This window comes from Synchiropus splendidus, chromosome 3 (assembly GCF_027744825.2).
Source record: "Synchiropus splendidus isolate RoL2022-P1 chromosome 3, RoL_Sspl_1.0, whole genome shotgun sequence".
Taxonomy (NCBI): Eukaryota; Metazoa; Chordata; class Actinopteri; order Syngnathiformes; family Callionymidae; genus Synchiropus; species Synchiropus splendidus.
The window spans coordinates 23878505-24022683 of NC_071336.1; the positions used below are offsets into that span (position 1 = coordinate 23878505).

At 45.0% G+C, this 144179-nt stretch overlaps 3 protein-coding genes across 9 annotated transcripts in view; 1 reads left to right on the top strand and 2 right to left on the bottom strand.

Moving 5' to 3' along the window:
• Positions 1-6211: 6211 nt before the first annotated feature.
• On the bottom strand, positions 6212-44893 carry znf438 (zinc finger protein 438). 3 transcript variants are annotated; one of them, XM_053859987.1, is made up of 4 exons: positions 44836-44893; positions 19249-19335; positions 9269-11020; positions 6212-9150 (listed from the first exon to the last, which is right to left on the bottom strand). In XM_053859987.1, exons 3-4 carry the CDS (start codon positions 10990-10992, stop codon positions 8616-8618), a joined length of 2259 nt encoding a protein of 752 aa, XP_053715962.1. In that variant the 5' UTR covers positions 10993-11020; positions 19249-19335; positions 44836-44893; the 3' UTR covers positions 6212-8615. The 3 variants fall into 3 exon arrangements, with proteins under 3 accessions (XP_053715962.1, XP_053715960.1, XP_053715961.1); XM_053859985.1 differs by lacking the exon at positions 44836-44893 and adding an exon at positions 44204-44320; XM_053859986.1 differs by lacking the exon at positions 44836-44893 and adding an exon at positions 26791-26914.
• A 12439-nt stretch (positions 44894-57332) lies between these two features.
• zeb1b (zinc finger E-box binding homeobox 1b) lies at positions 57333-107001 on the top strand. Of its 2 annotated transcripts, XM_053858552.1 has the most exons (9): positions 57333-57394; positions 58898-59043; positions 90883-91038; positions 96272-96433; positions 98550-98752; positions 98999-99104; positions 99533-101253; positions 103304-103484; positions 103984-107001. In XM_053858552.1, exons 2-9 carry the CDS (start codon positions 59010-59012, stop codon positions 104577-104579), a joined length of 3159 nt encoding a protein of 1052 aa, XP_053714527.1. In that variant the 5' UTR covers positions 57333-57394; positions 58898-59009; the 3' UTR covers positions 104580-107001. The 2 variants fall into 2 exon arrangements, with proteins under 2 accessions (XP_053714527.1, XP_053714526.1); XM_053858551.1 differs by lacking the exons at positions 57333-57394; positions 58898-59043 and adding an exon at positions 60542-60695.
• A 16514-nt stretch (positions 107002-123515) lies between these two features.
• Positions 123516-144179, bottom strand: part of arhgap12b (Rho GTPase activating protein 12b) — a 45518-nt gene continuing 24854 nt past the window's right edge. The window contains exons 3-17 of one of the 4 annotated variants that reach the window (XM_053859233.1): positions 132448-132720; positions 131821-131961; positions 131655-131735; positions 130770-130892; positions 129298-129363; positions 128798-128859; positions 128158-128239; positions 126751-126951; positions 126564-126666; positions 126372-126491; positions 126191-126289; positions 125851-125928; positions 124973-125107; positions 124791-124896; positions 123516-124492 (exon numbers count right to left, since the gene is read on the bottom strand). In XM_053859233.1, the coding sequence (XP_053715208.1) occupies positions 124318-124492; positions 124791-124896; positions 124973-125107; positions 125851-125928; positions 126191-126289; positions 126372-126491; positions 126564-126666; positions 126751-126951; positions 128158-128239; positions 128798-128859; positions 129298-129363; positions 130770-130892; positions 131655-131735; positions 131821-131961; positions 132448-132720 (1845 nt within the window). In that variant the 3' untranslated portion in view covers positions 123516-124317. Of the gene's footprint in view, positions 124493-124790; positions 124897-124972; positions 125108-125850; positions 125929-126190; positions 126290-126371; positions 126492-126563; positions 126667-126750; positions 126955-128157; positions 128240-128797; positions 128860-129297; positions 129364-130769; positions 130893-131654; positions 131736-131820; positions 131962-132447; positions 132721-144179 lie in introns of all 4 variants that reach the window. The other 3 variants (XM_053859232.1, XM_053859236.1, XM_053859235.1) reach the window with 3 other exon arrangements.

Here is a 144179-nt window from a genome sequence, read left to right on the forward strand (position 1 = left end):
ATGTACGCGTGGACGGTTGTCACCAGCACTGCTGCCACAGCGCCTCACATGGTGACACACGGTACTGCTTTAGTTCAGACAACCTCCAGATGCGTTTTCTCTTCACATGTGAAGTCACTCAAGGGTCCTCACAGGGTCCTCGTGCTGGAATGGAGCGAGGCAGAGGAGGCAGAGAGGTGTGATGGAGGAGTCAAGGATCTGACTAAACGCCACGGAAGAGGAGGAGTGGGGGGTGAGTGTAATTGATTCTGATGAGTCCTGTCAGATGGTAATGGTCTGCGGGGGGAGAGGAAGTGGGCGGGACCCCTGACAGGGACATCCTCATGAAGGAGGAGGTTACAAGGGGAGTTATCTGTTTCGCTCTTTGGCTAATATTTAGACTCACATGGACTCATGCCAGTCAGAACTTCTTCCTTGCTCTACCTTGCCTATCACAGATTGTGTGGTGAATTTAGTGATAGAAGGGAAACATCCTGCCGTCTCACCCTGTATTTTTAAGCTCTGTGAAGTGATGTATCGCTGGAGCGCAGTCATTAGCCACCAACACAACACAAGCCAGATGACAAGAAACGCTTCAGGCAAGATGCCATGGCAGCGCCAATGACTATATTAAAAAAAAAAAAAAAAGATAGATAGCGAATGTGATGCCCTTCTCGTGTCAATGGCATTTCCCTTATAGCTAATAACGCGGGAAAAAAACAAAAACAAAACAATGCCAATAACAAAACGAATTGAAGGAATTTAAATTGGATGAAAAAAACGATTTTTTAAAAATGTTATTTTCATTTTTAAAATGCAGCCAAATTCACACCCACAACACATTTTTTTTATAATAATTAAAAAAATTAAACAGTAATATGATGACAAAAAGATTCACATTTTAAGTAACTATTTAGTGCTTTAAGTACAATAAGGGCCATAAAGAACCACATATCTGATTATATATTTGATATACTACATGTTGAAAAATGATCGTTGTTGATCAATTCATGAGTCGGGAAAAAGGTCAGAAAGACAAAAATTCTTGGTAATAGAAAAGACAAAAATTGTTTTAAAAAAATTCATTCAAGATTTTCTAACGATAAGGGAACATCTTGGTAAAAATAAACATGAGTTTTTTCAGTCTACTTTTAAATGTAAAAATGGGAGACGGAGTGAAAGGAACAGAGAAGCTCATAACAAAACCCCTAATAAAAAACCATTCATAATTTCACACTGACCTCACAGGGGCCACATGCACATGCACATGCACGCGTGGGCCCCCGGGCTACAATTTGCTCAGGTGAGATGTGAGGGTTTGACGGTTTACACACGCTCACATGTGCATCTTATGCTCTGAAGCAACAGTTTGTGAGGAGCGTGAAGAAGAGGAGGACGAAATATCAGACAATGAGTGGAGTATATTTCATGTGCTTCTTCCTATTGTTGTAACTATTAGACACTTCCGTTCGTCTGACGGGGAGACGATGATTCAGAGGCCGTTTCCCTTCTTTATTTAAGATAATTAACTCTTTAAGTCGGAGACAGACCGACAACACGGTCTTGAGTTAATTGCAGGTGGGAGAGAGCAGCAACACGGGAGGGTGAGGGAGGGGTTGGTGGGCTTCGGTGTTTCAATCTCTCCGACACGCGCGCCGATCTAGGGAGAGCAACATTCTTGCTCGTATTAGAACACGCCCACGACTCCTTGGAGCCAGACGAAATAAATGAATTACTGATTCAGATGCACGCTCACTTGCTAACCTTGTTAGCATTTGAGCAGGAGAAAACAAAGCCATCGCTGTTCATTTGTGTGTGTCGGTAATGATTGTATCATTGATGCTTGTGTCTGAGTGTGTCAGTGAGTGTGTGTGTGTGTGTGCGTGTGTTCCTCCTCCACAGGCCTGATTCATTAACCTTATGTGTACAGCAGCTCAGTAAATGTAGGTTACTGCTCAGGCAGACGTAATTCCCCAAAGGCAGAGCGCGGCATTAGCATCTCGCCAGATTACCGCCAGCGAGGATGACTATGGAAAGATGCTCCGCGTCTCATGGGGAGTGGAGGATCGCACAAACACGCACAACGCTCTCCAAGCCCAACGCAAGCCGCTGCACTATTGATCGGCCACTCGAGTTTCCATCAGCTGTTTCCAAGCGACGTGATCCTGATCAGACGTGATGCTGGTCTTGGCTCAGCGTGGAGACTGGGAGTTATGTGAGAAGTCAGGGGAAGATCGCAGCAGATGGCAGAAGTCCCCCCTGGGCAAACAGCGCCTAGCCGGCCAACGCTGGGGGCTCTTGACCATCTGGACAGAAACGCAAAGAGAATTCCCGTCCGACTAACATGGAATACGAGCGGCGCTGTCGTCATCGTTTTCATCCTCAAATTACACCCACGGCCTTGGAAATATGTCAATAAAACAGCAATTATCGCTCCAATGGTCTCGACAGCACCTGTCCGGTTGAGCTCTGAGCATTTTCACGTGTTCAACTATTATTCAGTCAAACATTTAAAAGTCAAAGGCTGATGACACGGTCACACTTGTCCTACTAGTCGGCCCTTCCCTGTTCGAGAAGACGCAGTACAAAATGGGATCCAAAGCACCATTTGTTTGAGACAGTGAAACATAAATACGATGGGGCCATGTTTGACACGATGAACAGTTTTGAAGCTCCCACTGGACTCATTTCTAAGCTCTGGAACAGGGTACATGTCTGGGAAATAGAGGGCATACGTTCAGCCCACATCACTGCGAGGTTCTTTTCTTGCAGGCCAATGACACATTTTGACACAGTTGTCCTCCGTTTATCATTGGGGCTGTGTCCCAGACACTTTTATGAAGGGTGGTTTGTGGTTTCCTGAGGCCCAGCACATTGAGTGTTGTCAAGGTAACTTTTGGGCACTGTACTGTAGTAGCATCACAAGTTAAGGACAGCATACGATTATCACGTGTACTTGTCCTACCCCAAAAATTCCTTTGGAACGTTAAGAAACGCAGCATGAGGGGAAACCGAACGCGTCACACAGTGTGGAAGGCTGCATGTTGTCCCAAGACAATCTTCTGTTTTCAGTTGCATCAGTTGAACTCAGATCGAGGACCGAAGAAAGAATAAAAAAAAAGCAATTGATTGGCTTTAACTACGATCTGGACATGGCTAAGTAAATGGCGGGCTGGATGTGGCCCACAGGCCGTGAGTTTGACTCACCTAGTTCATAGCGGAAACAACGACAAGGGAATCGAGGCATTCCCTCGCGTGAGAAGTTCTCACTATCTCAGAGACATGAGCTCCACTGAAGCAGCTCCTCCTTTCATCTTCATAAGCCCTAAATGGACAATCGGAGCCATCAAGGAAACATGGCTGGAAAGAGTTGAAGCACAAATCAAAAGCACCTTTCGGGGTTCGGCCCGGATGAGCGGAGCTCTTCGGGTCAGGACGATTGGATCCAGACCGAGGGGAGGAGAGGACAGGGAGGTATTTATTCAAGGGAGGCAATGCAAACCTGTCCGAGTGCGGACTTCCCCTGGACAGTGTTGGTTTCGGTGTGAGGAGGAGGTTACACTGGCAGCAGGACAGCAACATTCCCGACTCCACGGACGTGTGGGAGAAGAGTTTCAAAGATCTGACCGGCCCAAATTTAATCACCAAAACCATGATCGAGATCATTTAGGAGAATACTGTTCTCTCTCCGAGTCATTTTAAAGTTACACTGGAGCTCCACTTGGTGTTGCTGGTTCTTGTCTGTCTCCAGCTGGAGAAGGCAAACTGGACGGATCACAGAATAACTTTGGTTTTCTGAGTTTGATTCTTCGACTCTTAAAAGGAATCCTCTCTACGTGATTTGGTGAGAAGCTGAATTCTGAGCCGAGCTCTCGTCGTGTACCTGCTCGAGCTGTCGACTGCTCCATTTAGAGTCGCAGCATCGATCGGATCGATGGCTTTCTCCTGCCGAGCACCATCAATTATTTAGCTGATCAGCCCTGCTGCTCATTAGATGACTAACCTGGGAGGGCGAGGAGGGACGGGCCGCTTTGAAACCGGAGAGGCGGCATGATAGCAAAGGGCGGATCTGGACTCTCGATGGGGACAGCTTGGATGTGGGATTAGCGATTTGTAGATCCCAGTCCTGACATCCACCAGGGAGCGTAAATCTTTGATGAAATCCTATCTGCGCTTTGATGAACGTGCACAGGGATCACCATCGTGGCGCTTGTGCCGACAGCTCGGTCACGGATGTCGGTGCGGCAGCACAAGCGGCCGCGGAGGGAGAAAGGAGATACTGCTCGACGGGTCACACGACACCACACCTTGGTTCTCCGGAACATCTGTGGTCAGAGAGGGTCAGAGCTTTACTGTCCAATAAATCACCTCCGGCATGCTCCGGCTGACGCCACCTTTCTGCGGTAGCTGAGTCAACGCCGGCACTTCACTCCTGGAAAACATTCCTCACCGTTCTTGGAGGACAAAACAACAGCATAAAGCAGGAGGAAAGAAAGCGGGCGAGCAGACCGCCCCCCCCCCGCCAGTTCTTCCCTCATCCCCGCTGATGGTGTAGGAGCGGGGGGGCCTCTTTGATCTGCAGTGTCCCCCTGAGAGCCACGCTGAGGTGGGAGAGCACTGTGACGGCTTTGCTACACGTTAGCTCTGATTAAAGGGAAATATGCAACAGCGTATAACGCGCTTCTTTTTATCTGCGGCGTGGTGCAACGCTGACGCCTGATTGGGGCCCGGATCTGCACTGAAGTCGCTCCGTTCCCTTCCTGCCTCCACTACAGGTTGAGTCATTAAAAAACTTGAGGGAGAAGTTTGACAAAGTGAAGGCAGTTCATGTCCTTCGACATGTGACACTGGCTGAACATTAGAACTTTGGTCGTGAATTCTGCACTCCAGTGTCAACAAGTGCTGCTTCTCAACTTCCAGAGAAATCAATCGACTCCGTAAGTGTTCCCCACCTTTTCTCCCCCCTCAACCGCCCAAAAAAGCTGTAAAAATTCAGTTTTGTATCAATTACGATGACATTTTTCAGATTTTTTTTCTTTTAAAGCTGTTAAATTGGGACCACAGAGGAGACTCATACAGTGATGGAAAAATGTATTCCAACACTGTGTGCTAATGGCTACAGTGACTACTACACATGAATTCGATGATGTGATGTGTACAACAATGTTGACAACTGACATATTGAAAATGTCGAATGAATGAATGAATTTTTTTTGTACAATACTGACACATACTGATGTGTTCAAATGGAGTGAAAATCATTTTAAAGTCTCACAGTAGTGTGTTCCAAATTTCGAATGACTACACAGTGGTGCTAATAAAGTTCGTCTATCTAAATCCAAAACCCAAGGTAGCAAGTCGGAGCAAAGCTACAATGAGAGACGATACTCGTCAAACCCGGTCAACAGTCTGAGCAGCACTTGTGCTATCAGTGCGCTAATAAAGTTGGAGTGTGAGCGACTGCCTCACCTCTTGTCTTGTAAGTTGTGATGCGTAAATGGCCGGGACATCAATTCACACAAATTCTAGGTGCGTCACTAGGCTGCCCTCTAGTGTTGCCCCCCGTCTCTACCTAACTTCATCACAAACACAATGTTGGCTTTGCCTTGCGAGGACTGAAAATACTCGACACGAAATGTCCTCAGCATCACGTCAAGGTCTGAGTCTGGAATCTGGCTCCAATAACAAGCTCTAATCGCAACCTCCATCAGTGGAGAACATCGACGGCTGCGCCGCTTCTTCACATTGGCCCTTTTCCAATCTTAATGGTCCAGTTTGATCAAGCTCCGCCCCCTAGATCTTTCCTTTGGACAGCGCAGGTTCACCTCTCAGTGACCCGTAGTTCCTCTCTCAAACAGAGGAGTACACACATGGACGACAGTATCTGAGTGCAATGAAGCGGCCCAGCAGCCGACTGTACCGAACCCGCTGGCTAACCCACTTTGTTCGACCCGGGACCTCAATACCAACACCTCCTGCTCTAGACGGGAGAGTGATGTGGGAGCTTTCTGGCAATCTTGTCTGATGAATTCACTCTTGCACAATGAGTCTCGTGGGCTGGACGAAGAAGCCTTGTGTGAACACGAAGAAAAACTCCACGTTTCTTGCTGTGCTTCTATTTGAACTTCTCGTCACTCTTCCTCCCCGCTGATGTCAGTGTGACATCATATCAGCTGGGTAAGGGGACTGCGAGTGGCAAAAATGAAATAAACCAATGATTGAGAACACACGTTTCTTTATTGTCAGTTCATCACTAACAGTCACATGGACAAACATTCAACCATATATATTTTTTCCTCCTGTGAACACAATTTAAACATCTAGACAGCCCAAAAAAACACCACTCTGGGTAGTTTCAGAGGTTTGTAATTGAAGTGAGGCAAGAAGCATTTGACCTGAAATCCTGTAACAACCTGGTTTAGAATGAAGATGACAGTGAGCGTTGGTGAAGACCAGAGCTGCACAATACACCTGAGGTCCAGTTGTCCGTTCCAGCTTTAATGTACACTTGGTGTACTTGCATCAGGACCCATAGAATCCTTGACTTAGATACAAATTTTAGCATCTTCTGAGGCAAATAATTTGACGTACTTTCTTTAGGTTCAAATTTTAACTTGGAAGAACTGGTATTCAAATGTCAATAACAGATGGTCGCAAACATGACGCCACCTAGTTGACCGAGGACCTTGCTCCACCTTGCTCCTGTTGTGCAGCTCTCTTATCGAACCCTGGAAAGAAATGGCAGAGGTATTTATCGTTGTGCGTGAATCCAAACAATCCCTCTGGGATGAAGTAGACAGGATCACTGAGGAGTGAGGACTATGTACTGGCAAGAGTAAGGATCAGGGTGCAAGGAGCAACAGCGACGGGCTGAAGAAGATCGGTCTCCCTCGACAGCAGTATTTAGAGGATATTGTAAATCAAGATATCAAGATTTAGCTCTTTTCATTGACATTTTTGGCACAACAAAATCCAAAACTAGGCAAGTGCTTCTAATGAGTGACATCAGGGGGTCATACATCACACCGAACTGCCAGCCTTTGGCCGACTCCGAAACAAAACCGCTCTAATATAGGCAAGACTTGACGGACTTGACTCGGATGCGACTCCTCAGACATTGTGCAGCTCTGGATCATCCCTTCCACCCCACAAACAGTCCCGCCCATCAGACACATCATGGCTTTTACTGCCCACATCGGCAACAATATATGCATCTCTACTATATCTCATCCTGCACAGTGACCAACTCTACGTAAATAGACTTCTATTTCTTCATATATTTATATATTCTATCCATAGATAAGGACTTTATCTTGACTTTTGGTAGCTTTCCAAACAATGACATTAAATTACATTCGATGAACCCTGTCACGTTTTACTTCTCCATGAAGGTGAACACATCTTTGCTCTGGTAGCTTGAAGACAGACAACAAGGCGTTTAGAACCCCCCTGCGCACGAAAAGCATTGCCAAACATACATGTGTCAGTGCTGGCTCTAACTGGACCGGAACACGACAATAAATACACTTCAGTATTAATCTAGTACAAAATAGCATATAATCTGGACTTGACAATAGACTTCCTCCCTCCGTGCTATAAACGGAGAGAGTCGGGTTACACACGACTCCACAGGCGCACACGAGAGCAGGCGACATTTTCACTCCACAAGCTCGTAAGAGGTGAAACGGTTGAGAAGCAGACCTCACTTGTACAATCACTTGTGTGGATTGGTTTATCATAGAACTCACGACGAGGTGTTTTTCTGAAGACCTCCCCCACCATACCGTCAAGATTAGCCACGGATGCATCTCAACTCTGGGAGAAAGGCAACACGACCCTCTGGTCCGAGGTGAAGTCCGACTGCACAGTGAGAGACTTCTGGTTTCTTCTTTCCAAGTTGAAATCTCAGCGAGTAGATTCTGAATACCTACCTGACAGGACCAACCTTTCTCTAGCATGGATAACCACATGCTGACTCAGACTAACTTGTGCTCCAAATGTGAAGGAGAACTGAAGCAGGACATACACAGCGCCATTTCAGGATCCTTATATTTTGACATCTATCCTCAACATGGAGCTGGGTCATCCAGGAGAGCCTCAAATTAGAACCATTGGAGTCACCTTCGTGGCCACCTGCGTACTGAGGTGTCCTGGCATTCATTATATACAGCATTTACTCAAAATAGAGCTGACTTGAAGACGACAGTGTACGTCCCGCTCCAGCCTTCGAGGTGCATCTCAATTAAGTCATCCTGACCTCTTCCTAAAAATACAACTTTGACTACTTTAATAAAAGACACGACGCCTCACTTTGACACGCGACATCAAGTTTCGCCACCCACCAAAAAGCTGTAGGTGTATGATTTTTTTTTTCTTACCTGCAGTTACACTTCACCAGGAGTGACCCAAAAAAGTGTGACCCAAGCTGTGCTGAAGGGTTTGAAGTCCCGCTGTTTCCTGGTGAAACTAAATAACCTGATAATATTTTGTGTACTAAAATGTAATCCTGGATTTAACGTGTTTGTGCACTAGTTTAAAAAAAAATAAAGTTGTTGTGGCCAGTGAACTGCGTTTGATAACTCCTCTTCTGTCCCGGGACTCAGTGTGCCTCTCAACCGTAATGTAGACCGGATCTCTCAGTCTTCGTCCTCGTGGCCGGAGAATGAGCTCAGGGCGGCCCAGAGTAAACTGGGCTGCTCACAGTGGTGTCGACTTTTCCAGTGCTCCAAAATGCCCTCCTTAGTGTCCAGCACCGTGGTGCAGAGCACGCAGTTAAACGCAGAACCTACCGATAGTAGACCCCCGGCGCCACCTTGTAAGACAGTCCCGCTGTCGTTCCTGCCCCTGTGGTGGAACATGATGTGACGCCTCAGCTTGGAGAAGGAGAAGAACTCCTCGTCACAGCTTCCACACTTGACCAGGTTGCGCTTCTCATTAAGCTGTCGCCAGTAATGGGCGGCGTGCTTGACCAACTCGTCTTCAGCTTTGCGCCCACACCGAGAGAGCGGGCTGTCATCAGGTTTGAGCTTGACCTCCTCCCCGTGCACATAGAGCAAATGCATCTTCATGTCAGCGAAGGTCGGTGTGACGACCTGGCAGCGGCCGCATTTGATCTGCAGTTCCACAGGATCCTCGCAATCCTGTTCGTCCGAGGTCTCAGAGGAGTTGGCACTGCAAAAAGGGAGATCAACGGAGGACAGGTTGGAGACAGTTCTCTGAGCTACATGGCACATTTCTGTAGAAGGGACTTGGTATTGAATGAAATGAACCACCTCACAACTTCGCTCACCCTTCAACACATGCGTGATCCTCATGCTGGCTGATGGACGGCTCCACGGTGAGAATCACCTTGTGCACCTCTCGTAGGTGACTGAAGTACACGCCCACATAACCAAAGGACTTTTCGCAGAACTCGCAGCTCAGAGCTCGGCGAGGTCGCACCTCGCAGTGGTGGAGTTTCATGTGCGTGCTCAGGCTGCCCGAGTGAGCATAGGCTTTCCTGCACACAGGGCAGATGTAGGGTCGGCTGTTGGTGTGACTGTTCATGTGGCTCTTGAGGTGGTGCTTGAATTGAAAGCAACGGTTGCAGGTGGGGCAGCGGTAAATTGGACGACTGCCCAAATATATTTTGGTTTGGGAGGCTGCTTTTAGGTGGATGGTTACTGGAGCCTGTGTGGGAGAACAGCTCATTTCCTTCACAGTTGTGGGGTGTGGCGGAGCTAGAACCAGCTCTTGCTCTTTGCCATCTGGGGTAACGGCAGGTAGGCTTACCAGCTGGGGAATGGCGTCGGTGACCAATGGGGGCTTAGGTCGGATGCTGCGGTACTTTGAGAGATCCACCTCGGCTGGTTTTGAACCTGGGGAAACTGGGGGTGGTTTCTCAGGAACCCGTCTACGAAAGAACGATAGGGATCTTTTCTTCCGGGCCTCAAAAGCCAGAATGTCATCAAGCGTCTTCCTCTTCCGTCCCCTTTTCTTTCCAGTTGGTTTTTGGGGCAGTCCTGACACGGCAATGATGGCTGCCTTAGCCTGGGGCTGTATAGCAGGGTTTGCTACGGGGCTGTGACCCTGTGACACTTCTGCTGTTTGATACGGTTTGGCCAAAGAATCTAAACTCTTGTTCAGACCCATCTGATTTGGGAAAACATTTTTGTCTGCGGACAAATTAAGCTTGCCAGCTGGGATAAGGGTGGTCTTCATTCTCGATAAGGGCAGGATCGGAAGTTTTCCTTTTGGAGGAGAAGGGATAATCTGGACTGTTTTGCTGAAGATAGCCGGGGACAGGACAGTGATACTGCTGGGAGGCTGGGAAGCATCAGGCTGTATTTGGCCTGCTTTAACTGCATTATCCTCCGGGGATTTGCGCGGGGAAGTTTTAGCAGCAGTGGTGGGATACCGAAGCCCTTGGATAACTCCAGCTTTGGATGTTTTTTCAGATGCATCTGTCAGCGTCTCCAACTTGGAGGAAGGGTACAAGACAGTGTTGTCTGGAATAAGAGCAGTCACAGAGATGTCAGACGAAGCAGGGTCGATAAGAAGCACCTGCTCTGGAGGTTCCTCCTTGGGTACTAGAGTTCCCTTTGTGGGTTTCGGCTCCTTCTTTTTCTTCGAAGACGCCACACTTAATGATTCTGTTTGTGTTTGCCTTGATGGACTCTTCCCTTTGGCAGCTGCTGGAGGTGATCTGATCTTCTCAGTGGCAACCTTGCTCCTCAGTGGCTGGTATCGTGGGATGGGCAGCTTGAGGTTCTTTTGAATTGAGGGCGATTGTTGTGGTTTCTGTGGTGTCTGAGAAGAGACAGGAGGCAGTGCCACCAGCGAGAAAGTCCCATCCTGGCCCGCTATCTGCATCAGTGCATAGTTTTGAGTGGGTACAATAATGGACTTGGGGCTGGTGGCAGTGGTAGCCTCTGGGAGGGCAGAAGGAGGCTGGCAGGACAGGACCGCGGGTGACAGGGAGGGCACCGCAGCTGGAGCCTTGGGGGCAATGCTACGGAACTGGAGGCTCTTCATTGGAATGTCTTGACTCGGTGGTCACCAACTAAAAAACAGAAATTGAGATCCGTTAGTCATTTTGAATACCAACATTAAACCAGCACTGACTGTCCAATGATGTCACTGATCTCAAAAATCCAGCATAAGAAGGAAAGATTATACTTGAAATATTAGAGCTCTTTCCAAAGTTAAGTCCAACATGTACTACAGTCCAAAATAAAAAAAAAGCGGTGGCTATGAATTGATGTGTCCCCTCCAAAAACAAATAGTGAATATGTTTCTAAGAAGACGTCCCATAAAAATAGGTCACCAGTGAAAGCTAAGTCAGTGAGGCTGGGTGGTATTTTACATCAAACTACATTTCCATCTTAAAACCAGACTGGAGCTGAGGAGGCGAGCCAGCTTCAGAAGTTCATGAGAATTAACTTTCACCGATTGGCATGAACTGCATATTAAACAATTGAGAAAACTGATTTATCATCCAGCCTTGAATAAAACCTGAACCCTCACCTGCCTCAGGTAAACAGCACCATAAAAGGTCAGGCCTCTCAAGTCACATGTTATTGCCATTGTCCCCTTGGTCACACCATGCAGAGTCCCCCAGGCTCAGGACAGAGTGTCCCCTTTGATTTGGGCTCAGCATGCAGCCCTGGCACATGCTGGGGCTCTGCGGAGAGCTCCTTGTACCCCCACCTCTCTTCCTGAAAGGATCAGCCAGCAGTGCGTGAAAGCTGCCCAATGGCTGGATCTTAACCAGACGATGAGGGGCTTCCTGCTCATCTCCCACTCTCCTGACTGGCACTGTCACACGGCAAAAGGCATGCGGTCGCCTCTGGACAGAAAACCTGGAATTACTTTATCACCCCTTGTTCAGAAATGACATTTCATGGTTATCTGAAGAGAGAGGACTTTTCCACACAGAGCTTGCGCCTTCCAAAAAATGGCACACGTCGATGAGAAAACTATAACCTGAGAGTGAGGTTTTCAAAAAAAAAAAAAAAGACTATTATCTCAATGTACCGTAGCCTTTCCATCCATCAATCAAAAGCCACAGGTATGGCTGTTCAAACAAAGTCTCTTTTCACCCCTCTTGTATCAATACTGTATCTTTATATCAAAAGGTGGTCAAAATTACAGTGTAGCGCTTCAAAGGCTCTAATTGTAAGCAGATTCCGGCGCTTGAATTCCAAGTTACGACCTGGCTTTCAATGACAACATTAAACAGGCGAATTTCCAGCTCCACTCTGTTACTAATCAGCATGAAATGCAACAGTTTGTAGGTGTCACAAAAGGCAAATATTCAACATTGTAATTTGTCAAGACAAGGGGAAACCTTGGGAAAGAGACTTTATTTATTCAACAAGAAGAAAAGAGAAACTGCAAAGGGCATATTGTTTAACAGCTGGAAGCGTTTCAGTGCGAGGAGATTATTTATACAGTACCCCTGCCGAATTACGACTCCATAAAACTGGAGATATTCCTTCTCTGCGTGGATGGTTGGTTTCAGTTTGACTGTGACTTTGGCTGAAAACAGAGTGGAGTAAAACCGCGAGAGGTGCGCTTCTGCATGCAGCTTATGTGGCTGGAGAAGTAAATGTGGCAGCGACAACACTTGGCAATTCCATCAGCTCGTGTTTACAGTGCTGGGGGAAGGGGGAGAAAAGGTGAGTATCAACAGTCAGGGAAGTTAGAAGGCCTGAAATCCTTCAGTCAAAGATGATTCAGAGCACGTCACATGACCCTCTATCAGATGGGACCTCTTACAGGCCCACCAGAGAAGGAGACAGGAAAGAAGGCTGTACGATACGCACAATGATCAGGATGTCAACTGGTGCCAACAACTCCACAAACTTCTAACATACACGATTACCAGAAGAACTTCAGTTAAAGCTTAAAGGTAATAGAGCAACAAGATTTTCAAAAGGATTATACAAGTGGCCAAAAGGAGTTGACGGCACAGGGTCCCTGAACAAAGATCTGGTGAGCCGAGCTACCCTCAACACAAGGCTCAAAGCTGAACTGCAGCACCTAGTAGAGAGGGCTAATCTTGTCAGGAGGTCTTCTGGAAAACGGTTCCAGGCAAAGCCAACCCACTCCCTGGTTTCTATTCTGACAAGGCAGACTTGGATAAACAGACAGGGGGTGGGGGTGTTCGTGTCCAAACTATATGAGGTCTTAATGTCTCCCTTATTCATCAAGCATTTCCCATCAGGGGTTGCCGAGATAAGCCTCTTCCACCTTGACCATCTTCCCGAGTCACACGTGTCTTCATGCCCATATTTACCACATCCATAAACCTCAATTATTGGTGAATTTTCTGTGTTGTACATGCCATGCTTTCCAGTTTTTCAGGAAAAATCCAGTTGGGAGTTAAAAACTTTAACTTGACAGTTTGTTAGTGTCACAAGTAACTTTGACTTCATAGTGTGAGGAATGAAGTTTTGAGTTTGAGAGTAAAATGAACCTTGGGGTCACAGACGGCATTTGAAACTGCTCTAATCTCAAAGAGGTCATGAAGTCGAGGGTTCGGGTGAAGTCTAAAAACCTGGTGTCTGCTGGAAAGAGAAAGGGAGGGAGATTATCAGGTAAAGCCAGAAGGTGAGAGGTGAGGACTGTGTTTATGCTGGAGACAGGTCAGGGTTGAAGAGGAGGGCTGAGCGGAGGCGTGCCGAACCGACGTTCACTCTCTGATGCACCATTGTTCAAGCTTTGATACCCTTTGAACTGAAGGCAGACACAAACTTGTTTTAAAAATAAAGTAAAAATCTGAATCTGACCTCAAGTCTTATTCTGTTGAACTGACCATAAACTCTAAGATTTCTTCAGATACATCTTTGATTTTCCCACCAGCATTACAGCAGCCAAACTTAGTAGAAGTGCAACAATTTGAAGGATGCTAGAGAAGTGTCACAGCTCAATGTAGTTTAAACAGATACTTGGAGTGACTGGTTGTGCTTCGGTTCGTCTTGTGAGCTTTCATGAGCACATTATAAAACACAGTATAATTTTGTGAAAACAACTGAATTGCTGTGATGGAACTGAGTTAACCAATGAGGGAGGACTGCTGGAACATAAGTTAAGGCCCAAACTCCACGAAAACACAAGACTCCTTCAGTTGTGTAATATCAGGTGAAAAATAAGCTCGGGAACATTTGAGACACCGGCCAAGATTCGTTATCTCCCTCGTAGGTGAGAGCAGTGCATCTGGGACTCAAAGATAGAGCCTGGAGATTGAGAGGCTCTGGAATTAGCTGTGCATGTGTGTGTGTGCGTGTGTGTTGGAAGGAGGGGTAAAAACCCAACAGAGGCCAAGCTCCCCCGGGTTTTGGTCCAGATGAAAGGCGAGGATCTGGGCTAGATAAGAGGGCAGAACATGGGGGGCCGGGGCCAGCCGGCTGTGAAAAGCCATGTCCGACGGCCATTTTTCACCATCCTTCTCCTCCTCCACATCTCTCACAGACACACAACCGCAGCAGGAGGCGCCGGGGAACTAAAGGCGGAGGTAATAAAAACTTTTTTCATAAAGGGCGATACAATAATGTGGCTGAAGAGACGTCGGTGGATCCTGGTTCCAAAGAGAAATGAGATAATATCTTGTCTTCAGCCCGTCGAGGTCCCACAGCTGCAGTGTTCTTATTTGGTGTTTGTCATCTTATTTATACATATATAAGATGTATAAACATATAACAATGTTATATATGCAATGCGAGTTCAGACTTGAGAAGTTGTTGACATGTTTACTTCTGCTTCTCCGTATCTGGATGGCAAGTACTTGTGGGTTTAGATGCTAGACAGGAAGTGGATCAGACTTCTGAAATGTGGAGTCACTCTGACAGTAGACTGGGTTTAGCCCGCTGAGAGACACAGCAACACCGACAAGACAAGGCCCTCATCCACATGAGGTGATGGAAAGGATTGCTGCTGACTCATCAGAATGAATGGTCAGCCGTCCACCATTATTAAGAATAAACTGATTCAGAAGATCAACTGCTCACCAGAGTCGATTCCTCGGAAGATATTAGGCTACATGATTTGAGCTATTAATTCCTTCACACTCATCACGCAGTGTCCCATGATGAACACACATTTATTTTTGCAGAGGGACATGGAGATAATGCACTTAGCTGGGTGGCATTATCATTCGTGATCAACATTTGTTCAAAGCTGTTTAAAAATAATCAGTAAAATTCAGAACCAATGCGGTAAGTGCTGCTGACATTGGACGGTGTGGCGTGAAAGAACATCACAGCACAACGCGGTATGAGATTCACACAGTCGTATGTCATCCACTGTCACCTGAGTGAATCAATGCGGCGAAGAAATCCATTCCAATTAGAACCTGCCGCTCCCCTCCGCATTTGGATGCAGATTAATCAATAGCGAAGGCCCATCACTCTCCCTCACAATTCCACACACACCTTTAAGATGCCTTGGATTAATGGTGGCTTTTTGCTTGAAACCTGTAGCAAAGGCTCAGACAACAAACCCTAGATGTGAGGGAGCCACAATAAAATAGCAGGCGCCGCGGTCTCAAGGCAGGATGCTGTAAAACCCTGACAACCACTGCCCTTTGACCTGATGTCCGGTAGGGCCACGGCCCTGGATGAGGTCATGCAGGAAGGAATACAGAGCCTGCGAGGCAAAACACACACACACAGGTTGATGTGGCATCAGCTCCAGAGCAGCGTTACTCAGGTTAGTGATGGAATTGTGTCCACGTTTAGACGTCAAGTGTTAAAATCCTGCCTCTCCTTAGGCAGCCAGGCTCTCCTGGCTCGGCAGACTTTGCTCAACACTAAACCTTTTCCTGACCTTTCCATCTGCGCTGACATTTGGACCCTCCTGAATAGGTCAAACATACTAAACACCGGTGGATTGAAAAGGATCAGGGCATGAATAAAATCGCAACATAAATAGGCGATGTCAGAGTGTGAGCCCATGTACAACGCACAGACGACTGTTTTAAAAAATGAGGTGGGGTGGAAAAAAAAAGAAGAGCAAATATCAATCTCATTGTTTTGAGTCTTGGAGGGTAAATCACAAAGTCAGTCAGTGATGATGAATGGAGGAGGTCTAACCGGTTGTACTGGGTAAAGAGATTTGCAACATGGCAAGAAAAGCAAGAAACAATATCCAAAAGTGAAACTTTCCAACTGACGGTCTCAGTCTGGACGACAAGTCCTAAGTGTACTTTATGTCTGAAAGGCTGATTTAACCAACCCACCCTGACTCCAACGGCTTAATAGAGATGGGGAGACTATGGAACCACTCTTCACTGAATCATATTGGATGTCAGTCCCTTCTGTGACTCTCCTCCTTAGTGACAGTACCGAAGGTCACCATATGGTCTTGTATGAAAGTTCCCCCAATATCCAATGAGAGGAGCTCTTTTGAGAGAAATGTGTGTTTTCAGAACAAACCGGCCAGACACGTCACAATGTAGATGGGTCAGCTTGCGCCACGTGTTCCCTTCAGCCAGTTCCCTCGGCTGGACACCATTGCTTCAGCCATGTCTGCGAATTTCACCTATAAAAAGCCTGAGATCAACATACATTACACAGACGTTCTGCTGTGCCTTTTCCTCGCTCCAGCATGTCAAAGCTGAAATGTAAATACAACATTTAAAATCAGTCGTGTCTGTGATTGCAGATGGAAAGAAGAAGCTTTCTATTTCAGTCACTTGGCTTTTCACATGACAAAATTTGAAGAGGGGAAAGCAGATGTTCGAAAGTTTTCGCATCGTTCCCTCCCCAAACTTTCTCCATCTTGTCTTCCATACTATCATTATCCCATGCATCCGCTATCAAAGAGTCTCGCAGGCCTTTGATTCTCTGAATCAGTTCTCCCTCTCTTCCTGTTCCCACCCTTCCCCTTTACTCTCCTCTTGCCACCTATCTGTTTCTAGCTCTCTTTCATTCTCACCTCCCCTTCAGTCTGTACCTGAGTAAATAAACAGTGTTGTGTAGGATGCTAATTAGAGCAGGTTCAGGGACATGATGGGCCCAGAGATAGATAAACAGCGATGTGGGGAGGAGACGGGATAAGACAGGAGGGTGGGGGAGGAGATAACCCACCTCAAGGGCAACACAACACAGACACAAGAATGCCAGGTTTGCAGTGAAGGACAGAGAAGAGGTTTGGTCTCGACAGTGTTTAGCTTTCAACCACAGGACTCCGTGAGGAGTACTGCTGAAGAAAGGGAGACCAGCTGAGCAGGAGGAACGTCCTGAAAACTTCCTTTAATGACTCCTGGAGAGCGGCAGCCAGATCAAAAGAATATGCAGATGAAAACGTTAATCTCCTGTTGAGGTGAGCGCAGCCTGTAAAAAGAGGTCAAAACAGAGAAGCACCTTTTCATTCCACACATGATGAGCAGGTAGAGGCGGCTTTAATACGTTGGAATTGCTCCACTGGATTTCCTCCCGTAACAAGCTCTGTGATTTGTCGCTTTCTGCCACTCGCCTTTCCTGACTTTTCAAACCCATTTCACACTGCAGCTCTGCCGACTTTGCTAACAAGACTATGATGGCCACATGACGCTCACCTACTGGTCCTTTCATGCCGGGTACACAAGTGTCGTAGTAGTAGCAGTATAATATATATATATATATATATATATATATATATATATATATATATATATATATAGTAAGTATATAGTAAGTATAAATATATTTGACACAACAGTCTTTTCAGTGCTCAAAAAATGTATTGTCCTTTATGTCATTCAAGGTGGTAAAGTATGCTAACGTCTGGTGTATAGGCAGGTAGACAGGGGAGAATATATTCCACACATGCAGTCTCCACCTCCACCATATAGAGGGAGGCCATTCATGGCAGTTCGCCTGCGGTCGTAAGGATTCAATGCCATAGTTTACGACTCGTCAGCGCTACATTTCCTAGACCACAGAGTCTCGTTTCTCACTCATAATCATGATATCCCTTTATTTTGGCTCAGCACAATGTTACACATTGATAAACACAATGTTATTATCGCGCCATGTGACCAACGTTGCTGGTCACACCGCCCTGGGAAGCAGCAGGGCTGAGCTTAAAATGAATATCTGACTTTTGTGATCATGAACTTGACTAAAACAAAGTCACTTTATTTGTCTTAGAAGGAATAAGGAAACAGAAATTAAGTGCCTTAAAAGGTTTTTATGCTGCAGATCTGTTTCGGGACGAGGTCAATTTCACTCAAGAATACAAGAACACAAATGGGGTTGAGCTGTATTTTGCACCCAGAATACTCAGCAGAAGTTGGTACTGTCAACACTCAATGGAATCAATAGTCTAATCAGCATTTGGGAAGATAGACACTGGCAGGCGCCCCAGGACACACACTGGACGGACTATGTTCATCACTCATCCTGGGAACGTCCCTGAATTCTCTCAGAAGAGCTGGAGGATACTCCAACTTGGATAACTTGGAAACATTGATAAAAAGATATTACATATATATATATATATATATATATATATATATATATATGTTGCGTGTTCTAAAGACGCTGACTTCTATATGCAGGCGCTGGGCCCGTGCTCCAAAACATTTATACAACAGCGACAATAGAGTGATGACCAGAAGACAACGTGATCTCACGATCATTCAGGGATGTGTTTTCACTAAGACTTCTTATGATCCCAGATTACCTTCGGATTCCTTTTACAACAGGTGCATGAGAAACCTTGCCGTCAGAGATACTTTTCTTATAATCTTTTAATCTCAAGTGAAGCCTTGCCGCAAACACAACTGGAGAGACACAATTGTCGTGTGAGAGAAAAAGAAAATCAGGGAAATGTGATGGCTTGACAGACGAGCTCTTTTTATAATGAGGTCAGCGTGAGCCGTGGGATTGCTTTCTCCTGGGAGACGCAGAGACACACGGAAGGAACGCCGGCGAGCGGCGGGGCTACTTCAGTCAACAGAGTCTGACCGGTGTGTACAAGACACCAGATCACACAACAAAGGGCTCACGGGAGAAGTATCCGTGTCTGGAGCGTGAATATCATCACTGCAACAATAGTGCTTCAGAAAACAATACCAATCAGAGCAGCAGATTCATAAGAAGTAAAAAGCAAGCAGCAGAAGATATTAGGCCAAATGTAAACACTGAATGGATGAACTAAAAGAGGGCGAGTGAAGAAGAGTGCAGTGTTTGGATCTCTTCTACCAGCAGCATTTGGACCCGTGCCGCTTTGTCATTGTAATGGTCACAAACATGGAACCAACTGTTGAAAGATTGATGATATGAATTATTAAAATGTGTTTACCTGAAGGATGATTTACTCCCGCTGGCTCCTCCTCCTCCTTCAGTGGTGCCCAGATGACGGTCCTGCCCCTCCTTCTCTGCACTGGCCCTAAAAAGTGGGAGAAGTTCTCCTTAACATCCATCATAAGTCCACAATACATCACATGAACACCAGGGGTGCAATGAATACACAGTTTCAGCGAATCAGTCGTTATTGAAACACAAACTGCCTTTATAAAATAACTGACATCATATACTTCCAGTAAGTCAAAAGTCAACAGGTAATAAGAACTGAATGGGCACTTATAGCAGTCACTTCTATGTTAACATTTGTCTTTTAGTTAACAAAAGCATGTCGCCTTTTCACCAGATGGGTTACGTCTTTTCTCATCTCCTACATGTCCAGATCTGCAAACCAGGAGCACGATTACAATGCGCATGAGAGCGAACAGCTAGCATTAGATTTGGCCATAGCATCAGGAGCTGTAATCTCAGCGGGCCGATACGGCTGCTTGAGCGAGCTCAGGTTGCGCTGCAGTGCCGACCTGGTAGGCGGTGTCAGTCAGCCTACTCTCACTGCAGAGCAGAATGAAATGCAACAAAAATATCAGCCAACATCAAAATGAATTAAGACCATCACTGACCAACATGGGAAAAACGCACGTACACAACGTCCACAAGTTGATGCACTGATGGCAGCTCAGCTTGAGTGACCTCAAACAAGTAAAAGGTCACGTGGCATGCTTCTACAGCAGCGACCACATAAATGGTAACATAAGTGGACCTCACTAGTACACACACCTAGTCGGCTCTCCCTCACACGCCCTCTCCCTAAATGCCTGTCGCTTTGGGTCTCCATTAAGCAGACTGAGCGCTCGTTTAGCCAACAGTGTCTCGGCAGTTGGGGACACCGGCTGCCCACTCAGTCGGATCCAGCCGTATTAAATAAATAAGGAGCGCTCTTCTGTGTAAATTATTCATTTAACATGCCTTATCCTCTTCCAACAACCTTGTTAGAGCAGCTCAGGGGTGGAGGTGGAGGGGGGGGGGGGGGCAGCGGAGAGGACGAGGCAGACGCCGCGGCTCATGTGCGACTCAGCAGAACCCGTGGTGCATCTCCGAGATCTCTGGGTGCTCAGTCGTCGGGGGGCTAATTTGGTCTGACACCTCCTTTGTTTGGAGCAGAAAAGAGCTGCGTACACACAGCGACACGGTGGTTCACGTGGCTATACACACTGGCGTGCACAAGCATGAGGTGAAACAGCACATGGAAGTAGATTTCTAACGTAGAATAATCTTCCTTCTTGTCTGGCTAAATTATTGAGGAGTGGAAGACCAGGACACGCAACGCTGGAATGCTGCGGCGGGCTCCTTTTTGTGCTGCCTGAAGTCATCTCAAAACAAAAGAGCGGCCTGAAAACCCGAAACTCATCAGCATTAGGGAAGACACATGGCATTTGTATCACTGATGATGCTGACGTCATAGAACCTCACACTTTTATAACAAGTAAAGGGCAGCATCTGAGAGCAACATTTCTATCACCCATCATCACTACTTCTTCTGTGTATCTCTTCAAAATATGCTTGTATAGATCACACAGGTGTGCTTCCATCCGACCAAGTTAGAAAGAAGCGGTGAGTCAGTGGCAGCGTCATGGGAGGCCCTTGAAGAGGGAAGGCTGGCCTCGTGTGGTCACATCCAGACAGCAAAATTGCTGAAATGATTCATGCTGTTTCAAAGAAAGGTGTGAAAGCACAAAATGCCTCACAACTTTAATCGGCCACACCACGTAGCTGCAAACCAGCCCGTGCACGCAGGCGCTGGATCAATAATGGAGGGTTGATGATTGACTTACACAACGTAGATGGGCAGGTATGTGAGTAACCTGTTGTGGCGTGAGGATTGCAACTAAAAAAAAAAAGAATGGGCAGTCTATTCATGTCCTGCTGAGACAGTGAGGGAGACAGAGGCACCAGGGAAAAGAAGAGGAGGAGGAGGGCAGCCAGTAGGGTTCATGGATGTGCTGAATGAATCAGAATATGTTCAGGGGATGGAGAGTAGTTACTACTTCTCCAAGTTATAGGCTGGTAATTCGCTTAAGTGAGCAACATGGTTACCAATCTACCGAAGTCTAATACAGATCTGCATCGAGTCTCTACCCGATACGTAGCTCTAATGAGACACAATGAAGACAAAACAATGGCAGAAATTCTCCGTTCTCCAGTCACAATATATTGAACATCCTCACCGACTTCCTACAACGCTGCCTCTGTTTCATGTTTTGAGCAAGAGGGTGAATTAAAAATACTTCCACAGTTGCAATTTGTTAGTTTTGGAGTTTTTTGTCAGAAAACTTTTACTTAAGTGAGATATACTGGTGAAGAGCAATAGCAACACATGGAAGCGCGTGATCAGTGACGGTAAAAGCACATGAAACGGAGAGGTAGAATTCGTACGTAAAGGGAGCATAAATGGGCCGTTAGAGGTAAATCCAGTTTTAGCGACATTTATTTTTTCCAAGTTGCTCAATGGCAGCCAACAACAACAGAAAAGTCACTTTGTGCAGGGCATAAACAGACTTCTGGGACTCATCCCTGTTTGAATAAAAGTTGGGTAATACATTTTTGTGTCACTGACCGATCGATTCTCAATATAATTAGTTGTAGCCCCTGTTCTATTGCAATGAAGTGAAGCTAGAGGGAAGAACCAGTATTTGAGATCCCGTTCATTTTTCCGGTGGGAGTTAGCAGCAACAAAAAAACGCCGCTAGCCAACTTAGTCCTGTGAGTGGATTGTGAAGTGTTGACAAATTTCCAGAAGCCTTCTATCCTTGGGTGTCTAAAAAGCAAGTGTGTCGTACTCCAGTCATGTGACTCGACTCTCCTCCTCTACCCAAACAGCTGTCTGCAGTGCCAAGCTGCAGGGATCCACCGCCAGACTGGCCCCGCCTCCTTCGGGCCCCTGGCCAACATAGCAATGTCAATGATTACACTTGTGATTAAAGCTTTCCACTTCAAACAGGCCTGATGTTTATTCTGTCTCTGATATGGCCAATGGGATAAAGAGTGGGCAGGCTCATGTGTGTGTGTGAGTGAGTGAGTGTGAGCGAGTGTGTAATGAGGGCGGGACGTGTGCAACAAGCACTGAAGACATACAGTCATAATGACACACTGGATGCCTTTCTGCATACAACAGTCAGCTCGCTCATCCTCCTCCGGGGTCAATTGCAGTGTGTTGTTTTACAGTGAGAGGCAATTATTAGGGAAGGGGGGGGGGGTGATGGTACCCTGCCCTGTCTCGCTGAATATTTTCCTCTACTGTTGCACTTCGCTGGAGCCAAAGTAATTCAATCAGCACATATAGTTAGGGGAACCGAGGAGGCAGCACTACATAAATCCAGCCTCCGCAAGTCATGCACTATGTTTATATGAGCAGACACCTACAGTAATGACCCCCCCCTACTGCTCTCAGGAATGCAGACCCACCTCTAACAGGTCTTTTCAAGCCACATGTGGCCTACTCTTCAAAAATTGGAAAAGGGACACTGATTTTTTTTCTCCATTGCCTTGAGTTAGTTTTCCATTAAAATGGTTCATGTGACTCGTAAGTGATACTACAATTTTTCTACAGTCATGTCCCCATCAGGGGTAGCCACTCCAAGTCCTCCTGAGCCGATCAGGGTCATTCTAGCAAGTCGCCTTTACAACTTCCATGAACCTCATTGCTTGTCTTCGACATGGCTTTTCCTGTCTGTTCCCAATGACAACCTCACTGCCTGACACTTAAAACTTTGTCGTCCAGTTCTGCCTGCATCCTTTGACGGAACTGACCTTTGACAACTTCTGCTCACCATGATAAGAAATCAAATGTTGCTTTTTATATCTTAAAATTAAATTTCATAGTAGAATGCAGTCTAGGTAAAATACATCACAGGGGTTGCCTTGCAGCGGCATAGGCATTCGCAGTGTATTAACCCAGAAATATATAATCCAGAGGCCATTAAAACACAACGCATCTTGTACGATTTTGGAGCAAATATTTCCTCGCCTAACGTAAAATGAACATTAATCGAGTGTGATGATATGCAGCGTTAGTCTGAGGAGTTCAGTTGATGGAGAATACAGAAACCAAAGTTTACTTCAGGAGTTCAGAAAGCTTCCCACTGATCAACTATTTATAGGTCGAGCCTCTCAGGTTTGTTGCACCTCTGAGGAAAAGGCAAGTTATTCAGATACCTTGATAAACAAGGCGCCTTCTCCATATTTTAGGAACCTGGGCAGGATGAGGAGAGCGAGACTCCGAGCTGCGCTACAGCTGCAGCCTGAATTAGCCAGGACCACATAAAGAACCCTCGTCTCTATTCCAAGTCGGGGTGGGAAAATTACAGGCCTGCTTGCTCTACTCTAGCATTAAACCTCAATTAGTGCATGAGTTCACCGGTGATGTCGTTACCGAGGGACCCAGGAGCTTTGGAAATAAGCAGTGCTTTGCTCGATGGAGACAGGCGCTCGCACTTCAAACTTTCAGGGCTCTTTGAGCACATGTGGAAAGTCGTTGGGAGCTGAAACGGAGTTAGATGGTGTCCTTGCGAAAACAAATGGCTAGAAAACCTGCGGCCAGGTTTGGCTGAATTGGCCAGGAATTTTAAGCCGGAGTCGTGACTGAAGTTTTCCCAAGAGAACAGAGGTCGGTGAGGCAGGACAATAAAAACTTTGGTTTGACCTTCAGTGACCTGATAGGAGACAGAAGAGAGCCGGTGGGCGGGGCCTCGTGCCTCCTGACTTTTTGTTATTGCAGCCACCTCAAACGCAACAATGGCTTACATAACCTGACAGGAAATCACACTAGTAACAGCTGATCTGAGCAACTATTTAAAACCATTACAGAATTGTTCTGCTTCGCTTGAATTACATAATAACTAGATGCTCAAAAAAATAATCAATTGTTAATTCCAGACAAACACATGATTTTAATTTGTGCGCTTGTGTTTTTTTTTTCCTTTGGGGATTAAATGACAAAACAGAATAAATAATTCTATTTAAGATATAGACATACTAAATAAATAAATAAATGTTCACAAGTGCCTAAATAGAAATTTGATTTAAACCAGTATTAGTCCCATATGAAACTGTTAAAAAGTTGGGAACATTTAATTGAATCAGATCAAAGCGTTTTACTATCAGACCCCGTGACTTCGCATAAAGCAGAAGGTGGCTACCAAGGTTTATTTTCATATAGTTTCTGATTGTTATACAAAAATAACTTCAGAATGATGTCAGTTTCCGGATATTAAATCACTGGAGAGGTAATATGTTTTCGTAACCATGAGAGATGACGGACAAATATACCAAATGAAGGCTCAGATTGTTGTAATCTGGTACGATCCCTTAAACATGTCAGCGCTCTCCAACAAAAACACAGAACTCAAGGCCGAGGCCAGAGTTAATGTGGTCAGAAAATGTTCCCTGGCGCTGTAGAGCTGCCGTTTCTTCAGCGTATACATGGAAGGCAGCAAGTGTAGCAGCATGGGAACGCTCCAGGGCAGCGCTGCGTACCTTTGCTCCTTATTGTAACAGAGAGCGTGTGAATTATGCATGCCAGCTTCCAGCAACTTCCTTGGAGGCGTAAAAGCAAGCTGCCCGAAAAACACAAGTCGGTGTACCTCCACCTGAAGACAAAAATCTCCCTCACATCTTCAAAGAGAGGCAAATCTGGTCATAGTCTGTTAGTACCACCCAGTGGGTTTGCAAAACTCACTCTCTCACAGGTGCAGCAAAAAGGGATGGGGCCCACAGTTCTCAAAAAGTGGAACAGTCTTTTTTTTTTTTTTCAGCGCGGAGCTCTGACAAAAACTTCAAGTAGGGGTGGGGTGATGAGGGGAGATTGAGATCAAAAGCCCACCATTTCTTGTGAGCGGACCCAATCAGCCAAGAGGGCCAAGGAGAGAAGGAGAGACAAGCGCTTCCCTTTTAAATTGATCCCACTGAGACCCTCAAGGTTCCCCTTGCAGGACTTGCAGAAATGCGATAAAAATCCGGCCCCGTGGATCTGACAAGGAACTGGGAGGGGAGAGGCGAAGAAGAAAGACTGTTTCGGGGAGCTGGAGACACAGAAAGAACAGAGGAAGTAAGGAGGGAGACAAGCCAGTTGAGGCAGATCAAGGAAGACAAGAAGGTGGGCTCATTCTCCCGGGGGGTGGAGGGGCACCGGCGCATCAATGTGTGCCAGCAAAAAAAGCAGCCAGAGTTGCTATCAACTATCAAACCTGTGTTTCACGTCTGATGATGAGCTCTGCTGTGTCTTTATTCTGCCCAGGTCTTGGCAGTGAGACTCTGGATCGTTTCACGCTGGCCTGAGATCTGACTCTGGATCAGTCCGTCGTAGTTATCCGCAGCATACTGAGCCTCAAAGGAACAACCGCTATCAGAGCAACCCAGAGACCCCACAGCCTGCCAGGCACACCATCCACCAGTCCAGTGGCCAACACACACAAACTCACTCCATGCCTGTCGGGGAGGTGGGGTCGTGTTTTTGTAGTTCGACGTCCGGAAGAGAGGAAAACCTTATAATTGGATTATAAGTCAAATGATAAAAATTACAGTCAGTAAATCAAATTTAGTCCTCATGATTTTCATCAGACTCGAGGAGGTGACCCAAATAACGAACTTATCATGACGACATCAGATGTGTCAGTGGTAACATGCATCTTCACGGATCATAAAGAATCGTTTTGCTTCCCTCCATACTCGTCGAGTTGCTTCTGTCTTTAGCGTTTGTTCACCGTGAGCCAACTCTGAAGCACAACAGTCGCCTCCACTCGAATCATCTCTGAACTCGGAAAGTAAGTTCGGCTCTTGATGAGTCACAATTCATGAGGATCTCCAAACTCTTCTACGTCTTGAGTTTAGCTGGACAAAAGTGGTACAAGAGAATTAATGACCCATAGCCACCTGTATCCCTCAGCAGTACCAGGTCTTAAAAAAAAGTTATAACACTAAATGTCTCTTCAATAAGTTGAAATCCGAAGCTGAGAAACAGATTTTGTTCTCTGATTTTTATGGCTAATGTTGGGCAGGTTTATTTCTATATTGCTAAAACGAAGCTATGATACAACTGCATTAGGAGTAAGGCCGATATATCGTCACCGATATGGGCATTTATGACCTCGTTATTATCAGCTGATCAAATAATAAATATAATTTATTTAGTCTGATAAGATGCTATTTATATTCATACATGATGTGAAATGCTATGACCCTTTAAAATGTTATATCAGGTCTTGGAGTTCAATTTTTGGACAAGCAGAGTTTTGCTGTTGAAGACTGGATTTGCAGTATCAGCAGCACAACTGGACCCCAAATACTCATTCCCTGGACACGTAGTTGAGGCACCATTCTGGTATTTAACAAGTGAACATTACATTTTGGGCTTGATCTGTTCATTGTTGATTGAAAAGGGAATAAAACATATTCATTTATATTGAGCACTTTTTTATTGTTTATTTGTTTGAAAATGGTGAGTCAATGTCATTTTTAGTGAAAAAAGTACGCAAAGGACACAGACCTGGAAGAAAGTCCCATGGAAGAAACCACAGAGTGTTCAGAAATTCATTTGACACCAAAAATGAGAAAATGGAGGCAAAGCTGGCAGCACCGCCACACCACAGGAAATAAAGCATACTGACTCACTGAAGGAACAAAGGGAGAAAAATGACAAAATAAAGGGAGAAATTAAAAGAGGACAGAACCATCAAGGCTCTGGCTGAAGGCAATGCACCCACAAGCATGAAGAACTCATTGGCCAAGGCTGAGGAGAGAATCGCCCACTTGGAAGTCAATGGAAGAGCCAAGAACATGATGATATAACTCAGTGCCAGAAGACATGGAATATGATCTTCTTCTCTCTACAGAGAATCAGGGACAAGGTTACTCTCAACTCTACAGAGCAGATCGGACGATGGGGAAGAGACGTTACAGAAGAAGTGTCAGTACCCAATACAGGTCTGTTACAAGACAGAAAGAAGCAAGTGGAAATGAAGGCTAAGGCGCACACTCTACCCTGCAAAGCTGAGAGTTCAGTTACACATTCGGATGTCTTCTAAAGTAGACAAGTGATGGACAGTGAAGTCTAATAACATAGTCAAAAAGGTACATTATTTGACTCATGTTCTTAAAGGAATCAGAGTGCTCAACAAACAAAGCTGTCTGAGAAAAGAAATTATGAGAACTGTTTGTCTCTCTGCTCCTTTTCCATCCCTCAGATCAAGTTGATATGAACGAGCTGTTGTTCTATGTTTGACTATAATATTTTCAAGAGATAGAGGGAGATAGACATCCAAGAGAGGCTCAAAGTACAACAGCTGCTACTCTTCATCTGGAGAACACAGGTGGATGACACCCCCAACGCAGACAAAAAAAAACCAGGGCCGAACCCGGAACATCCTAAATTGCAGTCCATTCCAACAGTGACAATCCTCCGCACGTTCCAGAATGAGAACCAGTGGACAAATCCAGCTGTGATGAAAAGCTGCAGCTGCGCATGAATAACTTACAACCTCATAAATAAGCAGATCTCTGCTAATTCCATTAAAGTGGCTTCAGGGCAGATACGCCTCCCCCATCACTCTGCACCCCGTCCTCCTGTGGACGCTCGCCCCACCCGTTGATAAATGCCCTGAAATCACATAACTATTCAACATCAATATTTTGACATTTCATTCAGCTGACTCTCCAGACGAAGTCATTTATTTAATTAGCTGAATCGAAATTGGCAGCAGAGGCCAATCCAAAGTTACGTGACCGCGGCTCGCTTGCCACAGGTAACCTTTTTAGAGGGAATCAGCGCGGCAAATTGATTGCTAAGAGCGCAAACTCATCATGAGTGCTAATTTTCAGAAGCAGCGCGCGGCGATGTGAGGAAGTAAGAGGCTCTATTTATAACAGGAGGGGATTATCCTGTCATTAGAATAAAGAGCCGAGGAGAAGAATCAATTTCAGGGTTTTAAAAGCTGACAAACACAGTTCAGCGATGCTGCTGCTCTGTGCTTACGACAAATCAGAAGTCTGAGGTAGAAAGATGCCCCAGATGGTCCACCATCAGGCCACAATTCAGATTCCTCATACCTGTGTTAGGCTTAACCCAGTGAACACTTTATTCAGTGAGGCAAATATTTTGTAAAACAAGACCGTGCCGATTTGGACAAGACTATATCCTGTACTTCCGTGAACTTCTCATGGCTCCAGTCATGCCAGGGCTCATATCTGAAGATACTACTTGATCAAGCAATGACGACAAACTTGCAAAAGCCAAACAGTATTGCAACTACAAACACAATAAAGTCAAAAACCATTCACTTCACAAACACTCTAGAAACACAAGATACCAATTCGAATCGCTCTTGTGTGCTTCATATATTTTTTAATTTTTTTTTTTTTTTAATTCGATAGAATGGAGCTGCCAAAGTTTGAACATCTCAAACCAGGATGTATAAACTTTCCTCTGTAGGACTTGGAATGTACTTGAACACTGAAACAACACAGATAAAATGGAAGCCACAGCCTGACTGTGATTTTCTGTGTACAGCTGAGATGTCTGCACCGTGGAGGTATTTCAATTCATCTCAGAAAGACAGACAGACAGTGATTTGTCCCGGGGGGTGGATAAGTGTAATGTTCAAATTACAAGAGGCAGTGCAACTGCTGAGTTTCTTTAAGTCACACTTATGACATGCCGGACAGCCTGGGTCAATGAGGTTTCATGAAACACTGTCCATATTTTCAGAGCTCACTAGGTGGCCCTCTTGGTTAAACAAATGATGTGAGGTTTCATAGAAATATTTTTTCAAAGATGAAGATTATACACTGCCATATATAAGATTACGAAAATTAAGAAACCAATCCACGAAAATGGCAAGAGTTATTTCGGTGTATCGTTATTGGGCCTTGTTTACCTCATTTTAGGTTTTCAATTTGGGCCAAAAATTTTTCTTCTGCTTATCCAGCCCTTAGAGGCTATTGGTGGATAGCAACTGCATACCATCTGGATGTAGAGACTTCCGAGTCTCTCTAGGAGAGATGAACTTCTCATTCCATTGGAACTGGGACTGCGCAGTCACAGACAACACGATAAATCCAACTGAAATGCCAGTTAGCATTTGTAACCGGTCGTCGGCAAGAGGGGAGGGGAGAGGGACTTAAGTGTCTCTAAAGCCGGGACCATCAACACCAGTGCTTGTAAAGTGAGCATCAATTTCCTTTCTAAACGTAAACTTAAAGGAGCCAGACCTCACCAGCTCTGAAAATATCAGTTGGCATCGACCATTATGTTGTTTATTGTGCCTCGGTCATAATGTGCTGTCGTGGCAGGTTTACGAGCGGTGGCATAAACACCACCAATAAGTGCCAAAACACAAAGGAAACATTAAATATGTACGATTTAAACACAATGATTTCCAGAGTCACTCGACAGTCCGCTTAGATAAGACATGTAATAAAAAGGGGGAAGCGCATTATACTAATTCGTCTTGTCTGCCGAGCGCTTTGACAGCTCCACTGATGCCGACATCTCTTTAACATGAGGTTAGTGGGAGTTTGGCCTCCCCTCAGTCGTTTGTAAGCTTCTGAGCCTGGAAATGATTAGGCCTGGGAGGGCAATTAGCCCATCACAGGGCTATATATAGTCCACTTGGCCCGGCTCGGCTCCTGGGTCACATCCACGCCGCAGCATTCATGGACGCATGTTCTCTCAATCTGGAGCGTTTTATGAGTGATGTGAAGGCTCTGCTGACTCAGATGAGCGGTCATAACTCAGCCGTCGATCAGGTGTCTCAGGAGGACGAGAGTGAGTGGGAAGCATCGCAGGAACAAAAGCACATGTTCTACACGCAGCCATCAGAGTACGAGGCTTGTTGTGGTGATGTCCACTGACTCACCGTTATTCATTTCATCAGAATTTTGTTCCGTGTTGCTCTGCGGTTTCTCACGATCTAGCCTTTGGTTTAGTCGCCAACAAACATCTCAAATGTACCGTGGTTGGGAAATCGCGCTTTCCCACAGCCTTACAACAGGGAGCAGCAATGCAAAGAATGCTTTCCTGTTTTACAGCCCCCTGTCCTCCATACCTCCTCAACTCTCGGGGAAAAAATACAGATTTCAGAGATTGTATCCTCAAAACAGGAGGTTCGCCCACTCTTTCACCTGGGACAGCTGTTTGACAGTGGAGGCAAACGTGGAAGGTTACAAGAGCCTGGGAATGTTTAACATCAAGAGAGCAATCAGAACATTGCAGGAGCTTGGGGAATTGGACAGGAAATATGGAGAGTAACCCCTTCCTGCCTGGGAGGAAGGAGAGGAGGAAGTGATTTCAGTTATGGGAGCTGTTTCTGTGAACTGAAAGTGAGCCTGTTGATATAGGTTAACTCACTCTCTCATTTTCCTGCCCCGCTATATCGACCACCTTCCTTTAGCACGATCGCAAAGGTAACAGTTTCCAGGCCACACAAACGTTCCTTTCCCTTTGACACGCCAGACACGTTATTAGATTTCATCCTCAGCCCTGTGTCCGCTGCGATTTCAAGCAAAAGTATTTGAAAAACACTGAACCTCTGAACGAACATTTCGGGCACAAACGTAACCCTCTGGGCGCCAAAGTCGTGACAAGCAGCATTGCTGCATATAAACGACCCAATCTTCTAATACTGTATAAAGCCTGATGTTGTTACTTCTTTACACAAGTCAATGGCGGAAACCTGTAAAAATAACATTTGTCTGTATGTTTGCACTGAAAGTTGTGGACTAAATAGTGACCGCTGCTTAGTGACAGCCAGTTTGTTCGCCGTTTGCACGTGCACACTGGTACCAATGCTTTGCTTCAACGTTTACAGGGACGAGTTGGGGCATGGTTGTTGTCCCAACCGCTTGTTGAGAATGTAAAAATAAACCATGAGAATAGCAGTAGATGACTCAATTCACTTTCATCCCAAACTTCAGGTCACACCATCAAACCTATGGTTGTACTCATGGACCTAAATAGTCAAATATTTAGCCTGCTTTAAACACTATTTTTTTCCAGCCAAATACAACTTGTCTCCCAGAAAAGTAATAAACATAAAACTTAAACATTTAAAAAGACCATCCTTTTCTGAGCCTGGAAATATGGCCTCCCTGTGCTTGCTAGCTTTTCAGCTCTCTCTCAGGATATCATTCTGCCAACGTCACCTTCCAACATCACCTTCTGAGCCGTAGTGGCTCAGCAACCTCTTCAGTCCCTCCCAAAAAAAACTTGGAACAGAACTCAGCCAATAAAGACAATGTATCAGAGGGAAGTGTTTTGACATTTACTGAATTGGTGACAGTAAAAATGTTCTCACTCTCCAATCACCAGCGGTCCATCCCTTCATATGTTTAGCTGGAATGTGTGGCTTCAGTTCTGCGAGCCACTGACTTAAGTTATTATGTTTCTTTCAGGATTTTTCTGTGAAAAACATGCAGAAAACTGTCATGTTGAAGTTTAAATACGTTTCATCATGTGAGAGTTCATCTCTATAAAGTGACCATATTTCTGATGGCATGGCAGTGCATCACACTAGCTTGTATGTGGCGGAAACCCTGCCTTCTCAGTTCCATTTTATTTAGTCCCCGAAGACACAGTTGCTTCATCATGTTTCACTACAGTGTGGTTGTGTAGCATTATTGTTGTCACCACAGATGAGTTAAAGATAATTCAAGGTCAGGAAAAACACTTCAAGACCCCCTTGATTTTCATGGTGGCCATGTTCCAGAACAGCAACGTCCAAGGGAAGTCTAAAAAACATTTATCTTCGATATGAATTTGTGATTGTTTAAGAAAACAATCCCTCAACGTAATAAACTTCTCCCACACACTCTTCCTTGAACATAGAGATGTTTTACCATCTCTACGAGGGTCACCATCTTCTACCGGAGCTAAGGTTCTGTGTCAGAACCCTTGAAGAGCTGGAAGTTCATTGATGCTACTTATCAGCCAATCACAGCCCAGGTGGATTCTTTGGGGTCATATTCTCCTCCGTAATATTTATGTATGTCATTAACAGAAGTTCAAGTTAATGACTAAAACAAGAGCTCTGATCTTCCTGAGCCAAAAGGATCTACATTCAGAGAAGTAGCAACCACCCTATCAACACAATCTCTGTCATCAGTCAACGGACTTTAATGTCATAAAAGCTATTTAAAAAAGACTTGAATATAAACTTTTAATCAAAGAAAGGTGATCTCCTTTCCTGGATTACAGAGCTGATAACCTCATGTCAAAAGCAATAACAGATCTTCATCCATAGACCACATCTTTTACTCTCAACATTAGGATAAATGGAGGAAAATCACATGCATGTTGTCTCACTGGACAGTCACCAAGCACCACTCACATTTCTGCACCAGGCTTGCGCTTGATTTGTAAGAGTAATGAGCGAAGCCATACATAAGGGGAAGTTTTGGCACGACACTGAGCTCAGGGCAAATTGCACAAGACAACTCAGGAAACTGGAGTTTGTTTTGCATGCCATGCAGAGAACACTTCTCACCTTTGAGTTTCGCTAAGAGAGACCAGAACATTGCCTAATGTCTGGCCTGTGAGTCCACTCCATACAAATCACTGTTCCAGTTATCACGACTTATAAACAATCCTATTAGTCAGGTTTCTCAAAACAGAGTTGGAAGTCCGCTACAGCATCTCACATTACAGAGTACTGGTGTGTCTGCTGCCTTTTTTGCACAGAATTTACATAAAGCTTTTACAGATACTGCTCCACACAGACATGGAACCTATATATGTATATATGAAATATCAGTATGAAATTGTCAAGAATTCTGAAAGAGCTGTCCAACATGCCAAGCCTTGTGCAATCCTACACACTTTGCAGTGTACGATTATGTAAAACACAAATGAAATGCAAAGACATAAGTGTAGGCGAACAGATTTTAACTTATCTATACAAACACACAGCCCTCTGGTTGCGTAAAAAAGTGTCATCACAGAGCATATCATCTTCACCCAGGTCACAGAGTCAGGAAAGAGACAGAAAGCAAATGATAAACAGGTAAAAGATTTTTACTCACACTATTCAGGTATGTTTGTAAAATGTTTATAAAGCAGCCAAAAACAGCGCCACAACAATGATGAATACCTACATGTACACTTTTCTACAGCGTGAAACAAGACTTTAAAAAGTGGTAAGTGTATGGAAATAAATTAACAGACCTCAGCAGTTCATTAGTCTGTGTCAGTCACACAGGATAAGCAATAGTGAAATTACAGCAGAAATACTATTTACCTTTCTCTCTTTGTACTTGGATGTTGTTAATTTTAAGTCATAAATATCATCAATTTTAAATTATTATATCAGCAGCAAGTTCCATATCATGGTTCTCAGTTTGAACCTCCTGATCCAGTTGGGTCATGAGTTCCAGTCACACTTGGAGGCGTTAAAGGTGGGGTAGGAGATGGAAGCAGTTGTTTCTACATTCCTTAAAATCCCCATCACACCTTGACTGAATGAGTGAAGTGAAAGCTAATCGAATCCGCCAAGCTGCAACTATATGGCATTGGGAGAGTGTACGAGGAAAGGGGGTTGGACTGAAAGTGCAGCTTGCTCAAACCTTTTTCCTGGACAACCAAAGGGAGGCATTGCACATGAGATCGAGAGATGGATCAGTGCTCCCCCTCCAGTCATGAGGACTCAGCTCCCCGAACTGGAACTACACTCTCTCACCTCACACCAAGCTTGGCAAGGACCAATACCACAACATAGTGAGAAAAGTTTCCATCGCAGGACTGCGATGATGACAGCAAGGTATGGACCTTGATCATTGAGAAGCAGCTCAGAGTAGTACCACAGCTCCAAACAGATCCTAACCAGTGGCAGAAGAGGGCACTAGGGACTATATTTTTTGGTTGTCCTGGGAAAACAGTGGTATGGCCCCTTTAGGGAGTTCTAAATTAAATCAAAGCATCTATTCTCAGACAACTTGTCACACAACCCAAACCCAGGAAAGTGGATTCTCTGCATATAATGCTGAGACTCTCAACTACAAGTATATCCTGATGGACCCGAATACTACAAAATAGATGGTAGGACAATTCAAGACAACTCATATCCTGACATATCATGTCAACTTGACATCCTCATTTCGACATGTGAGGTCACCGTGGCGGGCCGAAGGCTCAGCAGCACTGAGGGCATCGCATGACCTTGATGTGACATTGTTTACAGCAACATAACTACTCTGGCTGAATCATGTGCGACTGATGGAGCACATTTGAATGTGACTTGCTGGATTATTGTCTTGCTCTTTTCAACTGCTGTCCCCAGAGAGTGGGATAATACAGAGGAATGCTTCAGAGCGCTTTAATTTACTCAATTTATGAATCGAAGGGGGCTTCCTTTTTATGGTCTTTTTGAACGTATAGACAATTGCAGATTTCCTCTCAGAGAGAAGATTCCAATCTTAATTACTTGGTTAATTAGCTGGGATTCACAGGAGAAGCTTCATCCTATTGAAGGAGGCTCCTGACAGAGTTACCTTCCATCACAAAGACCAAACAAATCCCTCAGCAAACCCCTCAGTGTCTCTTCTGCAGATTAACTGCATAAGCGAGAATTCAATCTTGTTATTCGCCCTCTACACTCCACCTGGATACAGATTAATATTTATTGTTTCCCAATGACGACGAGGGAACGACAAAAAAAAAAAATCTGTCACTACATGATGAATACAGCGACGGCTTGGTGAGCTGAACTTCAGCAGATCAATGAAGCGTTCAGCCGATCATAAAAGAAAGTGCCAGGAAAAGAAAACTAAAACATTGATATAAAAAAAAAAAAAGTGTCGAGCGAGCATGCAGGGAATTGAGCCTGTGCCTTCAAGTCATCACTCATCTACATGGGTGCAGCATCAGCTGGAACTTCATCCATGACTGGCAGCATCCTCCAGCTGCATGAACATGCCGCGCACGGGTTGAGAAAATTTGGCGATTTGGCACACAGGCAAGGTAGAGAGCAGCAAGCGGCCAGAAAGGAAAGGTGAGGTAAGGTCCAGCTCAGGCAGCTGTTTGCCATTACTGGACCTCACCCTCCTCCCCCTTCAACAGGAAATGAGCAATCAGTTAGTACTGACAGGTACATGCTGAACCATCGCTGCTCTGCAACACAGAAAGGAATGGATTAGAGGAGTTAAATGTTAACCTTAAACCTCTCCCGATACCTTTGTCAAGAGGAGTGCATTTCATAAAGTATTTAATGTATTCTTGGGGAACAAAGATGTTGAAGAAAAAAAGTGACTGGACAAGTTTGAATGTTATATACAGTACATCAGTGGCGGGCCATGCATTTCATTTTATATATATATACACATATACATACTGAACAGAGTCATTCAAGAGGTGATAGAGAAAGAGAGGGGAATGTTTTGTCACTTACTGAATTGGTGACAGCAAAAACACAGAAACGATGATGATGTTTTTTCCAGGATTTTTCCGTGAATAACGAGAAAACGACACATTCAAGACCACCTCTTTGATGTTTCCACTTCATTTTAATCTGCATGATCATCATTTCATCATTAAAGAGATCAGTGCTCTGATGGCGTGGCGGCCAGGCCAGTTTATATGTGGTGGAAGCTCTGTTGTACACTCATTTGCAAAGTCTCAGTTTCCTATCAGAAAGACTCCAACAAGACGGCCACAGTTTGCCGACAGCGGCACAAGAAAGTAGAATCACACGGCTGCGCCAGCGTGCCCTGACACTAACATGCTAAATGTGAAAATAAATATCTCAAACATTTGCGCTCACCAAGCGCTAAGCCTGCGGTAGCCGCTTGATTGGAAGTGGCAAACTTTCTCCACCTGGTTATCTTGCTGGGCGCCTTGGGGACGAACTGCAAAACATGAAAAAACAGACGCCCTGTTTTCTCATCAGGACGCCCTAAATGTTCGATTATCAGTGCTTGTATAATGTCCAACTCGTAGTGTCATCACACTGGTTTCCATGACAAGACAAATCTCAAGAGTAATTTCGAAGAATATGATCAAAATTAGCAGATTCTGAACCCTAAGCCGTAACTTGGCCCCCAATTGATCGGTGCAGCCCGACTCATAACGCGCTGCAATTTTTGCCTCATCGGAGGAAGTCACAAGGCCGATCCAGACCCATACACAGACAACGGAAGCATGGTTGTTACGTTTCACAGCTGACCACTTAACCACCCTCCCACAGTCTTCAGCAATACACAAATTTTAAACGCAAATAAACACAGAGAATCCAGGGAATTATCTGCTCCCTACACAGTTACTAGTCAGCCAAGACGCTGCTTGTTTTAAACGTGTTCCAGTTTTAGCCCAAAACCTTTTGCCACATGCCAGTGTTCATCTCATCTCTAGCTGAAAAAAATGGTATGACGGATGTAAAGAGAATAAAAAGAAACATATTTTGAACTGACTAACCATTTAAGCTATAGTACAGTTTAACATGCCACTGAAGTAAGGGATAATAAAGACTGTACATGTGATTAAGCAGCAATGTTAAATGACAATATAACAAGCGAGTGCAGAAATACAACCCAAACGGCCAGAAATGATCATCTAAACGAGAGGTTCTATCTTGCAACTGCATCTTTTTGAGTTGTTGTTCCACATTCTCTGCTCTTCGCAATAAAAAAGGAACCGTGTGCTGTATCAGCATGTAACAGATGTCCACATACAGACGCACAGTAAGCAGAAGTCAGCATGGAGTTGCTTGTTGATAGTCGTGACAAACCTGGAGAAGCCCTCGGGCTCCACAGTTCTACCTTCCTCCACACTTAAATCTCTGTTCTGCTGTCCGACACGCTTTGTTGGTGGGAAACAACTAAAGAGGAGTGACATAAAAGCCATGCTGCCTCGTGTTCAATTAGTAAGGATTACACTGGAATATGCTGGCTTGCAGTGTACGAGCGAGTAGGGAAAACACTCGCGATGGCAAAAAACGGAGTGAAAATCCACGAGAGAGCACAGCTATTGCTTATGAGCGGACACACCTTTCCTCAGCAACTGTCGTAAATCAAACCAAGATGTCCAACAATCGCTCAGTAGATGCTCAGCAGGCATTAATCAAGTGTAGCTGGGTTAGTGAACTTTCTGCAGACTCATGCTCTGGCTCAAGAACGGACTGATCCCATCTACTACTGGACATGTCCAGAGGGATGAGAGACAAATCTTAATAAGCTAGCAAGGCCATCATCTTGCTCCCTGTCAGTTTTATGAGAATGGGCAGTGTGGGACTCACAAGACGTTTTACTCATCAGGGAACTGAAATACAGGACCATGAAATTATTGGAGCCACAAAGTACCGATCCATTCAGGACACATGGAACAGGAAAAAAAACAAAAACAGAGTTTTAAAATAATCTTCTAGCTCTGCACCTAAATGGAAGCAGACGTTACACTTTGTTGTCTTGTGGCAGCGCGGAATTGAAAATGCAGCTCCGGAGCTACCGCACTATTTTCCAGGCAGTCTGGAGCACATCCACTGACCAGGGGCGTCTGTGGTTGAGCGGGGCTAGTCCACAGGTCCCGAAAGGCAACCTGGAGGGAGGAATGACTGAGTAATGGCAGGGTAACATGATCCAGGGCTGGGAAGGAGTGGGAGAAGGCCTGACGCCTGAACTCAAGATGTAAGATGGCGAGTGGTAGACAAATGTGCTAGTGAGATATACATGTGTGGTTAGCTGAGAGGTGGGGTACAGGATGCTCAAGAGCCACGCCCTTCACTAGAGTGGGATAGGCTTAACAAAACATTCAGGTTTAGGAAGACACTCGAGTGGATGAACGTGTGGGTTTGCGAGTAGGACAATATCTAAAATAGTTTTGGAATTACAGAGTCGTTTTAGAAGGAGCACCACCAGGTGCGCAGTGAAGATTGGGCTGTTAGGAAGACAAACTAATCGACTCTGATTTCAACAAATTGATAGCTGCTCCCTGCCTTCACTACACTGTCCCCAAAAACTAATCATCACATCATGACAACAGACGTTGATCTTATTGGACATATTAACGCGACATCCTGGGCATCCTACAGACAATACAACTGAGGATCAGTAAAGCCAACATCGGTCCACTTTGTTTCATGATGTCATTCACATCTGCATAAAGGTCACCCTCGATGGAAGAATGTTACGCTGTCCAAGTGCTGCTCTAGTTATTTGGAACCACAGGCGTCACCCTGCCAGAAAAAAAGCACAGCTCAGAATACTTAGAAATAAATACTGTAAAATAACTATATAGAAATAGACATTTGTTAATGTAAAAAACTTCAATCCTGGATTAACAACAGAGGATTTTCACTTCTCTTTGGCCAAAGACAGCAAAGTACAAAACCATCCATTACATGATCGGTGAGTACCACACAAGCCGCAGCCTTGTCAGGTTGCTGGACGAAGTCTGGGGGAGTTTCCAGAGGGTTCATGTCAGTTCAGGGATTTCACACTTTTCACAACAGTTGCCTTTGCAAAAGTTGACTTGGCATTGCCAAACAAATGTAAGAAATCACACAACTCGATATTTGAACTTGAGTTACTGGCACACTGAGCAGTTTGGACTTGGGTGGCTTTTCGGCGTACTTGAGTCTCCTGGAGCCGGACCCAGCTACAAGGAGTGAGAAGTAAGTGATGTCCCTGCTCACTTTTCCGACAAGAGAATGCGCACGCTATATTTTGTACAGGCATGTCTTCGCCGTCATGAGATAGATTTGGAACAAAGCCAACTTTGGTGGTCAACAAGGACAGGTGCGTTCAAGTAGGAGGTGAGTCTGTTTCATTGAGAAACAGGTTGATAATTGCGATAATCCAGAAATTTTCCACCATTATGAATTGAGGTCGATTAATCATCCAGTTCAATCTGCCTCAGTAGCAATACTACAGTGTGCACACCCGCAGCACCCATAACCTTCTTCACTGATTTATAGGAATGTATTTTTCCACACATGATGAATGTCCAACTAGATGACATATAAAAATAAATAATCCTTTCAACAGTTTGATGTTTGAAACTGACTAACTTTATTAAGCGGTGTGCAGAGAAAGCACTGAAACAGACTTGTCAACGCCGCCAATCTAAGGAGACCAGTTCTAGGCTGACGATTTCTACCTGATAGTTAGCTTAAAGTGGAGCAAGGCCAGGAACTTTTGCTCATGCAGCCTCGTATAATAATATGCCTGAGTTCCCCGCAGCCTCCGAATCCAATAAAAGTCCCTCAGTTGTTCAGCTTTTGATGTCATTTTCATTAACTGATTCTTGGAAACAAGACACGACCATTTAACCAAGGGACTATTACTAAACCACATCCTCCCATTTTTCATCCACAATATGGTCTCCATTCATTATTCAGACAAGAGATGCACTTTCCTTGTTCCTCAGCCCTCCACTCAAGACGTCTTCAGTCTGCACTTAACCGACAGGACATCAGCCAACTACACTTCAAAGTACCTGCGGCAGAACCTCTCCCAAAAAAGCCAGCTCTTGAGGTTTTAATCAATCAGACTAAACTTGGCTAATGGAGTTTTAATTCCAAATTAGATTCCCTTGAATTCGATCTTTTCACAAGCATACTTTTTTTAAATTAAGAAATGGAAAGAAAATCTCTGGGGTTTTCAATTTATAGATAGATAGCCACTATGCTTCCCACATCGTTTCTGACATCCTCAGCACAGTGTCCGCAGCATGTGCTTGGGGTGGAACCTTGAAAATAAGATCATAACTTCCTAGACTTGTATTGCTCGACTCCATAACAATTTGACATGAGAATTCATAGCATGGCAAAAGCATATTTGTTGCGTGGGTGTCCAGTCTCCACCACTCTGCGCTGGAACTTCAAAGCTATGAGTGGCGCCTGAGCTGAGGAGTCTGCCGTGTACGTGTGCTCGCATATGTTACATGATCTTGGGCATGATGTTGCGGAAATGTTAGACAAGTAACTACGTTTCCTCCTGCTGCTACAAGCCTTCTCATCAGGCCACATGTGAAACCACAGAGGAACTACACCCTGGCCAGAGTAAATGTTTCAGCCAGTCACATGACCCATGTTTACATAAATGCCAGCCTTGGATGCCAACGCCTTCCTCTGACTCTAAGAGCACAGACAAATTCCAGTATGCATCTTACATCTTGCCACATGCAGATCAAGAACTTCTACTCTGCATTGTTTAAAAACGTTCAAAACTGCAGTTTCAAAAATATCTGTCTTGATCTGGCACGGCGTACTTGCAATAGACTTGGGTGTCCTTTGTATAGCAGTCACCATGACTTCCCAACCCAGGGACAGTTGTCCATCACACACCTCCACACTTTGATCTCGCGGACATCGCTCATATTGTACCATTTGTATTTCACCATACCTGGCATGACAGTTCAAGAGCACACGCCAGCACAATGGCATCACTTCCAATCGCCTTGCATGACCATCCCACTTCTGACACCATTAGTCCAAAGCAAGTGACAAAAATGTTCTAACCTCAAACCTCCGCCGGCTTCTCTGACTGATGTGTCATATGCATATAACCACGAGGATGGGAGGTAGGCATAGTGTACTTTTATATGTAGACTTGCTCCACAAAATCTCCACCAGGACTCAAACGGCATCAACCTCACAATAGGAAAAGTAGACCAAGAATCCTGGACAAGTCTCATTGTTTTTAGGACTATAAAAGTTGCTGGACTGTTAGTACAACTCTGTCTGCGGTGGATATTGTTGGATGGAAATTATGTCTGGGGTGTGGACTTAACGATATGGATGATAGATAAACTATAACTGAGGCAAGTTGTGTCATTGCAGGACATCACAACTTAAAAATTAAGGTTGCGTTTTGCATATGAAACCATATGGCACTATAAAATCTATTCAGTCATCAGATCACACAGGCTGTGTAGGCTAAGCTGATGTCTTCAGGAACAGTTTTGTTTTGAATAAAGTGGGCAGCAAAAGCACAACTCTTGATCGCACCTTGAAAGTAAAACCGAGAACGCCTGCTGGAACACGCTATGAAAATTTTCCTCTCCGTAACTGCCCAAAATCCATCTTCACTTCACCGCAGCTGAACTCGATCTTTCGACTTGAAATCTTTACAGCGATCTTTTGGTAAAACACCTCAGGGTTTGTGACCTTCTCTTTTCATCACTTCTAGTTACCCTGGAAACTGACACTGGATCAGCTCTACCGCCGGAGAGCCGTAGAACCTCGCCGGCCAATTCTCCTACGGTCGGCCAGCTATAGAAACCACAATCCTGCAACATTTCCATTAAACACAGACACTAATATGTATTAAGTCACAGTATGAATTCGTGGACCTGATCTAATCCTGACATTTTCCTCTCCTTCAGTTCCATGATGGAGTAACGATCGGCATGAGCAAAGCGAGGAATGTGGAAGGGGCCAAATTAATTGGCAATGCAAGAAAATACTTCAAGATGAATTCAGGACGAAGCTGGCACATGGAAACCGAGCTGGTGCTATTACCTTCGCCACCTAGTCTAGTGCAATGACGCTTGATTGTGTCTGTTATTTGTGGTCAGGTGTGTACTGGATTCAAAACCATTTCACAGATTGGTACCAGAATGGGACAACATATTAAGGTGTTACACTGTCACTGCAAGGCTGGAAACCAATTCATACAGTGTGATCAGACATGAGTAAACTACACAGCACATTGAACTTCTATTTCAAGGAAACCTGTAACACAATGTGGTGAGAGACTGCTGCACAATACAGGTCTGACTGTCATTTTTTGGCCTATAAGTAAAAGTACCTACGGGCCGATTTTTGCAAATTGTTTTTTCTTTTCTTTCCCACAACTAAATCACACACTAAAGTCACTATTTGTTATGATTTACTGAAACCTACTCAATAATACTGAACAAAACTGATGCCTTATAACCTGACACACTGCTCCTCTTGTCATTGACTACATGTCCAGGGAATGAGTATCTAGGGTCCAGTCAACAACGGCTGCTCGGCCAAAACAATGAACTCCATTAGCATAGGTTTCACTCCAGTTAGATTTCCTGGGTAGCACTGGGACTCGGTGATTCGAGGCAAATTGTCTAATTTTACTGCCAAGACTCACTCTCTGCATAAACATGTTGCGAATTGCCATTCAGTTCAGAGAATTGTCAAATGATGACAGTCAAGGCTGGCTCACGATGTCTGCTGCTGCAGCAGGGGTGCAGGTCTGGAAGTAGTGTGATTTTCCAGGGAAATGCCCTGTTTTGTTTGGCAGAAACAACAAAACAAAACAGTGGTGTAAAATTTTAAAGGAGTACAAGGGTTTACCCCAGGATTTTTTTTAAACTGTGGTTTTAATACGTTTGAACACATGAGAGTTCATTTTTTAAAAGACACCATTTTTCTGCAGGCTTGGTGGCAGTGCACCATGTTCATTTACATATAGCAAAAAACCCTGGAGTAATAACATCACTTATGTATAAATATAAACGCCTTATTAAAAAAAAAAAAAAAAAAACGATAAATTGGAAATCGGTGCAGCCCTACTGTAAACCCTAGTAGTGTTGTAGTACACCAGACCGTTTAAGTAAGTCTTTGGTCTCCGAAAACAAACTCAGGTTGCCACTCACATACCTGTTAATCTCGCATGCGTGCTCTCTGAAAGAAACTTGTGTACATAATTGAAAAGAGCTATTTGTAAATTAAGTATTAACGCAATCAATAATTATCTTTTCCTCTGTGTGTGCGCATACGTCTGTGTTCAAGAGTGTGTGCATTTTATCACATGTAAAATGAAAAAACATTTCACATCTTCATTTTTCCAAAATGAGTGCCCACTTATGATTCAATTTGAAAAAGATGTAGTGCAGCAGGTGAGTAGGCATTAGGGCTGGGCGATTCATCGACCACAATTAATACAGTACAGAACATTTCAAGGTCATCTGCCTGTCACTCTCAATTAAAAACAGACCCATTGACGACTTTGATACACCTCTCCTTGTTGACAACCAGAGGTCCCTGTGATCAGTATCTGACTGATGACGGCAAAGACGTGCCAGTCCAAAATACAGCATGTGCATTCTTTTGTTGGGAAAGTAAATATAGTACTCGTTCTAACACGCTCTTCAAAAAGTGGTATTTTGTACAAAACCTTTTTTTTAAGTTGGCTAGCTGCTAGCTGGCCTCCTCAACAATAAAAAAGTAATATATTTTTCCAATATGACAAAGAGACCAATTCTGTATTCAGGTCAGTATTAGACTTGGACTTGGACTTGGACCTGGACCTGGCATGAGCTTAGGTTGAAATATTGTTTGTAACATCAGGACAAACACTATTTGGTAGTTTGGGGGGAAAAAGACTTGTTGATACATATTGACACATGAACTTAAACTATAAAAACTATGTTGGGCTTCAAAAACGTATTTGTCAAGAGTATTCAATTCCATGGCACCTGCACCATGGTAACAGCAGAACCCAGAAACAATTGTCCATGAAGAGCGACACCAACTAAATGAATGATCCATACAGCAAGAGAACTGTGAATAATTATTGCTGAATTGCGGATCGAAAATATGTGTTGCACCACCGTTTTAATTCGATCTCGGGGTGATCAATACATGTCCATCACATGCACCACCACCGCTCTATCATGGAGCGTTCACGGTCTGTCAGATTTTACACCACCAGCTTTAGCCTCAGGCCTGCGCTGCAAAACCAAGACTCGCTGCATGACATTGCCCCGCCATCAACCGTTACACCACTAATTGCACATGTGGCGTCACAGCAAATGAATGCTTTTACGATGAGCGTGTTCAACTTTGAGGATGTTCTCCATCCGAGAGTCTGCAGATACCCAGCTGCACAGTGAAGCCACCCTGACAAGCAACGGTCCGAGTCATTTGGGGGCTTTGCTTTCAACGCACACACCAAGCAGCTTCCGGGAAAACGTGGCATAAACTGTGAATAACTCTCACCTGTATCCCTGACAAATGGACGAGGCCTTCACAGAGCGGACAGGCTCATTTTGGATAAAAATCGAGCCAAGCGTCGAGAATCAGAAATAGTTTCTCTTCAGCCATTTTGAGCCATACCATTATTTTTTAACAGTTGGGGAAACTAGGTTAAGTATAAACGTAAATCACATCGTGCTACCCGGTTTTCACTAAAATTCCTACTAACAAAAATCTCATAAGCGTGAAAAATACCGATGTATTTGTAAACACATACACTAGAAAGACACATATAAACGCTAACTCCAGCTGAACATCAAAGGCCTCCCGCGAAAGAAAGAGTTGGTTGGGTCCGCCGTGCTCTTCAAAAGCAGCCAATGAGCTGCTCGCAGAGTGTCAACAGTCCACAGGAGCCGCACAGCTGACTGTGAGCAGACTGGCTGTGGAAGTCTCCTCCTCAAAGTCATTACACGGCCCTAGATTCATGTTTATTTCATCTGTGGCGTGTGTATAACGTGGGTGCGTAAAATAAACTGCACAAAAAAAATGTGTGTCGTTATTTTACTGGTCTTCAACTATTGGAAAATGATAACAAAACACAAGCTCTTAATATTATTTTTCTGGTGAGAATTGTCTAAAACTGTATTTTGTCTGACCTGCTTAATGCATCCCTGCGGCAGTTTCAGCGTGCTCATAATTCCGACACAAACTGTAGTGAAAAGCATGTCAGCTGCAGTAGCTGTGATGTCATATAGCTGGCACTTGTTAATGACATCATCCACCACAGCAACAATCAGAACTATATAGAGACGCTAGACGTCTGACTGCCAGTGGAATGATGCTTTATTCTTCTTACACTTTGGGTGTTTTTATCAGCCGCTGCGGGATCTTCCCATGGTGTCAGCAGATTCTATTTCTGATGACTGAAGAATGAAATGTCTCACCACTGTCACCATTCTGTTTTCACCTGAAACTTTCTGTGCACGCACACCTATTCTCTTTATTCACTTGCAAATTTTAAATATAATTAGTTGCTTAGTTTAACCCGAGCCTTAAATAGAGCTGTGTCTGTGTCTGACAAAATACAGAATGATTTATAATTCCTTAATGTAGTACACATCTACTGCTTGAGCCACCTAGGTGCAGCTAAGAACCAAGTGTAACAGTCTTTTCTCCACTACTTCCATTTCTGAGATGATGAAACTTCAGACAACAGTTACACATGCAGGATGTTCTTTATAAAATGTAATGGTATGCTTGTTTGCATTTCCCCCAAGAACTCCTTTTTGACCGCATCAGAATAATTGTCCATTGATGTGTGTCTATATACAGTATCTGGTTGTCTATGTGTGACGTACTGTACAGTGATTTGGGATCTGCTTCAGCGACCCATGACCCTGAAGTTCTGCGATTAAAAGAATGAATGTGAAAGGATGAGACACGTTCATTTTTGTAGCTCCAACTTGGACAGCAGGTGTCCCCCACGGAGCTGTAGAGTTTCCTTTCTTGTTTGACAATGAAGTGAGAACCAAAACTCTGTGACGTATTATAAAACCAGTGGACCGAGGGGGGGTATAGGAGAGTATAAAGAACGCAACAGTGCGTCAGTCCTATTAAAATAATGTAAAACACAGTTAACCTGCCTCACGTCCTGTTTGTGTTTTTGTGCTTAAGGCAGCACAAGTGTTAATGAAGTCCTTATTAATTATGGAAATATGTTACATGGTGACACATGCAAACACAACCTTAGTCTGGTGTGTGTGTGTGTGTGGGTTCGCTCTGTGCAGTCAGGCGTGGGGTTGTTGGCTTTGCACTTTGACTCACCCCGGGCAACACATGTCCTCCTTTGTTAACACTGTCACAGGCCACAGAGTATCGTTTGTGGCAGGTGGCGACGTTCTCGCTATGTTTGTTTGTTTGTGTGCGTAGTTGACTGACGGGGACGAAAAAAACAGACAGTTATGCTAATAGGGGTTTTTCTGTTTCTGATCGTGTCAATGCTTCACGGCCTCGCATATGTAATCTTGAACAGATTACTCATTTGTTCTGGCTGCTCTTTTGAATCTAGTTTCGACTAGCCAGCTGACACATGTCAATTGCGACTATCCTGCTGACGTTCGTTCACCTTACCCGGAGTGACGATACGCTCCTCGGCCTATGTGCAGTCTCTTCACCCTGTCCTTGGTCTGCCTGCTGAGAATCACGTTCTCACTTCTCCTAAGCAACATCTATTGGAGAAGAACTAGAATGTGGTAGCACTACCAGGCCTCCCATGCTACTTGCATTTGAGTATGAGCTGCTCTACAGTCGCCAGAATACTTTCCTTTGAAGCGGAATGAAGGCCTCACAGAGGATGAACAACCTGATAAGAAGGTGAGCTGCGTAACTGGAAGAAAAAAGAGTGCGTGGAGGAGGGGATGGAGAAAAGTGGCAGCAACCTGAAAACCTATCTGACCTTCTTCATGATGAACTGTGGCAGGTGGACCGTCAGTCAAGGACTCATCACCTACTGGAGCAGGAAAGAAGACCTTCAAGGCTCCTTTGAGCCAGACTCTGTAACGGCTTGGGATCTACACATCCTTCATTCGCTGTGAGGCTTCTTCTGACAAGTCACTGTCCTTGCAAGGGGATCAGTACAGTTTTAGCTTATCTTGATAAGTAGATGTAGATAGTAGTAATGAGATGAAGTAGGTTCACCAATGGGGGAAAAAGCAGCAGTTCACATAGAAGATTCAAAGCGTTGATGCACCTAATAAATCATACAAAATAAATTGTCACAGAACCTTGCTGTTTGTTGGACTCTGTCTTGTTATCACCAACATTTTCACAACTCCAGGCAGTCGCCTTTAAAATAGAGCAGAATAATAGGAAGGGTCTCCTAAACTGACTTGAAAATGTCTTAATGATGCCCATTGTAGTAAAACATCCAAATATTTCCCCCATAGTTTCACGTTCATTTTGGTCTTTTTGTGCTCTGTTTACTGTCCATTTACTGTTGACATAAATCCTGATGCATGTCTGTGTTTAGAGGGCCACTTCAGGAAAAGTAGAGCGGAATCTTTACTTTATAATCAATATTGAGATCTTTAGCTGGGGGCCAAATAGAATTAAGAATTGCTTTAGGATAATGACAGTATTGATCGGCTCTCACTTAAGCATTTCAGGTTAATTTCAATCCATGAGTGTGCAGAGTGGAAAAGATAAGATAAGACTATTTTAAGTCCAATTGTGGAGATAATTTCACACAGAGTAACTGAGCATAAAGAATATAAAGGAGATGTTTTATGCTAACTGCTGCTGATCTGTCAAGCTGTAGAGCTGCTTTCTAAACTAGAATGAATGGAAATGATTGTAGAAGTAGTTTTGTGAACAGAATACGCTCTTCAAGTGCTGCGCAGAGTGTGCGGCATGTAGTCCTCCCGACAAGGCAGCGGTAACAAACTCGGTCACACAACAGGCCAAAAACAAGTCAAGGATATGGACCTAACAGAATTAACTTACTATAACTGGTAACTATGAATACAAAATACAAATTTCTCAGAGATAAAATAAGAGTGTGAGTCCATGTTTGTTGTCATAATGTGAGTGAAAATTCAGTGTTACTGCTGCAAACTGTTTTTTCATATCCCTCTTGGTCACAAAACTGAACATGAATTGAAGTCACTACTTAAAGCTCTTGCGGAAATGACATTGCAGACTCGATTTGACTCCTAGTTGCACATTACTTTTTGAAAAAGGTGTGGGATGTGGTATCGCTCGATTGAAGAAAGGACAAGAAATCATAATGCTGCCTTTTTTTGCAGTTCTGATATAGCGGGCTGAAACTAGCTAGCATGCTGTAGCATATTAGCTTTGAGTACAAGCCGTTGAAGCTTTACTTTGTCTTTAAAAAACGTTATTTTGTTTGCAAAACAAACAGCTTGGGATGGATCAGTTTTTCCTAGGGACATGGGATACTACCACTTGACCAAGTGATCTGGCAACATTAACAGGCTGTTCGCACCACAAACGTCCATGAAACTACCAAAAATGGGCGGGATTAATCCACTGGTGCGTCGCTGTCTCTTCCTGTCATTGTGTGCGTGCTATGCTACATCGTCATTGTAGCATCGATGCAACGACAAATGAAATAAAGACAAAAGTGTCACGTATTTTAAAAAAAATCATAAATCCTTGAGTCTAATTCCAATTTTGCGGGAGCATGGGTTCAAACACCGGTAAATTCCATGGGTCAGGCATTCATTACAAAATTTGTCGTGTGATTTCCATGATAGACTCCAAGACATTTTTGTCAGAAACTCTACACGTTTTCTTCAGATTTATTTATATTGTATTAGTGTTACCTGGAGTTACTTTTCCTGGAAAGGTAAAACTCCAGTCATGCGGAAAAGATTACTGACCTGGCTTCGGACTGGACCAAAATCTCCTGTACCCCACATCCGTAGGCAAAACTAATCCTCTCTGAACTGTGCTTTAGTCGCAAGCCAAGCAAGATCAATAGTTGCTGACCATGTTGAATCTGGAAAACAACAAATTCTTGTAATGTGAGTTGTGGGCTTTTTGCCCGAGGATTGTGAACGCATGTCGCGGCCATCCATAATAACATCACAGACCCGAGATGGCCCAGGAGCCATGAGCGTGACCTGCATGATTTAGGGTATTTAGAATGGCTGTACTCTGAAATCTAAAATGCAAAGGTGTGAGGAAAGTACTTGTGGTCCCGACCGTAATCCTAGCCACACAGAACCTGGCGACTCTGACACTAAAAATACTCCGGGATGAAGTTCCTTCTCTTCTGACATATTTTTAAGCATCACACTTTGTTTCCTCTTCCGCTCCTCTGTGAGTTAAAGTCAGTTACCTTGCTCATTATGTGAGACGCTAAGGTGTTTTGATGTTTGGAGATGAAAATGCTCTGGATGAAATATTCATTCCTTTAGTTGGCTTAATTATGTATGTGTCCACTGTCAAGCCGAATGCTGCCGCTTCTGTGAGCGATGTTTCAAGCGTACCTTCTTGCCACCGGCAGAGAATGCATTATCTCCTTATTACCGCCGCTCTTCACGTACACTCACGGGCAGCCTCATGGAAATATTAAACGAAGGGGTTGCACACCTCAGTGGACACACTGAATAAGCATGAGCGTCTGTGGACCGTGAATCGTCATCTTGATTGTTGCTTTTCAGTCTTCCATTGTTTCAGGATCTTCTTCACATTCACCCTGAGTCGGCCGAGTTTTCGTTTTCACAGACGGTTTTAATCAGCTGTTTCGGGGAACTTGACAGGATATCTGCCCTTATCTCTGATTCTCTGAGATTGTTGCTAATTTTAGACGTCTCATGAAAGAGTTGCGTGTGAGTGAGTAGGTTTGTGTCCATGCCGGTGTTGGTGCGCGTCTAATAGCAGTGAGCGTGTAAACATGTTTCCGCTGTGTAAGAGTGTGTTTGCATGCTTGTCAGCACATGTTGGTGATCATGTTTGGAACCATCTCTGTGTGCAGTTATAACTGAGTGTTCACAGTTGCCTGTGCTGTGTGTCGGTTTGATCTCAAGTCAGTGCATTTGTGTTTGGAGTTGTGCCTTTCACACAACAACACATGTTACTGACGACAAAGGCATCCTTCAGCGTTGCATGTTGGTGTGTACACATTGGTGATTCAGTGCACTAAAAGAACCTTTTCCTTCCTGTGTAACGTTTCATTTCTGGGTTGGGGGGAAAGTCCGGAAGCTCTTTAGTTAATTCAACTGGATGTCAGTTGTTATTTCTAGCCCCTTATGTGACTCTCCTCCTTAGTCAAAACGCATGGCTGTTTGACTGGATTTCAACAGCAATTGACACATTGTTACACAAAGAATGAAAGGAGCGCCATCCTTTGTCATAGCTAACTCCAACCACAATCTTTTTTTACGTCTCTCGATGCCAATGCGTCAACATTCAATGCTGAAATCAGTGTAGGACACAAACTGCAACTTTCCCAACATCAATATATTGCACCATGGGAGTGAGGATGGGTTGAGAAGACGGCGGAAATTCTACGTCGTCCAATCGTGATATATTTATCGGCCTCGGCTCAGTTTCGTTTTACTTTGTACTTTTGTTTGTTTTTCTATATTCGTCATGTTTGTTTTGGATTTCATTGTCGTCATAAACATTTGACTCTGGGCTGCTCCCCCAGTGGATATATTGGTGAACAGCAATACCAACGTAAAGAATGCATGGAAAGTGACATTTTCAAACATTAAGGGATCATAAGTGTTGTTCTGCTTTAGTGTTTCAAGCTGTGTGTCTGCATGCGTGAATGTACACTCAACAAAAACACTTTTGTTTTTGCTCCCATTTGTCTTGAGATGGACTTAAAGATCTAAAATTCATTCCAGATACACAATATTACCATTTCTCTCAAACATTGTTCACAAATCTGTCTAAATGTGTGATAGTGAGCATTTGTGCTTTGCTGAGATAATCCATCCCACCTCACAGAGGCGCCACATCAAGACGCTGATCTGACATCATGATTAGTGCACAGGTGAGCCTTAGACTGTACACAATAAAAGGCCAATTGGAAATGTGCAGTTTTGTCTCACAGCAAAATGCCACAGATGTCGCAAGCATTGAGTGAGCGTGCCATTGGCATGCTGACAGCAGGAATGTCAACCAGGTTTGTTGCTTGCGCATTGAATGTTCATTTCACCACCTTAAGCCGTCTCCAAAGGCGTTTCAGAGAATATGACAGTACATCCAACCGGTGTCACCACACCAGCCCAGGATCTCCACATCCAGCAGGTTCACCTCCAAGATCGTCTGAGACCAGCCACTCAGACAGCTGCTGAAACAATTGGTTTGCCTAACCAAACAATTTCAGAAACCGCCTCAGGGAAGCTCAACTGTATGCTCGTCGTCCTCATCGGGGCCTTAACCTGACTCCAGATCGTCGCCGTAACAGACTTGAGTGGGCAACTGCTCATATTCGATTGCGTCTGGCACGTTGGAGAGATGTTCTCTTCATGGATGAATCTCGGTTTACATTGTTCAGGGCAGATGGCAGACAGCGTGTGTGGCGTCGAGTGGGTGAGCGCTTGGCTGATGTCAATGTTGTGGATCGAGTGGCCCATGATGGTGGTGGCGTTATGGTATGGGCAGGCATCTGTTATGGACCAAGAACACAGGTGCATTTTACTGATGGCATTTTGAGTGCACAGAGATACCGTGATGAGATTCTGAGGCCCATTGTTGTGCCATGCAGCCATGACCTCATGTTTCAGCAAGGTAATGCACCGCCCCATGTTGCAAGGATCTGGAGACAATTCTTGGAAGCTGAAAATGTCCCAGTTCTTGCATGGCCAGCATACTCACCAGACATGTCACCCATGGAGCATGTTTGGGATGTGCCTGACCGGCGTATATGACAGCGTGTACCAGTTCCCACTTATATCCAGCAGCTTCTCACTCTGATAAGGAGTGGACCAACATTCCACAGGCCACAATTGACAATCTGATAGACTCTATGCGAAGAAGATGCGTTGCGCTACAGGAGGCAAATGGTGGTCACACCAGATACTGACTGGTTCGGAGTCCCCAGACCCCCGATAAAGCCAAAAAAAAAAACTGCACATTTCAGAGTGGCCTTTTATTTTGGACAGTCTAAGGCTCACCTGTGCACTAATCATGATGTAAGATCAGCATCTTGATGTGGCGCATCTGTGAGGTGCAAAGCAACATTTAGACAGATGTGTGAACAATGTTTGAGAGAAATGGTAATATTGTGTATCTGGAATGAATTTTACATCTCATGACAAATGGGAGCAAGAACAAAAGTGTTGCATTTATATTTTTGTTGAGTGTATGTTGCTGAGAATGTTGTCATTGTGATATTGTTCATGAATATAAGTGTGTTTGCTTGTAAGTCTGTGTCTCTGATCATCTACAGTAGTGACAGTGTGTGTGTGAGTGAGTGAGTGAGTGTAAGGGCATGAGTCTCAGGAGACTGTGTAACATATATTATGTTTGTGCATCTGTGTCTGTGTGTCCAGTTGTGTTTATGATTGTTTGTGTTTGGAAGACGCATACAAGCATCCTTGTGGTCTTTTAGGAGTACTGAGAGAACTCATCTGAAATTTAAATTACAAATATAAGAGGTGTAAACTATTCTTTAATCCCTGAGTCCAGGCAGAGGTGGCCAGGGAAAGGGATGCTTGGACTGCTACCTCACTGAACCTTTATTAGAAATGTTTCTTCTCACAACGTCTGCCCAGGTTTGATTGAAAGGCAGAGTGCCTAAAACCAGATCCAGCAGCCCACCGCTTGTTCCGCACCCCTCCTGCAAAGGTGTGTGGGTGGTCATACGAGAACCTGGTGCTGAGTTCAGGGACGCTGAACTGTGAAATTACATTAGGCCATCAGTCGCAGGCGCACGGCAATCCAGCAGGAATAAGAAACACCTCGACCGAGCCGCACTCAGCACCGGAGACAATCTGTTTACGAGGTAGTGAAGGAGGGAGACACCCAAGTACGTAGGGCTTGTTTATGACTTGTGTGAGGAGAAACAAGTCGAGGTGTGATGTTTTGGGAGGCGGCTAACACGGAGTGGAACATCGAGCAACCACACAGTATTCCCCCTGGGTATTACAGATGTTCCCACACAACTGAACACTTTCAAATGTGACTCTCAACGGGAGAACCACAGCTGAAAGGTGGGGGACGTATTAATTGTGTAAAGGTCACTCAACATTCAAAAGCTCAGACATCATGTGTGACGCAGTCTGAAGAAATGTCAAACTGGGTTTGAAGTGTTGGAGCAACACGTCTGTGTAACATTCAAAGTGCGACATGTGATTTCAAGAACCCTTTGTTACTGCCTACCACAGCGTTAATATTATTTTGGACAACTCCAAATGCAGTTGGATTTTTAAAAGCTTCATGAATAGAATCATCCTACATACAACCCACATCAATAGCACTTCCTCCTGAGGAAGACAGATGACTGACACTGCCCTTGAGCAAGTCCAAATTGCCAAAAGTAGCAACTCAAACGCTTTCTACTAAGAATTCAATAATACTTGTGTCAGTGTCTGAGAAACTCCGGCGAGACTCGTGAGGGGATTACCTCACCCACCTCTGCAGTTAAACACATGACGCTCCACTGCTCCTCACCGACTGGAGGATGGCTCCAAAAATAACATCTTGGACGCCGTCAGGCTGCAAGGACAAATGAGCAGTAAAATTCGGACAGTCGGCTCCAAAAGCTACACACGATTCGACCGTCTTTCTTTTGAAAGCAACACAGAAGAGTTAGCACGTATTCGTCTTCCAGGCCAACACAAGTATGTATCTTGGCCTCTGGTGCGCCGGCAGCCTTTCATTTAGCAGCAGGTGAGGAACTTTCAGATCCTAATACTAGTGGAACTGTAGAAGGACACTATGGATGACATTTAATCCGAAATCCAGAAACTTAATCACTCGACAACTAGTAGTTTTACTATTTCACCGGAGGACAAAGTGTACAGCTACAAACCACTCCGATCGCTAGCTTATGCGTTGTTCTGTTAATAAAGTCATTTTCTTCAGTTAGGACTCAGAGATCACAAGATCTTTTGAGGAAGAGGCGAGGAAAATCTCCTTCCTACTTGGGTTCACCCATGAACTCTACAGACACTATAATGTGAACCAAAGTTTTTAAAAAAACAAAATAAAACACAAGCGTCTCTGAATGCAAAGAAGCATCTTAAATCAAGTGACTCAGCTCTTCTCTTTATTTCTGGGTGGCACCACATGAATACTGCAATTCTCTCTTGTACTCGAATAGTACAGTGTTAACACAAATATCTGACATTCTATTCTTGACCATCATTCCAGGACAAATTGGCGAAGGACGTCAAAGGGAGTTTTTGGCCTCTGGCTCAGCTCTTCCACATGCAAACTCAGAATAGCAACATACACTTGATGCCATGCCTCAACTTGTTTGGCTTTACAAAAGCTATACAAAAAAAACAACCAGCACAAGCCTACTTCTCCACCAATGATGCAGTATTTGGCGTCCCATTGCCTCGCTATACAAAGCGCTGAATATTCAATTTTTCGTTGGGCACATGTACATCCCATTGAAGTACCCCTATTGTAGCCTTCAGTTTGACAGTGCTAGCTAATATGGCGACATCAAGAGTTGGCTGTGCGCCACCTGCAGTTCCTTTGACAAAGTGCTTTAATAAGATGTTTTGACAGATTGTTTCTCCTCCTTTTTTTGACTTTCTTGCACACTAGATACATCTAGACTATTGCAATATTTGTTTTCTTTCAACGTTTTTCTTCAGGCTTGCCACAACAATTCAGTCTCCTCCGCCTTAACTTATCTTGATCATCATCCTGATTCACATTTCTTAATCCGCCACTGCCTCGGCTCTCTATGTGTCCGAACTGGCACCCCTGACTTTGTCTCCAAATATGAGTTGTCCCTCCAAACTTCACTTTTCCAGCTCCTCTGACGTCACAGTTATTGCCGCTTGTTCCACCCTGCCTTCACTCTCTTCTTAACCTCTACCCCTGTCCACAACTCGCATTCACTCAGATCTCTCATTCCTCTTCTCTCCAGCTCATACCTTGACATCTGTCACTGCAAATCACTACATCCTCAGCAAACACTGACACCTCTTTCCTGACCTCATTTGTCAGTCTGCCATCTGGTTCAAGACCGTCTTATGTTGTTTGTTTTGTGCAAAGCTTTTACTGGAGGATTTATATTTCTAAAAATTAAATACATAACCACAAACACAGTTTGAAAACTCCCCTAACATTTTGTGCATTAGCATCAAGCTACATGTTTTGCTATCTCTAGGGACGTCTTTCTTCCATTACTTCTCAAAAGCAGTTGACACACAGGAAACATCTCGAAATAAAGAAGTACAAGAATAACTAATTAAGCTTTTCCCCTCCTTTGACATGTCATGACTTCAGGTCACTTTCTGTCTGAGTCAGAATTTAGAGGTGTGGTTCCCCTTCTACACTGTGTCAGCTGCTTCCCGTCTTGACTGAAAGAATCCAGGCAGGCGGGAAGCAGAAGTACGTTTCTCTGGCTTTGTGAATAATAAAAAAGCAGATTGACATCTCCAACTCAAAACATTGTATTGTTGGCTCTCGGCTCGTGACAGCAGCCATTCAACCGCGGCTCAATACATGGGCTAATATTTGTTTTAGCAGTTTCCCCAAGGGCCAGAGTGACCCTTGGAGAGAGGAGGATGAGGACATTCCCAGGCTAGAGAGTCGAACGGTTCCCAACCATTGGTGCCTTTAAACACCACCCTAACATGAGATGAAGTTTTCTTCACATTAAGACAGTTGATTCCTCAAACAGTCACCTGACCATTACTCAGGTGAGTGGGTCTCGCCATGATGGTGTTAGGAAAGTGTGACTGTTTAAGGTCTGACCATGTTTTTCCTCCCAGCTGGTTCTGAGCCACGGCGCTGGTGACGTGTGGGGGTTGGTGGTCTCGTTGATGGAGCAGGAGGAGGACCTCACATTTAGCCGCAGTCCCTTGGGACAGATTAAGCAGTTAGCTGTGTCTCTCCGTATCACTATTGTGAGCTGGCAGGATGGACCTTCACCGTTGTCCTCCTTTATCTGCACTTTCTGTTCCTCTTCTTCTCTCGCTTCCTCTGTTCTTTCAGTTGTTGACTGTTTTTTTACACATCCAGCTGATGTTCTTAGCAACATCCCAGATGGCGTGGCCCCGCCCCCTCCCCTTTTCAACCCCACTTCGAGCACAACTGCTCCGCTGTCCCTCCACCGTCCCACTGAGCTGATCCCTGGTCCTGCACAGAGCGCCGCGGAGCTCAACCACCTCTCACATTAATCTCCTAAACGATCCTGGACCTAAGAGGATCAATACTCATTTTCAGGGAGCAGCATGATCCCTTAATGTAGTAGGGGATGGCTGCTTATCCCTCACCTCGCCCCCTCCTCCTGCTCTTCTTAGCCTCAACTCCCTGTAGGAAGAGCAAGAGTCAGCCGTTCATTTCATTTGGCATCAGCCAGGACAAAACCGGCCGCAACAATCCAGGTGATCTTTGGAATTTGCTGCGGTGGTTTTTAGAATGAGATCAATATTTTGAATCATCCTAATCACACAGGGTCATCGGTGCGCAGCAGAGTGTGCAAAAGTGTGAAGGCCTGTCATTATGCCACGTTGCTCACACCAAAATTCCTAATAGCAGTGTGATCCCAGGAACCAACTGAGAGTCTTCCATTTAGCCTGGATTCTGACTGGGCCACGTCCACACGGTCATGTTTCATTTTTGTAGTCATTATTTTGCTGTAGTTGCTGATAAATAATGTCATAATTGTTACCAAAATCACAACTTCTGTGCTGTTGAGCCACACAAGGCTAATTTCATGACAGAAGCTGGGGGCCGGCTGAAGTCTAATAAATGACCGCAATTGGCCCCCGGGCAAGACTTTGGGCACCAGAGCTATACAGACACTAAGAGAGAGAGTACGCTCACGCATCTCTGACACAACTTGAGTCTTTGTGCATCAATTCTGTACTACAGAAGAACATCATCAAATTTCAGAAAATAGAATTGTTTAGAAGAGGAGGCGAGGAGAAGAAGCACGAGTGTGGCATCGTAGAAATGAAGAGTCACGTGACACATGAATGAGCAGAATTCTGATTAAAAAGTGATGATTTCATCTCCGCTGTGCCTCCTGTCTACTTGTCGAACGTCAATCGCAGATGCGTGCTGATCCACCACCTCGCTGTGTCAGGCAAACACAGAACCATGACGTTGTTATGACAGTGATAGAGGTGTTAAAACAAGCGGGATGTGTGTGTGCGTTGCCTTGTATATGAGAGTATTACTGTTGGTGTTTAATTGTGTGTTTACGATTGTGTATATGAAGCCTGTTTATGTGTAAGAATGTGCTATCCCTGTTTGTATTTCATAAAGGTTTGCTACCAATCGTCTTGTTTGTGTGCGTGCGTGAAAAGAATGTGTTGCCTATGATCATATTTTGTGTTTGCGCTTTGCGTGTGACTCAGAAGTGAAGTCATTTGAAACAGTCCACACCCACTCTCTCTGTGGCTGTGTCGCCTATTTAGCCTTTAATCAAAGAGGAAGAAATGACTTTGCTCTTTACCTGAACATTTTCGCAGACAAAGTAAGAGCTGGCTCAGCAGACAAAGCTCAAAGATCGGTACAAGCAGCTGAACGAAGAAACCAGAGAAGGTAGTTCACGTTCCTCACCAAGCAGTTTTGCTTTAACTTGCACTAAATGTGCCAGTAAAACAAGAAGTAAAGTGAACGACTATGGTGCTAGCTTATGTTTGCTCGCGACTACACGATGCTATCTGAGTGAAGCTAAATGTGGTAGCAGGCTAGTGGTTGTGACTCATAGTTACTGCGTCCAAACATAAAGGAACTTGCCCTCCTATGGTGTCATGTGACAACAAGAGCCTTACATTTCAGACGCTTTGTTTATCTTGTCGACAAGCTACTTCATCTCCACATGACTGTACCATGGTGGTAGATGGTCGGGGCAAACGCCTCCTCTCTGAACGCCACCCCCATCCACCTCATCGCCCCGCAGCAACCGCTGCCCCCCTGACCCACAATGTGGCATCATGGGACCACGCTCGTCCCTCCCCTCACAAGCACTTAACTCCCCAAGTACTACGAGCTTCCGGAATACTTCTCTCTGAGCATGTGACGCGCCTTCAATTTTACACAGCGCAGAATGTGATCGTCATTGTGTGGCGGTCTGGGCCGGGATTGGACGCGGCATGCTGGCGTGTCTGCATGCTCCACATCGCCGTGGTGGGCTTGACCCGGCGGAACAGCAGGCTCTTTCTCTAGGTGCAGGATTGGATCAGTGATGACTGTCTCATGACCGCCTCCTCTGTCACAGACAAACACACACACACAATCATCTGGAGGTCACAATGGGTGGTATTCATCTAACGCAACCATCCCGAGTATTGCCGCTGTGACGGTCGCTAAATGGGATGATAATCTAATGGAATAATTATAAAGTCGAAGCTTTACTCCTGCCAGTGATGTCACAGCCGTGTTGATCTGAAGAAGAGATGAGATGAACCGGTTGGTTCTGATGCCGACACACACTTTGTGTAACAGATTAATAATGTAATAAACATTTTTTTAAATAACCGTTAACTAGGCCAAAGGCTTTCTGAGTTGCTACTGTAGCAGAAACAGTGAGGTGAGGCAGCAAACAAAGATACAGACTGGTCAAAGTCACCAACTACGAACACCACATTTAGTCACAAAGCACATTAAGCTAACTTATTGTTTATGACTCTTGAGAACCTGGCAAAATTTGTCACTGAAATAAAGAACAAAAACAATGAATGAAAAAGGTCTATTGACATTCAATGTATAAAAATAAGACTTAATAAACCTCTTTGCATCCAAAACTTCATGTAACGGGACAAGAGTTTAAAAGTAGTGCTAATGATCAGACTAAACAAAGACTCAAGGCTGTTGCTCAGGCCTGATGTAGCCACTGTAGCTAACAACATGCTGCTAACTTGTCTGACCTGAAAAGCTTCATGGATGGAATTTGATAAAGATACAACTCACTACAGACAGCGTAAGCAAAAGCTGTGGATTCTAAAAGATGTATCAGCGTTGGCTATTGTGTCAACAGACTAGTAGCCAGCACTTGTGGTTCTGTTAATAGTATTTTTTTTTTTTTGCTCATCTCTCTTCTAGACATGCCAAGAAAGCATCTTTAATGCTCACACCATCATCAATACAACTTAGTTTAACCCTTTCACACAAGTGGAAACATGAAGCACTCGGAAGAGACTCGAAGTAGAACTAGATGCGTCTTGGCATGAGTTTCATCTGGAGATGTGGTGTGTACTTCATTAATTCTTCATGCCAATTCTGCTCTAAATGGCCAATTTTGGTTCTTCCTGATTCCCAATTTAACATTATTTATGAACATCTGTGCAACGTAAATTAATCAATTTATGTTCCTTTATTTTTATGTTTAATAAGATCCATGTAATATTGCTGTTCCTTCAAGTCTGTTCATTGGTCTGTTGCGTATCAGCACCACATAAACCCACAGTATATGAGGCGTTGCTATATACTATCACTGTTCTTTATATTTAATGGGCAACTATATACAGCATCTAAAGCCTATTCACTCACATCCCGCACATATCATTGGCACAGCATTCATCCAATCAGCAGTGGTCAGTACCTGTCATATCATTATGATGAGCTCATGTCATTTATTTAGTCGCCGAATCAGCAATTGTTGCTGCTCAAATACTTGTCCTACAGTTCTGGATGGACACGGTTTAGCAACCCAGGGTAGTAAGAGTCCACAGATGAAGACTGCTTTATTATTGTTGTTGTTGTGGTTAATTTATCAATTTAAGTAAATAAACGTTACAAATGTTTTTAAAAAGTAAATTTAGATTTCTGGCAGTAGTTTATTGACTTTTGGAAAAAGACAAACTGTTAAGCGACACCAAAATTTGTCACCCTGGTTAGCAGGTATGTTGTTAGCATATGAGATTAAACCTCATTAGCATACTAGTTTTTAACATTTTTTTACAGCTAGCTACAAAGGCTGCTACTGGTGTCTTCCAGAAGAAGTCACTTTTTCTTTGTGTCTGCATTGTCATTTTGTTTTGACAGCATCTGGCTAGCAAGCCACTAGCATTCCGTGTTTCAATGGTCACATTTTGTTTCATGGTGCAACCTTTTGGATTTGTTTAGCAGCTATGCCCAATAGATGGCGCGTCCTGCCAATAAAGCCAGCGCTTTTAATGACTTTCAAAGGCAATTTTCAAAGTTTGAACCATCCATGACAACAATGCAACATTGAATCAACGTTGAAAGTTCTCATTATGATGAGCATTTCGACCAGTTCTGACCATGAACCGGTTTATGGTAGTGATGAACCATGAAAGGTTTAAAGCAAGTTGCTACAAACACTTGAAGCTAAAGCGCTAGCTGTCCATCAGCTCACTGAGAAGTGTGTAAATAGATTGATATTTTTCACTACTTTTTCATGTTTTTAAAGCACGTATATTTCTAAATATTTATTATGTTTAATGTCTCAAATTGTTCAAATTATTTTTGAAAACAAATGTTTTCAGCGATGACACCATTCTGAAGTCATAGTTGTGTCAGAGTGTGATTTTTGAGGCAGGTACGCGCGCGCACACACACACACACACACTCGCTCTGTCTCTCTCTCTCTCTCTCACACTCACACACACACACTCACTGCATCATCACTTCCAGGACTTGATCGGTCCTGGCAACGTGGGTCGGGGAGGTGCGGGGAAGGTGATGTCGTAAAGCGGACTGTCGTAAACCAGGTGCGGATAAGGGGAGGTGAAGCGGGGGGGAGGAGAAGGAGGTGAGGGTGGGGGGAGAGGGGTGAGAGGAGGTGACTCTCCGGCAGCATTTAGACACAACGACAGGATCATGGCGGATGGCCCCAGGTGTAAGCGCAGAAAGCAGGCGAACCCGCGGAGAAATAACGGTGAGTACCGAAGCCGCTTCTCTGCTCTGGGTCGCCTCTCGCTCCCCCGGCGCTGGCGGGGGAAACTTTGGCGACCCACAGGTCCGGTGCTGAGCCTGGCTGAGCGCTGGGAATGAGCTGTACCGTTATACCTGGGTCGCGTCTCTCCCTCCGCCTAGCGGTCCTCAGCACCGGGACCGTTACTCGCACCTCTTATCCGCGCCCTCTCGCTCCTTTTCTCGCTTTTTCCACCCGCACTTCTCACTTTTTCACATCTTTTTCGGACACTTCTGGTGGAATTACTATCTTTCGTTCTTCTCTCATCCACCACCAGCAGCGGACCTGTTTGCGACTGCGAGTCCGTTACTTCTTATCTCTTCTCATCTCACCGTTCTGAGTTCTAAACGCTCATTCAAGTCGGTTCCGGATCTGGAAAAACATCCTGTTTCGGGGTTCGAATGAGCTCAAGTTTCTTACAGACATGGGTTTAATACGAGAGAGGCTTGAAAACGCGCTTTTGTTTTTCTATTTAAATTTATGGACCGGGCTGTGTTTTGAACGGTTCTGGCTCGGTTTGGATAGTTTGGTGAACTTGTATCAGATCCGAGGGTTCTGACGCGCTCACAGCAGCGGACGGCGAGCGCTGGTTCCGGGGGGACGCGGGGTGTTCCGCTCCGGTACCGCGGTTCACTCCATATAAGGACCGCGGATCCTGTCCACTCGCTTTTTTTTTGGTGGTAAAAGTGACACCAAGGTGGATTTCAACACTTCTCTTGATAAAAACTCCGTTCGTGAACGTGGTGTCGGTGGAGTGTCGACCTGCCTCGCGGAGAGTTAGTCGTCTCTCCGGGCGCAAAAAAATATACATTTTTTTATCAGTTCAGATTGATCCGCGAGAGATGTTACGTCACATTTAAGTCATTATTGTGGATTTAAAGTTGAGTTTCTGTCGTGCGCTTGAAGCTGAGCTGCGAGGACGAGATAACGGTCCGAGATAACGGTCTCATCTGGGTCGTTTATAACTGCAAACAATGACAAACGTCTCATTTTGCCTTTCGATTCACTGAAGAACAGACGCTATCCCGACGAGGTCTCGATGATATAAAGAGGTTAAAGAGTCCTCCTAAGCAAGATGAGGCAGAAGTACTGTAGAACGTGATTTAAAGAATCAAACACGTGTTTGCCTTTTGGAAAATGGTTGTAAACAACATCCACACAAGTGGCAACACAGCTTCGTGTAGCTGTTCCCTGTCGCATGTAATGAGATGGTGTTATCTGTCACTATCGCAGTAGCAGAACTTCACTTTGAAATGTAGTTATTGAAATAGTTTTTTTTTATAATCTAGAATGACATAACAGCCACAGCCTGCTGATAATTATACAATGGTTTTAGATACTAGCTCACTATTTGACAAGTAATATGCAGTCATAACACAAATTTCATGTATTAATCCTATTATTCCTGTAAACAACAAATATATACATGTATAATGTATATTTCCAAGTAGTGCAAGCCATTTGTTGACGAGAAATTACATTCCAGAATTCCAATATGAGACTCTGCCAAATAAAGTTAGGCATCGTTTTTTTGTGTGAATGTAAGCGCAATACTAACATACCCTCCAAGTTTAACACCTTGGTTTCCTCTTAATCATCGCTCACTTCCTTCTGTAAACAGAGATACATCATTATTTTACTGGCTAATGTGCAGTTGAATAACAGCACAAATGAGTTGCCAAAAAGTGAGCTCATGTTTTTGTGTGGTTCATAAACAAGCTGTTTATTGACCCATTTAAAACACTAATCTTTGTTGAAAATGCGGCCGATTCGTTGTTTTCACGGTTATGGGGTGTGTGTCGTCTCTGGAGCCCACATGTTTGGACACACCTCAGATAACGGCGCATGTATTCTCCCGCTTGTGAAACAGCTCGGCGTAAAATCGTTTATCAATAATGACAGAAGGCGCTATTGATGTTTAAAGTCACTTCCCATAACAAGTCACATGTGTTCGCCTCATTTGCATTTCCTTTAAAGGGCCATCAAGGTCCGCACTTCCTATCAGCCGGGAACAAGGCTGCAGGTCTGTCATGTAAATCAGCAGCTTCCTTTTTCAATAGAATTCCTTCATGCAGTTATGCTCAAGGCTGTGCAGCTTCACAAACCTCAAAGTCCAACTATCTGCTTGAGTGGGCGGGATTTTTTTTTTTTTAATCAGCTCTTTTAATTGTTAAAGCCAGATCTGTGGTCGGGCTCGGGGAGATCAAGGTGTGTAAACATGGAGGTGTTAACAGCCGGGGGACGACAGGTGTTTGCAATTGGTGCGATCCTTCAGCCGCTTTTGTCGCTTCCCCTCTGGAGTCGCCTCCATTCCCCCAATGGCTATTTCACACCGCAATTTGGGAGAAGAATGTGGCTGTTCTCAACCATCTCTGCCAAAATACGCTGAGCTGCTGAGAGACGGCTCCTCCAGAGGGCAGTGTTTTGAATCAGAATCGGAGTTGTACGCCATGGCAGACATGTTAGCATATGAGCCTCATGCCTATTTGTCAGATGACAACAGATAGAATAAGGACACTGGTGTGTTAGCATGTTAGCTCCATTAGCTGATGAGCTATTAGAGGCTGTTGTGAATAAGATACTTCTACTTGGAATATATGAAATGTGTGAAAACGTGAGTAGCATTATCACGAAAGCTATGTTAGCAGATCTGCAAGGTAAGCCTTGTTGGAGATACATAAACAACAATGAAGCTACATTAGAAATGACACAATGACAGGTACTTTGAGCCTCAGCAGTTTGGCTGTTGTATTTTGTTGTATTTTCCTCCAACCTCAGTTTGTTTAAGATCACAGTTATTGAGTAGGGGGAGATCAGCTCTGGCCACTTTACATCTGTTTACATTTAAGCCTCGAGAGGAAATATTTCATTTATCAGTTTGGTTGAAAAGTGCCACATGAGAAAAAAAAATCCCCCGCACCTCTCCTCTCTCACCCTCCTGAGCTTGTCTTTAATTCGGGGGGTTACGACACAGTAGCCAGGGGTGCTCTTGATTGCCCCCTGACCTAGGCACCCATGCGTGCTTAGAGTATGACTTCACTTTCCTCCCCCTGTGCCATTGTGAGGCTTCCAGCATGTCCAATTGTGTTTGTGTTGAAGTCTGTTCAATGAAAGGAGAGAGAGGGAAGGATAGGGGGGAGTGTTGGAGACCCAAGCCTTTTCTCCACTCCCTCCTTCCCTCCGTCCATTCTTTGCTGACCCCTTAAACTGAGTGTTCCCCGTGGAGTCGAAAGTGGGGGTGGACAGAGTTGGTGAGGTGACCAACGATTTTTACAACAGGTGACAGCTGAAGGAGCGGGGCTGGCGCATGAACGGGTTCTGTCTCTGGCTTGGACCCTGACCGACCTGAGACGTGTAATTTCAAGATGTATTTCGGCTGAAACTTCCAACCACACATGAATATATTTTCTTCTGTTATTGCCTGGGCTTTTCCGTGCTTGGGAAAGACGTTGTCCTTGTTTGACCATTCTGCCAAATTGTAGTGATGACCACCGTCCCAACTCAGCTTAATGATTAGCCGCTCCCATGGAGGCTTACCACATTAGCCTATAAAAGGTGCTCTTCCTCCGCAAAGGAGGAGTTTTGAACCCAGAGTCAGTTTCAGTAACCCCCTTAACTGCGCTTGGATGTGCTTTATTGGGGTTTGTGTGCTTGAATGCGTAAATGAACCATTGTGTGGCCGGGCTTTAGTGCGAAAGCCCGAGGAGAAAGAGCCTAGTTACCTTTGCAGTTTGCCTGCTCTACCTCATACACTTTCAGTGGCAGAAGAAAAGGGCCATTCAGCAGACCCGGCATGGGGAGGGAGAGCCCTTTTCACACTCTGCTTGTGGGAAACTTCTCCACCATACTGTGCATGACATTTGCATATGACCCATTCTTTTACCCAAAGGTCCTTGCGAGGGAGGAATCCGTGGAAGGTTCACAGAATTCATCAAATCCATCTTGCATACGGCCTCGGGCCTTCAGGACTCTGTTAGACATTTGTTTCTTGGAACGTCAACAGTTGCATCAGGCCGGTTTCTTTCTGCATGTGTTTGGTTGGCACATGAGACCAACCTTTCTGCTCCCAGGGGGAGTCCATCTTTAGAGATACTAAGAAATACAAGAGAATCTCACCTGCGAAGGTTAATTTGGCAACAAAGTGGGATCTCAAGATAAGGGGAAATCTATGTCAGAGTGATGGTCCATCCAGTTATGAAACTGTGGCTTCACTTTACGATCCGATGTCTTGGAAATAGGTGTGTAGGCTTGAGGCTGATCAGGCGGACAATGACGTCTTTGAATGGACAGTTTTGTCCTGGAGATGCTCAGTTGGTGGGGGCGCAGGGGGGGATCTGCAGCGTCCTCATATTGGACAGCCGTTGGTCCAACCTGTCTTTAGACTAATCCAGATAATGTGCGCTATGAATTTCCTGCACCACCGTGAGAATGCTGGCTTGACCTCTAACACTGATACTGATTCAGAAAGTACAGTCGGCAGGCATCTGGGAGGAGAGCTCACTTAAGTGTATCATGCAAGTTAACTGAGCAGAAAAGCCTCCTCCTTCCTCTGCTGTGCTCCAGACTCCAAAACATTGAGTCAGAAACACAGGTGTGTTTCGTACCTCTTGAACTTCCCAACCTCTCTATTCCCTTATTGTCTCCTCCGCGCAGGTGTTGGGGAGGTAATACTCGTCTAAATTGCCATCCTTCAAGAGCAAAACATTGTCCAGCGCCGCCTGTTGATGTCTGAGTTTGAAGCGTGCATTTGGTCGCGTCAGTCCAATCTTGCCCTCCTCCACCCCGTGTCCTCCATCCAGGCGTCCCCTCCCCTCTCGTGGTCGGGCAGTTAATGAAAAATACTAGGCTGACACAATAGGCGGAGGGCGGGCCGGCTCCAGGGGCTCATGCCAGCTTGTGTTTGCTGTCTCTTCACCTGAGCGCCAACTTCGTGTCGAGTTTTATCATAAACATTGCTGGAGATGCTCTTTTCTAAACATCTTTGACCCCATTTTAACCCCACGGCATCTATGTCCACTTGGATGAGAGGTGATGACATCAGACAATTCCTTGCCATGTATTGTGATTTGAACACAGACGTGATGTTGGAGCCGTGCCAGACGCTTATGATGACCGTATTGATTTTCCTCTCCGTAGCACACTGAACTGATAATGGCCCTCCTGAGGGGGGCACACATTCATATTCACACGCTGATTCCAGTCGCTTGGCTGTGATATCCCGAGGGCCACGGTGACTCACAAATTGAGTGCCCCCTTCATTCCCCAAGCCTTGCATTTTTTGACTAGCTAGGCTAAGCTAGGCCTGTGACAGCTCAGGCAAAGAAATCCTTAGTCACCCTGTTTGTTAGTTAGAGAGTGGGCCGGCTGCTATGCTGGATGTCAACATGAATAAACATCCACACAGGATTAATGAGAGAAGAATGGCCGGCCTGAAAACCGAGGGAGGGTAGAATAGAAGGAGGCATGGAGCATCCGCATCGCCCCATTTAACCCCCAAGCATTTTGTTGAGCTCCCCATGCCCCCCTAGTGTGACCTAAACTAAGGAGGCAGCCAAGCCGAGACATGCTCAGTGACTACTGTACAAAAGAGGCTTCAGTTTGTATTTGTGGATGAGAAAGACAAAGCAGCTTACTACTAGATTTAGTGTATTATCGTTGTTGACAGCGTGATATTGTTGTCTGCCTTTCCCCATGCCCACATGTAGGAACGCAGCGGCACAAACTCCATCTACTTTTGTGTGTCCTGGTCTCACGTTTTTAACCTACAGTCGACTAATGTCATGTTTTTCACACAACCAACACCTGTGATGGACTTTCAGCAGCAAAGTCCAGAGTCCATCCTTTCCAAAGTCTGACTCAACTCTGAATTTAGTCAGTGACCTTTGTGCTGCCCACCTGTCCCGGCTGCGCTGGCCAACGCTCATGTGTTTACAGTCAAAACACGCCGGGGCCTCTTTCAGCTCCGTCCATAAATACCAGCTAGGTGGACCAGGTACCGAAGAAGGGAATGGATCTCCCTTGTCAAGGCTATGATGGCGCCAGTGTTCGGGCCTCCATCTTGATCTTGATCTGTGCATTCTCGTCAGTTTGTTTTGTCGCACCGTTGCAACACGACCAACATGCCAGACTCTTCCAGTCGCCATCCCTCCCGTTCCCCTCTATTTCTTTATCTCATAAATTGTCCCACTCTTTTACGTCTTCCGGGGGCCTGTGCATTCTCTCCTATTCACTCTGTGTCTTGTTCTCGTCGGACTCTGGCAGCTGCTTTGGCTCCGATCCTCTGACACCAGCAGGTGCTGTAGGCATGCAGCTACTCAGCTATACAGCTCTCATAAATAACACCTGACAAAAGTATGAGAGCGCTACAGCGACGGCCGGAGAGAGATTAAAAGTTTCCTCTGGCAGGAGAACAGGGTGTGGCTCACCGTCAAATGCCGGCCCTCTCCAGGCGGACATGTTCGGAATAAAGAGTGGAGCACCAGAGGGGAAGCTTGTTTTTTCCTTTTTGAGTTACCCGCTCCTTCAAAGTTTCACTTAAAGGAGCCATTTTATGCAAATAACCTGTTAAATGGATCTTTTCAAACACAAGGCCAGTGCTTAGTGACTGGTTAAAGAGGCTCTTGAAGTTTTCAGGAAAGCAGCGCTATCCTTCTGGCAATTAGTTTGAAGAAGCTCCGAAAAAAAAGTTAATTGTGCACTAAAAGCAAACGAAGAGGTCAGGAATGGAATTATATGCAGCCTTTATTATCATCATCGCTAATGAACCGGCACTCGGCGCAAATGAACCCATAAATCAGCGTCAATCAAGGACCCTTAATGAATATGGCTGCAAACCAACTCCTTGCTGCCTCTTTGTCATTCGGCCCACCCCAAACCCGCCACATCCTGACTCATCAGAAGCGATCGATCAGTCGGAGGATAGTTTGTCATCCCTCTTGCCTTGGCGTGAACAAAACCCGGAAGTATGGAGGAGATTACGGCCCAGGATGCAACCTGAAAGCCCTTTATCTCTGTGAAAACAAGGAGCTTCCTGCGACCGTGCTCCGATCCAGGCCACATCCCCCTCCTCACCCCAGTGGCCCCCCAGCACCTGTGGCAGCCTATTTAAGGATCCTCCTCAGGGGAGCCCACAAAGCTGGGCCCACAACTAGAGAAGCAACAGAAAGGCTTTGGCTGTTTAAGCGAAAGGTTTTTCCCTGAAGGGTGTAGAGCATGTGGATGCGTTATAAATAGAGAGGATGAGGTCTACAACTTTCATTTAGACATTTTTTCTTTTCTACTTATGCAGCCGAGACATGGGAAACAATAAGACAGCCAAAATAAGAGGTTTGTTTTTAGCAGACTATCCATTGTACTGCCAAAAGAGCCGTCCAACAAAGGTTACAGGAGGGCCATTTCATTTTGGTCCTTTTCTTATTGTAAAACGGACTTTTCCGACCTCAGCAGAAACTAGAGCTATTTTAAAACAGGGGAAACCAGGAGAAAAAGCCCCAGATGTAACATTGTCGCCTTGGCCAGTGTCTTGAGTCAGAAAACATGTTTGTCATGTTAACCCATGAGTCACAAGTCCACTTCCTGACTCACTAACTTTAAATGCTTTGGTGTTCTAGCGTAGCACGAAAGCTTAACATTGTGTTTGGTTCACATGGTTTAATGATGCGCCCGTACAGTGGGCTTCCTGAATTGATCGACTACACACGTGTGACTATAATGGTTTGACAGGAAGTGATTCCGTGTTTAACTTAAATCATCTTACGGTGCATTATAGACGTGAGTCGCTTAACCTGTTGGCCAGGTTTAACATCCAGATACCCTGTAGCGTTAAGTTTTGTACACTATAATTTACTCCTCTGTTGCTATTAAAACACACTTCTCAAGAGGAACTCCAATGAAGATCATGAATTGTAACGTGCAGAAACAGGAAGTGCTGTGTGACTTCATGAAGCAACTCGGATGCGACTGTCTTTATCTGTCTCTTAACCAGTTTGTGTCTTTAAAGTGACACTCACATTGAAAACAGTATGTTTCTGTGTTGAGTTCCTGCCACAGCTGGCAGGGATGGTTGGTCTTGACCGTGGCCTGTGCAGAATTTCAATGACCCCCGTCCTCCCCCTGCCTTATTATGCCATCGCTGCTAACTGGCTCCTATTCACTGCAGTGTCCTGACTTCCCAATGGGACCATGACAAACAAGGACTATTCAGCTGCTAAAAACGTCCGCCCCCTGCCAGCCCGGGCCTCCTTGTTTTGGTGCCAGGCTGCAGCGCGTCTCACTTGCCACCGCGCCAGCAGCAGCGGGCATCGTGCCATCGATTCTTCTGCCCTCATACTGCGATCCATCCTGAACTGTTGTGGAGCTAGCTTGTGCTCTTGCACTGTAGGTGTGGTGATAGTTGCAAGCGGAGCTGACTTCCTGTTGTTACAGTCCATCAGGGAGATCAGGGTGGGGGGATGCTCCCATGAGATTAACCCGTGAGAGTCACATGGTGCAGCAGAAATGCGTTTCAGGGCTTTTTCTGTCTTTGGCGTTGTTTGGGACTCAGCGTGGTCCGTGATTGCATTCCTGAGCACCACCTGAATTCTGAACCGAGAGCGACCCGTCTCCGTGGGCCGCCTTGACTCTCGCACCTAATCATCGGCCATCGGAGTAGAACCCGACATCTCCCCGGGTGGCTGGCCGACTCTATCTCTCCTGACCAGATGTGAGAGAGCTGCTTGTTTGTTTGCACTCTGGAAGTTGTTTTTGGCCAATGCCCTCAGATGCCACATACCAACAGATAGAGTTTCACACCTCCTGTATTCTGGGACTTCTAAAGATCAGTCAAAATCCCTGGCTAGATTCAAATATCTGAGACAAAACTGTTGCTTATATAGCTCCGTTGAGAACATGTGAGACGTTAGCTAGTCTCTAGCCACCATCATTTCTGACTAATACCTTCACCTGCAATGTTCTTCATCCATATTTTTATTTTGGTTTGTAAAATACTGTCTATACATTTTTAATATTATTTGTTATTATATTTACATTTACATATATTTAATATTTTACAAACCAAAACAAAAATGTCCACTAAATAAAGGGTGGTTAAATAACAAAAGATAAAATACAAATATTTAATGAACTACCAAACATATATGGATAATGTACATTGATACAGATTGAAAAAAAACAAAAAGGGAACAGTCATTATTTCCCCTGGCTCTGGTGTGAGTGATGATAAACGTGTTATTAAAACCGGGTGACATCATGACTGTAGCGCTGAGAGACATGGTAAGGAAGGACGCGCTCTCCTCTACAGTTACAACCTTCCTCCCGTGGCACCTCCATCACGACCTGACTGGCCAGCTAATTTGAAACGTCGAACAACTGTCTGATGAATCTATCCACTCAAAGATGGCCGTCGGCCCGGGCGTGGCAGTGACACAGCGTCTAGACTGGGGTGAGAGGTGAGCCTGCACCTCCATTGGGATCCAGGGGAATGTGGCGTTGCAGCCACCTCAGTCCCATCTCTGCGTTTGAGACTTGTGAACTCGAGCACGCTTCTTTTGAGCTTTGCCTCTCCAGCTAAGTGCCTACTACAGGAGATGTCAAGCTGTTTGTCCCTGGCGATGAGTCTTTTGAACCGGCTCTTTACCATGTCCTTGGGGAGTTTATCCCTCTGATAGGACGGACATGTTTTTATTAAGACCCTGTTTCAAATGGACAAGATCATGTGATGGACAAGCAGATTAAAAGACCAATAAAACATACATCACAACATATACTGCCGCCACCCCAGGGACTTGGGGCTATTAATATACAAATATGGAGGATTATTGTCTGCTTGTCTCGCTGACCGTGACGGTGGGATTAGGGTCCTGGGCCAGACAGATTGGATTTAATGCGTGTGTGTGTGTGTGTGTGTGTTGGACTAAATGATTGCAGAACCACCAAGTCTTTATGTATGTGCGCACTGATCTCTGCTTGTAATGACTTAGCATCCTGTTGTGCTGCTGGATCAGTGTCATGTATTAGTGCAGCGCGATGTTTGATCCGCTTTTACTTTCAGCTCTTATTGCTGTTTGTCCAGCAGCCCAGTGTGAAACATCCCGTCTCATTCATCAACACGATGAGTCACTCCACTTTGCATCGGTTTAAAAAAAATCTGCGATTGTTTGTCAATACAATTGAGCTGCAACACATTTTTTTTATCTGAATCATCCCATGTCATGTGACCAAGTTGAAGACCAGGACAACAAGTGACATGTTTTGTTTGCAAATACATCTGTAAATACACATTTAACCATTGATTAATAGTAAGTAGCTGAAGGAAACAATAATAATAAGTTTATTATTTATTTATTTTTATTATTATTTAAAATAATTGTGGACATTTTGTAAATCAATAAATGTGTTTTGGACAAACGTCCGAGGAGAATTATTTGAATAAAGTAAGAAGTGAGTTAGTGAAAGTTAAATAAAATGAATTTAAAAGCATAAATATAATGAGAAAATACATTATTCTATTGAAGACCAGGTCATTGCGTACGGATCAATATAACAAAAAAAGGTTGTGTGTTAATATTATGGCAATTCTTCCCTGAATGTTTGACTTGTGTGATTCTATATAGACGTTTCCTTTTATATTTACGCGTCTATTTCTCCATTAAGACTCTCCCGTGATTCCACCAACTGACGTGTTGTGGTTGTTGAATCGAGGAGAGACAGAAGGTTAATGCTTTATTTAAACGTGGAAAGGAAAACTCCGATCACTGTTGCCATACTCTGTGCTGCCAGGAGCAATTTGGGTTTCAGATTTTAGCTCGAGGACATATTGACAGGTTGTTGGGCGTCCGCTCAGAACTCCTCAGGTTTGAGGCCACTGACCTAAAAAGAATCAGCGTGGGCAATAAATGTTGAGAGATTGCCACCTATTGGTACGTGTTGATTAATCCCTGCTTGCATTCTCAACTAGAGATATTTGAAATTGAATAGAACAATTGGTTGCTGGTACTACCATCGTCGTACCATCTCCGTGGCTTTGAATGCAGAAGAATTCCCCAGAGACTTCAGTGACATGATGGTAGCAAACTCTGATGTCAGTCGCTTCTTTCTAAGGGTTGTATCGACAGACGGTGACAGTGGCGTCACTGAATTTAAAGGTCCTGACACTGCATGAAAAGACCTGTGCCACGCTTTCTTCTTCTTCTCAGAAATCACTTCCTTATTTCTTCTGAGAAGTGGAACTATTTCTTCAATTAATGGTTGGTTTCAAAACAAAAAGTCCCACCAAAATACAAGTGCCCATTCACCAATATGTCTTCAGAAAAATGGATAAAGAGACGCTTTCTTGGAAGCATTTGCTTGCATGCGTCCCTATGACTCCGTTCCACACTGAGAACGTCCAGGTCACGTGGGCTGGGAAGTCACAAGCTGTACACTGCGGTGAGGATCTTGGTCCTCAGGGAACGTCTGGGAGCTTACTTTTACTTTAGAGTTCCTTGGCGTCAGTTTTACTCCTGGCTTCACATCCGTGGTGTACTAACCCCACAGACTGCATGTGACACTTTCACCAGGGTTCATTGAAGACTCCTTTAACCAAGTTGCTAGTTACAGTTCTCAAAATACAGTTTTGAGTCTGGGAAAGATGCCATTTAGAATCTGGTTGTCCTTGGATGGGAGTGCACCTTGTTTATCATACTTTCAAGGGTCACAGGGACTTTGCTGAGAAAAGAGACTGTCAAAGGGAATCCCTTTCTGGCACAGTCCACTTGAAAGGTATACAAGAATAAAAACACCCTCGCTTTCATTGGTCAAACTTGTGGAAAGGGTATTGAGTAAGCCTTGTATGGGTAGTGTCGTATTATGGAGTGATGTCTGATGAAGTCCTTGCTGTGTGAGAGGTTGGCACGGTAGTGATCCTCAACTGAGGCCGAGGGAATCCCAGACTCTTTCAAGGGGTCGGACCAACGATGAAAGTCTAATGGAGTTGTGGTGGTCACATGGAGATGTCCTATAGATACTAGCAAGTGTGTGTCCTTTACCTGTATTAACATGCGGTCCACACACGAGCCAGAACGCACACTCCCGGCTGTTTATCCCCAAGGGCGCCGAGCTAAAGGAGAGAAAGCCCCTTAATCATGTCCCTGTCCCACGTCTCTGTTATCAGCCACGATTAATGAGCTCTCTATTAATGAAAAAAAAAAAAAACAGGAGGTGCCAACCCTTCACTGTTTGTGGGGGGGGATGGTGTGTGATGCTACACGCTCCTCAGGTGCAGTGACATCATCGGTAGATAGGATAGCTGTCACAGCTCACTTCTGTCAGGGACCCAAGGAAGCGTGTCTGGATTACTTAATCCTCTAATCTCTTATACTTCTATACGCTCGCTTTTGTCGGAGGCAACAGTGAAGCTATGACAGAGATGGGCACTGGATGAGACGCGGACGAGGAGACGAAGAGGGCGGCAGGTGCAATGGACACCCGGCTCAATCAGCGGCGCTCGGCTAAGACGCCGTCAGGAAATCAAGGTTGTCTTGGCAACCTGGCAGTATTGATTAAGAGCGGCCATCACATCCGAGTCCCAGTGGAAATGGTGCTGTGTTTGGTTTCAGGAGGAAACTGGAGGCAGGTGATGTCAGGGCAGGTAATAAATGAAGTTTAACGACAGGTCAAACGCTCAGGAGTCGATTGTCTCTCTCTTCCAAGTCTCCCTGCACCTGAACCTTCGGCAGATCGTGTGTCTCAGTTGCCTCCGCTGTGCTATAATTGCGTATTTCCTTTCCTGTCACGTGATCACCTGTCGGGTCATCAATTCGGAAGATACAAAAGTGCATGGCTAGTTTCCTTCTCGGCAGGACGAGCAGGTTGTTGGCAAACATCTCCCCTCCGTCTCTCCTTTAGCTAGAAACGCACAGCCATGTTGCATAAGCAGCGTGCAGGAGTGATCGATCCCCACTATTGAGCTGTCAGGAGGAGTATTTTCGGCTGATACGGCTCTCTTTCTTTCATTTAAACGCTTCCTCTCCCTCTTTCCTGAGAGAACTCAGTCGCAGGTGAACCGCCGTGTTCCAAATGTTCGTCTGTTTTAGCATTCCACCTATGAGCCACGGTCACGTGAGCGCCACAAAACTGTTGTTGTCTCCCACTGTGACGAGCGGAACATAAAGCGGCTCTGTCTGACCGTCATGTGGGTTTGCCTCGCTAACCCTTGACTCTCCACCAACGTGGAAGGCTTGTGAACTGCGAGGCGATGATGATCCAAAAGTCTGGTTATTACGGGGTTAAAAAACAGCTGGCTGGCCGAACGACATCTTCTGGTGAAGCGAAGCTGTTTGTGGTGTGTAAGCAGCATCCCAGGTCCCCTCTCATCTCGTCTATTCCTAGCTGGACTAATGTGGCGGCGGAGCGTGCTGAGTGAGTCAGCGGTCATTAGGGTGTGCAGACAGCACTCTGCCCGAGGCCACAGGAGCCAGTCTGTCTAATGATGAGGCCAGTCAAGTGCCTCAATGAGCAGGACGTCCTGTGGTTCCATGCACTTCTCCGCCTCTGCCCGCCGTCACTTAACTCAGCTCGCTTCTGCTGCTTTCTGGTTTTGGGCGTGTGTGTAGCCGTTTTATTTGGACTCCACATGTCACTGAGTCAGGGGAGTGTGTTCATCGGTGTGCGCTGCCGCGGCCACGGTGTAAGTGACTGGAGCGCCGGGGGAAGAGAGTCAAGCTCCCCTGGGAGAGGCCGACTGAACTGGAATGTAAACATGGCAGCTAAATAAACTGCCGCGGAGAGAAAGACAGAGGGGGATGAGAGGTCTCAGGATCCACCAGAGGGAGAGAAGAGCGCTTTGTATCGAATGGCAAACCTTTGCAACAAGCTGTGTGGACTATAAGTGACAGCGCAGCCATAAAACCAGGCTCCTCTGACCGTTATCTCATCGGTGAAGGCGGGTGTGATTTCCAGCATGTAGCCAGGCTCACAAGGACAGCTCAGCATTCCTCTCCCTCCTCTGACTTTAGCACCTTATCTCAACCTCTCACTCTAAAATAAGATGTCCCGTGGCACCAGCAGTCATCCACAGCTCCCCAAATACCTCTGATATTGTCGCCCTTGATCATTCAGACTGACTAGAGAAGGAGCGTGGAATTCTTGGTACCTTTATTTAAAGTTATTTGCTTGATATCGCTTCAGCCTTGAAGCCTCAGTATGACTAGCACCTCTTGCTTCCTTTCTCTCTCTCTCTCTCCCTCTCTATACCCCATGTGTGGCTTTGCATTTCACCTCCAACTACCGTGCATTGATGTGGTGGCACAGGTGCTGCCAGCTGCTCTTTCTTGTGGCTTCAACTGAAGACAGGTGACAGCCGTTACCACTTTGTGAGGCAACTTCAGGCCCCGAAATAGAGGAACTTGTAGGCATCTAAAAGGGTACAGTGCTTGTCACTAGGGGGTTCCCTTGAGGGAAAGTACCCTTAACATCACTTTTTGTTTGGCAAAGTGCTGTCATCTTGGTCTGTGATTGGTCTCACGCAGGAAATATGTGCCAAATTTGGCCTACATTTCGACAGCCAACTGTTTTTGCTTGATGATGTTGGCCTTGTTGAGAAGTCAACGTTGGAGAATGACAAGTCGCCGGTTGTTTTATTCATAACTAGAAAGGCACTCAGAGAGCGTAAAAACCAATAAAGAATTCCTGGATCCAGACCTCGATCCGGATCCAAAAATTGAGTCATTTGTTCCTTGTCCCACTTTGCATAATTCCTGAAAATTTCATGCAAATCCGTCCGTAACTTATTTTGAACACAGACGTTGAAACCAATACTGTCAAAAACAGAACCTCCTCGATGGAGGTAATGACCTGTCTAACCTTCCAGCGCTTGGGTAAACCAGCATTCGGGAGCTCCTTTACAGTGTAGCGTCCTGTCACAAGCCCATACAGTGCCAGTGTCAAAGTCTTTGGAGCAATGGGCCAACTGGAAATGTAATCTCACAGATGCCCCTGGCTCTTTCTAGTGATGGGACCATTCCATATTCACTTCCCCACCTTAACATGACAAAGACAAAGCTTTAAACGCCTCTTCCTGTTTGCATTCACACTTCTTTTTAATCACTTAAAATGTTCTGTCATTATAGCTACTACATCAGACTGAATAAGTTCAAAACCTGAATGTAAAAATGATGGGCTTCTCCTGGACGGGCCACACCTGTTCGTCTCATCTTTTGTCCTGGATCTCGCTGGCGCCGGGCCAGAGGTGCTAAAGGGCGCCTTAACCTGGTGTCTGAGCGCCGACTCATCCTTTATTCATTCCCATTAACGGAGCTTGAGAGTTTGTGGAGACGGACGCTTCCACCTCCATTAGTAAGACAAACGGCGGTTGTGTGAGCGTCTTCAGTGTGCATCACTAATGACGGGCGGCGATGAAATATGAAGCCCCGACCTCGCCTCGTAGCGTGGCGGCGTGTGACAAGTGACTGCGGAGGCTCAGATGTATGAACAGCGGAATGTAGTGTGAAGTGACAGTTGATGGTATCTGGAAGTGACAGCGGTGCAGTGAACAAGGGAAATCTGGTTGGATGGTGTCATAGGAGTATAGCTAACTAAACTACAAGCTAACAAAATCATCATTTTCTTCAGATAATTCTATCTACGAGGCTACAAAGGGTTTGTCCAAGCTATTTGGAGGCTGAGGTGGGAGAGACACTGGACATCAATTTTGTGCGAGTGGCAGCCGTAGACGTTGGCTACAGCACGGCGGCTAACAACGGGGTGCAGATCTAGTTTCACTTTTGATCATTCTTACATCAGTGGAAACAAATTTGATTATTGCTGTCATTGGCAGAGCTTTCAATATTAAGTGTTCATCGCAGTACTTTTGTTTTTACTCATCACCGCCTGATGAGTTTGGCTCGAGGCGTCTGATTTCAAGCCAAAAATCCCCCTTGTATTCGTGAAGGTAGCCGACCTTTGTGGTCTCGAACGCCCTGAGAGGCCTCAGCTTGTGGGTTACTTGATTACCTTAACACTAACGTCTCATCTCTAGAGTTGCTCCTGAAATTATGTTGCTCCATAAACCTGACACAGGAGCAAATATCAGCATCTCCCACCTTTAGCTGGCTGTGAGCCACGTGCATGAATAAAGCGGGGAGATAAAGAGGGCAGGACGGCGGTCGGCGGGACGAGAGTGCTGAGATAAAGGTTACGAATGGTGATGAAAATAGTTAGAAGTGCCTCGCCAGCGACTCTGGCAGGCAGACGGGCAAGACGGAGCGTTTCTGCGCGGTTGGTGGAATTTTGAGCGGGGAGGTGTGTCGTTGGTTGTGGGGGAAGAAGAGGAGGGCGAGGGAGGAAAATGGAATATCAGCATATTACACTGACTGTCATCCACACCACTCTTAACCCTCGATGGGCTGCTGCTGCAGACGCTTGGTTGAACACTATTTTTTCCTTTATGTGGTTGTGGGTGAAAGGTGAGCAGCTCACTAGTAGATGTTTTCACATGAAGGTCACTTCCTTGTACTGTCATTTAATGGAATTTAAAAGATTTAGTGATCTAAAGATAGATAGGTAGACAGACAGACAGACAGATAGATGCTAACGCTTGAGGATGTTAATGGAATAGATAATACACAATAGGCGTATGGAAGAAGCTGCTTCTGCAACATAATAATCATGGCGACTATTGACAGATCAAAACTGATGTTTTCCAGAAGTTCTGATGTGATGTGGAAAAAAAAAAAGTATAAATAGATATACTTTGCAAAATCAATAAAATGTAAAAGAGTTTTCCAATATTTTAAATAATAAAAACACTATAATAAACCAAACTAATTTATAAATAAAAATGAATTAATCATTTCTACACAAATATTCATACTTGCTTGTGAGTTTTAACTGGTGGAATATATTGACGTACAGATGAATGTGATCAGACAGCAGGCAAGCGACCAGGTCCATTTGATTTTAGGGGACGGGGGTGGTGGGGGCAGTGCGATGAGGAGGTTGGGATTTTCCTGTAATCCTCGCCCCACTGTTGGCAGAGCGGGGGCCCGCAGGCGGCTCAACTGGCCCGATGCGGCCAGGTCTGGGTGTGCAGTGTCTGGATCGCAGCCACCGGAGCAGGTTCTGCTCTCTGTAATTACACGATCAGGTATCTGGGCAGCGGGCGACATCATCATAACGGTGAGGAGGCCAGCAGATGACCGTGGGCTTTGTTGGCACACACACAAACACAAACACGGCGGGGATTAGTGCGTCCATCTTTTTTTTTTTCAGACAAGAAGCGCCGTCACTCTGTTGCATGGAGACCTCTCTGATTAATGAAATGCTAGCGACATCCCGACCTCATGACAATCCATCGTGCGGCAGCAGGTGCTTGTCCCGCGCAGCGGGGGCCCATTTGATGATAATCTGTAATCTGTCTGGCTTAGAGTCGCAGGCTCAATGTGTCGCTTTTAACAGGATGACAACAGTAGAATGTCAACATTGTTTAAAAGGAGCGAGGACACATGAGCCGTCACTGCTTTGATGTGTCATGTGTTGAACCTCTGCTATGATAGCACCCACTCTATTGATCACTATTCAGTTCCGTTTCAACTCAGTTGCTGAGCGATAGTTTCAGTTGCAATCACTTACTCTTATTGGACAGGCACTTTAACTCTTGAATTATGAATCTGTTTTTCACCCATCCGTCTCCTATATCATCTCAAATCTGAGCATGAGACAGGCCATGCACGTGTTTTACTCTCATGGAGTAGGAACGCAACGACTCCCACTCACCTGAGTGAGTCCCTGTGAGGCAACAGAACCCAGCCCCTCGCAGATCTAGTCGGACATGAGTCACTCGCACTGTCGACTGGGTTCAACATACCCGTTGCCCCCTGTTTGTTTTCACAGTAACATAATGGACTTGACATACACCAACATCTTGACTATTTCCTCGCCACTCATCGCGCGCCAACTGTAGATGTTTCTCTTCCTCCTGGTTTCGCAACCAGGCAGGTGCACTACAGTCTAAGTCAACATTCTATCGCACCACTTTCTGTCGGAGGTCAGAGATTATCCTCAGATCGCCAGCCAGCGCCTGATTGGATATGCTTCCTCCTGATGGCTGAAGATTGTGTCCACGTGTGAAGCGAAAACTATCAGAGTTTTGCATGCGTCTAAAGCTGTGATGGAGCGGAGACACACACGGCGCCAAATACTTTATTGGCCAGTAATGGGAGGCCGACACACCCGCCGCTGCTTCATTTATTTAAATTTGATGATTGAGTGGAGAGGTTTGCTGCGACTGGTTCACTGCTAAACATCTCCACATGCGACTGTGCGTGTTTCTGGGTGTGCAGGTTGGGTCTGCTTGTGATTGACGATTCTTATTATGGAAGATTTTGCGAGTGGTTTCTGTACTTTTGGGTGTTTTTTGCAGTTGGGTTTGTGGGTCCCACCCTCGCTGACGCTCTCGGATGAACAAACCAGAGCTGCCTCATGATCATGGAAGAGTGTTGAGGGAGTGAAACTATGAGGTTTCCATGAGAAACAAACCCTGAAGTTGTTTTGTTTTTACGTGACTTTGTAGCTTACAAAATGACATGCTCAGGGTGTTCCCTGCCTCTAGCCCTGTGTAGCTGGGTCAGACTCTAATGGATGAATGGGATGATGAAGTAGAAACAACTTAACTTTTTCATGACACATGACATATGTCAGGAAGTAGGTTTGTGACATTTGCATCACTAGAACAGCAATTAAACTTTTGATTTCTGTTTTTATAACAGTGCAATCCATCAAAAGTAGCATTTTTTTGCTTTCATTTCAATGTCTTTAAAAAAACATTATGTGTTTCTCTTGTCCTGTCTTAATGCTTTGTTAATCAGGATATTAAAGTCGTAACATTTCAGCCAAAAGTTAATATAGATATTTAAAAATTATTTGCTGATTTAACAGGTTGTAAATTTATAATCAAGAAAGTAAATAAAAAAAAACTTGAATGCGGTATGTGAAAATTCCATGAGGTAATGTCTCATCCAAATCATCCTATTTTTCTGTTTCAGTTTATTATAAAAATATTATCAGCTTTCCTGGGAAGTTTGAGAGAAATTAAGAAATTAAACTAGAAAAATAAAAAATAATAATCTTCTTTTCTATGACTATACAATTTTAGATTTTGAGAAAAATAAGAAGAAACAGGATGGAAATCATAATGACATTAATAATAATAATAAAAACTATAAATCGCCTGAAAATATACACTTATTGTGCTTCTATACATTTCATATGTAAAATAAAACTATGATGAGAAAGTCTCCTGTTGTTTGAGAGAATCTCAAAAAAACAGCAGTTTCACCATCGCAAGCCTTCAATGATGGATTATTAGATAATAAAGTGGCTGTTATATGCCATGTGACTTCAGGTCGACCTATCACTCCTCTGAGCCTCCACCACACCCGGCGCTGTTAGATACCATGCAAGCGCCATATTGAGAGTCCGTTACGAAAACATGGACTGCTGATGTGCGGCACTTATCAACAGAAAATGTTGAGATTGTGTGTCTGCGCCGCTGAAACGTCTCACGTTTCTAGGAAGCAGCTGGTGCATCAGATAAGGTCGGCGAGTCAATGTCACTTAATACAAGACTCACAAGTGAGGGTGGCGGGGATGTTGACGTGGATTGTGTTTCTGAGGATGGAAACAAATCGTGATGTATTGTGCTCTTCAGAAGCTTCTGAACCTTCGGCAGGTAACAAAGGCAGTCGGCTAATGAGCTAACCGCATTACCATCTAAGCCCAACCTAGACAGCCACCTTTGAGGCTTTAACACTCAGGAATTAGGATTATGGTGAAGCAGAAGAAAACAAATGGCTGCTTATTTCCCAGCTTGTGGACTGCTGAACAACGTGATGCTAAACATGACTCGGCATACATCAAAGTTGAATGCGCTCTGGAATTATGAACACATTATTCACACCAGTCTGGTTCATAGATTAGCACTTCTGCTACATTAGCATGTCAAGCCCCCATTGTATGTCATTTAATGTTGTTTCTGTGTGCATGTCTGTTATGCTAGCCGCTATTCAAGCCTGTTTTTATGATAATATGTTCATCCATTTACATTTACAAAATGTCTGTTGCAACTCACTACATGAGTCTACATTGCTAGTCCGTAACGGAGCCCTTTAGCTATGTTAGCACTTTTGTCAAGTTTTTTGTCAGCTTTATTGACCAACCAAGCGAGTCAACGACCGGCTATCTTAGCTATCTTCGCTTCATGCTAGTGCCACGCTAGTGTGCTAGAGAGGGATTACCAGCAACTTCGTCTTTGCTTGTGAGTTAGCTTCTTTGTCTTTCTCATCTGGCTGCTAAACTGTGCTTAAAACCACATAGTCAACTCTGGCTATTATTTTTCGCTCAGAACTGGAGGAGATGAGTCGTGGATCAGTCTCAGAGGTCACAAGTTCTTATGAAAGGAGTCACCAATGGAAATGCCGTGTCAGCTCAGTGAGAGAGAACTTCCTCCTGGTGCGAAGATAAAAACTTCCCTCCCGAGCTCACGAGGTGTTGACTGGAAAAATTCTGATTCTCTCGACGAGCGCGCCTTCTTCCTCTGCTGCGACCGTTTCTCTACCTCCACTGGTGTCCAGCGAGCACCTGGGAGGAAGCAGCTGTAGGAGGAGAGTCGGCTTTAAAACAACCTCCTCGCTGTGCGCTCTCTTCCTGTGGTAGCTTCTCGATGGAGCTACACAACTCCTCTCACGTGGGATGCATTACTGTGTGCTCTGCTCTGAGCATGTGTGTGTTGCTATGAAAACAGTGACTCATCGACAGGGGAGACATAAGAGAGACGTTACTGGGACTGGAGTGTTTACTGAAGTTAAACCTGGGGAACCGTCTGAGCGACTCATACCCACAACTGGATTTGCTTTGCTTTTGAATGTTGGCAGTTTATTGTCACTGTAGTATCAGTTATTGGTTTTATTGATACGACAGTCAAGTGCCCTCTGCTGGAGACCTTTGCTATTAGCCACATAAACTTAATATCAAGCAATATGTTGTGTTAAAATCAGGGGAAAGGCAGATTCTAGACTTGCTAGCATGTAGCAGATCCCAACAACTGCTTCACACAGTTGCACTGTGACAAGAGGAGCTTGCACAGAAATGTCTTTCTTTCCTCTTCCTCCAGGCCACACAGCTCATCAGCATAGTCGAACAGGAAGGCCAGTGTTGAGGGTCACACATGGAATTCCCCCTGAAGAGCACAGCCCGAATGGTTCTGTCTGACCCAGTTCAGTACTGTCAGAGGAACAACAAACAGCAAAGCTTCTTTTCAATCTTCAATGTGTGAGGCTTCTTTGACCGCCGCACAGCTGCAGCGAGTCGCCGTCGCGCCAAATGACTCGACAACTTGGTCGAAGAATACTTGATGTGATGGTCGACTCGTGGACGTCCTTGAAGTGGGACACTGAAGGTCACTTTGATCGGTGAATCGCTGAGCTCTGAGGCTTTTGTGTTGTTTGATTGATTACATCTATATGTTGGTGATTCAAGCCTTAGTGCTGATTTAACGTGGCGCTGTGGTACTTGCTGGTTTCACCAGCCTCAAACTGCATTAACAAACCTTAGTCTGTATTAAAAAATCTCTGCTAATTCATCAGACATGCCGCGGCCTTGCTTAAAAGTTGAGGTTAAACTGGGCTAAGGTTGTTTGTTCTGGACAGATTATCTCTTGAAGCTCATTTTTCTTCACAAGATTTCTTAGAATAGGATTCTTCATGTCCAGCAATAAAGTCGAGGAACTATGTTTGTAGAAAATATCTACATAAAATCATCTTCCAACAGATTGGATGATATCGCTTTAATCTTGATTAAGGTCTCCGGCTATCGTCGTGAAATAAAGAGCTACTTCTGATGACATTTAAAATGCATCGATGACATCCCTGAGAGGCCTTTTAAACAGGATTGGCTCCGAGCCTGTTCCAGTGAACTGGCCAGCATTTTGAGATGGTGCACTTGTTTACTTCCGCCACACTTTGTAACGCCCTGCCACTTGAGTGAACACGGGCTGGTCCAGTAGACAGCCACTCGGTTCTGAGAATGTAGATCACCTGGTTCCAGAACCAGAGCGATGTCGGTGTGAGAGGCCTCTGAGGCGACCCCATGACTCAGATCCTTCTAAAGAACCACCCCGCAGAGACGCAGTGAATAAGGTTCTTCATGAAGTTCCTCAGCAGCAACTGTGAGCCAGTGATCGTGGATGGCAGGAGTGAGTGAGAGCTCCACACCGATCGACTGCCCCGGCTGGACTGTCAATAATATTCCCCTGTGGAATTCTGACACCCCGGACTAATGGGCCTCTGGGCCGGCGGCAGCCTGACACACGCCCCCGCGCCGCCGCAGCACCTCTGGTCGACAAAAGAGATCCTGTCGATACGTCGATGTGGTTTACCTGCTGCCTCAGCCCTTTCGCCAATCGGCCCGAAGGCACATTAACTACGGTGCCGTGGTTTCTCATCCGCCGGCCCCGTCGCTCGCTGAGCAGATGTTCATTTGCTTTGCAACACTGTGAGCGGCTCCAGAGCAGAGGATATTTGGGCGAGAGCTGCGATGAGCTACAGCGGCTGGCCTGGAGGGGTTTGTTGCGGGGGACCGAGCGCTGATCACATGGGAACGGCTACATTGCCCAGAAAAAGGAAAGGACATTAGTGTGAGGAGGTGTGTGTCGGGGGGGGGGAGGAGTTGTTAGCACTCACTGAGGTGACAAAAGAGCTTTTGTAGATACAGGTTTACGCCGTTAACCCCTTTCTCTCACAGTCTCACATGATTAACAAGAAACTACTGTGACAAGTGAACCCTGAGGCTGCGTGTTTGATTCAGTGTGTGTGTGTGTCAGGGGTTGTCCAGGATGTTTGGCCCCAGGAGTCTTGTGACACAGCTGACATTCTGGAGAAATGGGAGAGTGGTCAGCTGTTGTCACAACGCCACAAAGGAGAGGATTGGCTACAGGGCAAAAAGAGGAAGAGCACTCGCTGCACTTTTTTTTTTTGTATGTCCGGATCAGAATCAGTGAAAGTAGCAGAGGCAGTCGACGTTTGTGAGGTACTGATGTGCAAGTACTGACTCCTCGGACGAGTCTGTTGGTCACAGATGTAGTTTTTCTGAGGGCAATTCTCTGCAGTAGATGCTACAGCTCCCTGTGATTGGTTCTCACTTGTGGGCAGGAAGTGAGTTGGATGAATTCAGTTATTGAACACACCTGGACGTGAGTTCTGATGTGTCTGATGTGCAATTACTGTATTGCACATTTAAGTGAGTCTTCCTGGATTGAGTTTCTAGACATTTACCGAGTCTTTCTGGCTCAAATTGTTAAAGAGGAAGTGGTTGAGAATCCTACACATCCAAGTGAGGCCCTGTGATTGAAGTTGCTCATGAGAAAAAATCCCAAACTCGTGGAAATGAATCTAGTGATTTCTGTGCCAGACAGGAAGTCAGGTACAAAAGCCAGCAATAATTTTGGTTTAAATATTACATGAAAAATACAAGGTAGGAACATTAACAGAAAACGCTTAATGAGGCAAAATAGGTGTTGAGAGAGCAGTTTGAAAATATTAATAATCAATAAATGTAGTATTTACATCAAATTAAAACAACAAGAAAACAATCAAATAATGTCCCAGACAGGAAGTCGATAAGAGTCATAGATCAAATTCTTGACTTCTGCTACGAGTTATCAAGAGTCATCTGATTCACACTGGCTGTTTCAAGCTCAAGAAATCACTGAATCTCACATATCCATGCTCACCTCTGCTTGCTGACACTCTATGAATCCCACACACCTGACCGAGTCCTGTGACTGAACTTGCTTAGTGGACGTTCGTGCAACTGGGTAGATGATTGAGTCACACACATCTGTATGAGTCTCAGGGAGTGCACGACTCTTGGTCAATCTGAGTTCATGACTACATGTGAAACAGTGACGCAAAAGTGACTCGGGTCATCTACTCTGACAAGTTCAGAGCAGTTCTTTAGGCTTACACCTGTGCGTGTGCTGGGGTCTGGAGGTGCGTGTGGGTGTGTGTTAGCACCAACTACTAGGTCTCCCACGACACGAGGCACCTCGCGCACTCATTAGCACGTTTCACCCCTTTACCCTGGTTCGCTGTGTTTTATTCTGGGCTGACATTCTCTGACACTCCCTCCCCGCGGCAGCCGTCACATCAGATGAGCATCGTGGGTGACAAGCCAGCTTTGTCTTTTTAAGCCATTAGCGGCTCCTGTCATCCCACCTCGCCATCACATCCAACACTTCTGCCCCCCACCCCTTTTTTTTTCTTTTGCCAAGCATCGAGTAGAGATAAGTTAAGAGCCACCGATGGCGGCCGTGTTCCGTAATGAACTGAGCGTGATGAATGTGTGCTCCTACAGGTGACTGGCTCCTCCTGCACGAGGTGGTGCGACTCCCTCCCCACCCCGGTGACCTGTCAGGACTAATGCAGGAAGGAATGTCCAGTCACCTGCTCTGAAATGCAACAGCTCTGTGTTACAGCCACTCAGGCTGGACGTTGTTGCTCACCGTGTATATTTAAACCTCGCTTCAGCTCTGGTGCTGTTTTCTTCTAGTGGAGAGTGTTTGACCTCAATCCTTATTCCTGACCTGAGCCTTGTGAGGATCCCTTTTGTGAGGATCCATTGATCCCCTGTCTCACCCCAGGGAGGTTGATGTAAAGCTTGAAAAATTGATCGCTAAGAACCTGTTTTTATGATTATTATTATTATTATGGCTTCTTTTTAGCTTAGCTTGTTTTTATTTTGATTTTTTCATTTATTTCATTTTTTTTATTATATTTACTGCTTCATTAAGCTTCATAATATTTTGATTTGACTTGTTTTCTGTCTTTATTTTTATTTTTCTTGTAATATTTTTCACTCTTTATTTTGCATTATTAACTATTTATTTCATTTTATTTATTCATTCAATTATCATACATATTTTTTTTTTATTTCTTACTTGTCTGCCTTATTTAGACAAATTTGATTTTTTTTAACTTCATGCTTTTTCCTTTGATTATTTTTTATGTGTCAAATTTAATTATTTATTCTGACAGTTCTATTCTAACTTAATTTTCCAGTCAAAGTTGGTTATCAGTTTCATATTGAAGGTGCGGGGTAGGGCTGAGTCTTTAGACCAGACCTCTAGACCAGTGTTCAACTCGCAGGTCGGGACCCAGAAATTGTTCATGAAGCTTCTTTCAGTGGGTGCTGTGTCTCCTGTTGAACTGAAAAAAATAAATCACCTTTCATTTTATTCATCAATCTTCAAGCGTGAGGGTGAAACAGCATTCTGATTTCTAATGTATATATTTAATAAAATGAAGTCACATTTACTGCTTGACAAAGGCCATTTAGAGGTGGTGGTGGGTCGTGAAACCAGACCGGTGGAGAACCATTGTTCTACCTAAACAGACAAGAGAGAACAGAGTTGCAGCTCTAGGATCGGGTCATGGAATTGCTGAATCCCACGCGTCCTAATAAGTCCCTGTGCTTCATGTTGTCTCTGACTCCCACACACCTGAGTGAGTCCTGTGATGGTTGAGTGAGTCATTGGATTGCACACATCCACGTGGGCCATGTGCTGGAAAGGAAGCATTTCAAACTTGTAGATTTAATTTTAGATACTGTCAGGACCTGAGTTTGGGTTTTGTTCGTTTCATTTTCACTCATCAAGTTTAGTGCTTTACTGGACTCGCTGAAGTCTGGTGACAATGAGGTCAGGTCACAATACCAGGAGACTTAGTGTTAAATTAAAAGTAAAAAGGGCAGTTGCAGCCCAATGGAAGACTGTTCTGTTTCCTGTTGCTTGAGAACTGGCTGTTTCCTGAATGACGCTGCAGAATACTTTGTTATCAGGCAGAATGGGACGTGAAACAGAAAGCAGCAGCTCTATAAATGACTGTCTGGCCTCCAATATAAATATCAAACCCGTTGGTGAGGGCATGGTGCCGGCCCACCTGTCCTTTTTTAGAAGAGCCGGGCTTGAGTCGGGAGCAGCTCTCGCAGGAATGTGTGTGGCTCATCAGCGCCTTCATTAGAGGGACCAAAGTGGAGTCCATTACCTGTGTGCGAAAAAGAGTCATAAACAAAGCCAGCGATGATCAGGAGCGTGTCATCGCGCTTCCTTAGATGAATCTCCTCGGAGCGATTAACTCTTGAGATGTTCCAACACCCGCCGACTCGAGCCACAGCTCGTGTCATCAGAAGAACAATAGGCGCCATTAGCATCAGTGCTATCATGTAAAGTGCTCCGCAGGTGAGGCCCGAGTGAAGCCGCGGAGGCCCATTAGCTCCGGCGCTAAAACCCTGATCAGCGTCATTATCAAGACAAGAGCTCTTTGTGCTGCGGCTCACCTCTGAATCTGAAGCCATCGCACGAGGAGCTCAACAGGTTCTGGAAATGCCCAGATGAAGAGAGGCGTGATGTCGCTGGTGCTGCCTCCCGCTCTGCCGACTTCCTCTTCTCTAATTCGGCCTGACATTAGAAGAGTGAGTCAGAATCAGTTGTGTCTGTTTTGGGGATTTACGTTTTGCTCTGGTGCTTCACACGGCAGGTGTGAGCGACGCCCCCTACTGTAAACTCACATCTAGATTGTTGCTAATGTTGAGGTGAAGAGGCACAGTAGTCGCAAAATAAAGTTTTTCAGAAATGGCAATAAATAACACTTAAAAAAATAGAAACAAGCATGTCATGTCATTATTATGAGATTTTAGATTTGTCAAAATACTTCAAAAATCAACTACAAAATTATGGATTTTTGGGGGGGTAAAACATTAGATGAAAAATACAAGGAAGGAAGATTGAAAGAAAACACCTCATGAGGTCGTATGGTAGGAAGTAAAAAAAAGTAATATAATGATAAATAATTTATGGAGAAAATGAAAAATTTTAATAAAATGAAAACAAGCCTTTTTAAATGAAATAATACAAATAAATATATAACAACAAAAATTATATTATAAAAAATGTTAAGATGTGAAGATGCATTAGGATTTAAGGGAAAAATACAGTAGCTCCATGAGAAAAAATATAAATAAAATGTGCATCATAATTTCTATATTAAATTACACAAAACAAATAGCATAGACATAGAGACAAATAGACGTGCGATGGATGGTTGTATTGAAGTAAAAAACAAGTTTTATCAGAAATATATTTTTCACGATTGGAATACTACATTAGGATATAAGATGAAGAAATAAAGAGAACAATAAATGAAATAGTCGAAAAAAGAAACGACACACAATTTTACAAAAAAAAGGTGAATAAATATGGAAATTTGTAATTGAATGCCGCTATAAACTAAGTAGCATTAACCTTCATGGAAACACGGTTGTTTACTGTTACAAACACATAGTGACTGTAGACACTGGGGGTTGGTCACTTGTTGGGGCGCCTCTCTGAACTGGATGTTGTAACTCCAGAACCAGACACCACTTGATCCATTTTCCATACAATAAAAGTGTGAAGGAACACGTCTCGGCTGACCTCCCGCGACCCTGCGCAGTGTTCTGGCACCACCGAAGAGGCGCCTCACCTTGAGACATACTTGAGGCTGTGAATGGCAGTTTGGTCTCGCTTTTGTCCGAGCTGCTTGTTTTGTAGAGGTCGGCTTCCCTGAGAAAATGGCACCGCGGAGCCACGAGGGCAGACTTGGCGACGGCGGCTCTTTAAAGACGCCTGTGGTCGTCGCACCGTGCGGCCTTGAGCTCCAGATAAGCGCTCATTGAGGAGTCTGGTGCCTAAATATAGCAGGGCTAGAACTGGTCTTGGTGGAGTGTTCATCGCACAAATCGTCCGTCAGCTGATGGAAATCAGTTACAGACGGAGATCACAGACTTTGCTGTCTCTTTAAGAGCCAAACTGAGGGGGAAAGTGTTTTGGTTGGACATTCCTGGAATTCCTCCGCCGTGTTCTGGAGGGTGGTTGTCAGTCTGTACACAAGACATATAGGTGATGTGCTCACGGCCAATGAATCAAGATAGACTTGCCCCCCAAGACACTAATGTGTTTGGGTCATGGCTTTTGAGGCTGCTGAGATTTTGAGTCGGCTGTTTCACTTTATGACCACAAAGACTCGTCAGCTGTGAGTCACTGCTCTTTCCTGAGAACAACACAAAACAATGAACTATGTGCATGTTTTTATGTTGTTTTATGGCCACAGCATGACTAGTTTCTGTTGCTAACTGTAGCTAACCGACCTTCAGTGTGACTTTTATAGTTATGAAGGAAAATTAAGACACAAGAATGCAACATGGACAACGCAAAACAACAACTAAATGTCTGGCTTCAGTGTCAAGGACAGTTAAATGTTCCTGTAATAACATTGATAGTGTTTGCTGCATGTGTTAGCCGCTGGCATCCAGCAGACGGCTGACATCGACTTGCTTTTGCCCACGTCAATAACGTTAGAACTGGCCGGACCCGTAACGCGGTGTGGCGCTCTGTAATCAGGTCGTGTCGTGTTGAAGTTATTACATTGATTGTGCCCTTTCAGCCGGATCTATACAGGCGCCCCGCGTAGGCCGGCGTTCGACCCGCCAACAAGCCTTATTTTCTCAGGTGTTCGACACGCTGTGACCCATGTAGGAGAGCCAGCGCTGGAGACGTGAGCTCTGTACACCTACCGAGGCGCGCTGCCTCAGAGGCGTAGGAGTCGTCCTCCTGTTGTGTGCTAGCATGCTAGCGCTAATGAGGCCAGCTGTCCAAACGGTCAGACGGGACACAGCTTTTGTTGAGGTGCTACATCTCAAGTGGCCATTTGGCTTATGAAGATCTCAGCTGCTACCTGAGGAACGCTGCGCCTCAGGGTTTCACTTTTGAGCTTCATTTTCTCCCTGTGGGGGCCTTTGCAACTGCTGACTTCAGCTCTCAGTCCTGAGTACATCTCCGACCGCTGATAATGTACCATCTGTTTTGGAGTTACACCTGTACACTCGGAGCAGAGAGTACCCGTAAAGTTCGATCTCATGATCTCATGAAACCTGGTGGATACAAGCAGACAGAGTGACTCTCGTCCGCCTGAAACGCATCTAATCTCGCTGAAGAAGAGAAAGAAACTGGCTCTTGAGAGGGATTTTCGCAGCTGTGGCTCAGCAGTGTTGACCCCGACAACCACAGTCGCCCCTCCTCCTCCAGAACCTTTCACCCCTCTGTCCTCCTGCCCTTTCCCCCGGCCTGAACCCTGCGTGTCTGCTGAGGCTTCTTCCACACTTCCTCTTATTCATCGAGAACCCACAGCTTTTCTGTGACCTTGTTTTGCCTCGCCTCAAACTCTGGCAAATGAAATGGTGAGGCCATTTCAGTCTCAGATAAAAGATGAAAACAAGTTCACGTTAGTTTTTTTAATCTGTGTTCTTGTCGTTGCCAATCTGTCTCTTTTAAAAATGTCTTTTTTTAAAAAGGTAAACATGCCACTCTGTCACATGACCTCACACAGAAGACGCTGCAGGTCGCCATCAAATTACTATCTGCCCCATAGTACAATAATAAATATCAGTTTAATCCACTGAAATTGGATGTGACCTATGAAACGTTTTTCTCTTATGTAGCCTTTAGCACGGTAACGCTACATCAGCCGTTTGCTCTCGCTGCATTCCACTTCTGCCAAAATGAAGACCCTTTCGTGATTTATTATTATGAATAAGAATGAGAGAAATACACTTCGCATAACAGTTTTGTGCTTCAGTTGAACACTGTATAAAATAGTGATTACACACACACACTCACACACACACACACACACACAGACATAAGAAAGAAGTAGGCGTGTGGGGTGAGAGCAGAAAGAAGAAAGACCAAATGTTGGCTGATAGTTGTTTCTCTCGCTGACTCCTTCTCTCGGGGGAGAGTTGATGTGAAGCTCTCAGTGGACCACAGGGTTCTTTGGTGGGTGGAAGACTCACGCAGTAGATGCTGGAACTGAATCGACACTCTGAAAATTTACACCTGCTATTCTCTTTTGGCTGCACCGACACTGGTGACCAGACGCCGTCAGTGATACGCACCATCTCATGCCAATATCTGCCAATATATTTTTTAAACACCTCGCATTTATTCTCTCTTTTATTCTTAAAGTTGGGTTCATAGTTTGTTGTGTGCGTAGTGAAGCAGCCTCTTGACCTTTGCCCTCTCTCCATGCAGTGACCAACTACAGTAATGTGGTGGAGGCAGGCACCGAGTCGGACGACGATGACAAGCTGCACATCGTGGAGGAGGAAGGCAGCCTGGCGGACGGGGCCGACTGCGACAGCACCCTGCCGGACGATGAGCACCGCAGGGAGCCCTGCTGGGAGCGAGGTGAGACTCGCCATCCTCACACTTCCACCCTCGATCACGGAAACACTCCAGCCTACTCACCAGCTTTCTGCTCTGACGGGAAGATGCGAGCAAATGTTTCCCACCAAGCCAGTTACTTAAGGCCTCTTCTTGTGTAGTTTTGACATTATGGCATCATCATTATTTATATTGTTTCTGATAATTATCGCTATATTATTTTATTCTTAAATGTGTGCCAGGTGACAGCATTAATTTTACTTTCTTTAAAGCTATTTTTAACAACGAAAAACACTGAAATATTGTTCTTACAATATTTTTCCATTACTATTTTAGCAATATATTTAGCAATACTATATTTAGCTATATTTAGCAATGTATATTACATCACATTTTTTATACATTGAAAAATGTAAAATTTACATTTTAAAATGTAAATTTTAAAATTAGTTTTATAAATGAGAAAAATGTAAATTATTTAAATTCCCCAAACTAAAAGTATTATTTCTGTTAATTTATTTATCATTTATTTATTGATCACCACAAGCATATTTTTTGTTCTAAAAATGAATTTTTACTTATATGTCTTTATTATGAATAGTCTAATTTGTTTCGTAAACACCTCTGTATTCCCCTGAAAAGCCTGGGCCTCTTCACTTCAGGTGCTGCCCCCACAACGTCAGAAGAATTCTAAATTATAACTGTCGAAAATGACCATGTGTACTAATATATGTGGTGATTAAACTGCACTAGAACAACTTTTGTGATACTGTTGTGTACAATATGAATTGATCTGTTGGAATAAACTGAGTCACATAATGAGTCATACAATGTTCCACTATTGTTGGCCGTTGTCAGGTGTTGGTCTCAAACTTTGAGACTTGCACATCAGAGCCGCGGCCCTTTTGTCTCATTCTGAAACAGAGAGTGCGGAAACAGGTACTACACGCGGTGGCTTTCAAACTGAGGCAGGAAGTGCGATACCAGACAAAGACAATGCCAACAACCTTCAGAAAATAGCCCCGTGCAAGGTTTATGACACCGGTGAGCTCCACAGGTCGTGCTGTGAACTTGGTTTTACCTCGGGAGGAAGTGACATCAGAGCTGGTCTGTCCCCACAGGAAGGGCTTGAAGTGCTCCCCCACTCACCCTCTTTAAAAAAAACAAGTGCAGGTGTTGGCGTTTTTTTCTCTGTGACGGTGCTCGGGCAGAATTCCTGCAGCACCACGGCTAGTCACATGGCGGCTGGAGGTGGTCTCTAAGGTGAGCTCAGCTGGACTTTCCTCTGCTCAGAAACGTGTGAGACGCAGGGGGAATTCAGAGGTCAGGTGAGCACATGTGAGCTCAGCACAACTCCAGTAGCTTTGGTGAGTTTCAGTTTCAGTGGAGTCCAATATTCCCCCGTCACCGTCTTCCTGCATACCAGGATGAGGTGAAGGCGAGTCAGTGGTTATGACATTGTGTGAGGCCTTGGCTGCGTCCACATGACTCCAGTCTCATTATGAAACTTGGCACATCTGTTTATAAACGACTTCCAGCTACAGTAGACGGAGAAAAAAAGTGGAGACAGTACCAACTCTGATTTGAGGTCGCAATACATCTTCAGTATGGGATTAAAGGTTAGAACTGGGAATTTTCCTAGTCAGAAAGTGGAAGAATATTCCACGCAATCCAAGATGGCTTCCCCGAACGTAAACAGGAAATTGAAGTTTAGAATTGGTGAAATACAGCGAAAGAGACAAACACATTCTCAAACACTTCGACGACAGACATAAAATGAAAAAGAAGTCCCAGCAGAACACGGCTAGTTTTGGCTGTCAAAATTGTTCAAGACTATTTTGGCTGGTGGCGACAGCTTCTGTGTCCCAAATAAAAACCAAAATATAACAGGCATTTAACCTTTTTATTCATAACGCCACAAAGTCTAAATATGTTTTATTGTCTATTGACCATGTTTAAGGCTCAAGATGCCGTGTTGTTATAAGGAAAAGTTAGCTGCCGCCCTGCCATTGACCGTCGCAGTGGACGGGCGTGATGAAGCGCAGTGAAAGCCACAGTCCTCTTAAACAAACACCTCCCTCCCTGCGAAGGTTTCACTGGTGAGAGCTGGGACTCCTCGGTCGCTGCCTTGAAAGAAGTGACCACCACCCTCTAATCTTCTCCTCGGCTCAGCCCAGTTCCAAATAAAAGCCTTGACACCCTCCTCCTGGGACAGACACTCGGCTTCACCAGCTCCCTGGCTGTTTTCCTTGTACTGAATCATCCCTCTTGATTATACGGTATCATGGGCCCCTTGCTGGCTGTCATTACTCATTTACTCCTAAATGATTATGTAGCGCCGGAGCAGACCGCTGCTGTTGTTGCAGCAAAGTGCGGCTCGCTCTCCTCCACCGGCGCAGCCTGACATGGGAGGACTCTCCCCTTCATATTTGATGACTCGTACGACACCATTACGTCTCAGCGAACGGACAGGGTGGAGAGCTTTGACAGGGCGACGTCGCCGGGCGCTTAAAAGCGGCGTTTAACTTCGCCCCGGGCCTTTTAGGAAGGTGTAAGTGACGAGGTGAGGCGCTGGTGCTGAGACCACGGCTCCCCAGCTGTGAGAATGTGAGAGGAACTCTGGCACTCTGTCTTTCCTCACTGTTGGCCTGACGTCCAGAGATGATACACAGTGTTCCTTTGGACGGCCACTCGGAGGAACACCTACATTCCTGCGTGCAATATGTCATGATGGGAGAGGGAGTGCTGCGAGGATGGAGGTGAATTGCTTTGGTGTTCAGGAGGACGAAAGCAGCGTGTGAGATGCACGGCCTGGTTCGCTAGAACAGCCGTAGATTTACAGGCAACAGACCTGTTCAACTGTTGCAGACCGAATTAGACGTTGCATAATGATATTGGTATTTTTTAATCTTGTCAGACAGTTGAAATATGAGTGTACCTCATTTGCATTGGTTTGAGTTCTTCCAAAAATCCCACACTGGCATCGAGCTTCTGTTTAGGGTTAATATTCCTGACTATAAAATCCGAGTGTGAGCTACAGTATATTGATTGAAGCTGTTTACATAGCTACCTGGAATGCTAGCCGTTTGCAACAGGCTTCTCTTCTCTCTTCTTTTCCCAAACACAAACTGCCGCCATTCTTCTCTTCAGTCTGAGCCATGATCCAAAATTAAAACTTCAATCTTAAAACCTTAAGTTTCCGACTCATTCGCATGCCAATACATTCAAAGAAGATGTCGATGTATTAAGAGATCTTTTTTTAAAAATACAACAAAGAATAAAGAAAATTCCATCTGCAAGTCATTTGTCAAAATATCAGAATGCTTTACATTCACAGAGATTTCCATGTGACCAGCAGGAGGAGGTTCTGACTCTGCTTACATGACGGGTTCAAAAGGTCAGGCAGGAGCGGCATCATGGGATATCATGTAGCCGAGGAGTGGGCAGCGTACAGGCGAGGGAAAGAGAGGAGTGGGTGGTCTGCTGATTTTATTCTCAGGTGCAGGAGACAGAAGTGCAACAGAACAACCTCAGGAAGGCGTCTGTTCACGGACCTGTGCAGCGGTGCGTTCACATCCCCGTGTCAGCACATAAAGGCACCGTGTGATGTTGCATGTCCGGGGAGCCGACTGATAAGGAGGAGCCGCTTTTTAGCCGCGTGGCTCCCAAAACCCTCCTGGCCTGAGCGGCGTGAAGACAACAGCATGTCACACCTCCTCACTACAGACCCCCAGCTGGGGCCAAACTTCACACACACATGCTGAATTTGGGAGCCTGAGGGTGCATTCAAGCGTTTACTGACAGAGAGTCGCCAGTGAGGCAGAGCAGCTCAGCAGTGTTCAAAGGTTGGAGTGGTAATGCAGCGAATAGACAACTTAATATTGCAATACCATGTATATATTACACTAATCTGCACGTTAGGTCAAGTAATTTACCAAACAGATGCAAAACAAACCAAAGCATTAAATGATTCCAGAAGCTAGTCATTTCATAAAAATAATGGGGGGGAAAATTATAAAACTGGTGACAGAAATAAAACGGATAAAAATGTATTTTAAACGCAGCAATACAACAGCTGGTCATAAATAAATGTTTTATTCATCAGACATTTGTTCCAGGAAGTTGATATTAAAAATATCAAGAGCACAACAGTTAGCCCAACATGGTGTACAACACTATCGTACACTAATAAAACATCAATAAATTCTGCTATCAGATGTAATCTAATGAAACGTCATCAAAATATAGTTCAAATAAAGATTTAAATCTTGTTATTGTCAACATACACTGAATTTATTTTCGGGTGCTATTTAGCTCAGCTTACACACAAGTTTGAACTGCTTCAGTATTTCAACAGATATTTTTCAGAATCTCCAACATGCAGGCAGCACAACTGAGACTACTTGGCTAAAGAACCAATCTCTGTGCCGTTCATGTTCAGCGTTTTCAACTGTTCCCTAAACTTTTTTGACCTCCCTGTGGTGATCAGTACGAGTCCGGAATGTGGACCCAGTGCTTCTATTCCAAAAGTATCAATTCTCAAACTGAGTGTGAGCATATCTGGGGGTGTTATTAATGGTGATGAGGTCATGGGAGAAAAGTTTTATGGCATTCGGAGTAGCGACTTCCTCACCACCTGCTGCTCACTCTTCTCAAACATCGTCACCAGCGGAGCTCTTGTGTATGCGATCGCGTCTCGGTCAGGAGGTTGTCCGTTGGTGCTGTCGTCAAGGTGCAGCACAGGAAGTCAGTGTTGCTTCGTGTGAGTCTCCGGCGTGAGTCAAGACGTGCCACACCTGTTAGCTTCTCGGCGGAGCGTACAGCTGGCCCTATCACTCAACGACAATCGGAAAATCTCCATGAAGCAGGGGAAGGTTTAAATCACCCCTGCAGCCCACTGCAGCGCAGGATGTGGAGCTGAGCAAGCAGGACCTTCAGTCCAACAGCAGCACTGATGCTCTGCTTTGTTTCTTTTTTAACCCATAGAGTGACTTTTGGGTTTCAAAACAAGCTCTGTCCTCAATCTCTGGCGACCATTGTATGGACAGGTCACCAGTCCATCACAAGATGATGATGTCAGACTTTAAAGTTCCTCCTTCCTTTGATGTCTTGCAGTTTCATGGTGAGCTTTGTTATCTCATGGTATTGGTACAAAACGGTGGTGCTTCAGCTGTGCTCCTGAAAGTATGGTGGTGACCCCTGTGCTAGCTGTGACCCACAAAGGCTGTTCCTCTAATGCCGGTCCGTTTCTTGGCAGTGAAAGAAGACTACATGTCAGACGGTGAGGATGCTGGGAGCACAGACGCCCTGGTGGAGGAGATGCTCCAGCAAGGCGACACCGCCGTCATCTACCCGGAGGCCCCTGAAGAGGAGATGCAGCGCCACGGCACCCCTGAAGCCAGCATCCACGACGAGAACGGTAGGTTCCAACACAGTCCTTTCAAAGTCACCGGAGGTGAATGTCCATCAGCTGGACAGTTTTCCATCTCACAACCATAACCAGAACTGACAAACGTTTTTAAAAACCACATGGCTCAGTCCATGTGACATACAAATGTCACATGACTCCCCATTTGGACAGCAAATGGCCTGACAATTCATCTTCAGCCTTGTCGTCACAAAAGTCCAGCTAAAGTGTTAGAGCTCCTGCACATGCAGGACCACATGCTGAGTGAGTCTTACAGTGCAGGTAGATGGAAGCTATAACTCGATTACTGAAGCACACAGTCGACCCATTACAGCACGTACCGTGCAATTACTCCTCCCCTGGGGTGACTCTCTACCTGCTCATGTCTCACCTCAGGTGTTAACTCCTCCCGTTAACGCCGCTCTCCCGCATCATTACACACACTCTGCAATTTGTTAAGTGCAGCAGCGAGGCCGTTTACAGCCCCGTGGTTTTGGCTGTTACCTGCTATCACTGCAGGAGGGAGGGGGGCGGGGGGGAGGAACGCCAACACCTGAGTAAATTTGTCACGTCTGTGCGAGCGCTGACTCACGGCTACCTGCGATAAGGTGCGTGCGTTTCCATCCGGCGGCCCTCACCTGTCCCCGAAACTTAATACATCACCTGTTAACGCAGAAATGCTTTACCTGTGTGGGAGTCTGGCAACTGAGACCCTCTGTTCATTATGACCAGCCATGCCGTCTCACTTTTACTCACGTCCGAGGCACCTTGACTGTTACAAGTTTGCACGTGTTTATTCTTCACAATTTGAAATACCACAGACAGAATAATCTATAGCTCAGTGTATTGTCCGTCCATGCATTTTTTTAAACACCTATCTAAAAATTATTGTAATTTTATTGTGCATGTTTTTAACACAGGGTATGTATTTTACTTTCAAAAACAATAATCCTTATTATTGGTATATTTGAGGGGAAGGGTTTGAAGTGTTCTTTTCTATCTTAAAACATACTTCCTTACACTTCCTTCATTTACTTTCTTAAAATTCTGACAAATACTGCAGGTTTTTTCACTTAACACGTTTTATGTAATTCATCTATGTATATGAATATGAATAAATATCATCATAAATCTTAATTTTAAATACTAGCTTACTAAAATTTATTACTATTTAAGTGCATAAAAATCTTTTTCTGTGGCCTGTTAACAGAAATACAAACAAAAATATGTTGCCTGTAGTTTTTATTATCATATATATTGCAAATTGTGAAATGTTTTTTTTTTCATTTTTTTAATTTAATTTTATTATTGTTTTTTTCACCAATTATTAGTCGACTACCCATGCATTTCTGTCAGTCAATATATTTAACAAAGGACATAAATCAGTAAATCTAATCTTGACTTACTCTCTCACATTTTGTTTTTCAAAAATATGAATGTATACAATATACATAAATATGTATATTTATAAAACAGCGCTTATAATCTCTCTCCTACATTTCTCTCATCATTGTCTGAGATGCTTCAGAAGTACTTGTCAATATTTTTTACAAATATTTCCACTGACATGAACCAAATATAAAATCATCTTTAGCTAAAATTAAAGCTTTATTTGATTATTTAAATAGTTTATCTTCAAGTTTTTTCCTCACATTGGCCTTTCTTCAAATCACCCCCTCAATATTTTATTCCAAATATCGATTTTTCTCCTAGAGCTACTTTAAAAATGATTCTTAATGCTTGGACTTTCTTCTCACTCTGCTCTGTATGTCACTAACTCCACGATCAGTGAAACAAATGCTCCTAGAACTGGTTAGCTATTGTGTATTGGAATGCAAATGATGCCACAAAAGCGCGGAAGTGGAAATCAAGGATTAGGAGTGGATCATACTGTGCTCACAGGATCTTCAGGAGGTTCATTTCAATATGAAAACCTGACTGTGGACGCGGCTCAGCAGGATGATTAGCGTACCTGGCTGTTGTTTACCTGTGGGGGAGGATCACTTAATGATTAGCGAGCTAGCATTGGAGCGTTACAGTCACATGACCTCACAAGCATCATCATCATCATCAGCGTGGACTCCTCCGCTCCTCCTCAGTCTCACACAGCTCTCTGTTGACTCCACAGGCACTCCTGACTCCTTCTCTCAGCTGCTCACCTGTCCCTACTGTGCGCGCGGCTACAAGCGCTACAGCTCGCTGAAGGAGCACATCAAGTATCGGCACGAGAAGACGGAGGAGTGTTTCAGCTGCCCAGAGTGCACTTACACTTTTGCACACCGGGCTCAACTGGAGAGACACATGACTGCTCATAAGACAGGAAGAGATCCGGTAAGAGCTCCACTCAACCCATCAAATTTTATTTAAAAAAAAATACTAACACATTCTGTTCATCACAAAAATTCTTATTTTCTGTATTGATTGACGACTTTGGTGTTTTGACTCCCTAACCTGATCAATAAACCCGAACTCTTGCCCTGGATTGATTAATGACATTGTGTCATGAATTAGTAGCAGTGCAAAGGTTGTGTTTTCGTTGCCTGCGTCAATGACCGACCCCTCTCTGCTCCCCGACAGAGGCCCATCACACAGTCGGGAGGCAACCGCAAATTCAAGTGCACTGAATGTGACAAGGCGTTCAAGTACAAGCACCACCTAAAGGAGCACCTACGCATCCACAGCGGTGAGTAGACCAGCCCTGTTGCCATGGCAGTTGTCAGTGTGAGCGTGTCTGCGAGTACCTGGGAGTGGCCGAATGTAGCAACGTCCGGACAGAAGTGAGCTGCATGTATGGAAACACGTCGGTTTATATACTCCTTTGAACAAGTGTAGATCTGACATAGTGAAACTTTGAGTCTGGAAAACAAGAGTTGCAACAACATTCATAAATGTTTTTTAAAAAAGAGAAGCCTTAACACGCATGTAAGTCTTACTCCGGTCGGTACCTCCGCCAAGGACGCTATGCTTTTGACAGCATTAGTTTGTATGTCTGTGTTGTTGCTAGCTAGCACCAAGAAGCCTCGGAGTAGCTGCCTACCTTAGTGCTCACCTTAGTCTTGCCTATGTAACTCCCATGACTTACAGAAATGTGTGTCTTGTTCTGCCTTCCAGGAGAGAAACCGTACGAGTGCTCCAACTGCAAGAAGCGCTTCTCCCACTCAGGCTCCTACAGCTCGCACATCAGCAGCAAGAAGTGCATAAGCGTGCTTTCTGTGAACGGCCGGCCACGCTTGGGCAACGCCAAGACCCAGAGCCAAGCTTCCACCCAGAGCCTCACCTCCTCGGGCCTCGTCACCCAGATGAAGGAGAAGCTGGAGCACAGCAAGCCGCTTCAAGAGCAGCTACCCATTAACCAGATCAAGAGCGAGCCGGTGGACTACGACTACAAGCCGTCTGTGATGACGTCGGTTCCTGGCATGAACGGAGGAGTTTTCAACGGCGGGGCCGCCGCTCCCCTGCAGGGCACGGTGCAGGCAGTGGTCCTGCCCACGGTGGGGTTGGTGTCGCCGATCAGCATCAATCTGGCCGACCTGCAGAGTGCTCTCAAAGTGGCGGTGGACGGCAATGTCATTCGCCAGGTGCTGGAAAGCAACACCAAAGGCCAGGGTCAGGCGAACTTGACCACAGGCACTCTCCACCCAACCACGCAGCAACTCATCTCAGCCATCAGTTTGCCAATCGTGGGGCAGGACGGGAATGCAAAAATAATTATCAACTACAGCCTGGATCCCAACCAGGGCCAGCTCACAGCCCAAAACCTTAAGAAGGAATCCGAGCCAATCTCGCTGGCTCAGCTCTCCCCTGACTCCTACAAGTCTCAGAAGCTTCCAGAAGACCTCACAATCAAGGGGCCCAGGCCTGCCGAGACTATAGAAGAGGGAAAGACCACTAAAACCTGCCTCCTGTGCGACAACTGTCCTGCTGGCCTAGAAGCACTTCACGCCCTGAAACACTGCAAGAAGGACGGTCTTCGGCTGAATGGATTAGATAAGTCAGAGTCTGCAGTCGCTGCCCTGCTGTCAGAGGAAGGACTCTGTAATCAGCCCAAGAACCTTCTGTCCCTGCTCAAGGCCTATTTTGCTTTGAACGCGGAGCCCACTAAAGACGAGCTGGCCAAGATCTCTGACTCAGTCAGCCTGCCGACCCACGTGGTCAAGAAGTGGTTTGACAAAATGCAGGAGGGTCAGATATCACTTGGTGCCCCCACCCCTCCTTCCGAGGAAGAGGATACCTGTGATTCTAACGGCGTGGTGTCTCTGATCGCAGGGAATGACATGGCCACGATGAGTCACTGTCTGACCCAGGACAGTCCTACAGAAGCCACCCCAGCCGAGGTCAACGGCGCTCACAGCGCTCCCTCCTCGCCTTCACCACTAAACCTAACAGCCGACGGTCCTGTACCAGCACAGCCGCCGCAGGGTACAGAGGGACCACTAGACCTTTCACTGCCAAAGCCTGACAGGGAGGAGGCTCAGGGTTCGGGCACTAAGACCTCCCTTCACACATCCACTTCCTCCAGCACGACCAATCGCCATGAACCTCTGAACTTAACTTGCATCAAGAAAGAACCATCGCCACTCTCTTCCATGGGGACCAGCCCAGTTGGACTGTACACCAGCCAGCCCAGTGCCAACCCCCTAAATGTTATGACCACTCAGCTTCCCACTCTGGTGGCTATCGCAGACCAGAGCCGTATGCACTGCCTGAGGGCGCTGACCACCACGAACAAACAGACTATTCTGATCCCACAGCTGGCCTACACTTATACTACTTCAGCCAACAGCCCCGCCGGAACCGAGACGCAGGACATCATCCACCTCAACGGAATTAAGGTAAGATGGTTTTATAAGCGTGATCACTTACTACTTTATTGAGTTTGACTGTGTCATATCTATTCTCCCATCAACACTGTCCGTTCAGACTGGAGGAACCGAACATAAGACCCAATACACCCATATACAATACTAGATACTGAACAGAACACCCAAGCGTCATTGAAAACATGGACCGCATGGTAGAAGCCCAACATCTACAACAAACTCATGGCACCACCCCAAAAGGCCAAATCACGTTTCCTAAAGCAGAGACCATCAAAAGTAGAAGGGAACAACAAGAAAAAAGGAAGCACACAACCCCAAAGCAAAGCAAAGTGCAGTTACCTGGATGTAGCTACTGTTCTGAGCCTTATACAGACTTATTGTTTTTCTTTCTGAGGCAGGAGCTTTTATGAACCAAAACATAGTTGAAGAACCTAAAGCGCAACTTCAACATCGGAAGATTAATCTCAACAGACCAAATATCCGACTGCAGAGTCAAGGAACTGTTGTAAAGTCGGCCATTGTGACTGCGCTGAACCATCGTTTCTCTGGGCGATCCGTCACCTCTTCTCGCCGAGATCATTAACTGGTATTGTTAAAGGCCACGTGTATGATAAATAGTCGGGAGTCTAATCAATAAGTCGTGTATAGAAACGTCAGAATCCAGCCCTTTGCAGAAATGATAACCCTGAACAGTTGTTCTCGGTGGCGACACCTAATGGCCCGGTAATGATGGATGTAGATGTTGGGTGTGTGAGTGATCTCCTGTTCTGTCACCCGCTGGACGTGGGGCTGCACTTTACTGCAGAGCTGCGTATTGATCTCCAGGAATCTCTGTGAACGCAGCACGCCATTGATTTATCGCTGTTGTCTCGTACCCGCGTGTTAAGTGGAGTGGCGTGCCTTGTAAAGAAGCGAGGTAGGAATATAATGCGTTGACAAATATTTCCTCTTCCGGCTGGGTGATTATCTTAAAAGTGGTGGGACCTGATATAATTTCATTAGTGGCTGTGAGCGCTGCCATTAGATGGAACAGCGCTGGAAAGAGCAGCGAAAGCAGAGTGAAATTAACAAGGTTGAGTGGGCAAGAAGCAACCGCTGAATCATAGCCTGTTGCTTTTATTAAGGTACTTTGGGGGAAGCCTCTTGTCGAGGCTGCATACAGACTGAACCTGCTGGAGAAATCTTATAAAGAAAAAAGGAGATGAGTCTCATTATTAATGTAATTTTGACTCAACATGGCTAAAGAGAGACTATAGTGTTGCACATCACAAAAATGTTTGTACCATATATTTTTCGGTGTCAAATTTTGCAGCAGTAATATTCAATATTAGCATAAAATAGCACGCAATCTTTAAGACTTTTTTTGTTGTTGTTGCTTTCATTTTCTTCTCTTAAAGATTCTTGTCTGAACATTTGTTTATGTAGGTGTATGGTTTTTTTTTTTACTTTTTTTTTGCATGAACAATATCTAAATAATTTTATCACAACTAGACAACTGCCCCTTTACAACTGCTCCAGTTTTGCCTTCACATTAGGAACAAAAATGTTTTAGTTTGTTATTATTATGAGCAAAGCGAAGGAAAATTCGGAAAATAAAACAATTCAACAAACTGAAAATGAATGATAAAGAAATCGGTGAAATACAGTGTTACCATGTTGTTCTAAAATGCGTAAACATATCAGCATTATTAGCATTGACGCTAAGACTCATTATTTTCACTTCTGAGACACTACCAGTTTGCTGCTGCCATGAAAGGCTCCAGTGTGATCACACACGTCTCAGGTGGAAGTCTTCAGTAAACCAGACCTTCCAGTTGAAAGAGATGCTGGAGAGATGAAAATATTGAGGAAAATATGAAGTGTAACTCATTTAACTGAACTTTTTTTAAAAATGCGAGCATGAAGCTTTAACTCCACAGCGCCACATCACCTCATTTATGAAGTGTCTCTTTGACGTTCACTTTTTTTATAGAAGACGCTTGTGGTCAACACACTGGTTTACAAATCTGGTACCGTTGTGGCGTTTGCCTCCTAAAGCTTTTTGTGTTTTCCTACTCTCCAGGAGGAGAAGCAGGACGCCAGCTTCGAGGGTGTGTCCACCCTGGACGAGCTCAATGACTCAGACTCTGGCCCTCTGAGGAAAAAGATGAAGAAGACGGAGACCGGCATGTACGCTTGTGACCTGTGCGACAAGATCTTCCAGAAGAGCAGCTCGCTGCTCAGACACAAATACGAACACACAGGTAAACACACACTCACACACGCCACACGTAGATACTAACAACAGCCTGGGTCCAGGGAAAGATGAGTCACGAGTGAAAGGGGGATTTTGGTTATAGAAGAGGGTGGACACCTCAATCCTGCAGCGATTACTCAACACGCAGGAGAGGTCGGGGGAACGTAGTGCTGCCAGCTTCCGAGCTGCCAGCTCCGCATGCGAAGGCTGGGAACCCTGCGTCAGGGCCTCTGGTAGTGATTTACTCAGAGGTTGATGACGTCGCAGCAAAGCGCAGGTCAACTCTCCGAGACCGTTTCTTTTTTCTACCAGTTTATGACTCTGATACCGGGCGAGCAACCACAAGCTGAGCTCCAGATGACGTCATCTTAGGTGAAGCTCGCTGTTTCCTGCCTGGATACTGAGCCCTGAAGCTTTGACGCACCGTCTTGTTGTGTTTTGCTTGGATACAACGCTCATTTATGCTTCCAAACATTGATGGACGTGTCCCCGGTGTGTGTCTGCAGGGAAGCGACCTCATGAGTGTGGCATCTGCACCAAGGCTTTCAAACACAAACACCACTTAATCGAGCACATGCGGCTCCACTCGGGGGAGAAGCCGTACCAGTGTGATAAGTGTGGCAAGCGCTTCTCCCACTCAGGCTCCTACTCCCAGCACATGAACCACCGATACTCGTACTGCAAGAAGGAGACGCAGAGTCAAGGCAGGGAGAGCCCAGAGGAGGATGGCGAGGCCCGGGCGGAGCTGGAGGCCCTGATGAGGGTGCAGCACCTGGCTCCCTCCCAGCTGGACCTGGACGAGCGGGGGAGCAGCACCAGAGAGGACGAGGAGAGCGAGGAGTACGAGGAGGAGGAGGAAGGCGTGGTCGACATGGACGAAATCCAAGTGGTGCAGATAGAGGATGACGGAGGAGACGAGGAGGAGGACGGAACAAAAGAGCGGAACGAAGAGGAGAAAATGGAGGAGGAGGCGAAAGCCGACACGCGGCAAGAGGAGGCGAGCGGCGGAGGAGACGAGCCAATGGAGGAGGACGAGAGCGGAAGTAGAACAAACAGCGACGCGCTTTGTAAAGACCAGACGCCTCAGGAGAACGCAGACTGAACGAGGGATCAGACTCCCGCGGGAGACGCAATCAGATTCCTCCTGTTTGGGATGACCAACGGAGATGATGTCTGCTCATTAGTTTCGGTTCACTACTGTGTAAAAAAAAATCCAGGTGTGCCTGAAAAAAAACTGTCCCACAGGAGAACCTTTTTCTTACTGTGACTGAACAAAACCGAAGGAAATGCATTATACGGACTAAGGAAGCTAGAGCCGACACGTTTTAGATAACGTTTGAGTACTAAAACACAGTGGGTCATTTCTTTTTATCAGTGTTACTAATTTTGCCACTCATATTTTAACCTTTAAATGCTGTACAGTTGGGAGATATTTCTATACCTTTTTATTGTCAATGAACATAAAAGAAGAAGTCAGTATTTTATTAAGTTGGAAGGATAACGAAGAAGAATCCTGTGCACTACACGTGGCTTGGTTTACCTTTGCAGTTTTGTTTGTTCTACCCTTCAGTGTTACCGCGCCACAAACATAACAGCGTCACGCTAGCGAGTGTTAGCATTGTATTTTTATTGTGATTGGAGCCTTACGAAGAAAACACACGATTGCACTCTTTTCAGTCATTTAGGCTTCCAGAAATTGTTTTTCTCACTGGAGGGTTCAACATTTTGGGAAGTTAAACACGAGTCTTCACTGTCTATGCAGCAACAAAAGCCGAAGAGAACCTCCTGGTTTTCTGCCATCTTAAAACAAGTTATGCCACTGAACGATTGAAGAAAAATACCGAGTTCTTTATGCACCACCAGAAAAATCTAGTCGATCTAAAGAGAAGTACAGGCCGGTCTGTGGTTCCTGGCATATGTGAGGGTGCTAGATAGCTAACCCAATTGAGGTTCAGCTGACCCTGATTTAGGTTAGATCAGTTGCTTCTGTCATTGCTTGTGCCTCAACAGCTAGATGCATTCTGGGACGTTCTACCTTGCTGAACCACCGACAGCAGTTGACTAGAGGATCTAGGCTTGTTGGCGACCGTGCTATCAAATAAGGTGCTGACTAAGTGTGCGGATTAACTCGCCGTAAACATTTCTATTCATTCAAGGGTTGCGTTTGGTGCGACACGCACTACTACTGTAGGTGGCGCTCGACCGGACAGGTCACTTTTTGGCAGGAAATATCTGACAAATATTTCGCCTGAGAATATAGGGGAAGTTATCCATTGTGAGTACATGGCTTGCTATTCCAGTCTGGACCGTATCGTGGGTGGAAACAGGCTCAAGCGCGCAAGCGTAGCATCAGCTAGCCGCTAGCACCAATGAGCTAGCAGCAGTTCAGAGTGAATGTCATCAATAAGCTCCTCAATTAATTCCTCTGTTTCCCAAAATGTTGAACTCTGTTTTTTCCCCCCTCGCAACACAAACCCCTCTCACTCCGAGCCTTATGCAAAAACGAAACGGAACAAAAGCTAAACATGCATATCTAAAGTGCCATTGAGTCCCGCTGTGGAAGCTCAGCAGCTATAATCAGGTATTGTCAGAGCCCAGATCAACAAGGACGCCGGAACCACTGTTGACTTTGGCTCGCGAGAAGGCGAGAGACTCAAATCTACCGCATGCTGATTTATCGCCAAGGTTTTTACTGCTCACATTTTTGGTTTTTTTGGATGTTGACGAAAAGCCTTCTGAAAGTTCAGTCAGTGCACTTGATTAGTCGCCATAAAAGTCTCTCTTCAGGTAACAAATATGAACCGCAGGAGTTTTATTCAACAATGTTTTTACCAGTCAGTATTATTCTTTTATGTTCTACTTTAGTGTGTTTCTTTCAGCCTCCACAGTATTCCCCCTCTCCGGAAGTCGGTTTAGTCGTAGAGGACTTTTGTATTTATGTCTTTTTTTTTTTTTTTTTTTTTACGTTTCTTCATGGTTATTTATTACACTCTGTAGTGTACAATACTGTAGTGTGAATTAATACAATAATATATTTTAGTATGGAAAAAAAAACATTGAAAGTTAAAGAAGTACTCCTGAATACGAGACTCCGGGCAAACTGAAGTGGTTTTCCTGAAAGTTCCTCGCACCCTGGAAGCCTGAGAATTGGAACCTGTGACCTCTTTTCTTACATTCTCATGTTTTAGTTTAGTTTCCTTTTCCCTCCCCCTTTTACATACGAAGCTACTGAACTTTTGGAAAATAAGTGTATGTCTACTAGCATGAGTGTGCTGTTGTTATGAAGGATGATCCTCAACCACAAAAGCTGTCCTCTTTGCCAAGCCAAAATGTCTTTGTTTTTATTTGTGCCAACTTGTTTCTTTATTTGTCAAGACCATGTCTACTTTTATATGGCCCCGCCCCTTTTAACACCCTCATCTTTTTATATAGTGATCTTATTTGGTTTCGTTCATGTTTTGTTTTTTATGACTCCCCATCTCACAATAAAAATACATCCAATACAACGGCTTCTGATTGAGTTGCTGTTATGACTGTAGTAAAACTGACCGAGGTCTTTTGGGAAAAAATGGACGTAGGCCTTCAACACCAATGCACCTTATTGTTGGTAAAGTCTTTTTCTTTTGACAACTCCAGGACACCAGCAGGCTTAAGTAAAGACTCAATTGAGTTACTTCAAGTCCAAGCATTTTGCAGCAGACAGTGCCTTCTGGTGGCCTCTGAAAATCAGGACACTGTTTCATGAAACCTTGTCAACTCTTCAGTACTGTGTCATGAGGCCTTCTCTACCCATCGCTACATTGAATTGAGCATCTCCACCCCATCTCTATGAACTCTTCATTCAGATCCGCAGCTTGTGTCAGCAGTTTGTTCTCTGGCACAGTGTGTAACAACAGGTGATGGACGGAACATAGCACATCCAGTAAATCAAGAGCCTTGTCCTTTAGCTCAGCTCTGTCTTCACCAGGACGGAATGACAGGAAGCGGATATGACAGGAAACAGCTCATGGATGATCCAACGGTGATGGTGATGGTGGTCTCAATATATTCACCAAACTTTCTATTTCATCTAGACGCTCCTATCCCTCTGTTGAACTAACCGTCCCTCGATCATGACACTCTCTCCAGCAGAAGTTAGGAATTCACAGATTTAACCTGATGAGGCTTTGTATTCGGTCAAATCCAACATGGTGGCCTCACAAATCTGTTGTGTATTTTCATATACTGTACATAATAAAGGTACCGGTACAACAGGGTTAGGCCCACATCTCCCAGGTCCTCAAACATCAGTCCTAGGAGAAGATACGGATTTGTTCTAAGTGAAAGGACAGAAAACACTCTCATTAGTTTGTTTTCAACAAATACAAAGCAATGTACTCCGACTTTATCCATGGAACCTTACTGAGACAAGTCAAGGTAGAAACACTGGTTCACACTTCCATCTTTAATCGACGCATCCTCCTTTTGTTCCGTTGCCTCTGCGCAGCCAGATCCAACCAATAATATCATAATGGCTAGGTAACATGGCTCCGGTTTCAAACCCCCCACCCACACCGCCTGCTACTAGTCCTGCCCAAGGTCAACCATATTGATCCGGATTATGTTTCCACCGGGGTCGACCCTCCTCCAGCTCTCCCACATCCAGACCCTCCACCGGCATGAATTAGTAATGGAACAGCTAAAAATCTATATTCTCCAGAGGAGTTGAAAATGATACAAACGAGGAACGTATCAGTTCGTATCCTGCACAGATTGTTGTTTTTGTCCTTCCTTGGTCCTGCTGTGTTGCCGGGAGTCAGTGTGAGGGGGAAGTGTTGGGTTGAGAAACCAAGTGTGTTCCCACTGAATACTGCTAAACTGTTCTATCCAGATGTATTTGAATATGTTTTTTATTTCCAATGACTGGAGGTCGAAGAATACAGATGCCTGGGACACCTCAGGAGGGAGATGTTTCCTGACAAGAATCTCTAACTACCTCAAATGGCTTGTCGTTCTTCAACTTTGGGGATCACACTTTAGCCATTCGTGAAGAAAAATACTTGCTTATTTAGTGTTAATAGTCAGTAATTATGGTGTTGTTTAGGGAGAACCATCAGTGATTATTCCAGGATGAAATATAGTCAGGCTCAACAATACACACATCACTACTTTAAGCTTAAGAATCGACGGAATGTAGGTAGATACTACATCAGTACTGTGTCAGGGAAATGAGTCTAACCAAGTTCATGGGTGGCATCATAAGTCGATCCAAACAATAACGTTTTACAGTGGTGGTGACACTATTGCAGAAGGAGGAGGAGGAGGAGGTGCCCACAGAAGGAAGTAGTCATGGCGGGTTACGCTCTGCTTTGAAATTGAATTGCTAAGTAACAATGAATCACGATATGAATCAAACCAGAACAATTTATAAAACTTGATCTGGCCTACTTTCCAGGGTCCATCACAAACAGGAGATGATGTTGCATACTTCTATTTGCTTTTATGAATCGGATGAAGAATGAAGCTTCACCAGAGCAAGGGCTTATGTCAGTAAAAGATAATGGTTTTGATGGAAACTGAGTGAAAAAGTGGGGCATGACAACTTACTACAGGAAGTAGTGGGGACCCAACCAGGAAGGTGTCTGATCCACACTGCGATAAAACAAGATAAAAACACTCATTCTGAGTAAATATGAGCAAGTGAAATCATCTGTCCACACAGCAAGATGATTTCACTTGAGTAGATGTCTCCATTTAAGATGGGCACATCTTGAAATAAGATGGATCCATGACCAAAAAATAACTGGGCTTTAGGTTACTCAGAATGTAACCTTTGGCGGCCCAAAAATAAGTATAACATAATAAATGTTCGCATAAAATAGCAGATGATTAAGTTACGTTGTTAACTTTTTCCTTTGGTCACATTTACAGAAAAATATGAATTACCATTCAGCCTTCTCAGTATGTGTCAATGAACTTCTAGCCTGGAATGTGGGTGATTTTAAACACTATTCTCTATTGAAATGTGCAGTAAACATGATGGAGAAACACTGGTGGATGAATGGATTGAAGTTCGCTCAGGGTGTCACTGAATATGACAACATAAAGGCTTCTGACCTGCAGCATTGAGAAGAATCCAAGTCTATCCAAACCATTCCCAGAGTCTGTTGACCATGTGAGTCAATGTGGAATAATGGTTGGAAGCAATTCAAAGATGCGTTGAAAGCAAAAGTGAGGCTTTAACTTGGAGGGAATTCTTGGCACCATCTGACAGAGATGAAGCCACTGAAGTTAGTAACAGGATGAGATCAGATCAGAAATGAGTAAATCAGAGGAGGTTGTGGAGAAGTTTGGTGACTACATTTCAAATGAGGTTCATGGATGAGTTGATCAGGAAAGGATGACCAATATAGGTGAGAGTGGAGGAGGCTGACGCTGAAGGAAGGAGAAAGAAGATGCGTAGCAAACACCTTGCTTAATTTTAGCTGGTCTGCTCTTTGTTTTAGGAGGACGTGGGTGGAGGGGATTCAGCCGTCTTCAGTCGACGGCGTGTTTGTGTGTGGGCACGGGCTGTACCATCCAACAATGGCTGAAGACGGCCTGATGGAAGTTAGATTTAACCGTCAAGCGCTCCCCAGAGGCTGAGGTGGGCGGCGCGGGAACACAGGACCTCACATCACCTGTCAAAATCTTGAACTGGTTCCGATTATAAATGCAGCCACAGAGGAGCCAAAGTGGCGCTGACGGACTCCAAAAAAAGCTCCTCCACTCAAATGGCCACTGGCTGGGTGGCTCAAGACATTTTACAGGCTTTTCCCTGCCATCCAAGACTGGAAGTGGAGATATTGCCCTAAGTTCTGCTGGGCTCAGCATTTCAAAGGAAAATTGAAAAGCTATAACTGCTAAGAGGATATGGAGTGCTCTTGCCAATAACGGTGCAAGAGCCTGATGAAGTATCACGGCTGCTGGGACTCTGACACCGAGCCAAATCCATGGGGGGGCTGCAACTCCCCGGGGAAATTTAGAGAAAAGCCCGGAGAAGGGAGAGGAAGAAAAAAAAAAACGCCTGCGCTCAGGAAATAGCAGTCACTTAAATATCATGTTCATTTACTCAGCCACTAAATAGCAGGACACAGGCGGAGAAGGGGAGCAGGGGCGTCCTGGCGCGTGTGTGAATGGCCCATCTACCTCCTCACCTGACAAGCGCGGCTCTCGTTCGAGACACTTAACTCACCCCCGACATGCAACTCTCACACAGGGCGCTTTCTCAGGAGTAAATTCTGTTGACGCATTTCTGTGTATTAAAAATACAGTGATGGGGTTTAGCTATTGGTGGATGGCCCCCGGAGATGAGACGTCTTTTCCTCTTATCGCTCACATACACGCAGCCATAAGGCATGAACCTGGAACATGGATGGTGTTGCTGGCTCGGGCCACACCTATGTCTCTTCCTGTAGAGGAGGAAGAGTGACCAATGGAATCAAAACCAGGCCAGAGTCACACGACGACCCAAGCTAACAATCCGTGACATTGTCTGAAGGAGGCCAGATCTGTTTTCCAATGATGTTTGTATTTGTTGAACAGGGTCGTCCGTCATATTGCGTGTCCAATCCCTGGCATGTGGGGTCGTGAGGGAGGACATCTTCATCTCTGAGGGTTGATCAGATTGTCATTTAGCTCCTAGCATGAACATCAGCGAGGAGAATTGCCCTTCAGCTCCGCTACCGCCAGGCTGAAGATAGCGCCGTGTGGAGAGAGCATGAGACTGGTGGTCACCTTTAAGCGATCAGAAGCAGAAGCACGTGGCAAAGCGTCCTTGCTTTCTCCAAAACAGAAGCTCAGTTAAAAGCACGTCTTCCTTACACACGCAGGTACAGTGCATCTCCAGTGAAACGCTGAGGTGGGCTCATGCTGAGGTGGGCTCGTGCTGAGGTGGGCTCGTGCTGAGGTGGGCTCGTGCTTTCCTTTCAGGGTGAGGTTTAGGTCTGACTTTCACCACTTCCCCTCCCTGTTACCACATCGGGACTCGAGTTGCGCTGTCAAAACATCAGCCCGACCACAATCACCTTGCAACCCTGCCTCTACAAACACACACACGCACACGCAGGAGACATATATGCACCCGGATCCCAGGGCCAGTCCAGGTACGGTCGGCCCTCCCACATGGCTGGGACAACACGGAGCCGCTCTCAGTCATGGCTGGAATAACAAAGAGCAGCAAAGAATTCAATTAATCGCTCCGCTCTTTGAGAAGCTCCCACCCACCTACCTGCACACACACACACACACACACACACACCCTCACCTCCCACTCTACTTTGGTCCTCCCACACGTGAAGGAAAACACATGAAGCCTTTCTCGCTGCTGTGTTTCAGGCGTGTTCAGTATGTGTGTGTGTGTGTGTGTGCGTGTGTGTGTGTGTGTGTAATCCTATTGTCCGGTCCTCGATCCACCGTCGCCTGCGAAGCTGCACCTGATTGGCTGCAGCAGGTCAGCGAATAAGCCCATTAAAAAGTCCAACATCTCTTTACATTCCTTCAAACCTTCACCTTCCCGTCCTCACATGGCAACAGGTTTGTGTGCGACTCCATTGCTACATGCACTTAACTGCGAACACAGAATTGGGAATGGAGAATTTAAAAAAAGCACAATAGAAATAGACTCTATTCACCGTAGGAAAAATTTAATTCATGGTCTGTTTCAATCAAAACGTGGATGGTGACTTGATTCGTATCCCAGGTGAAATTTCAGGGTTTCTTCGTAGACGAGCAGCTCCCATGGAAACAACGGAAATATTAAGACAGCTCAAGTACGCAATCCAAGATGGCCTCCCCGAACGTAAACAGGAAGATTTTAACCCTGTAGATTTGTTTTTTCTCTTCACGTGTCAGCTCACTGAAACGTAGCATTAAACTCTGTCAAGAGTCTGAGAAACTAATGTCCTCTCTACTGCACATGCAACCAGTTTTTGTTTAGTGAAGCTTTCAGCTTTTGATTCCCTTTATGGGATCAGACGAGAGGTGTGGGACTCCTGTCCATCGCAGGACTCATTTTAGTGTTTCTGCCTGTTTTTGGACTGTGGGAAGAAACCAGAGTGCCTGCAGGAACAAGACCAGGAGGCGAACATACAAACTAAACATGGGGCCGAGACATGTTTGCTGCAGGGGCTTCCTCAAGCTGAATTTGGTGGCTGTGTCAGGAGGTGTGTCTATATGGGCAAATGGTTTGTGCTGGATTCTGTAATATTTGTGACCCGCTGGTTCAGTAGAGAATACACATCACCTACTTTAATCCTAATATCCATGACATATGTATTAAGTGCAATCAATAGACGGGGTCATGACTTCACTGCACGTGGGAGTCTCCACAGGTTTCTTGTTTCCAGAACTGAGTAGTCAAATCATTGGGAAAACAAATGTATTTTATTTATATGTCTATTGGAAGCTTAAGTGATGCATTGGAAGAGTGCGGTTCCTTCCTAGCGGCTTCAAGTAATGACTCTTTATGTGGCCTTCGAGGAAATTTGGAAAATATTCCAACTTTCTAGAACGTATTAATATTGAATTCTAACATGGGTTTTGTTTTTCTTACATGACACTGTGTGTGGTGGCTGTGAAAGTTGTGCTGATTTTGTAGTGCAGATATTTCTGTTATTGTATGATGTGAAAGTCAATGAAGAGATGTTTTAAAAAATACATATATTTTTTGGGACCCATCATGTCAATGGGACTCACTCAGATGTGTGGGATGAGAATGTGTTCGGCACTTTTTTTTCCACTCAAGTCCATCAAACGAGAAGACCGTCAGGGATTTTAATATTGGAATCAATTTAGTCTCTGGCCAACGAACCCGGCTCATTATACTTGTCTCAGTAAATGTGGAGCCGAATCTGGCGTCCTTCATGACCTGTGCCAGAGTTTGTCCTCAGCGCTGGCGTCAAGCATGGCTCCATTTCGGCGTGAGTTTGGACGCTGCCTTTTGTCAGCGTTACTGGTAATAACAATTATGGACAGGATTCCAAAGTGCAGCCAACGTTCACAAGATTGTGTGTCGACTTTTGGAGATGAATCCATCAAGATGGAGGAACAGTCGGGTCGAAAAGCGGCTCCTGAGTCGAGGACTTTTCCACCTTTGCAAAGTTAAAACCAAGAGTCGTGATGTGAAGTGAATGACGGCGCATTACACAATGTTTTAGTTGGACTGGACTTCCCACTGCAGTCCCGGTCTCTGAGGACGGGAGTGCTCTGTGGACCAGGAGGAGAAGACAAGTCATGCAGAAAATATCCAGATGTGGTGAGTCGACATCTGGACGCAGAGAAACTGGCCCTGGTCCTGCACGTGCTGGCGTCATCACCGACTCACCCCCCCCCCGTCACGGCTACGTCATCAGGTTAACCGAGACGCGGCGTCCTCTGCTGACTCAGCAGAACGTTCTTCCAATCTTCACCACTGCTGAGCCGTTTCTGCCGAACGGTAACTCAGTGAACGTGAAAGACTGAGTTTGGTGGTCAAATTAAGAACCTGTTTTTTACCCACTGTATTTTCTTAATGCGAAAATGTGATTAACATTCATGTATTCTACATTGTAGCTGACACTTTAATATGACCGCAGAATTAATTCGGAAAACAAACAGAGTTGTTTTAGGAGAAGGACGATGTTTTTAAAAGCCATTGTGGGTCCAAAGTTTGCTCATTTCCAGCCGCGTTTCTCATGTTCACACCAGATTTCACTTCGCCTTCACTTCATACGGCCACTTTCTGTTATGATAAATCCCCTGCGGTCCAAAATATACTGCTGAACTAAGACGTTTTGACGATCTTTGGCTCCTGAGTGCGACACATGGGAGAGCGTCTGACCTTCCAGCAGGGACTGTCGTGATCCCAATTTACAATGTCCATTTTGATCAATTCCTGCTTCAAAGGACAGATGTTTTTCATGTAAATTAGGGTACACAATATTTGCGTGTGCTACTAAAGAACTTGAAATATTGTCCTCTGCATGTGCAGGCCTCAACACAAGAGGTTGCTTCAGCAAATGGCAGTGCATCCCAGCTCCTCAGGGTTGGAGGCAGGGGACCATAGACCATCACAGGGCGACGCAACTCAACTCCACAGGGAACCAGTTTAAAGCCTCAGCACTTGAGTCTTGAATCTTGTCCAAAAAACACATTTAAGTTCAATTACAAATATACCATTTAGTTCTTTCATGAGATGGAGTTTAGTTGATCTGAATCTATGTGCAAGCTTAGTCTCAATATGAAAAAGTTGCCTAGTTTCCTCCATCATTTTCCTGTATCTGTTTCCCTAGTTTCCCAGCGTTATTATGCCAAAGTGGGTCTTTCAGTCACAGTCTCCAGTGAGCGTCGCAGACTCATCACCACAAATCACCTCCGCACATTAGCGCCGCGTCTCGCCCAGCTGACGTGAGTGAGGAGTGTTTTCATATGTTTGTATTGAACCGCTGGGATGCTGCAGCCGGCGGGATCCACCGCTAAAATCACCGAAACAAGCGCCTAAATCAAAGCCACTTTCATTTGCTGGTCTCATCATCATCAGTCCAGGCAGATGGAGGGAAATGAAGATGAGGAAGGGGCTTCATCGGTGGGAGCCACAATCCCTTCTGTCCTGGCCTCAGCGTTTGTCTACATTTCCCTCTTTTATTAGGACACCCGAGGCCTCGTCCATCAGCACCGCTGACCTCTTGATCCCCGGCAGAGCCCCCTGTGTGAGGGTTCAGGAGCTCTATGTGTTTGGCCCCGCCCCTCAGGGCCCCTGCCTTCCACAATAGGACGGAGGTGGGAGGGGAGGTGCGGGGGGAGAGGGCAAATGGAGCTTAGAAAAGACGGCAAAAAGGAAGAAGGTGTGCAAGGAAAAATGAAACAGCGACCCTCCGATGCGTGTGAGCTTAATCCTCACACACTTTAAGACCTGAAACCATGTTGGAGTCTCATCGCTCGGTGACAGATGGTTCAGCATTGACAAATCAATTAAGCTCCACCTCATCATCAGGGGCGCCGTCTGCACCCCCACCACCCTGGGGTCTCCTCGCTCGGCCACTCCTCCATCCCTCTTGGCCTAAATCACCCCCCCCCCCTTGCTTCCAGGAAACAGGGCAACAAGATGAAGATAAAACAAACAAAAAAAGACTGGCAGCACTTGAAGCATCAGTATGGAGGGCTTCCACGTGAGCGTGGACTGGACCAGAGAGGAAGCGATTCTGTGTGTTTATAAGCCCAGTAGAAGCAGATCTGCCAGGTTCTGAGGAGCCAAGAGTCCTGATGCGTTTCTCCGGCTCAGCGTGGAGGTGGAGAGGGAGGAGGATGAGGAGGAGGGTGGACGTTAGGGGAAGTTAATCCAAGGAGAATAAACAGCACAGCCTAGAGCAGGTAAGCATCTGGGTCATGGAGGAGACGAATCCATGCTCATCACTGCCCCCCGGTGGGTTTGGGGGGAAACTACCAGCAAGGGGAAACGACTTCATGCAAAACACGCATGGAGCATTTGAAGTCAGTCAAAGCTTATTTCAGGCACGAGTCTGGTGATCCAACCTGTCGAGTGAAATCCCTCCTATGCAGCAGATAATTCCATCTGCAGCAGATAGAGATATTTTACCGGAAAGCCTCAGGTTGTTTCTCAGCAAGCTTTTCTCTACAGATCCACATTGAGACCACGGAGAAATGATGTGACGCACAAGCAGGTCCATATCAATGCTCATGATGATGCCCACTGTTTCTCCTCTCCACATGTCCAAACCATCACTCCCCACTAACTGAGCCTCCAAACATGAGGTGTCCCTCTGATGTACTCACTACCTTTCTTGTCACTGCCAATGAATTTATGTTCTGTTTCGCCCCTGTCTAATCTCTCTCTGTGTCTGAACCTCAAATACCTGAGCTAGTTTCACTACATGTCCGACTGGCTTCAAGAGACTTTCATTCTTCTCTTTCTCTCCACACTCTCTCTAAAAATCACTATATCATCAGCAGCCATCATTGTCAGTGCAGCGCCCTCTCTAACCATCATAAACAAGAGGAGCTGGTCCTTCTAATCCTTCTCTCACCTCGAATTCATCCATCCACTTCCTTTAGAAACATCATGTCAAAAACACATCCACATGTCTCCGATACTGACAATAATGTGTTGGTGTGAACAAACACACACCTAATGTGACTTAGCCAAGACAGTGCTGTTCTGTTCGAAGGATTTTTCTAAAAACCTAAATTTACCAACCTGCATCATATTCGCTGGCTTTATAGTCAACCGCAAAGTGCATGTTTGCTATGGGATTAATGCAGAACGCATCAATAGGAATAATCCCAGAGGCTCACTATAGAATGAGTACTAAAGCCTGGATTATCTGGTGCACTCTATAGTTTGATCTTCATTTCATCCTTTTGTTTTGATGTCCATTTTGCCTGTAACAAACCTCAACTGTTTTTTGTATCAAAGGATGAAAGTGACCAAAAACAAATTTCAGTCACATTATTTTATTTTAAAAAGTGTATATATATATATATATATATAAATATATATATATATATATATATATATATATATATATATATATATATATATATATATATATATATATATATATATATATATATATATATGTATCAAAGGATGAAAGTGACCAAAAACAAATTTCAGTCACATTATTTTATTTTAAAAAGTGTATATATATATATATATATATATATATATATATATATATATATATATATACACAAAAAAAAAGTTGTTGACAGCCCAATGAGCTTCAATGAAGAGCGTCCTCTATTGGAAGCTAAAGGTAACGCAAGCGCTTTATGAAGCTTCTGAGCGATGTTGACGTGAATATTACATCATTTTGTCAGCATTAGCTCGGAGTGCTCCCGGTGACAGTCGGGAAAGGTAGGAGGGAAGTTTGTCATGACGTGGTGGGGTAATGGAGGGGATGTGTGGGTGCCCTCCTGGCTCGACTCGATCCCCCCGCGTCCCGTTTACTCATCCGATCTGGGGGCAGGAGAGAAAGAGAGAGTTGAGGGTTGGCGAGACCCCTGGGGAGAGATTAGCGCTGACAGCACAACAAAGAAGAAATATGCCGGGGGCCCTCGGCTCTCGCACAAACTCCAATGTAATGTACGGCTCTCAGCGCGCCAAGCAGGATCAACGTAATATATGATCGACCCACTTTGCGGTGTGCTCTGCTGGCAGTGATGTAAAAGCGATTTATGCCCATAAAAATGTGCGAGCTAATTAAGTAAGACGTTGGCACGGCAGCAAATCCAATGAGCTTATGAAGGAGCTGGCAGAGCCAGGGGCCCCCACCTCTGAGGAGTCCACCTGCAATCACGGAGAAAGTTTCTACTGAGGAACACTCGATGGTGACACCTGAACCCAGTCCTGAGGTCGCTGACTGAGCAGCATGCAAGAAGGAACCTATCGCAGCTTCGATGGAGAGACACCGGCTGGCTGCTCACGCTCCGGTTCTGGAGCCAAAGACTGCCGATCAAACAACAGTGCCCATTTGGTTCTGATTGTTCAGACCATCTTTCCATCCCTTCATCCCTTAAGCGTGAGCATCATGTGAATACGTGTCTGGAACACAGGCCGCTCTATTAGGTCGATTGCTTGCACTGAATCAGACCTCCTGCTATTGAAAGTGGCTCAATACTCAGTGGTTTAGAGTCAACGAGGTGCTCGTAATGTGGTGCTTTTGTTGGCTCCACATCCATTATGCCAATTTCCGTGGAGTCTTTAGGGGGCATTCCGGTCCAGACAACATGTCTTCCAGAAACCAGCTTTGTAACTTGGATGTAGAAGCCTGAGACCAGTGGTGGGCATCAGACCACAGCTGAGACTCTCCTGGATGACCTCATCAATAACTGGATGCATTTTCAGCCTGATTCCAAACAGCCTAAACAGAGAAAGGACTCAGAGGGGAAATACAAATAAATAATAAAATAAAAATGTTCCACCCAAGGTGAATTAAATGTATGGAAAATGAATGAAAAATACATTTTACAAATGGTGTGAGGTGACGTCTTCTTCTTCTCTCTGCGATATGATAAAATAAATAAATCATCAAATTTACCATGTCTGACTTAGGATTCAAGAACTCAGACATCCACAAGATTACATTTTCAATATTTTTGAGGAAAATGTTTTTAAATTTTAAAATAAAAATAAAATATGGAACCGAATGACCATTTAGAATAAATAAATATAGATTACATTAATTATTAAAAAAATAATAAAATTGCATGTTATATCGAAAAAGAAAAAAATATATATATATTTTTTCCTTTATATATATATATATATATATATATATATATATATATATATATATATATATATATATATATATATATATATATTACTGGTGTTAGTAAAATAGTATTGCTGCTATTAACAACAATAAAAGGAGCTTTGATTGTTAAAACTTTCCCCCAAATAAGATAAAACTAAAGCAGACGAATAATTTTAATGTATTTATTTATTGCTCGGGTTAGAGAAGACAAAAAAAAGCAAAAGAGAAAAGGGCCAGTCGCGACAGCCGTAGGTTTTGAAAACAGTTCACTATTAAAGGAGTCAGAGCGACTGTGCCTCTCCAACAAGCTAGTGAAGGCCATCATGGAAGGCCACGGAGGACAAACAGCAAAGGTGAAATAACAATACTCCAGATGTCATAACTACCAGGTGAAACCTCCCAAAAGAGAGCAGCAGGAACACTTTTTGGCTGGCTCCCTTCTTTGTATGCAAGCGCTTAATTTCCCCAGACCCCCATAGCAGCTGCTGCGGGCGGAACCTGGAGTGGAGGAGCATCCAACTTGTTGCAGTGTTCAGAGATGTATCAATGAGGTGAGGCAAGGTGTGTGTGTGTGTGTGTGTGAGAGAGAGACAGAGAGAGCAGCTGTATCTGTCGGCGGGTAAATAAATAGATCTCCTGGAGAGCAGCCATTATCTGTCACCGGCCGCTGATACAGTCTTGCCTTGTATTTATTGCAGACTTAATGGACCTGATTGTATTACCGGAGCAGGGAAAGAAAAAAAAAAATCCATCGGCCGTGAGGAGCTACTTTCAGCATCCCGCAATTACCTTATGTAAATCCTGGCCTGGAATGTTGATCCACTGCTATTTAAAATGCATTGAATTTCCATGGAAAATGATCCATTCCGGCCGCCTGCAGCTCATTAATAACAACCCGGAGCCACCACTGACATTTGGGAGACTCTCGCGCTCGCTCAGACTGGCGGCAGGAAGGAGGGCGGGGTTTCTGGGCGAGAGGGGGTTTTAAATGAAAGTGCTGGGCTAAGTGATGGACTCCCTGTGTTTGGTTGGAGAGCGGCGAGATTTAACGTCTTCATTAATGTCGCTCTAAAATGAGAGAGGCCGGACTGATGCTGTGATGGAGAGCATCTTCAGGGTGGAACCCACCTGTCCATCAGAAGAAGGCAAAGGATCCCCTCTTTCGCTCGGTGGGTTTGATCCTTTCATCTTCGGCCAAACTGGACCACGCCTTGTAATTGGCTCCTCTGAATGTAGACAATCAGCTCCCAGTCATTCCTTTGGTCTTCACTCCGTCTCCGTGTTCCATGTGCTGCCCAGGTGTCTGCCACCTGGACACACTCTGACAGACAAACAGCTCCTTATGTGGTGAGAGCAGCCAGGACTTGGGGCAGTTATTCAGGAGGCAGAGCACCCTTCACCTTTCGCTTTGGTCCATTGTTTTTGTCGCACAAGACAGAATTCTGGGGCAAGTGGCATTTTATTGAATATTTGAGGAATATTGCAAACAGCCTAGTATAGGTAATATTTGCCACAAGAAGCCACATTTTTCAATTTGAATGAATTTGGTATATTACTGAATCAAATGAATCAACAAAATATTGTTGTTAAAATGTACAGATTGCTTTTGTTTGCTTTTGTTCAGTGATTCCGCCATGTTTGTAGTATATATATGTATGTGTATATATGTATGAGTATATATGAATATATGTATGTATATATATATATATATATATAGATAATGAAAAAAGAAAAACTGTGTGGCAGTAATGCTGTATTTAGTGCACACAGTCGAAGAGTTGTGAGTTTCCTGAGTGACACTGCATGCTCGGGTGGTAACACCCATTTCATGGAAACCAGTGTGATGTCACTTCAGAGTATGGCATCATACTGGCACTAATAATAGGAGATTTAAGGCATCCTGCTGTGGAAAACTGGGCGTCCATTTTTTCATGTTTAGCAGTAGGATGGCCAGGCGCCCTCCTAGCTAAAAGCCTGCTGCTACACCTTCAATAGCAAAGATCTTGTGAATAAAACCAGGAATATACTGGCCGCCGCCTGGGAGGTTCCTCAGGTGTGGAGACCCTGCACTCACGTAAGCCATGATGAAGAAACCCGGTGCACTGCCTCTGTGGTGTGTCAGAGCAGAGTACAGAAGAGAACTTTCAGCTGCTGTTTGTCCGCCGTCCTCCCTCCACCTGCTAATGTGACGACGGGAAGTGCTGAGTTCATCCATCTTTAATGCTCCATAATGGCTTGTTCTCATTACCTGCCCACACCTCAGCCTCAGACGAGTGGGCCGGACCAGACCAGAAACCACCAGCAGCATATGGAGCACTTCAAACGCTCCCGGGCTCCTGCGGCGGCGCCCATGAATTATAGAAATGATCTAATTGTTTTCTCATTTGGAAATTTGGGGTGTGGGGGGGAGGGCAGGGGAGGGGTCCTTGTTGGAGTCTGGGATTTAAGAGCCTGAGGTTTTTCCACCAGGGGATCGTGATTCTGTGACGCCTGTGGAAGTCAAGGTGGTCTGTCCAGTCAAAACAGAGCCGGGGCTCGGCTGTAAGTCAAACCTGTTGCAGTAAACTAACACATGGGCCGTGTAGACTGGGGGAGCGTGAGGGGGGGACTTCAAAGAGCTCAGGATCAGAAGACCTCGGAGGACTTTGGAGATTCAGACACATAAAGCTGAGATTCCTATTCTGGCTGCACTGAGAACAAACGTTTGGAATATCAAATTATTCTGTAATCTGGGGCTCTTGTTCTTAAGTGAGGGGGGAACCCCAGAGTCTGGAGGGAAGCTGGGATCAAGTCATGTTGCTATAGTAGAGCACTTAAGGCAGAATAGTGTTCATGTGTTTTCTAAAACGTGCTGTCAGATGTCCACCAGGCCTCGCTCTCAGCAGGGAGTTCACTGGATCAGACCGAGTCCCAGTCCCAGCTCCGCAACCTCTCACCAGTTTTGAGTCACACGAGCTCCATGAACAAGAGGTTGTCCACAGGTTCCAATCCAAAAATTGACATCTAACCAGCCACAACTTAACTCATGAGTCGACCTCACATGTGTCTTGGACCGACACGACTTGTTTTGGTCTAGAACGCAACGTGACACAGTAACACTCATCTACTTCCAAGCAATGACAGTCACTGGGACTCACTTAGGTGTGTGAGACTCCCTGAATCTCAAACACTTCCTGTCAAGTCATTTGAAAACAGCGGTTTCCAGTCCACAAGTGAAATTCAGATGCCTGCTATTCTCAAGAACCCACCCAGTGGACACTCTGCATCATTTTTAGTTCACCTTTCTACAACAGACTCCGATGGGGCCACATGACCTACTGTCACTGTTGTGAGGGGCCCCGAGACAGGAGGACATTTGACACAAAATAGGAAACCATCTGATAGGAAACCATTTCAATGTCTCTAACATGTCTTTCATGTCTTCATTTGTGATCAATACGGTTATTGATATTTAATCTACTTACACATAAAGAAACCAAAACCTTGTGAAATGACATGAAAGCATGTGATCATCGTAAAGATATTTGTCATTGAAAAGTCCAACCAGCAGCAGAACCAGGTGCAAGTCATATTCATCAAACTTACTAAAGAAAAGAATTTATGCAAACTGTTGAGAAAATTGGAAAAACAGAATTCAATTTTGAATAAAATAAATATTATAAAACCATGTCTAAATATCATAAAACAAAAAAATACATACTTTTTGTTATAACTCCAAAGAAGATATGAGTAAATGAAAGTATCACCAAAAAAAAAAACTTTGAGTGGTCCTCTAGGGGGCGTTCGCGGCCCAACCATGGGCCCCCCCAAGTTTCCCTGCTTGTTGACATTCCTGATCATATTTTTATTTACTTTTCAACTGTTGATTTGTTTTTAATTCAGAACCTGATTGTATTCACTTCTGGTGTTCATTGTTCACAGCTCCTTGCACCCACATTCCTCTCTCCCGCCAAAAAAAAACCAACGAAATACTCATTTTGATAACAACAGAAATATATAATTCGAAAGAATTAAATGAACACTTTCCAACTCAGAGATTTTTTTGCACTCCGTTTTTACGAACCTGTTTACCTAGATAGGTATGTTGGAGTGATGGGTAGATGAGGTCTGATGATATTCAAAGGCAACCAGTTGGCACTGTCTGCGTCAAACGTTTGATCAACTGAATGAAACCTCACATGAAACCAAGGACGCCATCTAGTGGCCTCTGAAAATAAGAACCCTGCAATACTGTGTCATACCTCATGCACCCATCACTAGCATACAGATATATTTTGTTCATATTTACTCTGTTTAAGATACTTTCCTTTCTCCTCTTCCTTTCTAGCTTTAGATGACATGACTTGGTGCGAAAAAATTAATAAAATGAAGCTCCTAAATATTTGTGCGTCAAACTCTAACCTTGTCAGTATTCTGCATTATAAACTCTGAAAAACAGAATAAATATTTGACACACAAACAAGCTCAGTGACTGTCAGACAGAAAGAGATGGCAGACTTGAATGACAGTATTGCAGGGTTGATGAAACAGTGTCCTAAGTTTCAGAGGCCACTAGATGGCGCTCTTGGTTTAGAAATGATGTGAGGTTTCATTGAATTAGTTGTTAAAGTCCCAAACAGCGCCATCTAGTGGCCTCTGAATATCAGGACACGGTTTCATGAAACCTCATCGTCCCATCGCTACTAAAATGGCAGCAGACTTCATAGCTTCCACTCTGTTTACTTTGAATCCAGTAACACAGCAAACACTTCCCATTCTGAACATTTAGTTTGTCTTTATTTCTCACCAACAGCCTGAAAGTTACATTCGAATGTGCAGCCGAAACCCTCGATACACACGTGTAACAGTCTCTGTTCATCTTCACAAATGTGTCATTGAAATTTACAAAGAGTTTTCACCATCTATTCACATCTAGAACACGTTAACAACTAGCTTCCGTTGCTGTACAACTGATCTGACAAGTTTCATCCACGTTTCATCCAAACACACTTCAAGTCACGCTGAAATACTAGTAAATATTCGTGGAGCCGCGTGAATCTACGGGTGCGGAGCTGCAGCGTGGACACCGTCGGACGACACGACACAGTTTGAACGACGACGCTCGCTTTAATTTCATGTAGCTGACTCACACACGCACAGGTTGGAAGGGTTAACACTGGTCGATATGGGGGGCGGGGGGTGGGGGTGACACACCATCCGTAACTCCAGTTCGTTCAAGTGCAAAAAGACAACACTGATTATGTTTCCCACAGAGCCCAGAACCACACGGGGGTGGGGAGAAGGGGGCGGGGCTTCACACACCACAGAGATCCAGTTCCGCTCAGTCACCTTCAACACCACAGTAGTTGCACACGATCTCCACAAGAGGGCGCAAAAAAGGCTTGAAGATGACCTGCAGGGGTCCAGTGAGGCTGAGAATGCTCCAGCAGAGGGCAGAAGTCACGTCCAGTGAATCCACCCGCAGAACTATTAAGTGCAATGCCATGCTTGTGTAAACTGTCATGAGCGTTTGGTCCACAGTCAGAGAGAAGAGGAGGAGGAGGAGACCAGCCGCCGCCGCCGCCTCTACCTGCCGAACACGCTCTCGTACTCCAGCAGGATCAGCTCCACGATCTGGTTCTGGTAGACCATGTGGATGGCGATGTTGCCCGTCTCTGTCTCGGGCCGCAGCAGCGTGGGTCCGAACACGATGGCGACGCTCTGCGTGGTCATGCGGTTGGCCTCGCCGTGCTCGATCACCCTGGAACAAACAGGGAACAAGTCACCACGTGCTCCTGCCCAGACCGTAGTAGCTTTTTAAAGATCTGCTCGCTCCAGCGACAGAGCAGAGGAGAAGCACATCGTAGAATGTCAGGCTGTAAATTCCCAGCAAGGAGAGCGACTGAGTTACAGCACGATCACAATATAAATGCAAATCAGACACAAATGTCATCAAGAGCAGACCGTGCTGCCTTTGTTTGGGGTGAGAGGACGAAACCACAAACCTGACGCTACATATATAAGAACAGGAAACCATTTTACAGGCGAGAGGCTTGTACCTGCGCAGGTGTTTAAAGAGGACCTGCATCGTCTCCTGGTTGGGTTTTGGCAACTTCTTGATCAAGTCTCGGATCGAATTCACTCTCTGCTTGTAGTCCGAACACTCTGGAGAAGATAAGACGGGTCAATGGCGCCATCTAGTGGAGCGAAGTGTTCTTACTAAGCAGGAATCGCAGCTCACTGATGGCGTTCACAAAGTCCTCAAAGGAGCTGTAGGTGAAGAGAGGCTCCGGCAGCTCTCTGAAGAACATCTTCAGTGCTCCGGTGGTGACGTGGATGTCCTCCCACTTGCTGTCGTTCAGGTCCAGCTTCTCATCTGAGGCACACGGACAGAGTTGAGTTACTGTCAACACTCCAAAGATCAGTTCGTGCAGATGGTAGAATTGAAATTGTTAGTCAAACCTCAACAACAAAAACGTGCATAACTGAGTGGTTCGCTGCAACAATGAATAGATAAGAATAAAAGCACATGAAATAAGATACATTTATCAGGAAGAAATGGGGACATCATGATCATTATTTTGTTAAAAGGTCAAACTGCTATATAATATACACATTAAACACAAGTTCCAAAAAGTGAAATTGAATTTATGAAGAACAAAAGATTTTAAGAAGGGGGCAAAAAAAAAAAACTAATAATATCAACAATCTTTATAAATATATAATAAGAAAAAAATAGATCTTATGGAACACTCTTTAAACACAATATTTTTTAAAAACATATTATATAATAATAATTATATAATTAGAAATAGAAGAAATAAATTAAACTATTTGGATATTTAAAATGTTCTCAAAAAATGTTTCATTATTTTGCTGACAGATTAAAAATAAATACGTTCTAATGAGCAAAACTGACAAATAATACATTCTCACAGGGAAGATACATGCACAAAAAAAGTTTAGAAAATAATAAGAAGAAGAAGAAGAAAACTTTCTTTATGTAGCATGTTTCAGAAATGTTCTCATAAACCTGTTGATCGACAACAACAAAAAAAACGTGCTTGTTGTCGAGTCGATTTCTTGCTGTGCCAGGACGGTGAGTTAATGGGGTCTTACCGTGGTTGACAGCAAAGCGGAGCTTCTGGATCACCGCCAGGTTCCCGCTGACTCGGTAGAGCCCGTCCACACTCAGACCTGCAGCACAGACACGAGGGAGCAGCAGCGTTAACTTGGTTTCAACCTGCATAAGTGTTGTGGAAAGGGGGAATGCGCTAGTGCAACATGGGCCACTAGGGGGCAGCATGAGCACTTACACTATCTGTGGTGCTAGAGTAAAGAATGTCTTCTATGAACAAGGTAATTCTTTAGATTTAGATCCTGCATGAATCACTGTCGTCCGACTTGTGACCACTGCTCCGCCTCGTTCACAGGCACGCAGGTCACTTCCTGAACCCACCAGTGTTCTCCACGTGGTCGATACACATCCTGACGAAGTTTGGCACCGTGGTGTTCTCCCGCTGGCACAGGCTGGTCAGACTGCAGCCGAACACCTGATCTGGAAAGCAGCGAACACACACTCTCATTGTCGAGCAGATGGTGACTCCAGAGTCGCCCAGTCGACGCTGTCCTGCCGGTACCTTTGATGTAGCCTTTGTCCCGGACCGCCTGATAGGTGGGTCGACGGGTCAGGAACTTCTTCAGCTTCAATCTGGTCTTCTTCTGGTCCGACGCGTCCATGCTCACCGAGGTCTTCATCGCTGGAGGGAGCAGGACAGAGGGTGAACAACCTTAATGACGGCAAACACCTTTTCTCTCAGCCAGTGACTCACTTCGGTTTTTCTTTGAGTCTCTGGGATCCTTCTCTTTGTCTTGTTTCTCTGCTCCAGGTGAGTCAGGCATGTCCTCCTCGATAGCCTCATCTGACTCCCAAACCTGAGGAGCGCAGATCAAACACGTTGGAGAGAAGGGCCAAGCGACAAAATGAGTCCGGACTCATTCTGAAAATGGCTCGCTCACATGTGTGTTGATGGCCTCTGTGAGGGCTCGGTACCAGTCGTTGATGACGCTGTCGATCTCTGACTGAATCAGCAGCTCGGTTCCCTGCCGGGTCTTCAGCTCGATCACGTGCTTCTTGCTGGACTTGTCCTTGGAGGCCCAGTCCACCGAGCCCCCGCGCAGATCCACCGTGAACTCCGGCTTGGACTGGTTGCCGCCGAACTTCTGGAGGAAAAAGACAGAAGGCCATGAGGAGGCTGGAGGACGGAGAGAGGGTGAGATGGTGTGGAGGGGAGCGGCGTCACACAGCAAAATGCTGGTATTAAATGAATTAGATCTGAAATTCATCCACGTTCTTGGTTCAATATTACTGTGTTAGAAGTCATTTTAATAGAAGAAACTCTCATTGACATTAGTAGCATGCTTCAGAGAGAGAGAGAGAGAGTATTTTCATTTCTTAAACAATCGAAACAGAATTATTCTGTTTATTCAGAGTCGGGTGTGGCGTTCAGGGGCATGAGAGAGATCGGGACTTTGCCAGCACTCAAGATCTATGTCACTATAGGAGCCCTACTACTGCAAGACTTCAGCTAAAGAATGTTTCATTGGTTCTGCGCAGGGTCACACGTCCAACATGAATACAATCCAGGCCACCTCTGCACATGGTCTCTGAGGTCGGAAAGGAAGACGCTGGGTGCATATCGCGATTTAAGGCAGCGTATGCCGACAATGAAGAAGTTAGAGGTAAGTTGAGGGCACGCTGGTATATGTAGCAGAATGTTGAGGTCGAGGTCAGCTAGCATAGCTCTCATACGCAGGACAGAAGTTCCAGCGATCGCTCCTGGAGTTGGAACTTCTCAGATCACTCAAGCTAGAATCATGACTCTTCTACAATGCAGAGCAGCTTCCGCTGTCTAGTCAGTCGATGAGTTGGAGGACAAGACTGAGTCAAAGCTAGCGTCTGACACACAGGTTAATGTTGCACACTAGCAAGATTCCAGGAGCGTTAAGAAAGAAAAGGTGGTGCAGTGGATGCAGCCGTGGCACCAAGCAGAGAACAGGAGCCTGAAGAGAGTGGTGTTATTCTCAGTCCAATATTACTGGAGCGTCAGGAAGGTTATGGAGGCTTCAGAAGCGCGTGGGCAGAGACAGGCAGCAGCTCATGCAGAGAGAGGGACATACAGTGGCAGCCTGCACGGGCCGACAGTTCACATAGGAGACAGCAGGACGGGGCTTGACCGAGCGCTTCCAGCTGCTCAGCAGAGTGAGGAGCAGCTCCGGGATGGAGCCGCTGCGATAGTAAGACTTGAGGAGAAAGCAATAAACAGAGGACGACACAGTTCAGAGCCGCGGAGGCAATGAAGACTAGGCAGTATCATGGAAGAGAGACATCAGCTGGAGGAGAAGCCGGCTGGAGGAGGGACGTACCCAGCTGGTGCTCGCACCCTGACCCTTGGCGAAGAGCAGCGAGGAGCCCTGGAGCACCGTCCACGCCGAGGCCCAGTTCTTCCTGCAGGACACAACAGCAACGACACGTCAGACCGGAGCGTCGTAGGGGTTGGAAATGTTTATTTACGTCAATATTACAAACTGCATTCTGATTTCAGTAAACTTTGTTTAATAAATGCTTTTGTGAGGAAAAATAACAATAAATTTATTAAAAATTTCATGCAAAAATTCTGTCATATTTCATATTATTATTATTAATGATTTGGAATGGATGGGATGAGAAACGCAATTAACATTAGTTAGTTCTCTTAAAATATTATTTCTTTTTAACAGTCATTACTTAAGTAATAAAAAATAATATCATTACATAATTATTATTTTTGAAGTCCCTTTTTTAATGCAATTAGTTACCTGATTAAATTTCATATTCATCGATTGGAAATTCATTTTATGATATTACAATTTTTTTCTCTTTTTCAAAATGTCACAATATTTAGGGATTCACTTTGTGCTTCTGGTTTTTGCTTTTTCTTTCTTCTTTTCTTCTGAAACTCCTCTGTATTCAGCAACCTTTACGACCCAAACATAATTTTTAAATCACATATTGGCAGCTCCTCACCTGACTTTCTTCCCGTTCTCTGTGATCTTAGTGACATTTAGAACTCCGCACTTCTCCGAAGGCTGTAATGGAAGACAGACGTGGATCAGAAGCTGAAGAAGGTTTGAAAACACACACACACTTGTACAGCTATCTTTGTGGGGACAATTCATTGCCTGTCACCGTTAAACTAACCATCCAAAAGAAATGGCTAAATTTCTAAGTATTGACTTAAACTAAATTATAATGACCAAGTTATTTTGAAGTTTTAAAAATTCCCACACAAGTAGGCGTGTTTCCTAGAATTGGTCCCCACAAGTACAGCCACACCAGTACACACACACACGCTACAGAAGCGGAAGTCGGGGGCCGTATGACTTTTCCACCAGGAGAGGGCGCCATGTGACTACAAAGATTCCCGCAGATGAAGCGAGGTGGGGAGGATGCAGCAGGTCATGCACACAGACAGACAGACAGACAGGAGGGGAGGGGGCGAAGGGCGGGTGAGCAGGGATACTAACGGTCAGGGGAAGTTTAGGAGACGACGGGCAGGAGTCAGAGTCCGGAGAGCTCTGCTTCTGGGCCTCCTAACAACAAGAGACACGGTGTGAACACAACAGTGCCAACACAGAGGAGAGAAGTGACGGGTCAGGATCAGAAGAGTTAGTGGAGGGTGAACATTAGTGGGACTTCATGAACCTCTACGATCGGGTCAGTGGTGCGACCCGGCAGAACCGCACTCATCACAGATTTGTCGCCTTCAGTGACAACGGCTGACTAGAAATGGGTGTATTTTTCAATCATTTTCAGAGGGTTAGTCGGAGGTTGAATGTGACATTGGAGAGAAGCAGTTCATCTCTTCGGAATCACCAGAAGAGTCAGACCGTTCTAAAGACCTATCTGATCGTGAGTTGTCCGGAGAGCGGTACCAACTTTATCGCGGTAAAGAGACAGACGGAATCTCTTCTTGCGCGGCTCACAACCAAACCGCCAGAGTTTAAACGACAACTGCAACAAAGCCACCACACAGAGACAAACTTCAGACCAGGGTCACAAAGTGAACTCAACAAGCGGATATTGGTGTCACACATGCGACACAGATCTTCCACTCTCCTCCTCAGGTCCTGGATAATGTCTGAAGGTTCGACTTCATCATGAAGAGGTTTACTTTCTGTCAGAGCATAAACAAAGAGGCTGCAGCTGCCTGCGTGTCAATGACCACATGTGAACCAGAGTGGTGCACTGAGCGCACACATGGGATTAACAGTAGGATTACATCACAGTAGCCACAATGCCAATTAAGGCATTTGTAGATCACATGTTTCAGACCTGTAGCTTTGCACGGACTCCTGATATACGTAGATTCGTGAATCTGAACAGGGTGTGTTTGCTCTTCGATGTGCATGTTTGGATTTCCGGAGTTTGTGTGTCAACTCATTTTAGTCTCTTGTTTTGGTGTAAGTGTTTAGTGCTAGTTTTGTTGTGTCTTAAGAGTGTTTTGAGCAGGAGTTTGTGTGTGTGTGTGAGAGTGAGTGAGTGAGTACAGTGCATGTTTGTTTTGTGTTATTTCAGATGATTGTGGCAGCTACAGTATATCTGGACTAGAATAGGCAGCTGGAGGAAAAGAAGCTGACCCACAGCTTGCTACCGTTGTTGAGCTAATGCCTTCATTTAAAAAACACATTATTTCAGGTTTTAATATCTTCCCTTAGAGTTGCAGAAGACGATCCAGCTATCAAGGGGCGGGGTCACCATGGACAGGTTGGCAATCGTACACACCACCAGCAGGCATTTCACTCATCAGTGCCATCCTTACTTCCTCAAAGGAAGCTTCACGTCCACCTTCTCAGCTCAGCTGGTTCTATTACAATGGTCACGATCTTGGTGGCTCAACGCTCCCTTGCTTCCACTCTCATAACCTCACCCTTCTCCGGAGCTGACATCATTTCAAAGCTTTACACAGCTGCCCTGAATTTCCCAAACACGTGCTTACCTTGTCGTTGAGGTCGAGAACGTATGTGCTGTGCCTCCACTTGGTGAGGACGATGGGCTCCGGCTGCTTCCTCTCCAGGCTGCGACTCTTGGGAACCTCGTCCGACTGAGGGGAGACGTTGTACTGCAGGAGAAAATGTCAACGTCAGCGATGTGATGGCAGCAGAGCCTCCAGCCGACCTGCCCTACCTCTCCCTTCACCATCGTTGACGCGACTCTGCTCTACACTCATGGCGAGTTCTGCCCGTTCATGCTCCAGCTACCGCCTCTTTATTTGGTCTTAAAGCCTCCAGATTAGCAGCTAATGAGCCACTAATAGTTTGTGACCCAGAGTTTAACACCTGCTGCTCACACACTTTCCAGGTGAAGATAACAAGAGCGCGGCGGGAAGTGACATATTTCAGGAGATTAACATGTGATGGTGGTGTTTGTGCTGCTGAGCTCGGTTGTGTTTGGGAGGTGACACACAGGTGAACACTGCTGCTAAAGTCGTGACACCATTTAGATCAGACAGTGTGCTTGTTTTGTTGCGATGTGAATTTGTATTCAGTAGAGTTCAGGAAACAGATTCGGCGTGCAAGTGTGTTCATCTGTGGTTTGGTGCGCGTTCATTGTTTTGGATTTTAGAATGTTGTTTCTGCCCATGTTTGTCCATGTTACAGCGTCAGTTCATACTTGATTTGATGCCTTTCTACAGTTTTTCATGTTCGTGTACTCATTTCAGCGTGTGGAACTTTGATTTTTTTTATGCGAGTATTGGTATGGGTCGGTGTGTTTTGCGTTTCTGTACATAATTTGTAGCACCGTCTTAGTTTTCTGAATGGCATGTACACCGCCTCTCTGCTAACATTACACACAGTATAGCAGACCAAAAACATGCTCTTACTTTAGGCAGCTCCCACTCGGACCTGGATCCATCAGCGCTGTAGTAGTACGGCCGGCCTTGTTCGTCCACGTGCTTTATCCACTGAGGCAGAGCAGATTCATCGGTTCATACATGAACACGTCAGCCAAGAGTGTCTGAGAAAATACAAGTGAGAAAACTCCAGCACCTTCTCCTGCGTGTATTCTGAGACAAAGAGCGTGTGGCCGTGCTCGTCGAGTTCCTCCGACCAGCCTCTAGGGGGCGATCCATACTGGCTGTCGGACTGACTGGAGTGGGTGCTGTGGCAGTTTTCCTCGGAGGAGAGCGGCTGGAGGAGGGAGCAGCAAGACATACAATGAATAAGGGAAGACCATATGACCACACCAAGCCAGGAGGGCATTGTCACCCTGCATTTACAGAACAAACTGTCATTCAGTCTGTGAAGCCAGTGTGTTCAAGATATGGACAGCTTAGATGTGAGGAGAATTACAGCGGAACTCAACACCGAAATGTTGTGAGAGATTGTATAATACACAACAAGATGTTGTCTCTCTTTATCTGACACCGTGGCTGGCAGGAAATTACAAAACAGCAGGAAAGTACAGCTTCCCCATATAAACAACTGCCGTCGGTGAAGTAACAAATTTGTTGCCTGAAAACCATCCATAACATGAAGCCACCGAAGTAGGCCATGCTCATCATATAACAACGTGCACGTTGAACTCTGACTGAGCGGTCAAGAGTTGCGTCGAAATCAAACAACGCAATCCAGTTTGTGTATTATGTAAAAAGCAGCATCGCATTTTGGCCTCACCTCACTGTCGACGGTGCCTTGGCTGTCCGCCCGGTTGCTGCTGGTGCTGCCTCCGTTGTCTCGGGTCCGAGGTGGCTTCCACGTCCGCTCGCCGGTGGCCCGGTTGTAGTAGAAGTGTCTGCCGCTCAGGTCTTTGTGTGTCTCCCAGTCGCCGAGGATGTGCAGTGGGGAGCCGGAGGGAACAGGCGGCAGGTTGGACTGAGAGATCTTCAGCTCCTGGAGGTTTGTGTAGACGGGCGAGTCGGACCGGCCTTGACCTGTAGGTGACGTCGTCTGGGAAAAGATGAAAGAAGATTAATAATAGTCAACTACACACTCCACAATCTGACAGATGTATAGCCAAGATCAAATGTAGGACACCAAGCACGTGGCTCTGGTCGGCACTGTACCATATATAGGTCCTAGTTAGTCCGTTCTGACACACTGGTTTCAGAATCACTAGTCTTCAGACACTTTCAACAGCAGAACTAAACAAACTCCTCAGAAGGCACTTCTGAAGGTCAATGCCCAAGCAGCGTCTCCATGGATACATAAATTCAGTTCATCTCCGCACTCGGGGAAAACATTTTGGATTGTTGAGCACAGCTCTGATGCCAACATGTTTAGGCAGTCAAATTATTCATGACATTGATTGGAATGAGAGGTTGAATACAGAAAAGTGCTGGCAGTGAATCACGATTCAGTCGCTTGCACAAAAACAAGCTTAGACTGAGAGGAAATCAAATCACCTGGTGTCTATCATCTTCAGGTCCTCATTCATCCATGAGCCTCACATTTCTCATTTCTCATTCCTTTCCAGTCACTCCCAAAGACAACCTCACCTCTGACTCTTCTACATCTCCTTCAAGTCCCTAAACCAAGGGTGTCAAGGGCCGAGATCTTAAACACGGTTTTCAGGTGCATCCAAACCAAACATGACTTGGCGACACCCGAGTTTCCAGGCAACAGAGTGACTACCACCCAAGTCATGTTGGAAAAGTAGGTCACTGCTGGAGGGCGGGTCTAAAGTTTGAGGAGAATCAGCATGGCGGATCAAAGCGGCAGAAACACACATCAGATTCATCAGATTCAGATCCACTACGATCAGCTTCTCTACCATTTCACTTCGTCGTCTCATCGATGAATTTCTCCTCTCAGCGTTTGTCATCTCAAATGTGGGCTCTGATAGGTGACCATTGCTTTTCAACATCAGTATTTGACATGACACTAGGGATGGTTATCAAGAATCAGGTCCCATCCAGACTGAAATAATGGGGTCGGATATTTTTTGATCGAATCCATAAGCCCAAATATCCTCAATTCCACTTTTGGATTTTATGATGTTGTGTCGAACAAGGTGAATAACCTCAAATTTGTGTTTTGCATGTTAAATTATTTCATTATTGCCGCCATGTTGCACTTCTATGTATCCTGTTGAAAACTCTATGTATTAATAAAACCAGAGCATTTCTGCACCACTGCAGTTTTGTGATATTTTCGGGTATGAGAATTAAGTGGTTCACAGCCATAAACATCAATAACTTTTTTTATGTGACAAAATCGGAGGCTGCAATATCAGATGTGAAAAAGTGGTATCAAGTCATCGTAACATGTCGCATCCCCAACTCCCCTATCGTAACGTGACAGTTTGTTGCATGTAACGTCACCTCTACATTGACTATAAATGTAAACCAGCTGCTTTTGTTGAGTAAAGTGAGAACTTACACTTTCACACTTGCCGTCAAAAGTCACCCCTATTTTTCATCTATAAAATATCAATCAAAATAAGACGATGAGTGTCTCACTAGCTCAATATCTCTGGACCTCAAAAGCACATCCTGCAATGCAGTTGCACAACCTTTAAGACACAAAGCCGCAGCAGGAGCAGACAGACAGACAGACAGACCCAGAGGAGACTGACAGTGAGACTTCAATTCAGGCTGACAGCGAGTCTGACTTCTCAATGAATGAGAAGCCTTGTTGTAGCAGCAACTGGACTAAGAACGGACTGCACCTTGGTACTCCGGCCAGGCAGAAACACATCGTCACATTCCCTGCTGCTCCTCCGGCGATAGTTTACAATGCGGCGCATCCTGATATTTCCTGGCCGCAGGTTTCACGAGGCTCCGTGTTTCTGGTCGAAATCGGAGACGAGAAGAAGAATGTGCAACTCCACCTGGGCAGCACGAATGGATCTGACGCAACAGGAAGCGCAAGATGTTGCCCAAAAAACAGTAGGTGACACCAAAAAGTAAAACTGGCATTTACAGCACATTTGGTTTTAAGAAGCAAATCTTGAAATGTACTCAATTAAAGAGCATTAAAACCTCAATGACCTGCCATACATGTCAATATCACGACGCCCAAAGATCAACAAGTTTGGTAAATACAAGTATTTTAACACCAGAAACGGAGGTCAGGATCCCAGGTAAACATATATTCTGATTATTCCAATTAACATTTTTTCATTCGGCCGCCAACTTGGACAGTTTGGACCCTTGTGTTTAACACCTCAGCTCCAGATAAGAGCTGTGTAGCAGGAAACTGCATCTGAATATTCAGCTCGACACTTGCGTCTGTCAACTCATCGGCATGTTTGGAGTGGCTCACACTCAGTATTTTTAGATGGACGGATCAAGTGGCTGCGTAATGTGAGAGAGGTCGCTGCGGTGTTATGACTGCGCCGTCGCCGCCGGCTCCACAGATGCCTCATCACTTCTCCCAAGTCCTCCGAGGTGCCTGTGTTTATCCAGGAGTCTGCAACATTACGCAACGTCCTGCAGGTGGACTTTAATGAAGGCTATATTTATTAGGCAGAAACATCCACCGCGATCAGCCACAGTTAGTGGCGAGTTAAGATCTAACATGTCGCAAGTCTAGCAGGCCTCAAACATGCTCGTTGGTATGGTACCTGTAGCCCATCACTGGAGTCAGTGAGGTGAATGAGAAGTAGCAGAGGAGACCTGCAGGTAATTAAAGCAAGATACGTAGGAGGGGTTTGTATTGATAAAGGGCAGGAGTGTGGAGAGGCGCGCGCAGCTGAATACAGATCAGCAGTGCGGCGGATCTGCAAGGCCATGATAAATGAGTTGCAGTCTTCAGATCAGCGCGGAAGATTCACAAACGGCATCAGGGTGCAGCCGGCGGAGCGGACCAGGCGTCGTGTTGACGGGCAGTCAGACGTCAGATGCCCATCACTCACATCACGGACGGTGACTTGGGTGACGCCGTTCTGCGGGTCAACGCGAGGGCAGCGCTGGCCTGCAGTCCCGAGGGTGACCTCTAGATGTCAGCCTTTCCTATGGAAGTGAGAGACGGAGCAGGTGGGTGTCGAGTCTCCATCAGATGGATGTGGCCATGAGGGATGCGGAGTTGGGGAGGGGGGAGGGGTCTTTATCTGAGCACACATGGCAACCCACGCTGCCGCAGTACCATGCTGCACTCTGACACAGTCTGCACTGAGTCAGTGTCGGAGAGCTGCGCTGATGGGATTGAATCCATTTTCTTCTCCGAGCCGCTGATGTCAGCGGGCTGCTGCAGAGGCTCCGACACATTTTCTCACCAAGGTTGTGACCTGATCAACGCCCCTCGGATAAAAACATAGTGACCTAAAGTATGAAGATTAGAAGAACGGTGAACTCTCCCTGTCACGCAGGGTTAGACAATGAAGGTCGAAACGTGAAACCTATTTTGTTATTAGCTTGAACTCCCAAACTTTGACCCATACGACCCACTGGTGTCATCTACTCTGCACTCAAGACCTTAAAGATCATTCACTATAAATTTCCACCTGATACAATGATGCAGTTGTCTGATATCAAAACAAGTAGTGGGAGGAACACAATCAAATCAACTGATGCAACAAATCTCTTTTTCCATTTAAGAAACCACGACGGTGGCGAGTATGCGGCAAATGAAGCGTGCAGTAGAAGAGAGCCAGCTAAGGTCGCGGCTCGCTCGCATGGGCTTTGGAAGATAGCGTCTGTTTAACTGGACGTGTAGAGGAGTGAAGTAGGCTGAGATGCCTTTGTTCTTCAAGAAAAACCTGCCTTAAATGTACAACTGACTGGCCAAACTGCTCTGTTTTTCACAATATTACCAGATGACTTGTCAAAATTACACATCTTTTTTGCAGAATGTATTACTTTTAGGAGCTTTTTTTGTCCTTTAGGCCATGATTATTATTTTAACTTTCAAATAGCCACAAAGCTGCGACGTTTAGGTATTGCACACAGCACATGAACTAAACCAAAAACCTTTTATTCAATATTGCAGTAGAAAATTGTTGCAATTTATTTAAAATTGTATTCACTATCTGAGACCTTGCCTTCCTTGCTCCTTAAAAAAATACTCAACGAAATGGTATCGGCTGAAATCTGGATTGGCAAGTTTTAAAAAAAATCGCTGAGCGAGCAGAAAACTGTACCAAAACAGTTCTTGATAAACAATATATTGTGTTGGGTAAAATGAGCACTTTGATCAACCAACGAGAAGGGCGCCTCTCATACTGTGGATGGCTGCATCACAGTGAAAACCCAGAGCATGTGTTCTTCTTGCCGTCAGCACAGTTGCATAACCAAGTTGTGTAATTGATTTCCATAAAAAGGACAAGTCGCAAAGTGGCAGCAAAGAAGGTGTCGGTGACCGTGACTTGACCCGGGGTCCAATCAGACGCTCTCATTCAGACACTTATGAATGTTAAGCATTATGTCTACTGACCTTTGGCCTCGTCTGCTTCCTCCGAATGCATCATCCCCAGCGGACTCTTTCTGGTGCTACCGTGCCCCTAGAGCCAACACCTCACCACGCCCCCCCTTGTTTTTTCTGCTCCAGGAAGAAGGATGCTGTCGATGATGCTCGTGTCCATATGACCGGATTAACCTACATTTCCACCTCACTGAGCATCAGTCAGACCACATTGGCCCACTCCCCATCATCACATTTGTGGCATTTCCAAGCCAAACCCCTCAATCCCTGTTCCCTGCTAACTGCTTCAGCACATTGCAGCACAGCTCCCAGCCTTGAGATTAATGTATATATGTTGGCTGGGGTTTTTAAAGGGCAGCAGCAGTAGCATTTTCTTCAGTTCAGAGGGCAGCCAAGGTAAAACTTGGCATCTCAACTAGGACTTGGAATGTAGAAGTTCCATAATGCTGCTTTAATACAGAACCAAAGCTCCACTCTCAAAGACAAGAATGACACTTTCAAATCACAGTGAGCTAAAATGCTGTAGCATTTTACCCTCTCTCATGTAGGGGTTCCTCAAGGCTCTTTTCTGGGTTCCCTTCTCTTGTTTCTGTAGATCAACCATCTGTACTGTTTTATTCACACAACAGCCATGCAGAACACACATTAGACCTTTTAGCTAGAGGGCCACCTGGCCTTCTTGGGGACGACCTAAACTAAAAAAACATGACAAATTGGACGCCCCTCTTTTTAGCAGGACGCCATAAATTTCTGATCACCTGTATAGTGCCCTATCATAGTGCCATCATACTGGTTTGCATAAAAAAGCCGTTTCTCCACGGTAATTTTGCGGAGTTGGATCGAAATTCACCAATTTTCATGCCTTCATGGACTCAAGCCATTACCGTTGGACACATTTTTTTTCCAGATGAAATCTTGTGGTTATCCACAGCTCGCGAATTGCAACACTCGCATTTGATTGATGGACACGACATTGAAGACAGCTTTTATTGATGAGATGTCTGATGCTGTTGACAGGAAGAAAACACTTGTGTGCCACCCCCACCGCGGTCCACGTACATTGGGGCGCCCTGTCTCAAACCTGCTTCTATAAAAGGTTTCCCTGCAGAAGACGGGGGGCCCTCTCTCGAGACGACAGACAACCTGATGAGATGCTAACACAGGTAGAACCGACTACTCACACTAAGAGGAAAAACCCCCACCTACTCAACCCACAGCTTTGCAAACATGCTGCACTCGAGCCATCCACACGGGAGTGTGTTGGCCTTGTGAGCCAAAATGCTGAGGAAAAAGTGCAAAGACAGGCATCATATCGCTCGGCAGCACAGACGGTTGGAGAGTGAATGAGCCGAAAAGTTTAACAATGGTGGGGTGAGTGAGTCAGCATCTTGTACTTGCTGGATGACGACAGCAACTTTCATTTTGCGCATCAGAGGATTCGCCGAGAACAGCAAGAAGACAGCAATTAACCTTTTGGTCCTGAACAAACTTCCCTCGACTTAGATGTCACATTTGTGTGTGTGCGAGATACTGGGCTCATTAACCGCCCGCCGCAGCCGAGCGCCGCCATCAGAGATAATTTCTTAAAAGACTGCCTCAACCGCGTTTCTGCACCTCCTGAAATGTTGATAAGTGACGGAGGAGGCTGATTTCGCCCGCAGCCTTGATCTCTCTGGGCGCATATTGGGGACGCCGCGGTTGGCCAACGATCAATCTCCAACGCCGAAGCCACAGACACGACACCGAAAGTCTGCTAAACTAGAGCGAGGAAATCAAGCCGCTAATATCTGGGACGAGATGTCCCTGCTCATTTTATAGACACCAGGAGATGACAGGGTATCTGGGGCTGAACTCTGCTGTGCAGCCAAACGCCAGCATCCAAAATTAAACAGATATTTCCTTTTCAAAGCCGGAACATATTCCCACAATGGGTGCGTGCCAGTTCTGATCAGGGACGGTGCACGGGGATGAGGACAGAATCAGAGCGTGTGCTACTTCACATTCAGGTTATTTGTGTCACTGCAGCAGCACCTGAGTGTTTCCCAGCCATGTGGGTTTTCTTGGTCCTCTGGGGAGTCATCACTTCTGCAAGTGTGTGGGTAAGAGAAAATGTAGTGTATTATTAGCAACCGCTTCCACACCTCTACCCTCTAGGACTGTAAAAGTTTTCGATTTTTTTTATTGGCCAATTACTCAAATTATTTTTGTCCTTAATGCCATCCCAACCGTTGAATGTGTCTTGTTCCTTGACAGTTTCTGCCTACATGAAAGGTGTAGACACAGTTCTGACATCTAGTGAGATGGGGCTGGATTCAAGAGGTGAAAGCCAATGAATTAAAGGAAATTCATGTGTACGGTCGAGCGTTTTCTCTGTGAGGAAGCAAATCGTCTGTGTCCAAAGTGGACAATTAGTCCTCGTCATAAGTGTATTAACTTGTATTGTAGTATCTCTTAGACACAGAGTCGTGGTGTCACTGTTAGGCCACATCCTAAGAAGCACATTGAGGGAGTCTGATGTTGTAAGGTGTGATTTCACACTCCCAGTATTTTTAGTCATTTTTCATAAGAGTCATTCCTTTGATTATAAAACTATATTTGAGCGCTCTTCCTGCGTCTCTACAGTGTTGACGAATGACAAGGAAGCACTTGGTTTTATCACCTGTCTCAGGTAGAGCACACATTTATCCACTTCCAAATAATCATTGATTTTCAAAACATCTCCAACAAGCAGTTAGTGACAGTGAATGAGCATCTGCTCCTCTCAAGTCCTGCCACGCCGCTGTACAGATGACCGAGTCGGTAGCTAACGGTGGCTAATATTAGTGTCCCTCACACCATGTAAATGGAGGCTCGAGCTCTTGCTGGCAGGCAGGGCTTTGTCATCACAGATCCATGCTCAAATGCAGCACAAGAAATATAACCACTATCCATGCAATTTGGCTGTACACAGCTATACAGCCCGGGACGACCCCCGATCACATTAGTGATCTTAATCCAGCGTTTATAACCTCAGAGGTGCCATACTGAGCAGCAGTGGGTGTTCGAATCAGCAACGAGTCCTTGATATATATTTGCGACAAGATCTTGTTTGATTCAGGCACCTTAAAGAGACACATTTCAGCTCAGCTCACCTCCTGTTTACCCACCAAATAATATGCCATCATAGGCATTGCCAACCATCAAAACGTGAAAAAAGGGAGAAACATCACCTGACATTCCCAAGACGAATAAATATAGACATAATCGATGTTTTTGCCCACCTCTGCATGGAACATCCTCTCATATGACCGGACCTGGACCTAATCCAGCAGTAAAGGAAGGTTCACTTTGGCAAACCCCACAGGTGCCTCAGGCTGGATTCAAACCCTCACCATCAGAATACAGAACAGCTACCTGAGCTAATGCTACCACTGCAGTCATTGCAATAATTCCAATGTATTTCACAGCATCAGTCAGGGATATAACCTCTGACAAACGACAGGATATCAGACCTCCATTCTCATTTCCACAATGTTGTCACTCCCTCCACTGGCTCCAAAGATTAAGCTACGACTGTCTCTTTTCGACTCCTGGTTTCGGAAATTGACATCGTTCCCGTCACCAATAAGTGATAATGGAGATTCTCATCTATTTGAGTCATGACTGGTGTCGCAGGCCGGTCTGTCAATCAGGCGCCGGAACGCTTCTTTCGCAGCTAAAAAACAGATTCTGTCAGCTCTGTAATTATTCTGTTTCTCTGCACCTCTCGTGGGCTCTGATCGCAGAAGCTTAGCAACATTCCTCGCTCACTGACAGCTGACAGCTAAGCCCCCAGTTAATGACTAATCCTGACCTAATGCTCGCAGCACCATTGGTTAGAGCTAATTACACAGTCCCGGTCCCATGTGTGCCGGTTGGTCAGCCTGAAAGTCGGGGGCGGAGGGAGGGCTGCGGACCGGCACACTGGCCACATTCATGGTCAGGCGCAGGTTATTTGTTGGCTAAACAACAGGGTGAAAAATGAGCAGCAATATTTCCACTGGCACAGAGAAGATTCCTCAATATCTTTGCGCACTTGTGGAAAGTAACTCAATAATCCCACTTCATAATGATATCAGGAAAAGACTTGCTTCAGCACGCATCAGGCCATGCATGACAGATTGTGCCCTTCGAGTTACAATAACCAAATAGAAGTTTTGTTTGGAGGATGAGTCACAGACGATTACTCTGTATATGTCTTGTTTTGCTTTGTATTTCTTCGCACCATCCTTTGACTTGAGCTATGATAGCATATGGAAAGACCTAGGTCTTGGTACACAGATGGATTTTTTTCACTGGACTTGACAAATATTCCAGAATAATTCCGGACAATATGTATTCTATTTCAATACATTCCATTCCATTCCAAACGGAGGGTAATTATTAGGCTCTTAAGTCAGTACTTGCTAGGACAAGTCCATCAAGACATAATGCCAATGATGCACACCTGGAGGAGTACCACAACAACATCATCTCAAATATGTTGGAGAACTGAAAGCAACTGAAAGAGTAAACACATCCAAAAATTCACTTCTATCTGATGCCAAAAACAACACACGAGATTCAGGTCGCATTTGTCTGTGGTGGAATGTGACTCGCAAAGCTGTTTTGGACACATGGAGAGACAAGAATGGGGAAAATGACGGAGAAAGAATGTTGGAGATGAAGATACAGGGGGAAATGAGTTGGGTAGGAACCATTGACGGTTATGGGGTTATGGATGTGATGAAATTAAGCATGTAGAAGAGAGTAAATAAGGAAAAAGAAGAATAGTTTCCCACAAAAGAAGTTGTTGGTCAAGGTGATAGTGGAGGTGATGGTGAGGAGACTTGTGGTGTTGGCGAGTCAGAGGTTGTTCCATCAGGTTTATTTTAGGGAGAAATTGTGGCTGAGTGAGACATGAATGAGAACAACATGTTGCAAAGCGACGTATTTCTAAGGTGGCCATCCTACAATAAAAGTAACATTCGACCTATGACCTGCTCGACTTACGCCCACCGTGCTTACAATCACGACCAGCAGAGATGCTTTTCTTTTTTTTTTGATTCAAAGTCTGGTTCTGTAGCACATAGCAGCCTGGCAACACGTACAACTGTTACGGCAGCACAGTATCTACGCTAAAAGCATACGGTATGTTTTCAACACACTGTTACCACATACATCCTCACCACTTCTTATTAGCTTAAAACTAGCATTGCTCAAGTGACAGTCAAGATCACTGTGTCTATTAAAACAGATGAACTTCTCTTGAAGCTTCTTTACATTTCTTCTCCAGTGATTAATTCAGTTGTTAACTGAAAACTCGACAGGAAACTGGACAGGAATCAACTGTATGCTAATATTGGGTGGTGAGCACAAGTGTGTGAGAGCGAGGAACAGTGAGCCTCTTGGTACCCAGCATAACAATCAGCCGTCTTCTCTGACAATGACGGAGGTGGACAAGGAATTAAGACGAGGTCACATGGGTTATTCTGACCCTTGGGGAGGGACGGAGGGTGCGAAGACAGAAAGAGCTTGGACAATGGAGAGTAACAAAGGCTCAGTGAGGAGACTGGTTACCGTGGTGAGGGAGGGACAAGCAGGAGGGGGAAACGACAAGTCTGCTATAGGTTGTTACCATGTGACATCACGTCGCTGCAGATGCAGAGGAACACACCCAATATCACATGAAACAAAGAAGCATGTCCACCACAGCATGCTTCAAAATCTTTTAGTCTTAAGTTGTTCCAGACATCTGAAAGGTCTAGAAGAGAATCTGAGCGGGCAGAAATGTATAGAACGGTAGAGCAACTTAATTTATTTCCAGGATATTTGCAAGCCTGTTTATATTAAAGGTGAGTGGAACATGGCTGACTGCAGTTGATGGATGGCGACAACTGGACAAGATTCTGACAAGAGGGTCAGATCACAGGGACAAGTGACTTCTATCGCATGAACTAAGGAATAAAAGCAGTTAACATATGCATTGTTCTGCAGTTGTTACACAGTTGTGCAACATTTTTCTATATTCAATATTCAATATTCAATATAATTTGCATTTATTCCTCTAACAAGGCTGCTGCACGTGCATGCTCAAAACCATGAGTGAACCAGAAGATTTGGACATGAATAACTATAATAAGATAATAAGACTGCAGTGGGAGCGGAAGGTGAATGATGAAGGACAGCAAGTGAAGGTGAGGAAAACTATATGGAATTTTACTGGGATTTAACATCAAAGACCCTTAAAAGGAAACAAATCTCCCATTCACGACACAAGTGTTTCCACTGCCCTATTTTGATTCCTCTAGTCATGTGACGGAAACCGCCTCTTCCTCTAGAACAAAAGAAAGTCTGACAGGTGTGTTTGCTCAGAGGATAACTGTTATTCCGCTGAAAATGAAACACACACACACACACACAGAATCACCTGCACAGCTCAGCCTGAAGGCACCGTCATGTCTAACCACATCATTTAGGTTCACTGACACAGTCGCTTCTCGTCAACTGGTCGTTCAACTTCAGCTACAGTTTTCCTGCAGCCCAGAGAAGGTCAACCTGGAAAGATTATCTTTGCTTTGATGCTGAGACCAGACACTGGGTGATACAACAATGGGTTCACATCCTACTCTGTGGCGCAAAACACCAGTTCTCAAAATAAATGAAAGTGACCTACTTTACTTGCGCTAACCTTCCCCGACTGTTGAAGTCAAAACAGTGTAATTATCACATTATTGTAGGGTAATATTAGCTAAATAACATACCAATGCTTTTGTTCTCATTTTGAAGTATTCATTTTTATGGATTATTAGCATTCATATTTTGATAAGTTCTCAATGTAGACGCAGCCACAGCAACTATTCACCAAACTGATGCCTCCAACTGTTTCATGAATTACCAGTGGTGATGTCATCACTCTCCTTTCCAAGAGTGCGCAACAACGCACGATCTGCAGTCAAAGTAGAAATGGCTGAGGCCACACCGGGACCACAACATTGACTATAAAGAGAGGCACCTTTTCGAGCAATTAAAATTCAAATATAAATGTT

Excerpts from the sequence above, each read along its gene's own strand:
- zeb1b (XM_053858551.1), top strand. The coding sequence starts at position 60,638 with ATGGCGGATGGCCCCAGGTGTAAGCGCAGAAAGCAGGCGAACCCGCGG. Across the intron at positions 101,254-103,303 it reads TCCACCTCAACGGAATTAAG|GAGGAGAAGCAGGACGCCAG; the intron begins GTAAGATGGTTT and ends CCTACTCTCCAG. Across the intron at positions 103,485-103,983 it reads ACACAAATACGAACACACAG|GGAAGCGACCTCATGAGTGT; the intron begins GTAAACACACAC and ends GTGTGTCTGCAG.
- znf438 (XM_053859987.1), bottom strand. The coding sequence starts at position 10,992 with ATGAAGAGCCTCCAGTTCCGTAGCATTGCCCCCAAGGCTCCAGCTGCG. Across the intron at positions 9,151-9,268 it reads GATCACGCATGTGTTGAAGG|TGCCAACTCCTCTGAGACCT; the intron begins GTGAGCGAAGTT and ends CCCTTTTTGCAG.